The sequence below is a fragment of the Eriocheir sinensis genome, chromosome 13 (genome assembly GCF_024679095.1).
Source record: "Eriocheir sinensis breed Jianghai 21 chromosome 13, ASM2467909v1, whole genome shotgun sequence".
Lineage (NCBI taxonomy): Eukaryota > Metazoa > Arthropoda > Malacostraca > Decapoda > Varunidae > Eriocheir > Eriocheir sinensis.
The window spans coordinates 15,891,763-15,994,262 of record NC_066521.1 but is presented as its reverse complement, the minus strand read 5'-3'; the positions used below and the strand labels follow the sequence as shown (position 1 = coordinate 15,994,262).

The following is a 102,500-nucleotide window of genomic DNA, read 5'->3' as shown; positions in this document are numbered from 1 at the left end:
GAAACAATGAAAAGTAAAATAATATAATAAATACGTTACCCAAGACAAATGATTTTCCCGAACGAGTGTGGATAATTGGGTCAAGATAAGATTAAGCAACGTTCTAAGTCATTTCAGCCTCTCAGTAAGGGGTGCATAGGGGCGAGAGTCACATGCAGGGGTGTAAGGGACAGGAAACAGACCAGAGATTGAGTGTGGCGAGGGAGGAGGAGGAGGAGGAAGAGGGAAGAAAGAGAGGGAAGAGGAGAGGGAGGAGACATGGGTAAGAGGGAGAGAAAGGATCATTCGTCAAATTTTTCCTCTTGACTACCGCTTGTGTGTGTGTGTGTGTGTGTGTGTGTGTGTGTGTGTGTCAATAAGTTAGTGGCTGCGACATAAAACCCATCTCTCTCTCTCTCTCTCTCTCTCTCTCTCTCTCTCTCTCTCTCTCTCTCTCTCTTCTTATCTCACTTCGTCTCTGGTCCTGCGTTCATTTATTTACTCTTTCTTCGTCTTCATATTTACTTAATCTTATATTTCGTGGACTAAAAGTTTCTAAATACTTCAACCCGATTCACTCCCACCACCGAAATTCCTGTATCTTAACCCTTATCTCTCCCCTTCTTACTCTCTACACACTAACCAACACACCTTTTCCACTCTTCGCTCTCTCTTCTGTCCCTCTGTTTCTCACGTACGGGGAAGATGACATGAATACAGAGATAGTTTGTAGTGTTTTCCTATGGGCGTCTCGTGAGCTCAGCAGGGACGCAAAATGTTCTGACGAGGTTGAAGTGTTTGGACAAGGGGCGCTTTGTCTGTGTGTGTGTGTGTGTGTGTGTGTGTGTGTGTGTGTGTTGCCTAGGGCGTGGGCGTGGCAGAGAGGAGAGAGAGAGAGAGAGAGAGAGAGAGAGAGAGAGAGAGAGAGAGAGAGAGAGAGAGAGAGAGAGAGAGATGTGTTGATAAAAAAGAAAAGTTATGTGCCGTGTGTGTGTGTGTGTGTGTGTGTGTGTGTGTTATAGGGCAAAGATCATGTGTGTTTAAAGTGTCTATGTGGGTGTGGGTAGCGTATTCAGGAGCCTGTGTGTGTGTGTGAGTGTGTGTGTGTGTGTGTGTGTGTGTGTGTGTGTGTGTGTGTGTGTGTGTGTGTGTGTAATGGGGTGTGGTGGGGTGTGAAATGAGAGAGTGGCGTTGTAGACACGATGGTATGAGATAAAATTAGGTGGACTATTATGTGGGTGATTTAAGAGGTAGAAGAGAAGAAGAGGAGCATTTAATAAGAGAAGGTGGAGGAGAAGCGTGTAGCATCAGTAGCAAGAGACGGAATAGGACTAACACCTGACTTTTTTAAGCGTCGTATTAGTCTTCATCAACACTAACGAGGCTTATTTATCTATCTTAACCCGAATTTCAAGGCGTTGTTGGTTGGTCTTGTTGATTTTGTTGATATCGCTTTGTACGACTGAGTTTGTGATACGTCGACTAATTCTCCTTTAAAAATAAAAGTAACAAGCCAGACTACTAATAAAATCAAGCACTTCTATTTAATTATCCTCCAAAAATGTAAGTATAAAGCCAGACTTCTGTAAAAATCCAGCACTTCTATTTAATTCTCCTCCAAAAATGAAAGTAAAAAGCCAGACTACTATAAAAATCCAACACTCCTAACTCCATCCCCAATACTAAATAAAGAAGCCAGACTACCCACATAACTTGATGAATAAGAATACTACGTGTGAAACATATAGCGTTGGCGATGTGGAATGTAGTGAGGTGTAAAGTGCTCGATGTGACAGTCCTGGGCATGATACGGAACAGGACTTAATGATGTGGAATGCAGTGGAGTGTGAGAAGGGTGAGAAGGAGTGCGCGAGAGGTGGGATATTGTAGCCATGTGGAATGCAGTGAGGTGTGAGTTAGATAAAGAAATGTGCAGTGTGACAGTCTTCAGCATGATGTGGGAGAGTGTAGCGATGTGGAATGCATTAGTGAGTGTGTGGGTGCGTTGCAAGTATGTGGAGATGGTAGAGGAGGGTGTGGAGGCATGTGGGGTGGAGTTTCGGGGGTGTGGAGGCGACTCGAGGCATGTGGGGTGGAGTGTGTGCTTCTATAAATATATCTGAACTCCACTTTCCTCGCTCCTAACACCACCAACACCACCAAGGGGCAGACAGACAGACTCCAGACCTACACCAATGCATCTCCAACTCTGCTAAACGTATGAATTTTGTGTCTTGGTAGAAAAGGAAGGAAGGGAACGAGAAAAGATAAAGGTAGATAGACAGGCTCTAGACCTACACCAATGCATCTCAGACTCTGCTAAACGTATTCATTTTGTGTCTTGGTAGAAAAGGAAGGAAGGGAACGAGAATAGATAAAGGTAGATAGACAGGCTCTAGACCTACACCAATGCATCTCAGACTCTGCTAAACGCATTCATTTTGTGTCTTGGTAGAAAAGGAAGGAAGAGAACGAGAAAAGATAAAATAGAAAATGAACGTTATGCATCTTCACCCAGTCGGTCTTGAATGTCCCTATTATTTATCGTAATAGGAAAAGAAAGTAAGAGAAGAAGAAGTTGATTTAGGAGGAAAAGGTAAAACAAGAGATAAAAGCTACACGCCTGAATCTGAGTATTTGCCAAGTGTGTCGTGATAGAAAAGGAAAGGAAGAGAGTAGAATTAAGTGAATGGGGGAAAGGAAAAGCAAAAAATCAACGCAGCGCATCTTCCTCAATGCATGTGCGTCGTGATAGAAGAGGAAAGGAAGAGAAGAAGACTTAAGTAAATGAGGAAAAGGTGAAGCAAGAATTTAACGCTTCAAATGTTTACCTAGACGTACTGAAGGTTTGTCGTGATGGAAAAGGAAAGTAAAAGGACGAGACCAGGTGATTGAGGAAATGAGAAACAAGAAATCAACGCTACACATATTTACCCATGCACGATAGACAACCCTGAACAAACTAGAAGTGGATGTTTAAAGTAACGGAAAATTAAAAGAATAATGGTGTATTAAAGAGAGAGAGAGAGAGAGAGAGAGAGAGAGAGAGAGAGAGAGAGAGAGAGAGAATATAGTTAATCTTCAGAGTACCGTGAATATGAATACGGTTATCGAAAGTAATTGAAGAGGAACATAAGAAAGCAATTTGAATCAGTAAAGAAAACGAAATAAAGAAATAAGAAAGGAAAATAATATCAACCAGCACCTGTCTTAACATTCCCATTAATACTCTAAAGCGAAAACAATTACCTTCGAGATGACAGGTAGGAAAAAAATCACATTAAAGGAATAGAAAAAAAAGGAGAAAAAGAAGTTATTGAAGGGAATATGTTTACCTGTACAACGAGAAGAGTCACATGAACATCGAATCAGCAACCAAAGGGAAGACCCAAAACAAACCGCAAGAAAAAAAAAAAAAAAAACTACCCCTCACCCGAGAAAAAAAAAAAACGATAGAAAAGACTTAAGATGATAATGAGAAAACAAAACAAAACAGCGCGGATGACAGGTAAAAGAATGATCACCTTAATCGCTCAGAATCACCTGTTTAGAATCTTCTCTTGACACCTCGCCGGGCAAACAGACGGATGGATAAAGATTAGACCCCAAACAGACGAGTGCGGAGATAAATAGACAGGTGGGACGGGAGGCTGAAAGAGCGGGAGGAAAAAATAAGACAGATTGGAGAGACGAGGTATTGAAGGGAGGAGGGAGAGAGGAGGTTCGAGGAGGAGGGGTTGATGGGAGATAGAAGAGAAGGAGGTAGCACGAGAGATGAGGTATTGAAGGAGGGAAGAAGGTAGGGGAAGGAGCCGATGAAGGAAGAGAAGGAGGAACTGACGGACTGGTGAAAGGAGATAGGGAAGGAGGGAAAGAAGGTTTGAGAGGGGGGGAGGGAGAAGAAGGAAGAAAGTAGAAGTAGGAACGATTGATGAAGGAAGGGAGTGAAGGAGGGACTGATGAAAGTATGATAGAGAAGGAGAGGTTAAGAACAGGCAGGAAAGGAGGGAGGAAGTGAAGGAGAGAGTGAGGAAGATTCTGAAGGAGAAAAGACTTGTGGAGAGAGGAGAGACCATGATGGAGGGAGGAAAGAGAGAACGAAGAAGAGAAGGGACAGAAGATGAGGAGGAGGAGGAAAGGGTGAAGAAGGAAGGGAGACGGAGAAGAGGAGAGACAGATGGAAGGAAAGAGAAAAGATGGAGAGAAAAGGGGAAGGAGAAACGGAGAGATGAATGGAATGAATGAAGAAGGGAGAAGGAAGGAGAAAAGTGAGGAGGCATGGAGGGTGTGATACTGGAAGGGAGGGAGAGGCAGAGGGCAGGGAGGAGTGATAGGAGGAGGGAAGGAAGGGAGAGAGGGGGAAGAGGGTAGGAAAGGAGGGGGGAGGGGGAGGTGGAGGTATGCGGGGTACCAAAGGGCGCCTTCTTGGGGGACGTTTAGTGTTTGATGGTCAATATTAGCCTGGCGGGGGGGGAGGGGGGAGAGAAGAGAGAAGAGGAGAGAAGATAGTGGGAGAGGAAGAGGAAGAGCAGAGGGAGGGGGAGAATACTATGTCTGGTAGGGAGATAGAGAGGGAGGAGGAGGAGGAAGAGAAGATAAGAGAAGAAGAGTGAAGAGAGAAGGGAAGAAAGTGGTTGAGGAAGAGGGAGAGAACGAGAGGAGAGAGAGGGAAAGGAATAAGAGAAGGAGAGATGGAAGAGAGAGGAAAAGAGAGGAAAATATAAGGTAAAATAGAGAGAGGGAGAAGAAGGAGGTAGATGAAGAAGAAGTAGAGAAAGGAAGAGAAGGGAAAGAACGAGAGGAGAGAGAAAGAAAGGAATAAGTGAAGGAGAGATGAAAGAATAAGTAAAAGAGAAAGGAAAATGAAAGGAAAAATAGAAAGAGGGGGAAGAAAGAAGTAAATGAGATAGAAGTAGAGAAAGGAGGAGGATGAATAAGAAGAGATGACAGGGGAGAGGGAGAAAAATGGATAAGCAAGGGAAGAGAAGAGAAGAGAAAGAAAGAGGGAGAAATAAAGAAGAAAAATAGAGATAGGGAGAGACGAATATGAATGAGAGGAAGAGTTGTGACAGGAAAGAAAAATAAAAGGAGGAAAAAGTCATAGAAAAAAATGGAAAAATGAGAGAAGTAAGATGTTAAGAAAGTGTTGGACGAAGAGGAGGAAGAGGAGGAGGAGGAGGAGGAGGAAAAAACAGGAGATAAGAGATAAGTGAATAATGCAATGGGAGAATGTTAAAATCTTCTTCAGACATAAACAAGAATAGAGATAAGAGGGAAGAAGGAAGGCGAGAGATAAAGCTAAAACGAAAAAATAATATATGATAAATAAGAAGAGAAAAAAAGAGAAGGAGAAGAAAGGAGAGACAAGATAAGAGTGAAGGAGAAGAATTAAGAGAAGGAGACTAGGAGATATGAAGAAGAGGATAAAGGAGATAAAGTTAAAGAGAAATGCATCGACTAAGAATGAGACAAAGAGAAAAGGCAGAGAAGCGAACACCGAAGAAGAGAAGGACGAAAAGAAGGAAAAAGAAGTAGAGAAAACAAGAGAAAAAATGACAAGGAGTACGAGAGAAAAGGAGAGATGAAGAAAATTACAATAAATATGGAAAGAAAAGGAACAGGAGAGATAGATAAAGGGGAAGAGAAAGAAAAGGAGAAAAGGAGAGAGAGAGAGAGAGAGAGAGAGAGAGAGAGAGAGAGAGAGAGAGAGAGAGAGAGAGAGAGAGAGAGAGAGAGAGAGAGAGAGAGAGAGAGAGAGAGAGAGAGAGAGAGAGAGAGAGAGAGAGACGAAGGAGGGATAAAGGAAGGAATGAGCGTTAAATGAGGTGAAGAGGTGAAGGTGGAGGAATGTCAGAGGAATGTGAGGGAGGCTGGAACGAAGAGAGGAAGAGAGAGAGAAACAGAATAACGCAAAGGAGAGGGAGAAAGGGGGAAAAAAAGTGAAATATGAGTAAAATGAAGAGAAGAATGAAGAAAAATCCAGGAAAAGAGAGGAAAACACTAGAGAGAAAGGGAAAAGTAAAATGAAAAATGAAAAAAAAACAAGAAATAATTAGTATGAAAAGAATGAAAAAATGAAAAGAGATAGCCAAGGAAAAGGAAGAAAAAGGAAGACTGATAGAGAGTAAAAGCACAGATAAATACCAAAATAAGGAAAGTAGATAGACTGGAATAAAGGAGAGAAGAAGAAAAATAAAAGAATAAAGAGTGGAATGAACCAGGGAAACGAAAGGAGAGAGAGAGAGAGAGAGAGAGAGAGAGAGAGAGAGAGAGAGAGAGAGAGAGAGAGAGAGAGAGAGAGAGAGAGAGAGAGAGAGAGAGAGAGAGAGAGAGAGAGAGAGACGAGGGGAAATAAATCAAAGAGGGACAGAAGGAGGAAAGAGAGAGAGAGAGAGAGAGAGAGAGAGAGAGAGAGAGAGAGAGAGAGAGAGAGAGAGAGAGAGAGAGAGAGAGAGAGAGAGAGAGAGAGAGAGAGAGAGAGAGAGAGAGAGAGAGAGAGAGAGAGAGAGGATGAAAACAGGAAAAGACATGAAAAGAACAAAAAATTGAAGGAGAGATGAATTGGAAAGAGGAAGAAACGGAAAATGAAATAAATAAAAGAAAAATAAAGAAACTGAGCGAAAGAAACCAAAGAAGAAACAAAAATAAAAAGGCAAATAACAAAAAAAAGAAAGTCAAGTAAAGCGAGATAACGATTCGTAAAAAAAAAACAAGGAAAAAAAACGTTGCACACAAAAAAAAAAAAAAAAAAAAAAAAGAGAATCCAATCACACAAGGGGAAGATTAGCAAGGAATTGAGAGCGAAAATAAATCCATTAGACATGCACGGAGCAAAATAAATTAGTGTACGATGATGAGAAGAGAGAGTGGTGGAAGAGGTGAGAGGATAAGGAGGTGGAGTGGAAGGTCAGGGTGTGGAGGAGGAGGAGGAGGTGGAAGAAGAAGAAGAAGAAGAAGAAGAAGAAGAAGAAGAAGAAGGAGGAGAAGGAGAAGGAGAAGGAAGAGGAGGAGTTGGAAAAAGAAGAAGAAGAAGAAGAAGAAGAAGAAGAAGAAGAAGAAGTTGGAGGTAGGTAGAATTGGACAAAGAGAAGGGAATAAAGAGTGGAGCAGGAAGTGGAAAAGGTGGAGGAGAAAAAGAGGGAGATAGGTGAAATAGAGAACAGGAGACGAAATGGGGATAGGTGGATTAGGGAATAGGTAAGTTAAGGGTGTAGTGGAGAGGAGAAGGAGACGGGTAAGAAAAGGGAGAAATAGAGGGAATGGGGAAAGGAAGAGTAAAAGTGGAGCAAGGAAGAGAAGGAAGAGAAGAGTAGGAGGAGGGGAAGAAGGGGAGATAGGTTTGCTGGAAGAGAAGGAAGAGAAGGATATGGAGATACAGGTTGATTAGCGGACGACTGAGGTGGAGGAGTGGAAGGGGAGAAGTAAAGGTGGATTGCGGAAGAAGGAGGTGGAAGAGGGGTAGTATAGGGGATGTGGGTGGATGGGGTGAGGGAGGAGTAAAGGGTGGAGTTGACAGCCTTGCCCGTCACCCATTCCCTCTCCGCGAAGGTCACCCAACACCCAGACGCCCACTCAGGAACAAGGGAAATGTTGTACGCGATTTGCATTCTTGAATAATTAAAGAAGCGATGGATGGGCGGTACGATGGGCCAGAAATATATACAAAAGACTTCAAATGTAAATAAAACAATGCAGATTTGAGTTAGTAAAGCAATATGTAAATGGCACACGTAACACTTTGAATTGTGACGCTCGAATGATCAAAGAAGCGGTTGATGGGCGGACTAAATTAAGGTCTTGGAAATTATGTAAACGACTGCATTTGTTAAGGAATCAAAACAAATATGAGGAAATAAAATGATATGTAAATCTAATATGTATGAAGCACGAAAAATCAATGAAATAATGAATGTACGGTTTTAAAAGGGCAGAAATTTAAGCAAATCACTATATTCGTAAATTAAACAGAATAAATATGACGAATTTAAGCAATGAATAAATGTAATGCGTAACGTTGTAAATTATGAAGCGCGAAAAATAAAATAAAAATAATGACAAGGAACATAGGAGTTAAAAGGAGAGATGAAGAGAGAAAGATAGAGAAGGAAAGATGACACATGAGAGAGAGAGAGAGAGAGAGAGAGAGAGAGAGAGAGAGAGAGAGAGAGAGAGAGAGAGAGAGAGAGAGAGAGAGAGAGAGAGAGAGAGAGAGAGAGAGAGAGAGAGAGAGAGAGAGAGAGAGAGAGAGAGAGAGAGAGAGAGAGAGAGAGAGAGAGAGAAGGGACTGGGGATAGAGGAAGAGAATTTCATCATTTGTAAATTTAATAATAAAAATACCAGGAAGCAAAGCAATGAATAAATGTAAGGAATATCGTCTTGAATAATGAAAGAGGAAGAGAAGCGATGGATGTGAAGTGTTATGGGCCAGAAAATGTATGCAAACGACTTCATTAGTAAAGGAAAATAAACAAATATCTGGAAGTGAAGTACCGAACCAAGACTACGAAGCAATTTGTATAAAGGGAGAGGTAAATAAGAGGCGGATATGCAGTTTAATGGTCCGAAAAATTATGCAAACCACTCCATTTGTGAGATAAAGAATGCAAGTATTTGAAAGTGACAGAATGGATAATACGAATATGATGTTTTTTTTTTGAAGTGAAGAGAGTATAATACATTTTTATTTCTTTAAAGTTAAGGAAGAAGAATTGTGTTTGTAACTATTGTTTGTGATGTGTGTCCCCAGCAGCTGTTAAATGAAGGAGGGGGTGATTTATTACTCTCTCTCTCTCTCTCTCTCTCTCTCTCTCTCTCTCATTCACATTCCTCTGCGAACTTCCATTAAAAGACTTGCGTGCAACAACTCATTGGCGCACACACACACACACACACACACACACACACACACACACACACACACACACACACACACCGAAAGAAAAAAAACTCCAATTGTCGCTATAAAACAAATAAAAAAAGTCAATCTAAATGGGATTATAAAGTACTTATAATAAAAAAAGAGAAATCTACCTAACTTTCAATCCTCTTCTTTAACTCTGTGAAAGGAGGAGGAGGAGGAGGAGGGTGAAGAGGAGGAGGCGGAGGGGGAGGAGGAGGAAGAGGAGGAGGAAAATTAAGTGGACTCCTTCATGTTAAATCTAGGAGCAAAGAGCCGAAAAGAGGGTGCGAATGTAAGGAGGAGGAGGAGGAGGAGGAGGAGGAGGAGAACAGTCACTCCATAGACCGTTCAGGAAGTAAAAGGAAGCTGCGGAGATAAGATTTTGACCCTTGATCAGTTACACGTCTTCTTATCTCCCTTCCTCTTCCTCCTCTTCCTCCTCTTCCTCTTCCTTATCTCCCGTGACGTGGTTAAGGATTGCTAACTATTGGATGGTGTAGAAGGAGGTAATTTTTCATCTTAGTTTTTAGTCCTTAACAGAAAACGAATGCAAAAAAAAGGAAGAGAAAAGAAACAGTAATAGAGAAAAGATTGACAGCAATGAAAGGAGGAAAAGAGAGTATGAAAGAAAAGGAAAAAGAGAAAACTTGTGTTGAATATTTTTTGAGTGATGAAGGAGGAAAAAGAGAGAATGAAAGAAAAGCTAAAGATGAAAAAAACGTCTGTAGAATATTTTTGATAGTTTTTTTTACAACAAAGGAGACAGCTGAAGGGCACAAAAAAAGGAAACAATAATAAAGAAAGTCCGCTACTCGCTGCTCCTCAAAAAAAAAATCAAAAATCAAAAGAGGTGGCCGAAAGAGAAGTCAATTTCGGGGGGAATGTTTAATGAAAAGAGGAAAAGAGAGAATGAAAGAAAAGGAAGAGAGGGGAAACGTGTGGAGAACAATTTTTGATAGTGACGAAAAGAGGATAAAGAGAGAACAGGAAGAAAAGGAAAAGAGAGAAAATGTGTGTAGAAATTTTTTTGAGAGTGATGAAAAGAGGAGAAAAAGAGAATGAAAAAAAGGAAAAGAGAGGAAACGTGTGGAGAATAATTTTTGAGAGTGACGAAAAGAGGAAAAAGAGAGAACAGGAAGAAAAGTTAAAGAGAAAACTTGTGCGTAGAATAATTTTTAAGAGTGATGAAAAGAGGAGAAAAAGAGAATGAAAGAAAGGAAAAGAGAGAAAACTTGCTTAGAATAATTTTTGATAGTGACGAGAAGAGAAAAAAGAGAGAAAGCAGGGAAATAAGTGAAAAGTGAAAAAAAATATGTTAATAGTGTTTTTATTTTGTATGCAAGAATTATCATCATTGTTGTAGTAGCAGTAGTAGTAGTAGTAGTAGTAGTAGTAGTAGTTGTAATAGCAGTAGTAGTATTTGTTGTTGTTCCTGTTGTTGTTGTTGTTGTAATTACCAAAGGCAATCAACCCAACTATATTTTTAAAAGAAGAATCAAATTAATAAGACTTGACTGACGCGGTAATCATGGTCGTGCGTACACACACACACACACACACACACACACACACACACACACACACACACACACACACACACACACACACACACACACCTAACGGGGATGCCACTCAACACTTCGGAGGCGCCGGTGGGGCTTAAATTCGTGCCTCCTCCTCCTCCTCCTCCTCCTCCTCCAATACCTCGGTCGACCCTCCACTTTCTCTTCCTCCCTTTCCTCTTCCTCCATTCCATCTTATCCTCTAAATTCCTTCACTTTTATCCTCCTCCTCCTCCTCCCTGTTTTGAGTTACTGTTTCGGCTCCTTGGTAGAAGTAACATGAGAGGAGGAGAAGGAGGAAGAGCAGAAGGAGGAGATGGGAGGATTTGGAGGAGGAAGGGACAAAGGGGCTGATGGGGAAGGGCCAGTGAAAGAATTGCTTGATGGGGATTTTTATTGGTGTGGGAAAGGGACGTAATCTTGTTAGTGAAGGGGGGAAGGAAGGGAGGACGAAAGCAAGGAAGAGAGGGATGAATGAATGAAGGAGGGAAGGAGGGAACGAAGGAAGGAGGGAAGATAGGAAGTAGTGAATGTGTGTAAGTAAGAAAGGATTGTAGGAAGAAAATGTGAAGGAAGTGGAGGGGAAAGCAAATATGTAAGGAAGGAATGGTTGAATGAGTGAATGAAGGAAGATAGGAAGTTATGAATGTATGAAAGTGAGAAAGGATTGGAGGGAGAAAATATGAAGAAAGTGGAGAGGAAAGGAAATATGAAAGCAAGGAATGGTTGAATGAAGGGAGGACGAGAGGGATGGATGTGTAGAGTATGGAAGGAAGGAACGAAGGGAGATAATCGTGAAGGAAGCGGAAGAGGAAGGAACGAATTGATTAAGGAGGCAAGGAAGGAAAGGTTAAATGCATGAGTGAAAAAGGGAAGAAAGGAAGAAAATGAGTGAAAGAACGAAGGGAAAAGGAGAAAATGAAATGAAAGGAAGAGGAAGTAAGAAAATATAGAGAAAGGAGAGAATATAGCAAATACGAGAGGAGGAATGGAAGCAAAGAAATTTAGGTAGATATTTAAAAGTAGAATTAACTAAACGAAAATCGGATGGAAGAGAGAAACAAAAAAAAGGAAGAAAGAAAGATAACGAGGAGAGAAGGGAAGGAGTTGAAGAGAGAGAGAGAGAGAGAGAGAGAGAGAGAGAGAGAGAGAGAGAGAGAGAGAGAGAGAGAGAGAGAGAGAGAGAGAGAGAGAGAGAGAGAGAGAGAGAGAGAGAGAGAGAGAGAGAAAGGGAGGAGCTGGTTCGAGGTGTTGAAGTGAAAAGGATTACTAAAGGAGGAGGAGAAGGAAGAAGAGGAGGAGGAGGAGGAGGAGGCGGAGGAGGAGGCGAAGGAGGAGGAGGCTTCTTGTTGGTCTGGTTCCTTAAATTCGCGACATCATCTGCTGAGTCACTACAGAGAGAGAGAGAGAGAGAGAGAGAGAGAGAGAGAGAGAGAGAGAGAGAGAGAGAGAGAGAGAGCAAGTAGCACGTTCTCCCAGTTTGTTTGTTCAGGGTCATTCCATTTTCTACTCCGTCACCGCCAACATGTCATCGCGGGCCGTGTAAGTGGTGCCATCCAGCGGTCAGACTAATTTTTACATGGGTGTCAGGTGGTTTATGCCTTTCCTCCTCTTCCACCTCCTCCTCCTCCTTCTTTCTTGCCTTCGTCTTCTCTTTCTCCTTCTTTCTTTCTTGCATCGTTTATCTCGTCCGTAACCTTCTCTTTCTGTTCCTTACTCTTCTCCTCCTCCTCCTCCACCTCCTTCTTTCTTGCCTTCGTCTTCTTTTCCTCCTTCTTTCTTTCTTGCATCCTATATCTCGTCCGTAACCTTCTCTTTCTCTTCCTTACTCTCCTCCTCCTCCTCCTTCCCTCTCCCTTTCTTGCCTTCTTCTTCTCTCTCTCTGTCTTGCCTCCGTTCTCTCCTCCGTAACTTTCTCTCTTTCTTTTCCTTACTCTTCTCCATCTCTTCCTTTTGTCCTGTCTCTCCTCTTCCCTTTATTTCTTTGTCTTTTCCTTTTCCTCCCTCTCTGTTTCTTGTCTCTTTTCTCCCTTTTTTCCTTTTCTTATTCTCATCCTTTCTCTCCTCCTCCTCTTTTCTTCCTTTATTTCGTCTTTATCTTCTTCACGTTCTTTTCCTTTATATTCCTTTTCCTCTTCTCCCTGTCCTCTTTTTTGCCCTCCTCTCCTCCTTATCCTTTTCCTCCTCCTACATTCTCTCTCTCATTTTCATATTATACTTTTCTATCATTAATCCTCTTCGTTTTCTTCTTTTCCATCTTATTCTCTTATTTTTATGTGTTAGTTAATCTCTTTTATGCTCGGTGTCTTTATTGCCCTCGTCTCCATTAGGACAGACAGACAATAAAGTTTTCCGTGGTTTTAGAGGAGGATCGGATTGCCTCTCCCGTCGCTAATGGTGTTAGTTTAATGGAGGAAGACAGAGGGGAGAACACATTAAACAGCCACAAAATGCACAGTACTGATTAGACTTGACCTTATTTGCGCCCAGGTAAGAGGTAGTAAACACACACACTCACACACAAACACACACACACGCACACACACACACACCTGTAGAAATGGTAAGTGCGGGGGAGGAAGGGAAGGAAAGCATGGAAGGGAGGAATGAATGGAGGAAGAGATGAAGGAAGGGATGGAGGAAGGAATGAAGGAAGGAGGAAAATGTAAAGAAAGGAGGAGGATGGAGAGAGGGAGAAGGGGAGGAAAGGGAGGGAAAGAGATGGAGAGGAAGAATGTAAGATAACTAGCCTACTGGAACACACACACACACACACACACACACACACACACACACACACACACACACACACCTGGCCATAAAAATTCCAGGTATCTCAGCAACACATGGACACGACGCCTTACCCACCTTACCTGTCACACCTGTCTCTTGCTCTCGGCTCCTGTCCTCCCCTTACCTGTGATTACCTGCTATTACCGACGCCCCTCTCACCTGCACCCTCACCTGTGTTGATTAAAGGGGAGGGGGGAGGGGGAGAGAGTGGCACAGGTCAAAGGGAACGGATGAATAAAAATGATTATACGTATTTTTGTTCGTGCACCTTTTTTTTTTTTTTTTTACTTTCCTTTTTTTTTTTTTTTTTTCATGTTCATTGGTCTGCATGTTAGAGTGGCGGGGCGGGTTTTTTAACATGCGTCTCATCCTTATTAGTCGTCGAGGCGGTGAGCTGCTTCAGGGAATTTTTCGGAGGGTAAATTGACCGTGAACCTTTTTTTTTTGTGGGGGGGGGGAGAGGTACGTCTGAGAGGGAGAGAGACGTGGATGCTGTTTAGGGTCAAGAAATCAAGCATAAGAACAAGATAAAGAAGGAGAGAATGAGTAGGATAAAGATAAAGAAGATAGAGGAAATAAAGACGAGAATGAATAGGGGATGATAAAGGAAGAGAAAACCGAAAAGGAAAAGAAGGTAAGAGTGAAGAGAGTATTTCAAGAGGAAGAAAAAGTAAGTATAAAAATAGGAAAAAAAAAGAAATGCGAAAAAAGGCGAAAGATAATTGTTTTGTTGTGATGTGGCTTGATGTGTTGTGGTGTTGTGGTAGGGATGTGGTGTGTATAGGTATGATGTGGTTTGGTATGGTTACTGTTCTGTGTATTACGTTTGGTATGTGTGTGTGGAGGAGGGGAGGAGGTGGAATGGTAGGGGAAGGAGGGGGAGATGTGGAGGGGTGTGGCTGTGTGTGTGTGTGTGTGTGTGTGTGTGTGTGTGTGTGTGTGTGTGTGTGTGTCGTCGAATGGCGTAGATCAAGGCACATCCTGTTTCATGTTCGTGTCTTATTTCATAGAATTTCCTATTGCTCAACCTGGCCATCTTGTGTGTGTGTGTGTGTGTGTGTGTGTGTGTGTGTGTGTGTGTGTGTGTGTGTGTGTGTGTGTGTGTGTGTGTGTGTGTGTGTGTGTGTGTTAGTTTACATTGTGGGCTGCGCAATGGAGATAATGAGAAGGAGGGGAATGAGGAGAGCAGGAGGAGGAGGAGGAGGAGGAGGAGGAGGAAGAAGAAGAGAAGGAGAAGGAAAGAATGTAACAACCCTGGCTATTTTTACTCTTATCCTTTACTACTACTACTACTACTACAGCCACCACCACCACCACCACCACGACTACTACTACATTAAAAAAAAGGAACTAAAAGACGATGATAACAACAAAGAATAACAAGAACAAAACAGGCCGAAAAAACAGAGTAAAAAACAAAATACCAGAAACGAAGGACACACACACACACACACACACACACACACACACACACACACACACACACACACACACAGGTAACAACACTAGACATTCAGGACACACAGGTAGGACACGTAGCCATGCAGGACACGCTTGGACGGTCACTGCAAAGGACGCCACCGCTCCGTGCACACCTGCCCTACCTGTAATATTAGCAACCGCGGCGACCTTGAGGCAGCGACCGAGACATGACTGACATTAAGAGTTCGAGAATCCAGTCAGGTACAGTTAGTTATCCCGCGAAGGAGGAAGACGAGGAGGAGAAGGTGGTGAAGGAGGAGGAATAGGAGAAGGAGGTGGTGGTTTTGGTGAAGAGGCAGATAAAATAAGGGAGAAAAGAGGAAGAAGAAAGAGTTGCAGGAGTAAAAAAAGAGGAAGACGAGGAGGAGGAGGAATAGGAAGAGGAGAAGAAGGAGGAGGAGGTGAAGAGGCACATAAAAAAAGAAGAAAAGAGGAAGAAGAGAGTTGAAGGAGTAAAAAAACCCAGTAAGAAATATGAAAAAAAACAAGAAATAATCAAGAAAATCAAGCATCAGAAGAAGGTAAAGAAGAGGAAAATGAGAAGATAAAGGAAATGAAAACCAAAAGAGGAAAGAAGAAAAGAAAGGAGGGAGTACAAGAGCAAGAAAAGAGAACTGACCAAAAAAAGAGAAAACACACAAATATTAAAAAGAAAACGAAAAATAATTAAACTGTAAAAGGAGAAGACGGAGAGGAAAGAAGCAATTAAAAGAAAAATGCAGAAGAAGGGGATGGTTAGGGAAGGGTAAACCGATATAATAGGGAACAGAAGAGGAGGGAAGAAAGGGGAGAAGGCAAGGAGGGAAGGGAGGAAAGGGGAAGGCAGGAGGGAAGGGTTCGTGGGGAGGGAGAGGGAAAGGAATAACATCTAACACGGAGGCAAACTGGTTGGCTCTCAAGTGTTTCTTTGTCCGCCTTTAATTGACTCGTCCTTTCTAGCCTGTCTCCTGAGTCTCACGTAGGCTGGGGGTAGGGGGGAAGAGGGGGCCGGGGGGAGTCCTTCTGCATCCCTTTCTGTACCCCATTCCCCCTTCCTCCTCCTCCCCTTCACCCAGTACTCACCCTTCTCTCTCCTACCTCTTCTTCCTCTTCTTCTCTCTTCCCCCAAGGGTGTATATGCCTCAGGGGGTTACGATAGTGTCCTTCAAGTGTGTGTGTGTGTGTGTGTGTGTGTGTGTGTGTGTGTCGTGGGAACCTTTGACCGTCTTCTATATAGCGCGTCTAATGTTTGTTTTTCTTCTCTGTGTTGCAGGTACGTTACAGTAGGGCAATGCACGGCCGAGGATGCTGGGTGGATGGATGGAGTGTTGCGTGAGTATTGCGTTCGGTGTAACACTAGATAAATTACCGTTATTGTTGATGTTATTGTTATTGTTATTCTTATTCTCATTCGTATTTTTCTTATAATTATTAGTTGTTGTAGTTGTAGTAGTGTTGTTGCTGTTGTTGTTATAGATAGATAGATAGATGGATTGATAGATAGATAGATATGAAGATAGATGGAGAGATTGATGTCTGAGAGAGAGAGAGAGAGAGAGAGAGAGAGAGAGAGAGAGAGAGAGAGAGAGAGAGAGAGAGAGAGAGAGAGAGAGAGTCAACTAGCCAGCCAGCCAGACTGACAGACAGACAGACCAGCACATTCTCTCCATGACAGACAATTGCCTCGCACGCGCCCCATGTCATTCTCCAAAGGGCCGTAAAGTTAGCAATGAAGACAAGTGGAAGAGAAAGAGAAAATAAAATAAAAGTAAAGAAAAGTAAACAAGCAGAAGAATGTGAGATAAAAAAAAGGACTCAAGGAAAATATTACACGAAAACCTGAAGAGAGAGAGAGAGAGAGAGAGAGAGAGAGAGAGAGAGAGAGAGAGAGAGAGAGATAGGAGGAGGGGAGGAGGAGGAGGAGGAGGAGGAGGAGAAGGAAGAGGAGGAGGAGGAGGTAAAAATGAGTAGGAGTAACAGATCTCTCTCTCTCTCTCTCTCTCTCTCTCTCTCTCTCTCTCTCTCTCTCTCTCTCTCTCGTGGGTGACAGCATAATAAAAGAGGGAGAGTGTTGACGGATGGGGAGAATCTTGTTATCTGATACTCTACTCACTCTCCCTCCATCCTCCCCCCCACACCTACACCCTCCCTTACACCCACACTATCTATACTCACACCCACACTTCCCTATCCACACCCTGACCTACACTAACATCTTTTTTTATCCTTGTTTTGTATCCTCATCCTACCCTGTTTCTTTCCTACCTCGACCCTTATTTTATCCTTCTTTCACTCTCTACCATTTGCTTACTCTTTCGTTTTCCTCCTCCTCTTTCTCTCTAGTTTCTCTTTCCTTCTCTTTATCCTTCGTCTTTTTCTTTATCTCTTCCTTCCTTACCGTATTTCGCTCATTCCTCCACCCTTCTCTTATCTTTCCTTGCCTTCCCTTCCCTACCCTCTGTACATCCTTCTTCCTTTCCCCTCTTTTTCTCTGGTTTCTCTTCTCTTCTCTTTATCCTTTCATCTCATTTTCATCTCTTCCTACCTTATATTTTTCTCCTTCCTCCACCTTTCTCTTATCTTTCCTACCTTTCCCTACCCTCTCCTCATCTTTCTTCCCCTCCCTTCCCTCCAGCATCCCTCCTCTTCTCTTACTCTTTTATCTCAGTCTTCATCTCTTCCTACCTTAGCATATTTCCCTCCTTCCTCCATCCTTCTCTTATCTCTTCTTCCTTTTCCCTAACCTCTCCTCATCTTTCTTCCCCTCCCTCCCCTCCAGCATCCGTCCTCTTCTCTTACCCTTTCATCTCATTCTTCATCTCCTCCTACCTTGCCACGCCCATCTCTCCCCTCATCCCATCTTTTCTCTCCTTCCCTACCCTTTGCTTACCCTTCTCCTCCCCTCTCCCTCCTTCTCTCTAGTCTCCCTCCCTTCCCCTTCTCTCTACCCTTCTACCTCGTTCTTTATTTTCTACCTTGCCACGCCCATCTTTCCTCTCGTCCCATCTTCCTCCCAGCGGTCCATCACTTCCCTTTCCTCTCCTTCCCCTTACTCCGACAAGGTGTGGCAATAGGCAGGTATAGTTAATTAAGTCCAGGTGAGGTGGAGGTATGCTGTGTAAGGGGTGAGGAAGTATATTTTTTTCTCTTCCCTACCCCTCTTTTTTTTTTTCGTTTCTGCCTTAGTATTTTTTGGGGGGGTAGTTTCTGTTTGTATAAGGTTGGTTTTATTGATGATGATGTTAGTTTTGCTGTTTATATTTTTAGGCCTAATGTAGATATAGAAGAAAAATGAAAAATAGAAAAAAAATATTGGAGAGAAAAAAAACGAATCCCAGCGTACTATTCAAACCGAGAGAAGATTAAGAGAAAGAAGAGAAGAAGGAGGAGGAGGAGGAGGAGGAGGAGGAGGAGGAGGAGAGAGATGTTCAAGTGCTCATATTACATTTACAAGGCATCCTCCGTCCCTCCATCTCTCCTTTCCTCCATCTCTCCTTCCCTCCCTTCCTCCTTCCCTCCCTCCTTCCTTCCTTCCCTCCCTCCTTTCCTTCTCTCTTCTCTCCTTGTCTCTCCCTCTTAGTAACATCCATCCTCTTACTCATATTTCTCTCTCTTTAAAACCTCTTCGTCTTCTCCTCTTCTCTCTTATTTACTCTTTCTCATTTCTTTTCTCGTATTTTTTGTGGTTTTTGTTTCTTCTTTACTCCGTCCATTCGTTTGTCTCGTTGGCCCATTTTCTTTCTGGTCTGCTGACCCGTTTTCTTTATATGTCTTTCTCTGTCTCGTTTTCTGTTTACTCATTGTCCTTTTTTTTTCCTATTTGTCTGTCAGTCTGTCTATCATTCCGTCACACTATCTTTTTTATTGTTTGTTTTCCTTTCCCTCTCCGTTCATCAGTTTTTTTTCTTTTTTGGATAAATAAAAAAAAAAAGGATTGTGGTCGGAATAGATTATGCAGTATTTCTTTCTTTCTTTCTTTTTTGTTTGTTATGGATTTGTTGTATTTATCATCGTTTTATTTATTCTTACTCATTCATTTATGATTTATTGTTATACTTATTTTAGTTTTGATGTCTTAATTTTATTTTTATCTATTTTTTTCTGGGCAGCATTTTCTTTTTTTGGGGAGGTAGTTTAGGCAAGGGAAGGAAGTGTGGAGGGGGGGTGGAAGGGAGGGGAAGGAGGGGGGAGGGTAGGGGGCTGCGGGAGACTAATAGTTTTCTTCCCTAAGTAAGAAGGAGGGGAAAAAATGTTAAGGAAAAAATGTTAAGGAAAAAATGTTAAGGGAAAAATGTTTGGAGGGATTTCTCACGTGCATGATTTTCCTTTTTCTTTTTTTCCTTTATATTTTTCCTCGTACGTAGTGGCTACTCTTTTTTCCTCTTCTTTCCTACTCTTTTAATTTTCCTCGTTTCCTTCTTCCTCCACGCGCTAGTACCTCTTTTTTTCCCCTTATCCTTCTTCATTAGGTTTATTTTTCCTTCAGACTCTCTTTTTTTTAATCTCCTTTACGTCTTCTCTTTGCTTACCTTCATATTTTATTTCTACTTCATTTTTTTGTGTTTTTTGCGATCTTTTTTTTTGCCTGTGTTTTCTTAAGCCTCTTTACCTCACACACACGCTTTTACACTCTCTTTTTAACACACACACACACACACACACACACACACACACACACACACACACACACACACACACACACACACACACACACACACACACCCATTCGCCATTTTATCATATTTACTTTCATAATTTCTTCGCCAGTCAAGTGTATCAAGTGTCAGCCAATTATGTGCTTCTCCCCGTGACCTGACCTGACCTCCCGACCTCCCTCTTGACCCCGCAGACTGGCACGCAGAGGGGGGCTGGGGGAGGAGGGGGAGGCAGGGAAGGGTCAGAAGCAATGGAGTCACTCAGTTCGGAGGTCACTGAGGTCATGTGCTCGCTAAATTTATGGTCTCACGGGTCGAGGCTTACACACTCCTGGCCGGTCATAAGTGGGTGGAGTGATGTGGAGTGACGTGGAGTAGTGGTGGAGTGAAGGAGTGGAAGGATGGGTAGACAGGAAGGTTTGGAATTTTGCGGACAAGTGGAGGAGACAGAGGTTAGTGGGTGGAGTGATGTGGAGAAGTGGTGGAGTAGTGATGATCAGAGTAGGAGTAAAGTAGTGGAAGATGGGGCAAATAGGATGAGTTAAAGTGTATTGGACTGAAGTTCGAGGGGAGTTAAGTGGAGTGAAATAGGAGTCGTAGTGGAGTAGAGGAGGAGTAGGGTACTGAAAGGATGGGTAGATTGGACTGGTAGGTAGTGGAGTGGAGTTTAGGGTGAGTGGAGTAGGAGTGGTGGATAGTAAATGGCTGCAGTGAAAAGAAACGAGGTGGAGAAATGAAGGATTGAAGTATTGCTGTGTCAGGGAGAGATAGACAAAAAAGGAATAGAAGAGGAAGAAGAAAGATGAAGAACGATAGATGAATAAGGGGGGAGTGGATGGTCGCAGTAAATGAGGCGAGGAAGAAAAAAATGGATAACGAGTGAAGTAAAAGAAGAAAAGAGAAGAAAAAAGAAAATGGAAGAGAGGAAAAGATGAAGAAGTAGAAAATGGGATGTAGATAAGGATAAAGAAAAAGAGAAGGAAGAAAGACCTGTTGAGAGAGAGAGAGAGAACTGTAGATGCTGTAGATCGTTGTCGTAAGAAGTAGAGGAGGAGGAGAAGGAGAAGTACGAGGAGGAGGAGGAGGAGGAGATTGGCGAGCTAAGATTAATGGTTCACGGGACAGAGGAACAGGAATTGGCAGCAGAAGGACTTAGCCGAGGGTGGAAGAGGAGACTTATGAGGCGTGATGAGGGTGTGAGAAGAGGGAGAAAGGGAGGGAGAGAGAGATGGGGAGAAGGAAGGAAGTGATTGAGGTGGAGAAGAAGCGTGATGGAGAGGGAGGGAAACCATGGAGGGGAACCAGGTAATGGGAGGAAGGAATGAAAGGAAAGAAGGTATGGATGCGAGTGAGAGAATTAGAGAGGGCAAAATAAAAGTGAGAGATTGAAACAGAGTGAGTAAGGAGGGACGTAAATATGAAAGAGTGAAGGGGGATAAAAATAAGGGAAGAAAGATGAAAGAAGAAGGGAAAGTAAAAGAAAGAGGAAGTAGAGATCAAGGAAAAGTAGAAGAAAATAAAAATGGATAAAAGAGAGAAGGATAAAAGGAAGGTTGGAGAGACACAGAAGACGAGAACGATGAAGTAGAGATAAAGGAGAAGTGGAAGAAAATAAGTAGAAATGGATGAAAGAGGGAAGGATGAAAGGAAGGGTAGAGAGACACAGAAGACGAGGAGAAAGAGAGTCTGGTGAAGGAAGGAATAAAGAAAAACAATAGGAGGAAACAAGAAGAAAAATAAAATAAAATAGAATATGAGGTTGAGAAAGAAAGATACAGAAGAAAATCCAGTTAAAGAAAATGAAAACAAACGAACGAATGAAGAAAACGAAACGAAGAAGAAAAATACAAGAAAATGGGATCTGAAGTTAAGAAAAAAAGGTGCGAAGGAAATCTAATTAAAGAAAAAAGAAAACAAAGGAACGAATGAAGAAAACGAAAGGAAGAAGAAAAAAGACAAAAAAATGGGATATGAGATTTAAATAGAAATGTACAGAAGAAAATATTGTTAAAGAAAGGATTAAAAAGGGAGTAAATAGGCGTTTGAGAAGATAGAACGAGAGAAACGAAGAATAAAAAAAAAAAGAATACAAGAAACAAAATAAACTGAATCATTAGCTTAAGAAGGGAAGAGGGAGAAAAGGAGAGACAGAATAGTTAAAGAGTTAATGAAAGAAGAGACAGACAGGTAGGGGAGCGAGAGGGTGGATGGCTTGAGACAGAAAGAGGCAGATAAAGAGGAGAAGGAGGAGGAGGAGGAGGAGGAGGAGACATAATGAATAGGACAGAGGGAGGGCGTGGGGCGATAAGAGGTATAAGTCAGCCCCGCGCGAATTTGTCTTCCTGTCAGCGGCGACGTAATCTGTGCATGGCGGGCGTGGAAGGGCGGGGGAGGAGGTGAAGAGATTGTAGGGGGCTTTGGATGGCATGGTTAGGGGGGAAGGGGCATGTGTGTTGGGGGGGGTGAGGCGTGTTGGGGAATAAAGGTCGTGTGTATGTGAGGGGGGGCTTGAGTGGGGGGTTGTAAGGGGTGTGGTGTGGTGTGACTTGGCGTGGTTGTAGTGTGGTGTGGTGAGGTTGTAGTGTGACGTAGGGGGGCGTTGGAGGGGTGGGGGGTGGATGGGTGTGACCTTATGTATGGGAAGACTAAGAGAGGTCGAGGGTTTGAATGAAGCCTTCGGAAAGTAACATGTCTTCGCCTCTTCATGTCTGTCTTCAACAACTCAATTTTCTTAACTTTGTATCTCCTCTTACTCCTCCTCCTCTTCCTCCTACTCCTCTTCCTCCTACTCCTCCTCTTCCTTTCCTCCTCCTCTTTAATCTCCTTCAGTCATTTTTTGTTTATTCTGCTCACGCTATATTTTTTTTTTCTTGTTTGCTTATTTTTCTTTTAACTTATCCTTCAATTTATCTTCTTATCTTCTTCCTTATTCTCTTTCTCCTCATTATTCATTTTTTTTTCCTTTTCCTGTTCTCTCTCTTTTCGTTATCGTCTTGTTTCTTATCCTTCCTCTTTTTTATCGTGTTTATTCTTCATTTTCTATTTCGTGTTTCTTATTCTGTTTCGTGTCGTCCAATCAGCGCTTAGTTTTTTTTCTTTTTTTCTTTCCTTTTAAGTCTCAATGCGTCTTCCTCTCTCGTCGCCTTTTCGTGAGTCGGCCTCGTCTGTCATATCCTCACCTTCACCCCTTCACACCCTCACCTTCACCTCCTCCTTTTAGTCTTTGGCCTCCTTCACCCTCCTCCCGCCCCTCACATCCCTCATCCTTCACTTCCCTCTCCTTCATTCTCAGCATCCCTTATACTTCTCTCCCTCCCTCTTTCTCTCCCTCTTCCTCCCCCTCCACCTCCCTCTCCCTCCTTCCTCCTTCAATCTCAGCCTCCCTTATACTACTTCTCTCCTTCCTCCTCCTCCTCCTCCTCTTCCCTCTCATCTTAAAACGTTGGACACGACTCGTTAGTGTGTCCAGTTATGGTGAGTGTGTGTGTGTGTGTGTGTGTGTGTGTGTGTGTGTGTGTGTGTGTGTGTGTGTGTGTGTTTCGGGTGGTCTGTGACTTACCACTTTGTTAAGCCGGCCATCACCACCGTTGCCAAGTTATAAAGTCGTTTTCGCCCTTATCGCGCTTTATATAAGAGCAAAATTACCTTACGCATGCTACTCTTCGTCTTAATGGGCCAAGGGAGTGCTGGAGGTGTTTTGGCCCTTAGAGGAGAGGACGGTAAGGGTCAGAGTCCATCGCAGGGGTCAGGAGGTGGTCTTGAGGGGAGCAAAGGCTTAGATTCTTCGTTTCTTGACTCCCAGATCCAATTCTCGCGCGGTAATGGAAAGTTTTATGAAGTACGAGTCGGCTATGGTTGCTGGAGACACTAACTCGCCTACTACTACTACTACCACTACTACCATTACTACTACTACTACTACTATAAATCCTCGACACTAACTTGCCTACTACTCCCACTACTACTACTACTACTACTATTACTACTACTACTACTACTAAATCCTCTTCTTCCTTCTCCTCCTCCTACTACTTCTTTTACTACCATCATAACTACGACTTCTTCTACTGCTACCAATTACGTTCTCCCTCACACGTTCCCATTACTTAGTTTTAATGTTCTGCCTCTGCCCGTTCCTCATTCTCCACTTTTTTTCGTTCATTATCCACTACAGTTACTCAGTCAGTGTCCTCTAAAACTCATATCTTCTTCACTCACTTATTCTTCCTCTTTCCTCATCTCATGGTCTCCCGTTATATAAAACCGTCATTTGCTTACTTTTTTATTCCTCTTCCTTTCTTTCATCACCTTTTTTTGTCCTCTTGATTCCGCTCTCATGCTCTCTGGTTATATGGTTCTTTTTATTCCTTTTTCTCTTTCTCTCTTCCCTTCTTCCCTCCCTTAGTTTTCCCTCTTCCCCTTCTTGCATAATCCTCTTTTGCTTTTCTCTTTCTCTCGTATTTTCTTTCTTTCTCGCACAGTGTAATATCTAGTTGTTTCCTTTTTTTTATTTCTTCCTCTCCTCTCTTTCCTCTCTTAGTTCCTTCCCTCTTCCCCTTCTTGCATATTCTTCATTTGCTTTACTCTTTCTTTCTCTTACTGTTTTTTTCTTGTTTTTCTCTCTCACACTAATAGTTCCTAGTTGTTTGATTCTTTTTTTTTCCTTTCCTTCTTTCGTATATTTCTTTTGCTTCCTTTCCCATGCTCTCATTCGTTACGTAATTCTTATTTGCTCCGTCACTTTATTCTCTTACTGTTTTTTTTTTTCCCTTACACCCTCACAGTGTCATTTAATTATTCACTGTTCTTCCCTTTCTTCCCCTTCCTATTCTGCCTTACCTTTTTTATGTTTTTTTCGTTATGTATTTCTTATTTGATCAGTTACTCAGTCAGCCAGTCAGTCAGTCAGTTAGTCAGTCAGTCAGTCAGTCAGTCAGTCAGTCAGTCGGTTAGTCAGTCAGCCAGTCAGTCAGTCAGTCAGTCAGTCAGTCAGTTAGTCAGTCAGTCAGTCAGTCAGTCAGTCAGTCAGTCACTCACTCACTCACTCACTCACACACTCACTCACTCGGTTTCTTTCTTTCCGTTCCCCACACGCTTTGCGCAGACGATTCCAGGACCGATAAAAAGAACATAAGTCACTCACTCCCACTCCTCATGACCCAGACCGAGACCAAGAGCGCGTCGAGCCGTTGTGTCGCTGCGCCGTGATGGGAGATAAATCCTCACGTCCTTTGATGGGTTTCTTTTGTCTAGTGATTAGTGTCGTGTTCCTGATGGCCGCGCAGACGCTTGGCTCCGCGGCTCGTCCTCGGCTCTTGTCTCAGTGGTCTGATTGGCGTCTGGTTCGTGGGCGCTTCTCAAAGGGTCTCGTGGGGGGCTGGGCGTGTTGAGGGCTGGGAACATGACGAGCCATGAGTCCCTGGAACCGTAGAACACAAGAGGATATCGACCCGGGAGAATAAAGACCAAGAACGAGAGAAACAAGAACCGTGATGTCCGAACTTGCCAAACCCCAAGAAAACATATTACCCAAAGAGAGAGAAATTCAGAAATAATATGTCACAGAAAACCTTAATCTCAAACATGTATAACTCTTTAAGAACCCAAGAGAATATTGAACCTGGAGAAAAAAAATGCCAGCGACGAGAACAGCAATATGAACCTTTGCCTCTGAACTTGTATAACCTTCAAGATGACAAGAACCACAAAAAACACAGACCCAAGACCAAAAGAACTCACGAAACAAGATAAACAGTTAGAACTATGTACTTTAAACATCTATAGCTTTGAACAATCTATTGAAAGGAAAATCCAAAAAGTACAGAGATCAAGCCGCAAGTTTCTAAAGCCATTATGATTCCAAAAACTCACGGTTAACCAACAACAACAAAAAACAAAAACAAGAACCACAAGAGAGAAATCACAGAACTCAAGAACCCAAACCCACACCAACCTAACTGAAGCAGAACCCAAAGAAAACACACACCCAGACACCAAACCACACCCAGACTAACCAAACCCAAACCCAATAAACCTACCCCTCAAATGCCGCAAGTTCCGGGGGTCGTTTCAAAGGCAATCCCAGCACGCCATCAAGCCAGGTCACGGGAGTAAGGGGAGAGGGATGAGGAGGAAATCAGGTTATGCGGACCACTGTGGCTGATGGCTGCAGGGCGTCTGTCCAACCGCTGGCCTGGAGGTTTGGTGGTTAGTGGGGAAGGAAGGAGGTCAAGGATGTCAAGGAGGGCGAGATGGATGATGGGTGGATGATGATGCTTCTGTTGTTATCTACTTCATCTTCAAGTCAGTATATCTCTGTCCACTCATTCACGTCCTCTTCTTCCTCTTCTTCATCTTCCTGTCTTCCTCCCGTAAAGCAACATCTTAGCTCACTCCTCTGTCCTCAGCATCCTCTCCTCCCGACCTTTACGTTTATCTCTCCGTTTCCTCTCTTCCTGTTTCCTTTATCACCTCTGTCCTCTACCTCTTCCCTCCCCCCTTCCTACTGACCTCCACCACCACCGTCAACAACAACAACAACAACACTACCACCACCACCACCACCAAGGCTTTCACTTAACAATAAACAAACATAATATATAGACCGAAGTTAATGCATTTGTTTTCTTTTTCTGGAATTGCGTTTTGAACTTTGCCTTTCGAAAAATTTAATTGAATTCATAAAACAGATCGTGGCGAAGAGGTGTTTTTTTTGGGTGGGGGAGGGGGGGAGGGGCAGCGAAGTCGAAGGTTTTGGAATTGAATGTTAGATTTACACGCACGCATAAAAGTTCCCAGTCTTAAATGAAGGTATAAAATTAAATAATAAATGGTGGTTATGAAATTGAAAGTGACAAGGGTTGATGAGGGTTAGAAAGTGAGGGAAGTTTTTAGGTGAGGATGTCAGAGGAAGTGAAGAAGAGTAGGAATAACAGTGATCAAGTTGTACCGTTATTTATTATTATTATTATTATTATTATTATTATTATTATTATTATTTTTTAGATTTCTCGCTTTGAATCGTATCCATTTAATCAAGAGAGCGAACAGCTGGTATCCATCTGGCCATTCAAACACCTGTTATACCTGTTACTATATCATACAATACGGAACACGAACTCTAACATACCCCCCCCCCCACCCCACACACACACACACACACAATCCCCCCCGCCACACAACCTCCCCCACATACATACACCCATCAAAAAAATACCACAAAACTCCCCTCACACTATACCATACACCTTCATACACCGTTATACACCCTATCATACCACTGACACCCCGCCAAAATACACTCTCCCAACACTCCATACACACTGCACACCTATATAACTCCCCCCCCCTTTTCTCTTCCCCCCTACACACACGCCCGATACCACAAACACCCCTTTCATACCACAACCTCCCCCAGAGTCAACACTACCCCAGCACAACCACCACATACCACTACACACACATACTCCCCTTCCCTCGCCCCCCTCACCCCTCGACAGCACACAGCCCCGACAGCACAATAACCCCCCGCGTCTTCGCTGACTAAAATATTACCTTCAGCACCGGGCGGCATCCATCAAAGGCCGCATCTGTCTCTCCTTGGGCTGAATTTAGTACGCTTCTTCTTGCGCCTTCTTCCCTCCGTGACGAATGATTTACGCACTGCTTGAGTTGCCTTCTACGCTTGCTTGCTGCTCCCTTCGCCTCCCTTCCCTCCCAAGCATTGTATATACTGCTCACTCACTCACTCACACTCCCTCCCTCTACCTCCCTTTCTTTCTTACTCCGTCCCAACCATTGTTACTTCGTCCTACCCCTTCCATCTTTTCTTTTCCTTCCCTTCCCAAGCAATGTTTATACTCCTTTCCACCTCTTCCAGTTTCCTCTCTCACTCGTTCCCAAGCGTTGTTACTCTCCTTTTCCCTTCCATCTCTCTCATCTCACTCACTCCTTCCCGTCTTTCTGCGATATCTGATTCCTTCCCACTCTCTTATACTTCCTTCCGAGTCCCTCCTACTTCTTCCTACGCTTCCTTAGACCCTGATACTTTTTCCTAACGCTTCCCATGCGCTCCCTCCTACTCCTTTCCAAGTCTTCCTTATCTCTCGCACTCCCTTCCATTCCCTTACTAGCCCTTCCTACACCCCTGACTCCGATTTTCTTTTAATAATTTATACTCCCGCATATTCCTTCCCAAGTCTTTCTACTCCCTTACACTGCCCTCCACTCCACATCTCCCTCCCGTTGTTCTATTCCCTCCCTATCAGTTATATGCACCCCTACACCTTTACGAATCTCTCCTACTTCCTCTCTTATCCCTCTCACTCCCTCCTCGCTCCCTCGCACTCCCCCCATTGTCCTCCCCACGCCCTCCCTGTCCTCCTAATGTCCCTTATTGTCCTCGGGGTCAGGCGGCGGCGTGTCATTGAATCCTGGGCCGTGTCGCAAATTTCTGCTGATCGCTATCTCGACGTTTTGTGTTTTTTTGTCTTCCTTTCTTCCTCGTCCTCCCCTCCTTCCCCCTCCTCCCCCCCCTCTCTCTCTCTCTCTCTCTCTCTCTCTCTCTCTCTCTCTCTCTCTCTCTCTCTGGGTTGCGGTGAGAGCGTAGTGAGAGACGAGAACTGTTACTATGTACTCTATAAATACCTCCCTCCCTCTCTCTTCTTCTCTCCCTCTTCCTCCGCTCTCCCTCTCTCCCTCCCTTCAGTCTCTCCATCTCTCCTTCCCTCCCTCCCTCCCTCGCAGTGCCGCCCCTCAAGTGCCTGACAGTGCCTTCAGTGCCTCCTTATGTCACCGCGAGAGGACGCCGACCCCGGGGTGAACGCCTCCTCGGAACATCATTTTGACGCACTCTTGCATGGGATGGTCAAGGGTGCGTGTCACATGCTTAACTTCCTCCTCCTCCTCCTCCTTCTTCCTCTTCTTCTGCATCTTCTTCCTCTTCCGTGTTGTTCGCTCATCTTCCGCATGTTTTTTTTCTGACTGATCTTTTTTGTTTTCTTTTCTTGTTTGTTTTCTGCTTTCGTTTCTCTTTTTTTCTCTTCTTTTTCTTCTTCTTCTTCTTCTCTTATGCTGTTTCTTTCTCGTATTCTTTGCTCTCGTTTTTGTTTTCTTTTTCTCTGTGGTTTTTTTTTTTCGCTCCTCCTCCTCCTTCTCCTCCTCCTCTTCCTCGTTTTCCTCTTCTTCTTATGTATTTCTCCTCCTTTTCTTCTTCCTCTTTCGTGTTCTCCTCTCCCATCCCGCGTTTTCCTTTTCCTCATTTTCTTCTTTATTCTTCTATTTTCTTTCTGCTTTCATTCGCTCCTCTTCCTTCTCCTCCTCCTCTTCCTCTTTTTCTTTTGGCCTCTTTTCCTCCTCTTCCTCTTTCGTGTTCTCCTCTCCCATCCCGCGTTTTCCTTTTCCTCATTTTCTTCTTTATTCTTCTATTTTCTTTCTGGTTTCATTCACTCCTCTTCCTTCTCCTCCTCTTCCGTGTTCTTTACCGCATGAAATTTCCTTATACTTCCTCTTCCTCTTCCTCTTCCTCTTTCTTTTGCTTCTTTCACTCCTCCTCTTCCTCCTCCTCCTCCGAGTAGTGTGTCAAGCTCGCGATGGTGAACCCCTTTTTTAGCACACTTTTTTAATGGGTTACTTTTGTCATGGGTTAAGTACTCGTCACACTTAGCCCCGTCACCTCAATATTTTACTTTCTTTTAACTTTATTGCTTTCTAATCTTCGAACCTTTTATTGTCTTTTCGTTGGTCTTAGTGTTCGCTCGTTCTGTAAGTTTTAGTCGAATTTTACGTTTATTTTTTATCTTTTTTGTGTGTAGAAAGTATTGGGTAAGTTTTTGTTTGACTGTGTGTGTGTGTGTGTGTGTGTGTGTGTGTGTGTGTATGTGTGTGTGTGTTGCAAGTACTCTTAAGTGTATACGAATGGCAAATAGGACCCAGCACACACACACACACACACACACACACACACACACACACACACACACACACACATTTTAAGACTTTATGGGTACTTTATCACAACTGTCAATCTCTCTCTCTCTCTCTCTCTCTCTCTCTCTCTCTCTCTCTCTCTCTCTCTCTCTCTCTCTCTCTCTCTCTCTCTCTCTCTCTCTCTCTCTCTCTCACCAATCTCTTTCTATTAATTTCTTCTTTCTTCTTCATTTTCTTTACTTTCTTCGTCTTTTACCGTCTCTTTTTACGCCTCACAATGATCATTCTCTCTCTCTCTCTCTCTCTCTCTCTCTCTCTCTCTCTCTCTCTCGCCCTGGGATCCTTACGCAAGAGGTCCTTCTGAGTAACTAATGGTCGCCAGAACCAGACGCGACGCCCTGCCATAACGGACGAAACACACACACACACACACACACACACACACACACACACACACACACACACACACACACAGGTCGCCCTCTTTCACCCTCCTTCACCCTCCCTCCCATTCTCCCATTCCTCCCTCCCTCCCTCCTTCCTTCCACGGTGTATATACCCCGGGGAGGAAGGGAAGGGAAGGGGAGGGGACGGGGTGAAGGGGAAGGACTTAAGAGCCATTAAATGAAGGGAATAAATTGAAGGATGGGACAACTTGGGACCAAAGGATGCTCTGTTGTCCCTTGTCCTTCCTTTCCCTCCCTTCCCTTCCCTTCCCTTCCCTCTTCTTTCCTTTCCTTTCCTTCCCTTCCCTTCACTTCCCTTACCTTCCCCTCCCTTCCCCTTTCTGTATTTTCCTTCTCCTCCATTCCCTTCCTTTCCCTTCCCTCTCCTTTCCTTCCCTTCCCTTCCCTTCCCTTCCCTTCTCTTTCCTCTCCTTTGCTTCCCTCCCCTTCCCTTCCCTTCACTTCCCTTCTCCTTTCTGTATTTTCCTTCTCTTCCCTTCCCTTCCTTTCCCTTCCTTCCCTTCCCTGCCTTCTCAAATTTACCCTACTCACTCACGAACCTAACGTACCTTACCTTAACCTAACCTAACCTAACCTACCTTACCCTTACCTAACCTAACCTAACCTAACCTAACCTAGCCTACCTTACCCAACCCTAACCTACCCATCCCCACCCTTCCCTAACCTAACCTAATCTAACCTACCGTACCCAACTATTTTCATGTGGTTTTCTTAATAATATCACATTATAAAACTTTTCCACTTCCATTCTTTCCTCCTTTTCCTTCACTTACAAACGCTCAAGGGTCAATGGAACGGAGATGAACACTGAGGCCACGCGCAGCTGTAGCATATGTCCCAGACTTTACCTTTACCTTCTTCTTTTACCTCCGTGCTCTCAGGTGTGTGTGTAACCTTACCTGCCTTAATTAGCGTCCACGGGCCATGCACTTTGCTTATTTACACAGGAGGGGAAGGAGAGGAAGGGAGATGGAGGAGGGGGAGAGATTCATGGAGGAAGAGAGAGGGAAAGGGATGGAGAGGAGAGAAAAAGAGGATTGAAAGGAAGAGAGGGATGGACGGAAAAGGGAAGGTAAGGAATAGGAAGGAGAGAGATGGATGGTTGGAAGAGGGAGTGGAATGGGTAGGGAGGAGAGGGGGGGAAGGAAAGGGAAGGAAATGAGAGAACATAAGAACATAAGAACGTAAGGAGTCTGTAAGGAGGTTGGTTGGCTCATAAGGCAGCTCCCAACACTCAACCCCAATTCTTACCTCACCATCCATGGTCTTGACTAACCTCTTCTGAATGTATCTATGTATTGGCACCCACAACATGGCTCCCAAGCCTGTTCCATTCGCCCACCACCTATTAGTGAACCACCTGCCTATGTCTTTGTTGAATCTGAATTTGTTCAATTTAAAACCATTGCCATGTCCTACCTGGCTCTTCAATTTCAAAAATTTTATTGACATCCCCTTTATTAAATCCCTTCATCCATTTATAAACCCTGATCAAGTCTCCTCGCACCCTCTGCCTTTCTAGAGAGGTAGATTTAACTGCCTTAGCCTGTCTTGCCATGTCTTCACCCCTGAATCATCTTCGTCATCCTCCTGGTATTCCAACATCTTGATATCCACCCCATAATAGGGGACCAGAACCGAACTGCATAATCGAGGATGAGGTCGAATCAGTGCTATAAAGTTTGAGGATGACTCTAGCGCTCCCATTGCTCACGCTCCTGATGAAACCTAGCACCTGTTTCCTGCCCGATTTTTTAGCCCACTGCATTGAGGCCTCAGGATTTGGCAAGGTCAGCGCTCACTAGACTCCCAAGTCTCTCTCCGCCCAGACCTGGCTTAGAGGCGTCATTTATGAGTAATTGTAAGGGTTATTCACCTACACCTTAAAAATGCTACACTTCCCGACATTGAATTCCATCTGCTACTTCTCGCCCAATCATATAGTCTGGTCAAGCTCATCCTGAGAACGGTAGCGTCGCTGTCTGATTGATTATCTACCGATCTTGGTATCATCTGCGTAACTTACTGACATCGCTACTTGATTCTGTGTCCAAGCTGGTTGATAAACAATAAAAAGCAGAGGACCTAGCACCGACTTCTGTGGGGACTTACCTGTAACACTGCCCCATCTAGATTTCCTTCTACTATTGATTTGCACTCTCTGCTTCCTACCACTAAGCTAATGCCCTGATCCAGCTCAACTTTCCCATCTACGCCGTGAGCCTGTAATTTTAGTAATAGCTGGTGATGAGGGACTTTGTCGAATCTTCTTTAGCTGAAATCTAGATATTATGTTTCAGTTTTCATCTCTGTCAACTGCCCTGATTACTTTAGTGTAGAAGGACACAGGTTAGTGAGGCAAGAGACTCACCTTTAGAACCCATGTTGTGAGTCAGAATTAAATTATGCTTTTCAGATGGTCCTGAATGTCTTGGCTATAATCGACTTAACATCTTTCCCAATAACTGATGTTAAGCCAATTGGCGATAGTTTGAGGTATTGGGATTTGTCTCCCTTTTGAAAAATCGGCGTCACATTAGCTACTTCACTTGATTGGGGCACATACCCAGAATTTACTGACATTTTAAAGATATCGGCAAGAGGTACCAAGGACTCTTGCACTCTTTCAGAACCCTTGGGAATACTTCTGTCTGGGCTCCGGCGATTTGTTTTTCTCAACCTACCAACTTCATCCTGACTACTTGCCGGTGATGATCATCCCTCAACTTGTCGTTCTCGTCACCTCTATATATCTGAACCTCTCCGGAATGGTTGTTGATTTTCCTGCGGAAAACTGAGAGGAAATAGTCATTCATCATTTGGCTCATATCTTTCCATCTTCAATGAGCTCGCCTGTGTTTGTTTTCAACGGTCCAATTCTGTCCCTTTGTTTTCGGTCCTGTATAATTTGGTTAGAAGCCTTGGGATCGCTCTTGGCCCGTTGGCTAGGAATCTCATAGATTTCCTGGCCCTGTGTTACTGCCGACCTGGCTAGCTCAATGCAGTGACTACCTGACCCCTGAGATTGGAATCTCTAGTTCTTAATTTTCTATAAATTCCTCTCTTCAGCGAGCCTATTCATGCCCCCATTATACGGATAGTCATAGATTTAAGAGGTCATTATTTTCCTTCCTGCGATGCTTGGCCAAGGATCACATGCTGTCTCTAACAAAGAGGAACCCTGCTGCAATTTCTCTAACGCTAAATTATTGAAATTGATCATTTCTCATGGTTCTATCTTCCGGTTCCAGCCTGAGATCTGGCCTCAGAACTTCCAGCCCTAGGTTTCCCAATTACCTCCTCAAGAGCACTATGTTTCCAGGCCCTCATAATACGTAGCTCTTCTATAGAGTCATTGGTACAACACAGGTTGAGTTCATGGGTCACCATGATCTAAGTGTGATGAGTAACCTAATTTCATATGAATCACTGCCACTAATTCTCTACAACGAGGAATAGTGCTCGCTGATCATACTCAGTGTTAGTTAAGAAAACCAGAGTCAGAGATATTGCCCTGAGTGTCTCTGTTACTGTCTGCTTGAGAGAGAGATTATCTTGTATTACTGAGAGAGATCCTCAGAGAGAGAGATGCACCCACCACGCCTTCCAATCTATATTCTATAATTCCGTTCCCCACTTGTAGAACATTTGACTCACTCGCCCTGCCTACCTCCTTATCAGTAACATCAGTGTCACACTGCACACTGAGGGTTGGGTGGCCCTGTAAGGGTGCCCCTAACACATACACATTGTCCTTCCTACTGGGCCACACACACCAAACTTGGATATCACAATTCGCCATTGCCGTTTTGAATAAGTGTGTGTAGCGGAACATTTAAAGTGTGTGCTTTAACATAAGTACCACCCCCTTCTTCCCTTGTTCTATCTTTGTGAAACGATCCTACGGTAACCATCTATTTTTCCTCAGACAGTCGAAGTTCCGGAGGCCATCTACATGTTTTCGTGATAGCTGATAATCATCGAATTTCTGACACAAAACTTTCCCCTCAGTAGATCTATCTTGTTCTGAGACATCCTACTCAGTTGGTGTAATCAAGCCGTATGAAGCCTTTCTTATATCTTTCGATTTCGTCCATAACCCCTAGGGGAATCTGGCTGCGATGCACCCCAACAGGCCTGGCCGGCCCTCCTTCTCTAAAAAATCCTGGGGTGCTAAGTGATCGCTCGAAGTCTGCGAACCTGGAGAATGGTAACAGGCCACCATCATTAGCCTGAAAGGTGCCTTGTGTGAAGGTCCCAACTGTCTGATCTTGAGAGGAAAAAGCCAACCATTGCAACACAGTGGGCCACGCCCGGCTTCTGTTTACTGCTAAGGCTCTGGAAAGCCATCCCTCAACCCCTCACCAAAACCCCACAAACAGCAACCCAGAGTCCCTCACTTTGGCAGGATTCCTGACAGCGCAAATATCTCTTCCTTGATGTCATTACCGTAACTGGCAGAGACGATTGGTTGTTGTCCTCCTGCTAAAATTCCTCCGAAAAATTCTGTCACAGATATGCTGGATGCCCAGGAACCAGTCACACTCAACGGTCCCTAACATATCCTATGAATAAAGTGCCTGTCACGGACCTGACGAGGGTAATGAAATCCCCAACCACCAGTACTTGTCCTCTTATAAAGCTGTCAGTAGACGGAGGAAACCAGTGCCAATTCTGGGAGGAGGACGATAGGGGCGGCAGCAACTGTGAGGTGGGAGGAGGCAAGGAGGAGGAGGAGGTAAGAGGAGGAGGAGGAGGAGGAGGAGGAGGAGGAGTGACTCCAGGAAAACAGAGCGACGAACCTGAGTGGAACGAAGGAGAGAGAAGGGATGACGTCGAAGGAGGGGGAAAGGAAAACTGAGGTGGTGGCGGAGGAAACTGGTGGGAGGCATCTCAGGAGAGGGAGGAGTGCAGGGGAGGGAGGAGGAGGCGTTGGAGGCCTCAGAAGGTGGAACAGTGGAGGGGGAGGTGATTCTGCCTGGGGAGGACCAAGACGAAGAATGCAGAGGAAGGCAGGAAGGACTGGAAGGAGGAAGGAGTGGAGAGGGGAGACATTTGATGGATGAGAATCAGCAGCCGGCAGGGAGGGTATGGATGGGTCTTGGGTGGGGAGAACGGTGAGGAGAGGAGGAGAGGAGATTCTGCCAGGCAGAGAGAGAAGGAATCAAGGAGGCAATTGAGAGAAAGGTTATATAACAAGGCCTTTTAGTGGAAACCATCAGGAGTTCATGTGAAAGGCAAGAATGATTACGGATAAGGAAAGCGACGACGTCAGAAAGTAGGAGGCAGAGAATGAATGAAGCAGGGCAGGAAGGAAGGAAACCCAGATAACAGGGAGGGAGGTTAGAAATAACACTGAGCAGGAGGGAAGGAGACTAAGGAAGGGGAGACAGAAGAGGCAGGGATAGACCACAGACAGGAAGCACAGAGGCACAGAAGAACAAAGGATGAAGTAAAAGGCAATGAAGAGGAACAAATTACAGTAACAGAGAAAGAAGTGGGAAAGACTACCTTCACAGAAAGGGTGGAATGGTGGACATCTGAGGAGGCAGGAGGAGGAGATGACATTTGGCTATAGGGAGAATGGCGAAGGACCCCATGACGTGAGGGAACTGGCATAGAGGCAGGAGGATTCTGGGCAGCAATAGCGAGGAGAGTGTAGAAATATAAGATGGGGGGAAAGGCATACAGCAAGGAGGGAAGCATTTCGAAAGCATCTGAGGAGGAGTAAGGGGATTGCCTTCAGAAATATGGGCAGGCAGGGGGAGGGCATGTAGGAAGGAGAAAACAAAGGGAAGAAGGGCAAGTAAAACGAATGAGAGTGCATGCAGGGGAGCAGAGAAAGGGAGACGGTGTGACTAGAGAAAGCATTTGAGAGGTGAACATCTGGGGGGTGGAGACCAAGAAAGGTGTGGTGGCTGGGGAAATGGGGGGATGGACCATGAGTAGGGGTTCAGAACGTGGTGTGGCTAGGAGAGAAGGAGATTTCTGCCCAGGTAAAGGGGTGGGAGAGGGATGTAGCTGGAGTGAGAGGAGGGACCATGAAGTAAAGAGGGGGTTCACAGGGGGCGTGGTCGATGACATCCCTAGGAAGGACTAAGAAGTGGAGGTAAATGGGGAGTGGGACCCTCCTGATGGAGTGGGACCATGAAGTAGAAAAAACAAAAGGGGTTCACAGGTGGGCGGGGTCAGTAGCCATTGGACAATGTTGTGAGGGCAGAGAAAGTTAATGAGGGTTTACCTGGCAGGTAGCCACTTGGAAGCAGCTGGTCGGCCCGTCTTGTCTATGGGCCAGGACCCTGATAGTTGGACCTCAGCCGCATCTAACGCCAGCCTGAGGCGGACTGAGCTGTTCACCGAGCCACCTGGGAGTAGGAGCCGCCTTCACGAGATTACACCATCAATGAATTACAAAACTGCTGAGATCGAACACCCTGGATTGAACATCGCCAAGGACCTCTGGTAGAACGAGTACTGGAATATACACCTGTGAGCCATTACAGGCCTGTTAAGGAACTACATATCAGTAACTAGAGAATTACACACTTATCTTGGAATTACACCAAGAAACATGCTGTGGATCGAATGATGGATTGAACGTGCTAGGACCTTCTGAAGAACACTGGAATACAGAGAGCCATTGCGAGATTCCTGTTGGCAATTACGAATGAAATCTGTGGTAGGAGTACACATATCTTGGAAAAATTACACACTTCTGAAACATGAACACCCATGGATTGACACATCTGCTAATATAGGAAATGTTACTGGAATGATGACCTGATAGCCATGCAAGGCAACATGAGAAAACATATCTGGTAGAATTACACATATCTTGGGAATTACACACACAGAGAACAGAAGAAAACTACCCTGGATTGAAACCATTGCTAGGGGAAAACATCCGGGAAGAGATACTGGAATGTATACAGAAAAATGGCTGTTGCAATTCTCTGTGTAGTGGAACCGAACAGCTGGGAAGTACACAGGGAGAATTACCCTGCAATCGAACACCCCTGGATTAGTAACAGAAAGAAGGAAGAATATGAAAATTGGAAGTAGAGACTGAAGATAAAAATAGTACAATACGAATGTAGAAAAAAAAGTAGGAGGCGTGAAAGGAAAAAAAAAGTTAAAAAAAGGAAATAAAAGTGTAGACAAATTTGTAGATAAAGAAAAAAGTATACGAGACGCGATAGTAAAAGAAAGAACATGAAAAAGAAAAGCAAACAGTCAAGAAAAATGTGGAACTCGTGGAAGGAAAAAAAAAGTAAAAGTGAAGTCAAACAAAACTTCAAAGTCCAGTTTTCCTCCACTCAAGACCCTCGTCACGATTTGTCTCCTTCCCGACACACCAATTCAACGCCCGACACTTACAGTTTATATTCCCCAGGTAAGGCACTCCCCGTCCTCACCTGTTCAATCAAGGGGCCGCCAAGTGTTCGCTAATTGCCCACTTTATCGCCCTGGCCAGTCCGTGCTAAGGAGCGTGTCTTGTGGAAGTGGATTAATGAAGCGTTAAGTGGGTAATTCGCCTCCTCCTCGCGCGGATACTAATTGCCTCACACTGCCAGGTAATGAGGTAATTTAAGGGGGGAGCACCGTCACCTGTCCCTTCGCTTGAGTCTCTTGCGGTGTTGTTATCAGCAATTATGTGTCTTCTCAGGTGTTGTTTTAAGGGTATCGGGAAGGTGTGTGTTATGTTTTGTTTTAATGGGTCACTTGTGTGTTTGGTTTTATTTTTATACGCCATTACCTTCAGTTTTTTTATCTTTTATCTTCATCTTTCTTCCCCATTGGCTTTTCTCCTTTCAAGTGTTTCCTTTTTCTCGTTAAACCCCATTACCTTCATCTTTAATCTTTAGTACCTTCCTCTATCCCCTTTTCTCCTCTTCCTCTTTCTTTACCTTCCTATCCACCCTTGTCAAGTGCATGTGTTTCCTTTTCCTTTTTCTCTCCATCTCCTTCAGTTTAAATATTTAGTTCCCCCTTCTCTCTTTTCTCTCCTCTTCCTCCATCTTCACCTGTATCTTTATTCCTTCCATTATTCCTTTCTTCTTCTGAATCACTCCTTTCTCCACCATCGCCTCCACGTCAACCTCCACATTTATTCCCATTTTCTTTTCTGCCTTCATTTTTTTCTTCCTCTACTCCACCTCCTCCACTCTTATCCTTCCAATCCTTCCACTTCCTTTACCACCCTCACTCCACATACAATTATCACTTCTCATCGTTATCACCTCTTTCTCATCCTCTGCTTCTTCCTTCCTCTTCCTATCGTCAAAACATCAAAACCATCCCAATCTTGGTACGAAAAATAAAGATGCATCACCTCTTTATCAGACCCCATCGGCTAATTAGACCGGATCAGGTAAACACAAACATCATCGCTATTGGCTGAAGGGAGGATGGCGTCGCGGGCAAACTGATCTCCCATTGGTCAACACGAGTCCACCTGCCTCTTGTTAGCCAATCACGGGAGAGCTTCAAGTCCTTTATGAGAGGATTATTAAGACTACTTCTGTTATCTTTGTTGACCTTCCATAAAAGTACTTCGGTAAACTTCGTGATAAAGAGAGTGCAAGCTAATGGAGAGATAAGAGAGGGTGAGGAGAGTGGGAGAGGAGAGAAGGAAAGAAGGAGAGAAGGAGAGAAGAAAAGAAGGAGAGAAGGAAAGAAGGTGCGAAGGAAAGAAGGAGAGAAAAAGAAGAGAGAGAAGAGAGAGAGAGAGAGAGAGAGAGAGAGAGAGAGAGAGAGAGAGAGGTTAATTTCTTTGTCAATTATAATATCTTCCTTTTTTTATCAACTTTTGTATATATGTTTGGTTTTAATTTCCTCTTCTTCTTTGTTCTCCTTCCCTTTCTTTACTTTTTTCCTTTCCTACGTGTCCTTGTTTCTTTTCTCTCTTTGTTTCCTTGCTTTAATTTTTTTGTTTTCCCGTGTTTCAATTTTCATTCATCATATTCTTTCTTTTTCTGTCATCAGTTATTATTGTTTTTTTTTTCTTATTTCTTTATTTTCTTTCTATTTTTTTCTTATTTTTTTCTTATTTTCCTAATTTCTTTCTTATTTTCTTATTTTCTTTTCTTTATTTTCTTTCTTATTTTATTTTTTATTTTTTCTTATTTTTTTCTCATTTTCTTTCTTATTTTTTTCTTATTTTCTTTCTTATTTTCTTTATTTGTTTCTTATTTTCCTTCTGATTTTCCTTCTTTTTTTCTTCTTCCTTTTCTTCTTCTTCTTCTTCTTCTTCTTCTTCTTCTTCTTCTTCATATTATTATTATTATTATTATTATTATTATTATTATTATTATTATTATTATTGTCGCCCTATCCAAAGGTGCGTCATGAATATTAATAGAGGTAATATCAGGTAAGAGAAGGAAGGTAACCTCGCGCAATATTACAATGGCTTCAAATATTCCCACAAAAGGTAACAAAAGCCTTCCCCTCCCTCCCCTCCTCTCCTTTGTCTCCTCCTCCTCCTCCTCCTCCTCCTCCTCCTCCTCCTCCTCCTCCTTCTTGCCCTTCACCTCTTCTTCCTCTGTTGACCTTAATTCCAGTTCATTCCTTCTCTCTCTCTCTCTCTCTCTCTCTCTCTCTCTCTCTCTCTCTCTCTCTCTCTCTCTCTCTCTCTCTCTCTCTCTCTCTCTCTCTCTCTCTCTCTATCTCAAAAGAAAAAAAAGGATATTGAACAGTTATTCAACTTTAAAGAAAATAAAGACAAAATTCGTATAATTGAAATGACGAAAATTTTAATGAATGTGTAAAAAAAAACGATAAATATTTTTTTTTTACTTACTTATAAAAGGAAAAAAATGAACATACCTTGAAGTTTAATTTTCTATAAGTCACACAAAATCAGTTCTTACATAATTCGCAAAAGATAACTGTAACACATCTTTATTTTTTTTTTATCTCTTGAAGTCCCATTGTCTCTTCCCTCACTCTCTCAAACAATAATTACAAAAAAAAAAAAATTGAAGTATCGATAACTTTGAAGCGTGAAAGACAATGGTTCACTTTTTTTTTGTGGCCACGGTATTTATAGTCACGAGGACTCACCTGGCGGGGCGGACAGGTGAACCTCTTAGCATTAACAGTTGAATTACCTGCTGGGGAACGGCCGCTTCTTTCTCTCTCCCGAAGGCGCGTGAGGTATCGGAGAGAGTAATCACCTCTCACGCACTCTCCCGCACTCTCCCGCACTCCTCGCCCTCTCCTCCCCTCCCTCTCCACCTCCTCCTCCTCTTCTTCCTTCTCCTCCTGTTCCGTCCTCCCACCCTCCCTTTCTCAGCTCCGACTTCTCCTTCTCCTCCTCTCCCGTTCTCCCTGCCTCTCCCGCCTCCTCTTCTTCTTCCTCCTCCTCCTCCTCTTCCTCGTCCTCCTTGTCTCTTCTCTCTCTCACACTCGAACGGAGAGCAAAAGGTATCAAGAAGTACCTCCTTGTATCTCCTCACCTCCTCCTCCTCCTTCTCCTCCTCCTCTTCCTCCTCCAGATCTTTGTGCAAAGGAAGAATGGGTAGAAGAGGAGGAGGAGGAGGAGGAGGAGGTTTGAACATTTTACACATTTTCGAGGAAGTCAAGAGAGATTAATGGTGTTCTCGCGACGTAAGAGACACCTAAAAAAAAAAAGTCTTATCCAGTCTTTCAGAGATTACCTCCACCTCCTTCATCTCCTCCTCCACCTTCTCCTCCATCTCCTCCAGAAATTACTACCGTCCTCTCTCTCCTCCTCCTCCTCCTCCTCCTCCTCCTCCACCTGCCGTTCCATCTTTTCCACTTTCAGCTTATTTATTACTTTCCATCTTCTTCTTTTTTTTTCTTCTTCTTCTTCTTCTTCTTCTTTTTCTTCTTCTTCTTCTTCTTCTTCTTCTTCTTCTTCTTCATTTTGTTTTTCCTTTTTCTTTTTCTTCTTTTCATTTTTTCTTCTTTTTCATTTCTTCTTCTTTTCTTCTTTTTTCATTTTTCTTTCTTCTTGTTCTTGGTCTTCTTTTTCCTCTTCTTCTTTTCCACTTCTACCACCACCATCATCACCATTATCATATTCTTCCACTTCCTCCGGCCCCTTCTGCTCCACTTATTCCATCTCCACCTCCTCCTCTTCCTCCTCCTCCTCCTCTTCCTTCGGGTACAAAATTTTAATCTCCTGTCATTCCTTCGCTTCCTCTTGCGGTGGAATGGCTCGTGTGTTCTCGCGGTCGTGTCTGGGTGGTCGTTCGAGCCCCGGATATCGATGGCCTGGCTTTAAGGGCCCTCCTGAACGACCCTCGACCCTGTTCACCCCCCCCCCCCAGTCGTCCCTCAGCCCCCCTCCCCCCCCTTTAGTGGTTCCCTCCTTCTATCTCTTTCTCTTCAGGGGACTCAAAAATAACCTGAATATAACTCATATTTTACAAGAGAGCTTCAGGTCAAGATGGTGGTGGTGGTGGTGGTGAGGGTTTTGATTCTGGTGGTGATATGTGGTGCGTTGGTGGTGACTGGTGCGTGATTTAGGTTGGTTATGGTTGAGTTGTTGTTGTTTTTTAATTAAGGGCAGGTGGTGGTGGTGGTAGTGGTATAGGTGTGATGTGGATATGATGGTGGATGAAAGAATAGCAGTGGAGTGAAGTGGAGTTAACAGAGGGAAGTCCTAGGCAATAATGGAGTTTCGATAGAGGTGGTGGTAGTATTGAAGTGGAGAAAAGTGGAGGGAATGTAGATGAAAAAGTAGGTGGATAAAAGAAAGTAGAAGTGGAGTGAAGTGGAGTTAACAGAGGGGAAGTCCTAGGCAATAATGGAGTTTCGATAGAGGTGGTGAGAGAACTGGAGTGGAGAAAAGTGGAGGGAATGTAGATAATAAAAAGTATGTGGATAAAAGAAAGTAGAAGTGGAGTGAAGTGGAGTAGGTAGAGGGAAGATATAGACATTGATGGAGCTTCGATATGATTTGTGGAGAGTAGTGGAAGGAATGTTAGAAGTGGAAGGAAGGTAGTGAGTGGAAGGTTAGTGGAAGAAAGGTAAGGATGATGTAAAGAAGTGGAAGAGCAATAAAGTAGTTAGTGAAAGGTTTATTGGGAGGGTAGTGGTGGTGGTGGTGGTGGTGGTGGTGGTTGTGGTTATGGTGGTGGTAGTGGTGGTTGTGATGGTCATGGTGGTGGTGGTGGGTGTGGTTTTAAGAGGGGTTAGAAAAGGCTGTTGTGGATGGATTTACAACTCCTTCACCTTGAACTCTTCCTCCTCCTCCTCCTCCTCTTCCTCTTTTTTCTGTTATTTATGTCCATTTTTTTACCCCCACCTTTGTTCCTCGCACCTGTTCTCTTTCCTCCAGGTATGATCACTCCTGTCACACACCTACCCCCTCCACTCCCTCCTCCACACTTCTCCACTTCATATCTTCACCTCTCTCTTCACTCCACATCTCCATCCTTCCTCCATTCATCTTATCTCCGTTCCCCATCTTTCTTCAATCTCTTTTTCCTTTTACAATTCCACTCTACATCTCCACTTTTTTCTCCACTCCACATCCCATTCTTCCTCCATTCATCTTATCTCCGTTCCACACCTTTCTTCATTCTTCATTCACTTTTATAATTCCACTCTACATATGCATCTTTTTCTCCACTTCATTTTCCTATTCTTCCATTCTTCTTATCTCTGTTCCACATCTTTCTTCATTCTCCATTTCTTTACACAACATCCACTCGGCATCTCCACCTTTTTCTCCACCTCACATTCCCCATTCTTCCATTCTCTTTATCTTCTCTCTCTATCTTTTTTCCACTCTCCATTTCCTTATAAAACATCCACTCTGCATCTCCACCTTTTCTCCACTTCACATTCTCCATTCTTCCACTCTCTTTATCTTCCACTCTCAATCTTTTTTCACCCTACATTTCCTTACAAAACATCCACCTTTCCAACTTTTTCTAGTCCACATCTCTATTCTTCCATTCCTCTTATCTCCCCTTCCTATCTTTATTTCCTTTTAAAATTCCACTCCACATCAGCTTCTTCCACTCCACACCTTTATTTTTTCATCCTTCTTATTTTCTCTCCCTATCTTTCTTCATTCTCCACTTCCTTATCAAAATTCGTTATATACCTTCTAGCGCCCTCCACACGCTTCTCACCTTACCGTTTCTTTCTCCACCTCTCCCTCTTCACTTCTAAATCAAAACAGAGAAAATATAAAAGCCGGTAAATTTATGCTCCAACAACTTGCTACTCTATTTAAGATTAAAATGGATTAGTGTTCAGCGGGCTTTTTTTTTTTTTTTTTTTGTTTGTTTCGTTTTTGCCCTCTAGCTTCTGCCTCTACTGATAAAAAGGAAAACCATCTTAAGACCCAAAGACCCCATTCTAAGACCACCAATCCCACACACGTAAGACTATTCAGACCACCTCGCCTTCAAGACCGTCGTTGAGGCCCCAAGACGTAAAAAGGCGATCGTGGTGTCTCCTTTCTCGTCCTCAATGTTATTTTAGCAAACTCGTGTTGACTTTTGCCTCTCCCTTCATGCCTTGCTGCCTCTCCCTCCCAGTCTCCCTCCTACTCGTCCTTCCTCTTTTCCTTTCTTCCTTCCTCCCTCTCTTTAGTCTAACTCTCCCCTACTTCCTTACCTTTATTTCTTTCTACTTCCCTCTTACTATTCCTTCCGTTCTTACTCTCTTCCAATCTCACGTCTCCCTTATAATTTCTACTTTCTTTCATTCCTTTCTTCTACCCTCCCTCCATCCACCTGTCCCTACCTTCCTTCCTTTCTCTCCACCATCCTCTCCCTCTGGTCTCTAATCTTACCTTTTCCTTCATTATTTGCTTCACTTATCCTCCTCCTTCCTCTCTCCTACTTTTCCTTACCCTACTCTCCCTTCCTTATATACTTTCTCTCTTCCTTTCTTCCTTTCTATTTTCTTCATCTTACGTCCCCCTGCTCATCTCTGTCTTTCTCTCTTCCTTTCTTCCTTTCTATTTTCTTCATATTCCTTCTCACTGCCACTCCCCTCCTTTCACCTCTCCCCCCAGCTTCCCTCCCATCCCCTCACCCCCTCAGCCTGCGAGATGGATGGGTTCTCCCGCTCTTTGACACATCCGCCGCCGGTGCCCCATAGCGTCACAGTGTACACAGACGTTCTTTGTGTTGTGATTGGCTGTCGCGCGTGTCAACCTGCCTTTGTCCTCCGATCACACGCCTCGTCGCCTACTCCCTCGTCCTCGTCCGGGTCTCGTCTCTTTCCTGTCCTCTTTGTGTTGTCCTTTGGCGGTTTTTTTGTATGTTTAGTTTTTTTTTCGTTTTTTTTTTTGGTTCATTTTTATTTTCTTTTGATCTTTGGCCTTTTATTTACAGGTATAGTTTTGTTTATTGTGTTTCTTTGTGTGTTTAGGTTTCTTTTTTTTCTATTTTCGTTTTTTTCATGTCTACTTTCTTTTAATCCTCTTTTGACTTTATTTTCCCAGGCGTAGTTTTACCTAATCTGTTTTTTTTTCCGCGTCTCGATTTTTGTAATGTACTTTTCGTCGTTTCGTTTTTATTTTTTTTTTTACTTCTCGTTTACTCAATGCTGCTTTCTTCTTCCGTTTTTTTATGTTCTTGTCATTGATTGTTCTTATTTTTTTCGATTTTGAGGTGAAAGTTTTTTTTTAAACCAGTGACTCATTTGCCTTTTTTTTTTTTTTTTTTTATCTTGCATGCTACTTCCCTTGCTTCCTTCACACCATCATATCTTTTTCTTCTCTTCCTGGTTCATCTTCTCCTGGGGGTTTCGTGGTGCAGTGGTTAGCACACTCGGCTCACAACCGAGAGAGCTCGGGTTCGATTCCCGGGCGGAGTGGAAAAATTTGGGCGGCTTTTCCGATACCCTACGCCCCTGACCACCCAGCAGTGAATGGGTACCAGGTATTAATCGGGGGTTGTGTCCCGTCTCCTGGGATCTGTTCCCTTCTATAATTCCCTCCCCTTCTGTCTCTCTCCGGCATATGACCACAGATGTTGCGCCGACTAAACGAAACTTTCCAACTTTCATCTCCTCCTCCTCCTCCTCCTCTTCCTCCTGGTCTGGCAACAAGGAAGGAAGCCCACCATCATTAGAGCAGCGTCCAGCAAATCTTGGAGAGTATAAATAAGATGTTACGGAACGAGCATCAATTTATCCTTCCCTCATTATCTCCCTCATTGCATCTTCCCTCCTCCCAATTAGCTCCTTGTCTCCTTCTTCCCTTCCACTAGCTCTTAATCTTTCTCTCAGTCTGTTCTGCTTCTCTTGTTTTTGTTCCTGTTGGTCTTATCCCTCTCTCCCTTCCTCCCTTTACTTCCTCCCCTTCTTCCCTTTCTCATTTTTCACTGCATCTTTTCTTTCCTCCCTCTTCCTGTTCTCCCATCATTAAGTCGCCTCTTCTTCTCCCTCCGTCCCTTCCTCCTTTTCCTCCTCTTCTGCTCTCCCAATTTTTTTTCTGTTTTCCTCCCTTACCTTCCTCTCCTTTCCTCCTTTCCCTTCCTCTCCTATTCCCTCCTCTATTCTTCTTTCCTCTCCTTCTTTCAATTCTCTTCCTCTCCTTTTTCTTCTTAGTTATTCTGTTTTCTCCCTTCCTTGGCTCTCCCTCCCTCCCATCCCTTCCTCTCCTTTTTCTTTCCTCTTCTTTCCTCCCTTTTTTTCTTCTCATCTCTCCTTTTCTTCTTTCATTATTGTTTTCCTCTACCTCTCTTCCTCCCGTTCCTTCCCCACTTTCTTCCTTCACTCCCTCCCTTTCCTTCTCCTCCTTCGTTACTTTCTTTCCTTCAATACTTTCCTTCCACATTTCCTTTCCTTCCCCCTCTTCTTCCTTCCCTTTCCTTCCTCTCCTCCCTCCCTCCCTCTTAATGGCCAGTTTGGGTGATTAATCTATTAACGACCAATTAAACTTAAATGCCTCTTGAGGAAAAAAAACACTGAAGAGGCCGCTGTGACTACGTGCGTGCGTGCGTGTGTGTGTGTGTGTGTGTGTGTGTGTGTGTGTGTGTGTGTGAGAAAGAAGAGGAGGAGGAGAAGAGGAAGAGGAAAGATGAAGTAACAACCAAAAACATAAAAAAAGGGACAGAGGAAGCGGAGGAGGAAGAAGAGGAAGAGAGGAGGAGGAAGAAAGATTAAGTAACAACCAAATCCAAACAGGTATCGGATGTCAGGTATAATTCCATTCAACCAGGTAACTCAATTAAAGCAGGTAAACAAAAAAGAAAAAAAAGAAAACGAAAGATAAAATAAAAATAAAAACAAACATGACATTCCTCCCTTCCACAACCTTCAATGGACAGGTATTATTTATATTTCCATTAACATTTTGACTCACCTGTCCTGCGTCTTGATGGCCAGGTGACTTGAAACATCGCGTGCCTGAGATTCCTTTCAACATACCCGGCGTTCGTTGTAGCGAGACCGAGGGAAGGAACGTCACAAAAAAATAAACATCATAAGAAGGTATATACTGGTTGGTGGTTCCTGTCTTATGTGGTTCGATTTTGGGGGTTGGTCCGGCTTTCCTCTGGTTCTTAGACTGGTACCCTCATTGTGGTTCTTATGTGGTTCTTACGAGGTTATTGAATGCTGATGTGGTTCTTGTTATGGCTCTCTCGTTGGTTCTTTTTTTTATCTTAAGTATGATTTCATCCACAATGTAGTTCTTAATCTATGGTTGTCTACTGTTAAGTTAGTAGAGTCTGTGGTTATGTTAGTATGGTCAGTGGTTAATATGATCTCCGGTAAGTATGGTTCATGGTTATGTTAGTTTGGTCCGTGATTCGTATTGGTTTATTGCTAGTATGATTGCGGTTCTTAATGCTGTCGTTCTTCTTACTAGGTCATAAAGGGTGGTTCTTCTTACGGGGTCATAAAGGGCCGCCGGTAAACCCGTCGCTCGGCCCTCAAGATAAGAAGCAATAAAAGCTGATGGAAAAATAAACCCACTGGGCCACGATGAGGACGCCGGTAATTATTTTCTCGCTAATGAAGACGTCGTGGTTTATAAGGTTAAAGGTTGGGATGGGGTCAGCTTTCGGGGGTATGTTTGGGGTAGGAAACATGGAAACATGGACTAGCAGGCAGCAGCAAGCCTGTTGGCTCATTACTAGGCTGCCTGCGTTCAGTGATTCAATCAATCCGTTTGCCATAGGAGTGGCTTGCAGGGAAGGATTAAAGCACTTGTGTATCTACTCTTGGGAGCGTTCAGTTCACTCCCGATGCAGCAAAGTGGCGATCAATGCGTTTCTTGAAGGAGTTGAGAAGAAATAACTCCTGCCGATGTCGGTATTGCATCGCCTTGCTTGAATTGTTTTTCCGTTGTTTCTTGTTCTCAGGTTGGTTTGTAGCGTGAAGAGTTTGGAGTGATCAACGTTGCTGAGCTTGTTCAGGTACTTAAAGACATGTATCATGTCTCCCCGCAGGCGTCTCTTTTCCAACGTGAAGAGGTTGAGTCGCTCGAGTCGCTCTTCATAGGGCTTCGTCCTCAGTGATGGTATCATCTTCGTGGCGCGGCGCTGTACTCTCTCAAGTAATTCAATGTCTTTCCTGTAATTAGGAGACCAGAATTGCACGGCGTATTCCAGGTGGGGCCTTACCAGCGAATTGTACAAGGATAACATAACTCCCGGCGTCTGGAGGAGGAGGAGGAGGAGGAGGAGGAGAAAAGGACTTGTGGTCATTATGATTAATCGAAGTTTTCCTTTCTCGACTTTCCTTAATCGAAATTTATATCAGTTTTGCTTTTAGTTACTGAATAGAATATGTTTGGAAGAGGAGGAGGAGAAAGGGTAGGAGGAGGAGGAAGAGGAGGAGGATAAAAAGAATGAAGAGGAGGAAGCAAAGTCACAGAAAGAAGAGCATGTTTAAAGGAGGAGGATAAAGAGGAAAAGGAAGACGAGTACCCGAAATCACGGAAAAGAATATGCTTGAAGGAGGAGAAGAAGAAGAGGGAAGAGGAGGAGGTAGTCACAAAAAAAAAAAATGTTTGAGAAGGAAGAGGAAGAAAAGAAGAAATAAAAGAACGATATGGAACTTGATTTTTGTAGAAACTGTCAAACCATCATTTTAGAGTTTCTGTTATCGAAAACTGAATCAGTGTCACAGCAAAGTCACAGGTAATTGAAACATGTTGAGTGCACCTAAACTTTCACCTTACCTGTGTGCTTGAATCCGTATCCTTGGCTTTTGATCTCGTGATAGGTTAAAACTTATTGCTCTTGTAAACTTTGCTGTGGATTACCTGAGTTTTCGCGGTACACCTGTCAGGCTCCTCCAGGTAGTGCGTACAAACACACCTGGTTTTAATCATGGAAACACGTAAAATAGTTTTCTGATGTTTCTAAAGTTTTATGGTTATTTTCTTCCTTTTCTCCTTAATTAGAGAAAGTGGATTGATTAATGGGTGGGTTTGATGGATATATATTTGTACAGAAAAGGAGGCAGTTCAAAGCCCTCCCCTAAATACGGCTTTTCCGATAACCTACGCCCCTGTCCACCCAGCAGTGAATGGGTACCAGGTATTAATCGGGGGTTGTGTCCCGTCTCCTGGGATCTGTTCCTTTCTCCTATAATTGCTTCCCCTTCTGTTTCTCTCCGGCATATGACCACAGATGTTGCGCCGACTAAACGAAACTTTTTTTTCTTCCCCTAAATAAAGAGGAAACAAAAAGCCTGTTGGCGCTGCTCCTGCATATAGATGGTGGTAAAAGCATTCCAAATCAAAGAGGGCAGAATCATTTGGAAATATGTCTTGAATTTTTTTTTACAACAAAGGAGACAGCTCAAGGGCACAAAAAAAGGAAACAATAATAATAAAAAAAGCCCGCTACTCGCTGCTCCTAAAAAAAAAAAGAATCAAAAGAGGTGGCCGAAAGAGAGGTCAATTTCGGGAGGAGAGGTGTCCTGATACTCTATACATGATCATAGAAAAGAGTAAGCACACCTGAGGAAGAAAATAAAACAGGTACACTTATGCATTGATCTCAGGTGGACGCTTTTTACCAGTCTGTTTAGTATTGGACAAAGGAAAACAAGACGAAGAAAAAAAAGCCTCGGATTTCTTTAGGATAGTTAACAATGGAGGAAAGTAAGAATCCTTTAACCTGTGAATTAAGAAGGGAAAGGTTACGTGTGTGTATATTGATCTCCCTCGAGGAATACCATTATCTTGTGTCCTTAAGTAGCCATTGGGAGAGTGATGGGACAAGGTGCTCTCTCTCTCTCTCTCTCTCTCTCTCTCTCTCTCTCTCTCTCTCTCTCTCTCTCTCTCTCTCTTCTTTCTTTTTTCTTCTTGGTGTCTAATTTTCGTTTTTTCTTCCTTTTTCTTTCTTTTTCTTCTTTTTTCCTCTCTTTCTTTTTCTCTTTCTTTCTTTCTCTTTCTTTTTTTCTTCTCTCTCTCTCTCTCTCTCTCTCTCTCTCTCTCTCTCTCTCTCTCTCTCTCTCTCTCTCTCTCTCTCTCTCTCTCTCTCTCTCTCTCTCTCTCTCTCTCTCTCTCTCTCTCTCTCTCTATCTCTCTCTCTCTCTCTCTCTCTCTCTCTCTCTCTCTCTCTCTCTCTCTCTCTCTCTCTCTCTCTCTCTCTCTCTCTCTCTCTCTCTCTCTCTCTCTCTCTCTCTCTCTCTCTCTCTCTCTCTCTCTCTCTCTCTCTCTCTCTCTCTCTCTCTCTCTCTCTCTCTCTCTCTCTCTCTCTATCTCTCTCTCTCTCTCTCTCTCTCTCTCTCTCTCTCTCTCTCTCTCTCTCTCTCTCTCTCTCTCTCTCTCTCTCTCTCTCTCTCTCTCTCTCTCTCTCTCTCTCTCTCTCTCTCTCTCTCTCTCTAACTCTAATTCGTTGCCTTTTATTTGGTGGTGATAGAATTAATGGTACCGGCGCGCACTAAAGAAAAAAAAGAAAAGAAAAAAAACCAGTGCAGTAACCTTTAGCGAGACAAGACGAACGAGCAAACAAGCAAAACGAGATTATTAGAATACCTGGAGAGCCAAACAGGACACGTTTGGGGATGCTTTTTTTTTGGGGGGGGGGGAGGGTAAGGGTATGGCGGGGGAGGGTGGTGTTTGGAAGTACAGACGGATTCTTCCTTCATGTTCTCCTTTTAAAAGCTGTAATATTTCTCTCTTTTATTTGTTTTACCAGTTGAAGGCTACACTATTTTCTGTAACGTTTTAATTTCATACACACATTCTTCTTTCATGTTCTCCTTTTAAAAGCTGTAATGTTTCTCTTTTTATATTTTGCCAGTTAAAAGCTACACTATTTTCTGTAACGTTTTAATTTCGTACACACATTCTTCTTTCATGTTCTCCTTTTAAAAGCTGTAATGTTTCTCTTTTTATATTTTGCCAGTTAAAAGCTACACTATTTTCTGTAACGTTTTAATTTCGTACACACATTCTTCTTTAATGTTCTCCTTTTAAAAGCTGTAATGTTTCTCTTTTTATATTTTGCCAGTTGAAATCTATACCATTTTTTGTAACGTTTAAATTACATACACGCATTCTTTTTTTCATGATCTCCTTTTAATAGCTGTAATGTTTCTCTTTTTATATTTTGCCAGTTGAAATTCACACTCTTTTCTGTAACGTTTAAATTACATACTTATATCTCTCTTACATGTTTTTCTTTAAAAACTATAATATATTTCTTTTAAACGTTTGGAACTACATAGACTTATTTTTTTCTCTGTCTCTCCTTAAAAGCCATAATATTTTTCTTTTTAAACATTTGAAATTACATACACACATTTTTCTTTTATGTTTTCCTTGTAAAAGCTATATTTTATTTCTTTTAAACATTTGCGCCTACATACATATTTCTTTCTTTCTTTGTCTCCTTAAAAGCCATATTTTTCTCTTAAACATTAAAAACTTCATAGATGCATTTTTATTTCTTATTCGCCGCCTAAACACTATAATGTTTCTTATTTTAATGTTTGTAATTACCTAGTCGTATATTTTTCTTTTCTTTTTTTTACCAGTTGATATATATCCTATTTATCTTTAACATTTGACACTTCCTACACACTTAATTCTCTTTCTTATTTTGTCAATTGAAAGCTATCTTATTTTTCTTTCTTATTTTGTCAATTGAAAGCTATCTTATTTTTCTTTCTTATTTTGTCAATTGAAATCTATCTTATTTTTCTTTAACCTTTGCAACCACATAAACATAATTTTCCTTTTTATTCGCATCGTTTCCTGCATTCATTAATTTTACTTTCTTTAATTTCCTTAGACACTGAAAATTAAATAGAAACATATGCTCTTTACTCTTATTTATTCTGCATCCTTCATCCACTTCGTTTACTTCATATCTAAAAAGGAACAAAAAGCCATACACAGCAAACATTTTTTTTTGCTACCTGGGAAAACACAAAATACCTGGCTGACTCACCTGAAGGCCTAACGAATACTTGCCTGCACCACCTTCACCTGTGGCACCTTATAGGCCTCACCTGGGCTTCCCTCACACACACACACACACACACACACACACACACACACACACACACACACACACCTGAACAGATTTGCGCTGGTGGAAGAGTGTTGTTGTTGTTGTTGTTGGTGGTGGTGGTGGTGGTGGTAGTGGTAGTAGTGGGGGCGGGGGTGAAAGAGGTAAAGGTGTATGTGTGTATGTTTGTTTACTTGTTTGTTTGCGTGTGTGTGTGTGTGCGTATGTGTGTGTTAAGGGCTTCCCCATTAACAGCCTTACCCCCTTGATTGCTAACGGTGTAGGTGGAGGAGGAGAAGGAGGAGGAAGAGGGGGGAATGAGGAAGACATGGAGGGAGGGAGAGATAAGAGGAGGAGGAGGAGGAGGAGGAGGCGGAGGATTGTGTCTTGGAGGGAGGCAGTGCAAGTTCATCAGAGAGAGAGACTTCCTAGTACCCCTCCCTCCCTTCCCCCTCCTCCTCCCTTCCCTTCTCCCTCGCCCCCTCACCTTGATCCCTCCCTGACCCCTTACCTGGCGACTAGTTATTTGCTATCGACTAATTTGTTAAGACTAATGGCAACTTAAAGAGGTAACATTTGTGGATTAGCATAATGGCCACAGGGATGAAAACTTCCCGTAAGACTAATAGGAATGGTGGAGAGGGAGGAGGAGGAGGAGGAGGAGGAGGAGGAGGAGGAGGAGGAGGAGGAGGAGGAGGTAAGGGGGGAGGTGATTGGTAGGGATGAAAGTGAGGGAAGAGAAGGAGGAGTTGGTATCAGGGTAAAAGAAGAGAATGAATAACGAAAAGGAGATAAGAAATGAAACAAAGACGGGAAGAGGAAAAGGGAGAGGAAGGAAGAGGAGGTAAGGGATGATGGTGGAGGAGAGGAATAGGAAGAAACAGATATAATGGTAGAAAAAGGGAGTAACGTAACAGAGATAAGGAAAATAATGGAAGGGAATGGAAAGAAGAAGGAGGTAAGAGATAATAAGGAGAGATATGGGTAACAAAAAAAGGAGATAATGAAAAAGACAAAAAACGAAAAGGAAGGGAAGAAAAAAAAAGAGAAAAAGGAAGAGATGATGGTGAAGAATGACAGGAAGAAGCGAGTAAAAAAAAAAAAAGATCACGAAATAGACAAAGAAGGGAAGGGAAGAGAAGAGAAAGGAAAGGAATGGAGAGAAGGAGGAAAGGCAGAGAGTCAACAGCCAGCCTCGACGTACTCTTTTTCGCAGATGCCTGTTTGTGAAGCAAGTTTCCTTATACGTTCCCTGCCTCTGCTTGCTGGGGGGGGGGGCGGGGGGAGGAGGGGCGAGAGGAGGGAGGGGGGTTGAAAGGGAGGGGGAGAAGGAAGAGGAGCCTAGGTCAGAGCTTGTACTACAGGGGTGTATGTGTGTCCGTCTGTGTGTGTGTGTGGGGGGGGGGTGAAGGTGAGGGGTCAGGGAGGGCGTGGTGAGAGCGTGCGGGAGGTAAGGGAGGGAAGAAGTGTATGGTGGAGAGAAACGTGGAGGAAAGGTGGAGAGAAAAGGGTGGAATGGGGGAGGGAGAGAGGTGAGGAGGGAGGGATGCATTCACACACACACACACACACACACACACACACACACACACACACACACACACACACACACACAGACAGATATCAAAGGCGGCGTCTCATCTCCTCTGTTGTGTGTCCGCGCCTCGACAAACCAGCATCTTCCTTATTAATGTACGATGATTTAGCCTCGCCAGGTGCGCCAGGTAAGGGAGCGCAAACACCTGCCCCCATCACTTACGAGCCGAGAGTCCAGTCTAGTTTACACACACCTGACTCCTCCTTAATTTACTTTCGGCCAGGTATGTAGGTACGGTGAAGTTATTCCGGTCCTGCCGCAGTGCATTACCCCTGTCGTCTTGTTCTTGTTCTTGTTCTTGTTCTTGTTCTTCTTTTTCTTTTTCTTTTTCTTTTTTTTCTTTTTCTTCTTTTTCTTTTTCTTCTTTTTCTTTTTTTTCTTTTTCTTCTTCTTCTTCTTCTTCTTCATCTTCATCTTCATCTTCTTCTTCTTCTTCTTCTTCTTCTTCACTGCATTCTCTCTTCCTCTTCTTCCTCTTTTTTTATTGCATTCCTCCTTCCTCTTCGTTCTCTTCTTCATTGCATCCATCCTTCCTCTTCTTGTTCTTTAGTGCATTCTCTTTCCTCTTTTTCTTCTTCTTCTTCTTCTTCTTCTTCTTCTTCTTCTTCACTGCATTCTCTCTTCCTCTTCTTCCTCTTTTTTTTACATTCCTCTCTTCCTCTTTCTTCTCTTTTTTTGCATCCATCCCTTCCTCTTCTTGTTTCTCTGTAGCATTCTCTCCTCCTTTTTTTTCTGGGTTATTCCCCCTTTCCTCTTCGTGTTCTTTTCTTCCTCTTCTTTGGTGTATTCCTCTTTCTCCTCTTCCTCTTCATCGGTGTTTTTCTCCTTTTTGCCTTAGCGAGCGAGTCCAGTCCTGTGCCTCCTGTTCAATGCATTCCTCCTTCCCTGCGCCTAGTTCATTCCCCTTTCCCCTCTCCTTAATGCATTCCACTTCTCTTCGTCCATTGTTCTCATTTTCCCATTTAAGTCACAGTCAGTTTGTTCCTTTTTCCTTTTGTTTACCCGCGAATTCTTGTCATTCTTTACGTGTCCGAAGTCAAGAGAATTTGCGACATTTTTTTTTTACTGGTGGTGATGAAGTCTGATTTTATGCCAAACACTCAAGTCCTTGTCGACGAATGTTCTTTTCCACTTGTCTAATCACTTCTCTTTCCTCTTCCTTCACCCATTATCTCTCTCCTCCTTCCTCTCGTCTTCCCACCTGTTGCTTCTCCCTCATCTTTCTTCATCTTTCACTCATCGCTTTTCTCTCCTCCTTCCTTCCTTCCTCTTTCGTCTCGTGTCCTGCTGCTTCCTCCTCCTTATTTATCCTCTTTTCTCATCCTTCACTCATTCCTCTATTCTCTTCCTCTTTCGTGTTCTTCCTTTCGTATCAGTCTTTGTTTTTACTTTTTCAAGCTGTGTCTCTCCTCTTTAACCCCTTTTCTTTCTCCCCTTCCTCTCTCGTCTCTTTTCTTTCTTCTTTTCCTCATTCCTTCCTCTTTCTCCACCTGCTTCTCTATCTTCCTTAACCTTCAATCCTTATTCCTTCCTTTTTCGTCCCCTTCCTTTCGTCTTCATTTTTACTTCCTTTTCCTCCCTCCTGCTTCTTTCTCTTGTCTTCCTCAATCATCCCTGCCCTTATTTATCCTCTTTTCTCATCCTTCACTCATTCCTCTTCTATCTTCCTCTTTCGTGTTCTTCCTTTCGTCTCATTCTTTTTTAACGTTTTCCTGCAAGCTGTGTCTCTCTTCTTTAACCCCTTTTCCTCCTCCCTTTCCTCTTTCGTTTCCTTTCTTTCTTCTTTCGCTCATTCCTTCCTCTTTCTCCACCTGCTTCTCTATCTTCCTTAACCCTCAATCCCTTTTCATCCTTTTTTTCGTCTCCATTTTGCTTCCTTTCCTCCTTCTGTCTCTTCCCTCTTGCGCCTCTCTCTGAGATCAAGGGCAGTCAACAACACCCCCCTTCTAACCTTACCTTTCGCCTCCTCTGCAGTGCAGCATTGCAAACCACACTCGCCTTCCTCCTCTCTTGCATCTCTGGTCTGGTAATTTACGCCACGCCCCTCCCCCCTCGCATTCCTGCCCAGCCCCCAGAACCCTCGAGATAAGGTTGATGGCGTGTCCTTGAAACCCACGTGTCCTGATGCGGTTTTGTTTCCGGTTGAAGAATACGGTTTTTGCTTCTATAGGGGAGGGGGGGAGGGTTAGAGAGAGAGAGAGAGAGAGAGAGAGAGAGAGAGAGAGAGAGAGAGAGAGACGGCATGAACTTTGACCTCTTTCAGAAGGCAAGTTAACTGTGAAGGTCAGGATAACAGATGAAGACATGAAGACATCCAGGCCAGTGGTGGTGAGGAGGAGGAGGAGGAGGAGGAGGAGGAGGAGGAGTTAGGGTAGAGATGATTACAAGAAGGATTGAACGATAAGAAAAAAAGAAAAGAAAAAGATGATATGGAAGATGTAGAAGGATATACATAGTTAGAATCGAATAGTACAAGGAAAAGTGAAATTATGTGAGTAAAGACAAATTAGATAATGTTGGAAAAGATAAATTCAATAATGTGCTTAAAATTAAATGAAAGAAAAATTAAGCTTAACGAGATAGCGAAATAGACCAGAACCTTCATCTTGATATTTTTTATTTATTTTTGCTTTGGGATGAAGACTTAATATTTCGTGAAACATTAACTTTGAAGACGAAACGGAAACTTATATATGAAAAGAATATCCCTTGAGACTGACTTAGTAATATTAAGGCTTTATTTGCGCAGGAAACTGAGACGATGGAAATAAAAAGAGCAATAATAATAATAATAATAATAATAATAATAATAATAATAATAATAATAATAATAATAATAATAATAATAATAATAAGTAGTAGTAGTAGTAGTAGTAGTAATAAGGATACTCCAAATAAGCAAACTCCCTCTCACTCCTCTCCTCACTCCCCCTCCCTCTACTTTATCACTTTCTTCCCTCCTCCTCTCCCTCTTCCCTCCTTTCCATCTAAGGCTCTCAACCCCCTCATTCTCCCTCCTCCTCCTTCTCTTCCTCTTCGTTTTCCTTTTTCTCCTTCTCTTCATCTCCCGCCTCATTACTCTCTCTCTCTCTCTCTCTCTCTCTCTCTCTCTCTCTCTCTCTCTCTCTCTCTCTCTCTCTCTCTCTCTCTCTCTCTCTCTCTCTCTCTCTCTCTCACCTGTACGCGGGAAAACACCTGAGTTATGAGTCTTAATCCACGTTGAGAATGCGGATACCTGTGGATTACCTGCGCAAAACGTAAGGTAAAAACTGGCCTCCCACCACCTCACTTACCTTTGATTACCTTAATTAGGCTCTCCAGGTGAACGCTATACCTGGCGTTAATTAGTCGTGCGAGTGCCCCGTGGAAATTTACCTGGAGGAAGAGATGGTGTGTGTGGGGGGGGAGGGGGAAGGGGGAGGGGGGTTAGTATGTGTGTGTGTGTGTGTGTGTGTGTGTGTGTGTGTGTGTGCTTTAGTGGAGGCAAGTTTTTCGTTTACAATTCCTTATTTAGCTTCTCATCCTCTTTCTCTCTCTCTCCCTCTCTTTCATCTGTCTTCTTTGTCTTCCTCCTCCTCCTCCTCCTCCTCCTCCTCCTCCTCCTCCATCTTCCCTTCCACATCGTCGACCGCATTACGAATATGATTGTTGCTTCTTGCGTCGCCTTCCTTCGTATTTTTAGACTTAATAATATTTGTCTTGCTCTGCGTAAATAGTGGCTTGCTTGCGCGTGATGACTTATCTGGCCACGTGTGTCTGTCTGTCTGTCCGTCCGCCTCTCTGTTTACGTGTGTATCTGTCTTGCTGTCTGTTGTTGTTTGTCCGTGTGTTACGTGAGCTGGCGGGGTTGAGTAAGGAGGAAAATATGTGTGTCGTAATATTAGTAGTAGTAGTAGTAGTAGTAGTAGTAGTAGTGGTGGTAGTAGTAGTAGTAGTAGTAGTAGTAGTAGTAGTAGTAGTAGTAGTAATAGTAGTAGTAGTAGTTGTTGTTGTTTTTGTAGTATTGGTAATTGTTGTTGTTGTGATTGTTGTTTTCGCTGTCATTACTGATGTTGTTGTTGTAGATGTTAATATTATTTTGAACTAACAAATAATTCACTTCAAAATTTGCTTTTAATAAGAACTAAACAACAACAAAATAAACACTAAGAAAATTCTCGCCATAAAGTAAGAGAAAAAGACAAAACGCAAGAGGCGAAAACAAACACATTCCGCATTCTACAAACAAACAAACAAAATAGAAATCAAACAAACAAACACACAAAAAAAGCACAAAGCAAAGCAATCGAAGTCAACAAACAAATGGCCCGTGAAATAAGGTTAATAATGTCACGATCCTTTCTTAATCAAGGTCAGGATCTTCAAGCTGACCTCTGACCCGTCCTAGGTGACCAGCGCCGGCCTGTCTGTATCATTAAGCTCAATCTGTGTAACCGTGATAATTTTTTTTTTTTTTTTTTTTTTACATATACACACTATTCGTATGTATACCTTTGCTCTTCCCTGTCTCATCCGGTTACCTTTTTTTTTGTTTTGTTTTCGTCTATGATCTTTAGTTGACCTTCCCATTCTCTCTTTTTATCCACTGTGTTCTTGATTACCTTTGTTCTGATTTCTCTCTTTCTTTTATCACCTAATTTTTTTTATTTTTTTTATGTATTATTTCATTGCTCCTTTGCTCTTCCCTCTCATTCCGTTACCTTTTTTCGTTTTGTTTTCGTCTATGAGCTTTAGTTGACCTTCCTCTTCTCTCTTTTTATCCACTGTGTTCTTGTTTACCTTTGTTCTGAACTTCTGATTTCTCTCTTACTTCTACCATCATTTTTTTTTATATATTATTTCATCGCCCTTTTCCTCCTCATCTATTTTTCTCTCCGGTTGCTACTTGATACTCCTCCTCTTCTTCGTCTTCAAGTCTTCGTTTCATGGTTTCCTCATTTTTTTTACATTCTTTCTCGTGTTAATATCCTGATTACTGTTACTTGCAAATAATTGGTCCAACATAATTCTGTTTATTTCTAATTTTTCACTGTCTTCTTTTCCTGCTTTTATTTATTTGCTTATCTGTATATTCTCAATTTAATTTGCCTTTTGTAATTTCCTTGTTTTCTCCGTGTCACATTTTGTTCCACTTGCTTTTTCGCGGAAGTGTGGGTGATCCTTCCTGCTCCGTGATGTTGTTTTCCTCTTCTTCTCGCTATTTTCTTCTTTTCCCTCTTTTCTTTTCACCTTCTTTTCGCTGTTTTTTCTTCTTCTTCATCTTCATCATCATCATCATCATCATCATCTTCTTCTTCTTCTTCTTCTTCTTTGTTAAATTCGTCTGTTATCTTCCTTTTTTCGTTTTCTTCTTTTTCGCTGTTTTCCTCTTCTTTTCACTGGTCTTTTCAATGGTTTCTACTTTTTGCTGTATTCCTCTTTTCGCTTTTTTTCCTATTCTCTCCATAGTTTCCTTTATCTTTTTGCTGTTTTCTTTTTCTTTTCCTTGTTTTCGTCGCCTCAAACTCTCTTTTTGGAAACGCTGTAAAATATTTTGACCGCACGAAGCAAAACGCCACTCGAGCGACGCCGTATTTGGGGCTCTAAGAATAACACACTATACTTTCTCTCCTCCTCCTCCTCCTCCTCCTCCTCCTCCTCCTCCTCCTCCTCCTCCTTTTCTCCCTGATCTCTCCTCCATCTTCAGACCTCCTCCCCAAATGTCACAACTTACAGCAGCGAGGAAAGAAATTTTAACGGGCTATTTTTACATTTCCTGATTTTTAGTTTTTTTTTTGACTCCTTTTTTTCCGCCTTCGTCTTTATATTATTGCTCCTTATTTTATTTTTTTTTCCTTATTTTAACTTTTCTTCATCTGTCATTTTTTTCCTTTCCTGCTTATTTGCCTTTTTTTTTCTCTCGTTTCACATTTCTACATCATTATTTTTTCCTTTTCTTTTTATTTTCCTTTCTTCCCTCGTTCACCTTTCTACATATATATTTTTTTCCCTTTTCTTAGTTTCCTTTCTTCTCTCGTTCACTTTTCTGCACCTAATATTTTTTTCCCTTCTTATTTTCATTTCTTCTCTCGTTAACTTTTCTACCTCCGTCATATTTTCCTTTTCTTCTTATCTTTCTTTCTTCTCTCGTTCACTTTTCTACATCTATATTTTTTCACCTTTTCCTCTTATCTTCCTTTCTTCTCTCGTTCACTTTTCTACATCTATCATTTTTTCCCATTTTCTTCTGTCTTTTTTTACTTTTATCCAATTTTCCTCTTCATCTATATTTTATTTACTCCTTGTTTTTTCTCTTCTTATGTTTGTTTACTTTCTATATTTCCCGGAAAGTTGGATTTTAAGTCGACTTTAAGTTAACGAGGAGTGTCAGTTAAAGGTTCTGGCATGTGTTACGTGTCAGAGAGAGAGAGAGAGAGAGAGAGAGAGAGAGAGAGAGAGAGAGAGAGAGAGAGAGAGAGAGAGAGAGAGAGAGATCACCTTATACGCTCACAAAAAAAGACGTATTGTGTATCTGGAACATTTATTTGATATGATTAAGAGCTCCAATATATATCATCATTCTTCTTTTTATCAGTAACAAAAAAGTTCTTCCCTTCGTCTTTTCCCCTCTCGTCCTAATGGAGTGCTCTTGTAATCTTTTTCCTCCTCCTCCTCCTCCTCCTCCTCCTCCTCCTCCTCTTAATGGTGTGCTTGATCTTGTCCTTGTATGTATATGTTTAAGTTAATTTATCGAGTAATTAATTTAACATACGAGATAGTCCTTAATATAGCCCCTCGTTGTGCCTCTGTTGCTAATTCATTAATCTTTTCTTCTTCTTGTTTTCTTCTTTGTCTTCTTTGTATGCTTCTCTTTTTCTCTTTTCTCTTTCACTCTATTTGTCTTTTTTTTTTTCTTCCGCCTTCTTTATCTTTTTTTTATATATTTTTTCTCTTTTTCTTTTCATTCTTAGCCTTCATTGTATTTGTATCTTTTTTTTCTTCTTCCATCTCTTCTCCTTTATCTCTTTTTCTTCTTTTTCTTCTTCATTTCATTTGTCTCTTTTTTTCATCTTCTTCTCTGTCTTCTTTGTATACTTCTCTTCCTCTTCGTTACTTCTTCTTCTTCTTCATTATAATTGTTGCATATCTCTTTTCTTTCCATCTTTACACTCTATCTATCTATCTCTATCTATCTCGGTCAATCTTTTGGTGTTTAATTTACATGTTTTTTTACTATCTTTCTCTCTTTCCTCCCTTCTCCTCATCTCCTTGCATTCATTTCTCTCCTAATCTTTTGCTATTTAATTCTTCCACCTCCTTCTTCTACATCTGCTCCCCATCTTCTTCCTCTAATCCTTATCAACACAGCATCTGACCTTCATCTTTCTCCGTTATCCATTACTTGCTCATCCTTTCCATCTCCTCTTTCGCATCTCCTTTTTCCTCTCATCTTCCACTTCCTTCTTCTCTTCCGGTTCTCCACCCTCTGACCTTCATTTCTTTTCTACTTCTATTACTGTTCCTTCACTTTCTCCACCTCTCCTTTTTCCTCCTCTTCCTCCTCCTTCTCCTCCGTCACTCGTTGTTCTCCTCTCCTCAATCAGATCTTTATTTTCACATCTCTTCCACCTTCTCCTCCACCTCCTCTTCCTCTTCTTCTTCCTCCTCCTCCTCCATCATCCTTTGTTTTCTTTCTTTCCTCAATCATCGGATCATTTATTTTTTTTCTCACTTCAATTATTTTCTCATTTCGTCCACCCCTCCTCCACCTCCTCCTCCACCTCCTCCATCTTTTCTTCCTCTTCCTCTTCCGTCTCCCTTTGTTCTCTTCCTTCCCTCAATAATTGGACTTTTCTTTCTTTCTGTTTCATTTCAATTGTTTTCTCATCTCGTCCACCTCCTCCTCCACCTTTGCCTCTTCCTCCTCCTCCTCCACCTTCTCCCTTTGTTCTCTTTCCTCAATTATCTGACTGACTTCCATTTCTCTCTTTCTCATTACAATCATTATCTCATCTCCTCCACCTCCTCCTCCTCCACCTCCTCCACCTTTGCATCTTCCTCCTTCTCTTTTTGTTCTTTTTCCTCAATTATCTGACCGACTTCCATTTCTTTCTTTCTCATTACAATCATTTTCTCATCTCCTCCACCTCCTCCTCCACCTCCTCCACCACGTCCTCGGCCCAGCGAAGGATCCTCTTTGTTTACACGTGTGACTGCCGGGGCGGCCACAAGAGGGCTCCACTTGAGGCTGTCAGCGAGTGGGTGGACGAGATCTCTTGACGGGGTGGAATGTTAGGCGTTTGGGAGGGCGAGGGAGGGCGAGGGAAGGGTGAAGTAAGGGGAGGGTGGGTGATGGTGGGTGAAGGAGTGTGAGGGTGGGTGAGTGTAGGTGAGGAAGGGTGTAGGTGAGGAAGGGGGTGGGAGAGGAAGGGGGAGAGGGAGGAAGGGGGAGATAGAGGAAGGGTAGAAGGGGAGGATGAGGGTGGTCTGAAAGTGTGTTTTTGTTTGTCTTAATTGTTTGGCGATGTTTTTTTTGTTTTTTTTAGGGGGGCGAGGGGGGAGGGGGAGGGATGGGGGGCGAGGGGAAGGGAATCTAAACCTAAAGTGATGGGAAGTCAATTACGGGGGTTTATTTTTTTTTATCTTTCTCTCTTTATTTGTGTTATTTTTTATTATTTTACTTTGATTTATTGATTCGATTCGTATGTCTTTTTTTTTCTATCTCTGTTAATGTTATTCTTCTTATTTTACTTTATTTTATTTTGGTTTTATTCGTATATTTTATTTTTTATATTTTTTATTAGTGTTTTTTTATTATTTTGCTTTATTTTGTTGTTTTCTATTCGTTTATTTTCTCTTTCTCTTTCTCTTTAATTACTATTCTTCTTATTTTACTTTATTTTGTTGATTGTCTTAGATTTTCTTATCTCTCTTTTAGTGTTTTCCTTTATTCTATTTCTTCCTTTTTTCTCCTCATATATCTTTCAGACATTTTCCTTTTTTCCTTCTACTATCTTTCTAACTTTCATTAACCACTCATTGTCTATTCTCTTTTCTTTTCTATCTTGATTTTCGTTATATATTTTCTTCTCCCATCTTCTTTTTCTCAAGTGTTTGGGGAAGAAAAAAAAGAAAGAAAAACCGTCAAGGATGGTGATGATCATTTCCCAGTGTCATTTTTACTAGTCTTTTTCTTTTCTTTTTCTTCTTTTTGTTTTGGTAATGAGGTTTTGATTTCCTCGTCGCGCGTGAGGTGTTAATATTTGCTCTCCAAAGTTTGTGAGTCTTCCTTTTTCTTCACGTTAATTAGTCATGAAATACTGAAGAGACAGGTGTGGCGCTGAAAGGTGATGGAGGAGGAGGGAAAGGAGGAGGAGGAGGAGGAGGAGGAGGAGGTGATAAGTGTGTGTGGCAAGCTTTGGTAGGAGAGGAAAGATAGTGAAGATCGTGATAACAGAGAGGAGAAGAGGAAGAGGATAGCGAAGGACGGGATGAGGAAGAGGAGTGGAAAGAGAAACGAGAGCCCCATTGAGAGAAGGATGAGAAATATGGAGAAAAGGAAAGGAAGGAAGAGGAGAAGAGAGGTACCTGTATATGAGAAAGGACAATAAGATGGAGTATTAGAAAGGAGGAACGAAAGAAGGAAAGAAGGGAGAAAGCAATGATTCAGGATATGAGGATTAAGGAAAGGAAGGAAGGAAAAAAAGGAAGAATGGTAGAGAGGAAGGAAATATAGATATCTAGGGTAGGAGAAAGAAGGGAAGGAAAAAGGAAGGAAGGAAAATGAATATAAGTACGTAAGCAGAGGAGGACGAGGAGGATAAAAAGGAGACAAGGAAGGAAAGAAGAGAGGAAGGGAGGAAAGTAAGAAAGATAGAAAGAAAAAAAGAAAATAAAGAAAAACATAGGAAAAAATAAAGGGGAAGAAGCAAAGCAATATAGAAACATGCAGAGTAGGAGACTTAGGAGAGGGAGTAGGAAGGGAGGAAAAAAGGAAGAAGGGAAGGGAAAAAAAGAGGAGAGGAAAGGTGGAGGGGCGTGTAAGTGGAGGGGCGCTAAGTGAGAAGCTAATGAAGTGGCGTTTGCTGCATAAACACCTGTAGCTTTTACCTTAATGAGGCCAAACGGGCGTGTGTGGCCAAGGTGTGTTTGAGGTGTGGCGAGGGTGTGGTGATGATGATGGTAGTGGTGGTGGTGATGGTGGAGGTGCTGTGGTCGTAGGGGTGGTGGTGTGGATAATGGTGGTAGGGGTGATGGTAGTGGTGGTGGTGGTGGTAGGGGTGATGGTGGTGGTGGTAGTGGTTGTGGTAGTGATGTTGGTAGGTTATGGTAGGTGATGTTAGTAGGAATGGTGTTGGTGTTTACTTTTTAGGGCAAACTATATCATTTCTGGGGTAACTAAGGAAATGTTAAATCTCTTCGTCTTGTTTCCTTTTCCCCCTCTCACTAACTAAGGAAGCATAACCAAATAGCCCCTTCAAATAGCGACATAACTCCATTTAAATAGCATCCTAGCCCCTTTTAACTAGTCCGATTACCCTTTACGTCCTTTAAATTTATACAATCAACAATCTTTCCCCCTTTATAGTCTTGTAGTCTCGTAAATTCAGCATAAGTAGAATGAAAACGGAGATAATTTGGTTAACGTTGTAGAAATACCTTAGTGATCCCTTAAAGACTTCTGGTTTTCTATGAGGTTGTTGAGATGGGATACCTGCCTGTTTCGAGAGAGAGAGAGAGAGAGAGAGAGAGAGATTTATATATAGATTTTATAGAAAATCAGACCAATGGTCCAGACTTGGTGGTCTGTCCTTAAACCTAAGTGATTTTACATTAATCAGAAGACTCCAAAACGTTGCATTTCTACTCTAGTTGATATTGTTGAAGAGTGACGAGCTTATTTTTGAAGGAGTCAATCGTGTTACACTGGACCACTGACGGTGGAAGCTTATTCCATTCTCGCACTACAACGTTGGTGAAGAAAAATTTGGTGCAGTCTGAATTTACTTGTCTACATCTGAGTTTTACGCCATTGTTCCTCGTGCGCAAAGTGTCATCGATCATAAACAATGTTGATCTGTCTACATTCGTGAAACCATTAAGTATTTTAAAACATTCGATCAGTTTTCCTCGAGGCGACGTTTCTCAAGAGAACATGTTAAGGGTAGAAAGCCTTTCTTCGTAGGATTTGTTGCGCAAGGAAGGGATCATTTCGTTGCCCGACGCTGAACACCTTCTAATTTAGCAATATCCTTTGCATGGTGGGAGACCAAACTGTACCGCATATTCCAAGTGGGGTCTGACTAAACTGTTGTAGAGCAGTATTACATCTTTATTCTTGAATACAAAGTTTCTTTTAATGAAGCCCAACATTCTGTTCGCTTCATTTGCTGCATCGATGCATTGCTGTGAGAATTTGAGGTTTGACGCGATTTTGACCCCCAAGTCTTTGACGCATTGAACGCTTTTGAGTTTAACGCCGCGCGTTTATTCCTCGTTCCAACTTGAAGGACCTGGCACTTGTCTACGTTAAAGGGCATCTCCCATCTATCCGACCAAGCTGAAATTTTGTGCAAATCCTCTTGGAGGCTTTGCCTGTCTTCGTCAGTGAGAACCGAGTTGCCAATCTTTGTGTCGTCTGCAAATTTACTAATGCGGTTATTGAGTCCAACATCCACGTCGTTGATGTAAATAATGAAGAGCACTGGGCCAGGACCGAGCCCTGAGGGACGCCACTAGTGACAGGCGCCCACTCTGAGTTAAATCCGTCGATCACTACTCTTTGTTGTCTGTTGCTCAACCAATTCGCGATCCATTGGTTTACTTGACCGTCAATACCTATTTGCTTTAATTTGTAAAGTAATTTATGATGCGGGACTTTATCAAACGCTTTCTGGAAATCAAGATAGACTACGTCCAGTGATTTGGTTACGTCATAAACAGTGAAGAGGTCGTTATAAAGGTTAATAGGTTTGATAGGCAGGATCTTTTGTTTCGGAAGCCATGTTGTGAGTCCCCAATCAATGAGTGGCTTTCAAGGTAATTCACAATTTTGTCTCTAATTATGCCCTCAAGTAGCTTACCTACAACCGAAGTTAGACTAATGGGCCTGTAATTACCTGGTACTTTTTTGTCTCCTTTCTTGAAAATCGGTGTCACGTTAGCCTTTTTCCAATCTGAAGGGACGATGCCTTGTCGCAAGGACATATTGAATACGGTTGTGAGGGAGGAGAGTATTTCGCTCTTTGTTTCTTTCAGCAGAGTTGGATATACTTTGTCAGGTCCAGGACTTTTATTTGTTTTAAGTGAATGGAGAGCTTTAAGGACTTCATCGGTTGTTATTTCAAAATTAGGCAATGCATGCTCGAGATTTACAATAGTACTGGTGTTGGTGGTAGCGAGAGGAAGACTGTTAGTATTAAACACCGAGGAAAAGTAATTGTTTAAGAGGTTTGCAATGTGTTGGCTGTCAGTCACTAGTGCACCGTCGCTGTTTGTTAAAGGTCCAATACCACTTTTGATCGCCTTTCTGTTGTTTATGTAACTGAAGAAAGATTTCGGATTATTTTAACAGTTGGCTGCAATATTTTCTTCGTATCTACGCTTTGCCTGACCTACTAGTCTTTTTACTCGTCGCCTGGCATCATTATAAAGTCTAATGTTTTCGGGCGTGCTTTGTTCTTTCTTTAACCTGTAAAACACTTTTCTCTCATTGACTGATTGTTTAATTTCGCTATTAAACCACGGTGGGCTTTTATTAGTGTTAATTCGCTTCTCGCACAAGGGGACGAATGTGTTCTGCTGAGTGAGTAAGTGATTTTTAAGGCTTAGCCAGGCTTCCTCTACGTTGCCGTCATCTGATATTTGTATTTCTGTTAGTTTTTGTCGGATTTCTACGAAGTTAGCTCTTTTGAAATTGGGCACCTTAACTTTATTTTCAGTCACTGATGATTGAGCTTTAATGTCGACGCGCACTAATTTATGATCGCAAGAACCGAGGTGTTCTCCTACCGTGACACTACTGACTAGGTTATCTTGGGTTGTTATAACAAGGTCGAGTATATTATTTTGTCGAGTTGGCTCAGAAACCATTTGGTTTAGATAATTTTCTTCTAGAAATTCGATCATTCTATGTGACTCGCCTTCTGTACCTGACAGTGTCGCCCAGTCGATATGGGGGAGGTTAAAGTCTCCTAATATCAGTGAGTCGCTGTTATTAAGTGACTGCCTTAAGACGCTGTACATTTCAAGGTCGTCATCAGTGATTGCGGAGGTCTGTAGGTGACAGATATATTTAAGTTGACTTTGTAATGTTTACTCGCACGCACAAATGTTCAACGTTACTGTTTCCCGGTGTTTTGTCAGCGGGTTGCAAATAGCTTTTGACATAAAGGGCGACGCCACCGCCTCTACGGTTTACACGATCTTTGTTGAAGAGTCTGTAGCCATCTAACTTAAATCAATATTTGTGGTGTCGATAAATGTTTTATGTCAAAATTTTCTGTTAAAGCAAGACATCTCAGTTCATCAAATTTGTTTCTTAGGCTACGCGCATTGAAACTAATTTTAAGTTATCTAGAGGCCTGGTAAGGTACTTGCGGGATCACGGTTACGGGTTTGTTGTGATGCACGGCGTCTATTTTGACTCGTTTTTGTTCGGATGACACACTGCTTCGTTGAGGAGCCTTCCGAGTCTGGCTGCGATGGGAGAAAGGTGCAATCCGTCCCTGTGAAAGAGTTCATTTTGTCCATAGAAATTGTCCCATGCGTTTAGGAACTCCACGTCAAGCTCCTACAAAGAGTCTGTAAGCGGTTGTTTAGGCTGAAGGCCTTACTGAAAAAGTCGCTCTGCCCAAAGTCCGTGTAGAATTCCTGAAATCAAAATGTTGTCTTATACTGCTGGATGAGCCTACGGTACTTCTCCAGGAGTTCCTCAGAAGAGAGAGAGAGAGAGAGAGTCGAACTGGTTTTAGCTTTGTTATTACCTGTACAAAATGGGACAAATTACTCTCTCTCTCTCTCTCTCTCTCTCGCTCCCTCTCTCTCTCTCTCTCTCTCAGTGGATATTATGGAAATTTATCTGCCTGGAATTCTTTTTTTATCTTTTTTTTAACCCCTGAGAAGCTTTTTCATGAGAGAGAGAGATCGTAAGGTGTATAAGTGTTGTGACGATCAAATATTCATCAGCATTACGTGACCACTCTCGGCGCGGCCAGGTGAGATGCCTTATGTGGTCACCTGTAATGAATATGCTAATTGGTTTTGCGGGCGTCCGAACCTTACCTTGCTTCCCTCCTTCCTTCCTTCATCACTTCTTCACTTCACTCTTTATTTTTTATTTTTTGCCTGCCATCCTTTGCCTGTCTTTTTTTCTATCCTTCCTTGTCTACGTTTTTGTTGTCTTGTTCTGCCATTTTTTTCTTCTGTATCTTGCGTATTCATTGTGTTTATATTATCTTTTTTTCATTTTTTTTTTTCTCTCATTTATCTTACATCCATTTTTCACCTTGCTTCCCTCCTTCCTTCTTTCTTCACTTCTTCACTTCTTCACTCACCTTTTCTTCTTTTTGTCTTCCATTCTTTACTTGTCTTTGTTTATCCTTCCTTGTCTTCGTTGTGTCTTGTTCTGCCATTCTTTTCTTCTGTATCCTACGTATTCAGTGTTTATATTTTCTTTTTTTTTCATTTATTCATTCTTTTCTCTTCGTTTATCTTACATCCATTTTCCTCCTTTTTTTCTAGTTTCCTTCTACATTTTTTTATTCACTCTTTGCCTATTATCTGATTTTCATTTTCATTCTCCTCTTTTTTTCTTTCTTATTTCCAATCCATAATTTCTCATTCCGGTAGTTTCTTTATTTGTCATCCTCCTCCTCCTCCTACTACTACTACTACTCCCCTCTCCCCCCCTCCTCCCAGTCGCTCCTCGTCCCGTTATGCCGAACTGTCAGGTGTATCAAGTTTGTTTACCTGTGTTTGTAGCTCACGGCGAGTCCTCAGGTGGGTCAGGTGCGATGGGACGTGTTTTTCATGGGTAGGTTAGGCGAGCTGGGAGGCGTAACCTTTTTTTTCTGCTTCCGTTCTCCATATAAAGAAAATATTGCTTCTGGGCTTCAGGAAAATTATGTTGGAACTGGAGGAAATGGAATGCAACTTGGAGATCACCGGTATTTTGGATTTTGTTCAGTGTTTTTTTTATGAGTTTTTTTTCTCTAAATAAGGAAGATTTTGCTTATGGGGCTCAAGAAGATTATCAAGGAAGTGTTTGGTGCGTTATTTGTGATGGAAGGGAAAGACATATTTTGCGTGGAGAAGGTAGATATTCTAGAAATGTGTATGTATTTCATTCTCCATGTTCTTTTCTGTAAATAATGAAGGTTTTGCTCATGATGTTAAGAAAAAATATCAAGGGTGTAATTTGTAGTCGAAGGGAAGGGAAGGTAATACAGAGAAATCCAGTAATGGGAAGATATATTTTTTTACCTGGTCTAATGTTTTTTTTCTCTGAATAAGGAAGATTTTGCTCATGGAGCACAAAAAAAATATCAAGGAAATGTGTTGGGCGTTATTTGTATTCGAAGGGAAAGAGAGGTAGCATGGGAAACTCAGGTATTGTGAAGATATCTAGTTTTTTTTTTCCACCTGGTCCATTTATAACACACCTGAGCTTGCATTCCTTACCTGGGCTCCAAAGTCGTTGCACCTGAGGGCGCTGTTTGTAATTACTGGGAAAGGAAGGTAACACGGAGGACTGAAGTAATGTGAAGATATCTAGTTTCTTTTTTCCTGGTCCATTTGTAACACACCTGAGCTTGCATTCCTTACCTGGGCTCCGAAGTCATTGCACCTGAGGGCGTTGTTTGTTATAAATGGGAAAGGAAGGTAACATACAGGACTCAGATATGTGGGAGATAACTTTTTTGTTTCACCTGGTCCATTTGTAACACACCTGAGCTTGCGTTCCTTACCTGGGCTCCAAAGTCATTGCACCTGAGGGCGTTGTTTGTTATAAATGGGAAAGGAAGGTAACATGCAGGACTCAGATATTACGGAGATAACTCTTGTCTCACCTGGTCCATTTGTAACACACCTGAGCTTGCGTTCCTTACCTGGGCTCCCGAGTCGTTGCACCTGAGGCCTTTAAGTCAATGAGTATACCACCTGTGCTTTTAAGTCGACTGGATGCTCATTACCTGTGCTCTGTAGTCGGGACACGCGGCGAGGCAGTACCACCTGGATTACCAATTACACGCTGCCCTTTGGTCGTAAGTTCGGTACTCCTAGACGCTTCCACCTCCCAGATCAATTATTTCCAAAGGTCGATAAGGGGATCATTCAGGTTCTCATCAGCGTTTTTTTAGGTTCATGGTACAGAAAAATAAACTACCAGAAGGGTCATAAAACTACCCCTGGAAATGCGCAATACTCCTACGAAAGCCTTGTCATACACGTGTACTTGGGCTTCTTTAAATCCCTATACACGTTTAATCATCTCAGCTTCTCTTACCTGTATTTCTTAAGTCGGTTTTATAATACACCTTCGCTTCTCGCATCAACTATTTCTAAAGGTCAAAGAGGGGATCAATCGGGTTATAATGAGTGTTTCTTCAGGTTCATGGTAAAGAAGAAGGGTCAAACTACCACCAGGGTCATAAAACTACCCCTCGAAATGCTCCAAACTTTTAAGAAAGCCTCTGTATTTCTGAAGTCATGAGGCGATTAGTTCAACACCTGTTTCCGTTAGTCATTTGTTTTGGCGTGCTTTACCTACCGTTACCTGCTTCTATACGTCACGTCACCTCAGCTTCTCTTACCTGTGTTTCTAAGTTACGTGCAGAGTTAAGCCAGGTAAGTTAATGAGTCTCCCACCTGCCCGGAACTCACCTGGGATACCGTGCCTTACCTCTCCACACCTGAGCGCGGCCTTACCTTTTCCTTCTCACCTGTCGACACGGGGAACATCTGTCTGAGGGGCCGAAAGTTTTATTTATCGATCGGTATTTTTGTTCTTCGTCCGCCTCTCCTTAAGGGCGCGAGGCAGGGTGGTTACCTTCCCATGAAACATTAAAGAAAATAGGACTCCACCTACCCCTGGGGCGTGTCTCCCTCGGGTTAGAAGGATCACTCACCTTTCTTATTCTCTCTCTCTCTCTCTCTCTCTCTCTCTCTCTCTCTCTCTCTCTCTCTCTCTCTCTCTCTCTCTCTCTCTCTCTCTCTCTCTCTCTCTCTCTCTCTCTCTCTCTCTCTCTCTCTCTCTCTCTCTCTCTCTCTCTCTCTCTCTCTCTCTCTCTCTCTCATTTTATTCCATTTTCTTCTTTCTTCCTTTCCTAAATCATCTTCTTCCCGTTTTCTTTCATCTCCGTTCGTCCATATTATATAACCTGGATTTACTGTCTTTTTTTATCAGTTATCAATATTTCTTTTCCATTCACATTTTACGTTTACCTGTAATTTTCCTTTTTCATTCATCAGCTTTTTCTTTCTCATTCATTCCTGAGTCACCAACCTTTTTATGTTTCTTCAATTATTACCCTTTTTTTCTGTTTATTCCTTAGTCATCAATCTTTTCATTTTTCTCTCATTCATTGACAACTTTTGCTCACCTTTTTTGTCTCCTTTTCTTTTACTTTTACTTTTTTTTCATTCATTTATCTTTAGTCACCAAACTTTTCCTTTTTCTCTCATTCCTCCTCTCCGTTTTCCTTTTTTCCTCTCATTCATACCTCTTCTATCACCAACCTTTCCTTTTCCTTCATTCATTCCTCTTCTTTTGTCCACTTTTCTTTTCCTTTTCCTCTTTCCCATTCATTTCTCTTTACTCACAAACCTTTTCCTATTTTTTCTCATTCCTCCTCTCCCATTTCCTTTTTTCTTCCATTCATCCCTGTCAGTCATCAACCTCTCCCTTTCTATCCACATTCATTCCTCTGCCAACTTATTTTCATACTTTCTCCCTTTCTTTTCCTTTTCTTATTCTCGTTAGTCACCAACCTCCTCCTATTTTTCTCATTCCGTCTCTCCTTTTCCTTTTTTCCTCTCATTCATTCCTCTTCAATCACCAACCTTTCCCTTTCTTTCCACATTCATTCCTCTGCCAACTTTTTTTTCATACTTTCTCCCTTTTTTTCTCTCTTTCCCTATTTGTCATTAGTTGTCCGCCACTCACCACTCAGTCCTCAGTCATCCCTTTGTCACTTCCCGGTCATCAGTCATCCAATTCTAGGCGGTTAACGAGACCATTATGACGTAAGTGAGGCTTGTCAGTAATCCATCATTTTCCTTATTATCCTTCTTTTCCTTCCCTTCCCCTCGTTTCCTATGCCTTCTCTGCCTTCCTTTCCTTTCCTTCCATCACATCCGGCTCCTTATTCTTCCCTCACTCACATATGGACCCTTTTTTTTGTATTTCTTTGATTTGTTTTTGTTTTATTTTCTGCGTTTTTCGTTCGTTTTTATTTTTATATTTTTAGTGCATCGTTCTTCATTATTCTTTCCATTCCTTCACTTCATATTCCTTTCTTTTTCCTGACCTTGTATTCCATCGTCTTCTTTTCCCTTACCTTCTTTTTCTTTTTATTTAATTTAATTTGTTCCTTTTCCCTTGCCTTCTCTTCTAATCTTTTTTTTTTCTCTCTTGCGCTGTCTTTTCCTTTCTTCTCCCTTTCTTTCCTTTCCTCTCTTTTCCTTTTCTTTCTTTCTTTTCCATTTTTTCCTTTGCATGTCTTTTTTTTCCTTTCTTCTCTTTTACTTTCTTTTGCATTTCTTCCTTTTCCCTTCCTTTCCTTCCCTTCTTTGTTCCTCCATTTCATTTATTTTCTAACTCTCCACTTTCTCCATTTCACATCTCTTCTCCCTCTCTGTCCCTCCCTCCCCTTTCTCTCCCATCTCACATACATAATCTGCCCATCTCTTACTCCATCTTTCCCTTCCCTTCTTTTCCTTTTATCTTCTTTTAGCTCTGTTTCATCTCTCTCTCTCTGCCTTCTCCGTTTCATACTCTCTCTCCTCCCTCTCTGTCCCTCTCTCCCCTTTCTCTTCTATCCCACTTACATAATCTGCCCATCACTTACTTCGTCTTTCCCTTCCCATCCTCATCTCCATCTCATTCCTTCCCTCGTCACGTATTACAAAGCAGAGGGAAAAGAGGATAATGCATAGGAGATGGGATCGTAAAAGCCTCTATTATTAAAGAAAAAAATACGTGTATTAAGTATAAGGCAGAGTATCAGGGCTTGTTTTACCTTTACTCAACTTACCTTACCTTACCTTATCTTACCTTAACTTACCTTATCTTACCTTACTTTACCTTACCTAACCTCACCTCACCTTGCCTTACCCTACCTTACCTAACCTAACCTAACCTAACCTAACTTAACCTAACCTTACTTTACCTTACTTTACATTACCATCCTTACCTTACCTTACCTAACCTTACCTTACCTTACCTTACCTTACCTTACCATACCTTTCCTAACCTTGCCTAACCTTGCCTTACCTAACCTAACCTAACCTAACCTAACCTAACCTTATTTTACCTTACTTTACATTACCATCCTTACCTTACCTTACCTTACCTTACCTTACCTTACCATACCTTTCCTAACCTTGCCTTACCTAACCTAACCTAACTTAACCTAACCTTACTTTACCTTACTTTACATTACCATCCTTACCTTACCTTACCTAACCTTACCTTACCTTACCTTACCTTACCATACCTTTCCTAACCTTGCCTAACCTTACCTTACCTAACCTAACCTAACCTAACCTAACCTTATTTTACCTTACTTTACGTTACCATACCTTACCTTGCCCTACCTTACCTTACATTACCTTACCATACCTTTCCTAACCTTGCCTAAACCTTCCTTTTCCCCCTTTTTTTCCTATTCCTTTCCTTCCGCTGCCTTCCCTTCCCTTCCCTTCTCACCCTTCCCTTTAATACCCTTCTCTTCCCTTACCCTACACTCCCTTCCCTTCCCCTTCCTTCCCTTACCTGTCCTTGTCCCTCCATACCTTATCTTACCTTACCTAACCTTCCCTTACCTTACCATATCTTGACTAACCCAACCTTACCTTACCTTATCTTGTCTAACCCAACCTTACCTATCCCTACCTTATCCAATTTACCTGTCAGTCCTTCATACCTCACCTGGGGAAGATTAATCCTCATTCCACCTCAAAGTACTTATAAAAAAAAATATTGCTGGCCCTCGATTCTCTTATCCTCGTTTTCCTTTTTTTTTCTTTTTCGGTAATGAAGGAAAATAATACGTCTTCCTCTTAGGTTCTTGAAGGCCAGTAATTTTAAAACGTTCTCAGCAACCTTTACGAGTGTGTGTGTGTGTGGGGAGGGGGGGGGAGTACTCTCTCTCTCTCTCTCTCTCTCTCTCTCTCTCTCTCTCTCTCTCTCTCTCTCTCTCTCTCTCTCTCTCTCTCTCTCTCTCTCGCTCTCTCTTCGCAGGATCGCCTTATCAGACTTTAAGACTCAGCCACACGCGAAACATCTGTCTTTCTCCTCCTTCCTCCTTCCCTCCTTCCTTCTCTCCACTCTTTCCTCCCATCTCTCTTCCCTCCATCCATTCCCTTTTCCCTTCCTTTCGGTTTCCGTTCCCTCCAACCTTTCTTTATTTCATTCCCGCCCTCCTTCCTTCCCTCCCATCTCCCTTCCCTCCCTTCTTCCTTCCCCTACTCCCTCACTTCCGTTTCCCCTTATCTCCTCCCAGCCCTCTCATCACCCTTTCCCTTCCTTCTTCCTTCCTGTTTCCCTTCTCCCTATTCTTCTTTCTTCTCCGTTCCGTTCAGTCTTCCTTCGCTAATTCCTTTCTCTTCCTCCTTCCTTCTCTTTTCTCCCTTCTCTCCTTTCATCTCCTTTCTCTTATTCCGTCCATCTCCCGTCGAGCTGATTTGCATCCTCTGTTCTGACACGTTCCCTTCTCCTCCTGCTTTCTCCTTTCCCTTCTCTTCTCCCTTCTCGTCTGTCTTTCTTTCTCATCTTCATTTTCGCCCTCCTTTTCTTATGTATTTTCTCCCTTTCACGTCTTTTTGTTTTCCCTTTGGCTCTCCGTTTTCTTCTGTGTTCTCTGTTTTCCTCTATCTTTTCTTTCCCTTTTCTTTCCTTTGTTTATTTTTCTGTTCTTCGTTTTTTTAATGGATGAATAATGTGGGGTCGCGACACTCAAACATCTGTTCTGCCATCTTCGTTAACTTACTCCTCCTCTTCATCTTCCTCCTCCTCCTGCTTCTCTTCCTCTTCCTCGTCCGCTGTCATATTTCACTTCCATCTTTGCAACTTGTACCTCCTCCTCCTCCTCCTCCTCCTCCTCCTCCTCCTCCTCCTCCTCCTCTTCCTCCTCCTTGTCTTCTTCCCTCCATCACTTGTGCCTTATCTGTACCTCCTATCTCCCCCTCCATCTCTTCCTCCGCCCATTTAAATAACTCTACATTTTACTTTCCTCCTCCTCGACCTCCTCCACCTCGACCTCCTCCTCCTCCTCCTCCTCCACTGTGATTGTACCTGAACTATTTTCTCGTAACATATCCTCCTCCTCCTCCTCCTCCTCCTCCTCCTCCTCCTCCTCCTCCTCCACTGTGATTGTACCTAAATTATTTTCTCGTAACATATCCTCCTCCTCCTTATCCACTTATACCTCCATTAATGCCAACACCAATATGATTCCTCCTCCTCCTCCTCCATCTGTATATCCTCCTCCTCCTCCTCCTCCTCCTCCTCCTCCAAATGCCAATGTCTTGTAACCATCAATTGGCGTTCATAAATTTTCTCTCACATCTTGTTTCTCTCTCTCTCTCTCTCTCTCTCTCTCTCTCTCTCTCTCTCTCTCTCTCTCTCTCTCTCTCTCTCTCTCTCTCTCTCTCTCTCTCTCTCTCTCTCTCTCTCTCGTACACACACACACACACACACACACACACACACACTGGATTAGTCACCCGTACAACTTACATTTTCTCTGAAGCGACGTCTTGGATTAGAACATACGTCCCTCCCTCTGATAATATTATATCATATGTTACGCGCGCCTTAGATAATAATGTGGTAGAGAGAATAACGATGCTTTTACTCGTTCTCTGTAGTTTCTCTTTTTTTTTTATTATACAACGCAGGTGTCTTAAAACGTACACTATATTTTTTTTTTTACTTGTCGAAAGATTTTTTTTAAGAAGTATTAGGTGATTGCTATTACATAAACTATCTCTGCTTTTTTTCCGTGTGTAAACAAGGTATGTAAGCAAAGAAAATGACTGAACTTCATAAATATGCATGATCCTTCTTTTGGTTTTAAATGTATGTTGGTGGAAAAGTGTGACTGATCTGTGTGTGTGTGTGTGTGTGTGTGTGTGTGTGTGTGTGTGTGTGTAAAGGAAATTATTATACCTAACTAAACTACATAATCCTTCTTTTGTCCTTAGTTGTATATTAGTGGAATTATATCGCTGATTTTTTTTGTGTGTGTGTTTGTGTATGTTTATCTCATTCCTTACTGACCCCCCCTCCCCCCTTTCTCCCCCTTCCAGCCGAGCACGGTGGAGACGCAGCGCCATGTGTTCAAGGTCAAGAAGGTCAAGAAGGCGCGGCCGTGTCAGGTGTGTCACACGCCGGTGGTCAAGGTGGGCTCCTGCTGCCGAGGTGAGTCACTTTACCTGTGTACACCTGCACGCTAACTCACTTTCCGCTCGCTTCTTTCCTCCCGTCCCTGCTTTTACCTCACTTATTTTGCTCCTCCGTGTTTTCGTTTTTTCCTTTCTTTTTTTATCCACCATTTTTAACTTAATTTTTTTCTCTTCATCCCTTCTTTTTTTTTTTACATTTTTTTTTTACATTTTATTTTGTGTTCTTTTTTCGCTGTCTAATTTTTGTCCTTCGCTTTTAAGTTCATTTGTTCCTCTCTCTTCCTTTCCTTGCTTTTCTCCTATATTTTCTTCTTTCTCTTTCTCTTTATAATTTCCTGACTAAACTTAACATTATATTTACCCTTCGTTCCTCTTCACCATTTTTCATTTTAACTGTCCTTCCTACCTTGCTTCCCTCCTTCCTTCCTTCTTTCCTTCCATCACTTCTGCCATCCTTTCTTCTTTCTTTATTTCCTTTCTTGCGCCATTCCTCTTTTTTCCTTATTACTTTTCTTCCTCCCTTCCTTTCTTTCTTTTTATACTTATTTTTAGTACATCATCAGACAATACACATAGTACTCATAATATCAGAGAGAGAGATTCATTCAGTCTATTTCACGGCTATTACATTATATCAGTGCCGGGCTGCACACACACACACACACACACACACACACACACACACACACACACACACACACACACACACACACCAATAGTTCTTTCTTTCTAGTCTAAATCCTCTTATTCTTCTCCAAACATCATATTTTCTTTATTATATTCACTGCGTCATATATTAAAAACAGTTATAAGCTAGTTGTGTTTAATGTTTTGGAATTTTAATGTCCAATGCCCTTTAAGTTTTCCTGGATAACTGTATGATATTAATTTAGTAAAGAAAATGAATTCCCAGAGTATTTAGTGGTATTTTAGAGAGAAATTTACTAATATATAAACAGTGTGTGTCGTAATTTAGGTGGAGTGTGTGTCAGGCCATAAAAAGTTTACGTTAGTTTGATTAACGCGGACACAAAAGTTAGTGTACTGCTTAATTAACCATTTTAACGTATTCTCTGGTTTTCCTGTTTCAGTTTGCAAATACCTGGTGCACAAGGCCTGCGAACCCAAGGTAAGCACTCTCACCCTCGTTCTCAGGTGTTGCTGTTACCTGAGTGTTGGTTTAGTGCGGCAGTGTTGAGTTTCTTGTTTTATATTTTTATGTTTGTTTTTTTGGTAGTTATTTCAGGGTGTTCCATTTTTGGGGGGTGCGGGGGAAGGGGAGGAGAGAGGGAAGGGATTTATTTGATATTGATGTGATTTTGTTACTCAGTTATTTCATTTGGGCAATTATTATATTTGTTTGGCGTAACTGATATTCACATTTTTATTTCTTAACATTTCTGCTTAACATTTTTGTGGCTTGGTTTTGCTTCTATTCGATGTTTTTTTTATTTTTTTTACTGTTTGTATGTTGTATGGTTTTAATGGCTGCGTATAGATTCTTGTTTTTCGGTTTTGTTAATGTGATGTTAACGTCGGATTTGTTCACTTTTCTCTGCGTATTTTTTTCAAGACAAGAAACAAACAAAAGATAAAAGTTCATATAAGCGTTTGTCATAGTTGCTTTCCCCATTTACCGGACATTATTATTATTATGTCTTCATTATATCATCTTTCACTCGTCTTCATCATTATCATTCATTCTCATATTCCTTTTATATTGCTCTTTCTACCATATATTCATCCTCCTTATCCTCCTCTATCTCCCTCTCATCTTCTTTCATTATTTCATCTTTCACACGTCTTCCTCATCAGTCATTCTCATATTCCTTTTATATTGCTCTTTTTATCCATTTACTTATCCTCCTCTATCTCCCTCCCATCTTCTTTCATTATTTCATCTTTCACACTCCTTTCTCATCAGTCATTCTCATATTCCTTTTATATTTCTCTTTTTATCCATTTACTTATCCTCCTCTATCTCCCTCCCATCTTCTTTCATTATTTCATCTTTCACACGTCTTCCTCATCAGTCATTCTCATATTCCTTTTATATTTCTCTTTTTATCCATCTACTCATCCTCCTTATCCTCCTCTATCTCCCTCCCATCTTCTAATCACGTGACTTTTTCTTCATTACATCACTTCACTTTCCTCCTCAAACAGCTTCACTTTCTCTCACTGTCTTTACCTGTCGCGCTGCCTTGACCTCACCTGACCCCCGAGTACCTGTTTTTTTTTGTAGGTTCTGATTCTGCTTTTCCTTTCGTCTTTTTTTTTTTTTTTTACCTGCAAGAGTATTACTGTCTAGTTCCGGTGTGTGTGTGTGTGTGTGTGTGTGTGTGTGTGTGTGTGTGTGTGTGTGTGTGTGTGTGTGTGTGTGTGTGTGTGTGTTATGGAAGAGGAAAAACAAGAAAAAGAAAAGAAAATGAAGAGTAAAGTGAATAATCTTACTCCTATTGTTTTTTTTCTTCCTTCCTTTTCTCACTCTACCTTTTCCCTTTCTCTCCCATTTTCTTCATTTTATTTTATCTCCCATTCCCTACTTCTCATTTTCCTTTACATATTCCCTTCTTCCCTCTCCGTAATTTTCCCTCACCTCGTTATTCCTTTTGCCACCTTCATTTCCCTCCTCCACTTTCCTCAATCCTTCTCCCCTTATCCCTTCTCTTTCCTTCCATCTCTTTCCTCAATCCATCTCCCCTTGTTCCCCCTTTTTCCTCCCATCTCCTTCCCTCTCCATCTCCCCCTCAACGCATTACCTTTCAAACCAAACAAAAACAAGTATTTATGGTTATTGCCGCGTACAAGACAGGGTCACATTTCATTGCTTTTTCCTTTATTTTTCGTGAGTTACTTTAATGGGCTCGTACCTTCTTTCCTGCTCCTCCTTTTCCTCCTCCTCTTCCTCTCCCTCCTTGTGTGTTCAGTGGCCTTCTTCTCCCTACCTGTTACTGTCTCCGTGTGTCGTTGATTACAGGTGTCAGCGCAGGTAAATAAGATGTAAAGTACAGCCTCAGGTATCTCTCCCCTCTGTTCCCCCTTCTCCTCCCTCTCGTCTTCAGTTTCTTCTCTGTTTTTCCTTACAGTAGCAAATGCAGTCAGGGTACATGGCCATAGAACTCTTCTCTAACAAACAACATATTAAAAAGTAGTTATCTAACCTTTCCATACCTTCCCCCTCTATTCCCCTTCTCCTCCCTCTCAGCCTCTTTAATTTCTACCCCATTCTTCCTCACAGTAGCCAGAGCGGTCAGCATATAGGGAGATAAGCCTCATTCTTCTACTAAACATCATTCTGAAAAGCAATTATATAAAACTTACATATTTTTCCCTCTATTCCCCTTCTCGTCCCTCTCCGCCCCTTCAATTTCTTCCCTTTTTTCTTCACAGTAGTGAATGTGGACAGGAAATTATGGGGCTAAACCTCATTCTTCACTAGTAAGCATCATATTGAATTATCTAAGCTTTCCATACCTTCCCCTCTATTCCCCATCTTCCCGCTCTCAGTCCTTTCAATTTCTTCCCCATTTTTCCTCACAGTAGCTAATGGGATCAAGACACATGGGGATAAATCTCATTCTTCACTAATACATCAGATTGAAGGGCAATTATCTAACCCTTCCATATATACCTGCCCCATCTCCTCCCCTTCATTTCCGTCCCTTCTCCACCACCCTCCCTCATAACAACCGTCCTCATCAACAAACATAAACTTAACCCTCATCAATCAACCCGTATCACTGTGTTTATAAAGCGTGTGACGTAGTATTAACAAGATCCGATTCCGTATACGATCATCCAATCATAAGTATCACAAGATCATAAAGTCAGTGTTCTCGGACGCTTCCGCCTCTCTCATAATTTCCAAAGGCTAAAAAGGAGATCAATGGAGCGCTAGTGAGTGTTTCTTCAGGTTCATGGTACAGAAGAGGGGTCAGTCTACCACCAGGGTCATGAAACTACCCGTGGAAATGCCCAGAATATATGAACTTGGGCGTTTGTTTAAGAATGTTACAAAAAGGAGATCAGTGGGGCGCTAGTGAGTGTTTCTTCAGGTTCATGGTACAGAAGAGGGGTCAGACTACCACCGGGGTCATGAAACTACCCGTGGAAATGCCCGGAATATATGAACTTGGGCGTTTTTTTTAAGAATGTGACCCTAAGATCCGTGTATTTAAACGTATTGTGCTCACATTACGACGGAGATTAACCTGGCTTTCATGGGTGACTTTTCAAGATGCAGATGTCGAGTAAAACTGTCACTACCATCATAAAACCGTCCACTGAAATCCTAGCTACTACAAGTCTAGGAGAGAGTAAAGGTAAGGAGCGTAAGACAACATTTCCACTGGGCCGGCAGCGAGGTGGGGAGACGATCCTAGCTGAGGCAGTTTGGCAGGAGGCGAGGTGGAGGCGAGGTAACTTTGGTGGCAATCGGCGGTGTGGGAAGAGAGAGAAAGAGAGACGAGACCGCGTGTTGTGTTCTTACCTGTGTGTTGAGACGAAGCAGAACGTGTTGACAGTCCTCTAGTGGTGTTGGTAAGGGTCGTGTGTTGTGGTTGTGGTGAGGGTGAGTTATGGGTTTGTTGTTGTGTTGAGTGGATTTGCGTGTGTACTGGTTGGTGTCAAGGGATTAGGTGTTGCGTGTGGGGTCATGTTTTGTTGATGTGTTCCGGGTTTGGGTGTTGTTGTGTTGCGTGGGAATGTATTGTGTGTTGGTGTCAAGGGTTGGAGTTGAAATATGTTGTTACGTGTTGATGAGTGTTGCGTGTTGAGGTGTTGCGTGCGGTATGCGTTTGCCGGTGCCTAGAGGTAGTGCGTGTGTTGCGTGCAGGGGTTTGTTATTTATGTGTTGTGAGATTATGGTGGTGGAAACATTCTGGCGTAGTCACAAACAATAGGAACAGAGCGACATTGAGAAGAAACACACACACACACACACACACACACACACACACACACACACACACACACACACACACACACACACACACACACACACACACACACACACACACACACACACACACAAACCAGATGTCATACTGGCTAATTAAAACACACACAAAAAATACTCCAACAGTCCTCTCAAGAAAACAAACACCAGATGAAACACAGAAGAGCGAGAACAAAAAACAACTATTAAAACACGTCAAAACCTTAAAAAAAAAAAAAAAAAAATCACCCCGTCAGTCTGGCAGTCACTCGCTTTTCGTTGACATTAATCCGTAAAATGAAATGTCAGGAGCGAGAGGAAGAAAAAACGAAAGGAACACACACACACACACACACACACACACACACACACACACACACACACACCACACCACACCACACCACACCTAACCTATCCTAGCATAACCTAACCTAATCTAACCCAAACCATCCTAACCCAGCTCAACCCAACCCAAACATAACCTAACTCAAACCATCCTAACCCAACCCAGCCCGGCCCAACCCAGCCCAGCCTAACCTAACCTAACCCAAACCATCCTAACCCAGTTCAACCCAACCCAACCCAACCTAACCTAACCTAACCTAATCTAACCTAACCCCCACACCACCCAACCACACACAGAGCAAACAAAGCCACACACATCTGCTCACCTTATCTCAGCTTTCCTCACCTTCATTAAGCGGCCGCAACACAGTATCATGGTCGGTGAGTTACGGGGCGCAGGTAACATTTAACGCTACCTGACGTTGATGGAGACGGTCCCTCCGGCTCATTCCGACTCGAACCGAACCATCTCGAGGCGCGGATGCCAGTCAGAGTCGGCGTACCTGCCCATCCAGGTGTTCCGGGTAGATAATGAGGTTTGTTGTTGTCCGTCAGGTGTATGCTGCTTACCTTATGCCACCTGGAGAGCTGCTGACAGGTGTTGAAGAAGGAGGAGGAGGAGAAAGAGGAGGAGGGAGGACATGATTAGGGAAAGGAATATATTGAGGATGTTGTGAGTAAAGGAAGGAAGAGGATGGAAGAAGAGCGCTGATAGGTGTTGAAGAAGGAAGAGAAGGAGGAGGAGGAAGAAGAGGAGGGAGGACATGATTAGGGAAAGAAATATGTTTAGGATATTGTGAGGAAAGGAAGGAAGAGGAAGAAAGAAGAGCCGCTGATAGGTGCTGAAGAAAGGAAAAAAGGAGGAGCATGAGATGGAGGAGGAAGGAGGATATGATTAGGGAAAAGAATATGTTGTTGAGGATATTGTGAGGAAAGGAAGGAAAAGGATGGAAGGAAGGAGGAAGAGCCGTTGACAGGTGCTGGAGAAGGAAGAAAAGGAGAAGGAGAAGATGATTATGAAAAGGAAAATGTCTGAGGATATGAGAGGAAAGGAGAGAAGAGGAAGAGGAGGGAGGATATGGTCAAGAAAATAAAAATGATGAGGAAAAGTGAGGAAAGGAAGAAAGAGGAAGACAAGGGAGGACATGATTAGGAAAAAGGTAAATGTTGAGGATATAAGGAAGAAGGAGAGAAGGGTATGGGAGGACGTGGGTAAAAGAAAGGAAAAGGTTAAAGGCATTGTAAGGATGTGAGGTATGAGGGAGGTGAAGGGAGAGGTCATACGGAGGAGAGGAGGTACAAGGAAATGTTAGGAAAATTATAGAGGGCATGAGGAAGAGGAGGAGGAGGAAGAGGAAGGGGAGGTCACGTGGAGGAAGAAAAGGAGGACTGTAAAGAAGGGAGGGTGGAGTACATGAGGAGGAGGAGGAGGAAGTCATGGAGAAGAAAAGTGAGGAAAAAAATATAAGGAGGGGAAGGGTGACAAGTTAAGGAGATGGAGGAGTAGAGGAAAGAGGATACTGGAGGAAAAAATAAAAAAAGAGGTAATCTTAGTATCTATAAATAAACTAAATTGATAAAAAAGGATGAGAATAAAGATGATAAATAGTGAAGTAAGAAGAACACAAAAAATATAAGAAAAGCAAAGGATTAAGGAAACGAAGGGGAGAAAGGGAGACAAAAAATGGAGAGAAAAACGAAAGTGAGGGAGAGACGGAGGGAGGAAGGAAAGGTACAGGTGATGGGTGCTGAGTGAAAAGGTGAGGAGGGAAAAATTAATGTGCTCAGGTATATTAAAAAGAGGAGAAAAAAAAGCAAAAGGAGGGGGAAGAGAGGTGAAGGAAGGGATGGAGGGGGAAGGGAGAGGGATAAGGGAGGGAAGAGGAGGAGGGAGAAGAGAGGAGGGTGAGGAAAGGGAAGGAAGAGGGGAAATTGAATACGTATAAGACAGGTGCAAGGTGTGAATAGGAGATTAGGTGAAATAGGTGAAAAAAAGAAGGAAAAAAAAGGAAGAAAAGGTGTGTGTGTGTGTTTTTATTCACACACACACACACACACACACACACACACACACACACACACAACATAAATACACTCTCTCCCTATTCTATCTTCTCCACTTTAAATCTCCTCTTCCTCCCCTCATATCTCCTTACCAATATTCTCTCTCTCTCTCTCTCTCTCTCTCTCTCTCTCTCTCTCTCTCTCTCTCTCTCTCTCTCTCTCTCTCTCGTATTCCCTCCCCTTCTCCCCTTTTCCCCTTTTCACATCCTCTCATTTCGCGGTAAATTTGTTTCCTTTCAAGGTTATTCAGATTTAGGGGTCGAAAGGGGTGCGCTGGGCCATGACGAAGGGGGGAGGGGGAGGGGGAGGAAAGGGAGGGGAAGGGGAGGAGAATAAAGGGAGAAAGATATGGTCTCTTTTTGCTGCAGTGTGGGTTTTCGTGAATAGCTGTCCCGTTTTCTCTGTTTCGCTTTTCACGTTTTCTTTGTTTTCTCCTTTGTTGCGTGCTTTTGAGGGTAACTTTTATATTTTGTTTCGTTTTGTATGTTGTTTGTTTTGTTGGGTCTTTTTTCTATGTTTGTTTGATTGTCTAGGGCTGTGTATTTTTTTTTTAATTCTATTTGTTTTTTCTTTGTTTTGCACTTTCCATTCTGTAATTGTATACCATTCTCTCTCTCTCTCTCTCTCTCTCTCTCTCTCTCTCTCTCTCTCTCTCTCTCTCTCTCTCTCTCTCTCTCTCTCTCTCTCTCTCTCTCTCTCTCTCTCTCTCTCTCTCTCTCTCTCTCTCTCTCTCTCTCTCTCTCTCTCTCTCTCATGCAAGACCAGGTGGCATTACTCCGTAGGGCATCCTAAATCGCAGGTTCCAGAGAGCTTACCTTCCTTCTTAGCCCCCCCCCCTACCCCTCCCCCTCCCTTCCCTCCATTTCCCCTTTCTCTGCCCTCTCTCCCTTTACCCTCTCCTTCCCCTCCTTTCCCCTTCCCCCTGCCGTACCCCTCTGTCTTCCACTTTCTTTCTCCCTCCTTCATGCCCTCTCCCTCTGTTCCCCCTTTCTCCCTTTCCTTCCTGGACTCTCCCTCTCTTCATCTGTCTTCTTTACATTCCCCTTTTTTTCATCCCTCTCTCCCTCCCCTTCCCCTACCTGACCCCTTCCTTATCTTCAATTTCCTTCCCTCCTTTCCTCCTGTTTCTTCCTCCTTCTCCCTTCATTATTGTTCTTCATATTCCTTACCTTATCTCCTTCCCCTCTATTCATTCTCTCCATTTCCTCCCTCTTGTCCCCTTTTCCTCTCCTTGTCCCCATTTCTTCTTCCCACTCTCCTCATTCCCCTCACTTTTCTCTCCATTTCTTTTCTCTTTTCCCTTCTTTCTCTCCCTCCCCTTCCTCTACTCACCCTTACCTCTCCTTCCCCCTTCCACCCCCTCTTCTCCCTCGTTTCCTCCATAACCTTGCTACTTTATGGCCTTCCTTGGTTCTTACTGCAGCGTCTTCACACCTGTCTCCTCCAGGTGTGCCCCGAGCCAGGTGTAATGGGCTGCCTGTGGAGGGGTGACCTTTTTTTCTTCGGTGTGTCTTTTTTTCTGGGTGATCTTTTACAATGTTCTTGGCTTCGTTATATTGGGGAGTTTCTATGCAATTTGTGTGATCAACAGAATTCTCTCTCTCTCTCTCTCTCTCTCTCTCTCTCTCTCTCTCTCTCTCTCTCTCTCTCTCTCTCTCTCTCTCTCTCTCTCTCTCTCTCTCTCTCTCTCTCTCTCTCTCTCTTCTATGGTCATTTGTCTCTTTCGAGCTTGCACGCGTCGAGGAGAAAAGCGCCTTGTCTCTTTCTCCATTCCTCTCTTCTCCCTTTCCCTCCCTTCCTCCTCCTCCCCTCCTCCCAACCCAGCGTCTTCTGCGCCTCGAGATCTAGTTGAAGCCTCCTGATTGGCCTGATCGCCGCCCGCCGCCAGGCTCCGGGTGTCTGTGATTGCATGTGATTGTGAGCCTCTTCGGGCACATGACTGGCGGGGCCTCCGCCTGGCCTGCAGCCTCGCCGGGGCCGGTGTGGCGCGGCGCTGGCCGCCCCTCCTGACGACAGCCTCGCGGAAATGATAATGCAGCTAATGAGCGGAATTTACGAGCGTAATTATTTCGGGAAGGCGAACTAATGGGCGGTGGGTCATGTTTTCTCGGCTTGATTGTGATGGCCACGATATCCGGGCCAGACCTGTGTGTTGGGGCCCGTGGCCGCTGGGCTACGAACACGGTACTCCTGTTGGGGGATATGAGGGTGACCTTGGGCCACCCTTGACCTCCCCAGGTGCGTGGCCAACGGCCGGTCAGGCACCTCACCTGTCCTACCTCACCCCCTCCTCCTCGTCCCTCCGCACCTGTGGCCCCCGCGTGACGAGAATGGCCCTTCAAGCCTTGCCGCAACACCCCAGTGTGGTGTTCACCCCCGAGGCACCGAGACTGGCTCAGGACTAAACATTCTCGGACGGCGGCCTCCGCGCCTCCGCACCAGCACAGCGGCCTCGCGCAGGTGGGCGGCATACTGGCTGGAGGGTCAAGTTGTAGCTGTAAGGAAGGAGATGGGGTTAACTTGCTGCCTGGCAGCGCCCGGGGCATGACTGCCGTGCGGTGCCCCGCCTCGCACACTCGCTGCCCCGTGTCCCGGCGGGTGGTGCCCCGTGTGGGCGCCGGGCTGGCCGCCGCGAGCCGTTGTTCGTTAATTAAACTGAGCCACGAGAGTCTGTGCTGCCCCGCCCGCGCTGCCCCGCCTCCGCCCTGCCCGAGAGGCGGCGGTAATTCACGTCTCAATCTGCTTGTTGTAACACACGGCCTCTGCCGTCCTGCCCCCTTCACTTCCCCCCCTCTCCCCCATCTCGCCCCTGGCACGCAGAGGGAGGCCGCAGCTGCTTGTACCCGCGCTGCCCGGCGGGGCGGGGCCAGGGAACCCCTACCCCCTCGCACCAGCGCAGGTTCCAGACATTCCTACCAAGGTTGTGACTCGATGCCTGCCCTCCCCCCTCCCCCTTCCGTCCCCGGCCACCCGCGGCGTCACCGTCCCGCCTGGCCGCCACACCGTCGTATTGCTGGGACACGCGCCACCACCGCCGCCGCCGCACCGTCTGGGGGAGCGTCGAACCCTGCTGGTGATGTCGGTGAGATGAAGATGGTGGCGGTGGGGAGCAGCGGTGTGGCGGAGGCTGGTCGTCTGCCAGGTGGTGGTGGTGGTGGTGGAGGTGGTGGTGTGGACGACCCTCACGCCACGGTCATGGCCGCGGCGTTGCCAGGAGGGCCACGAGATGCTCAGGTCGCTCTGCAGGGCCAGGCAGCCGCTGCGGGCGTGCCTCCCCTCGTTATCACCCTCCAGTGGTCACTCACCCCGCGCCGCCCTCCCCCGCCCCCCGCGTCCACCCGCCCCTCCCCCTCGCCCGCCGTCTCATAATAACCAGCGGGGAGGAGTCATGCACGAACCACGCTGCCTCGTCGCCCCGTCAGGGTCATATCCGGGAAGGGAGCGGGGCGGAGGGAGGGGGGCGTCGCCAGGTGGTCAGGGGGAACACAGGTGTGCAAGGTGTTACTGTCCTGCATAGCAATGGGTGGTGAGCAGGTGCACGGGTTGCTGCTGCTGTACACACACACACACACACACACACACACACACACACACACACTGCAATGCGGATGTCGAGGGTATTTTTGCACGCGACTCTCACACGTAATTTCTAAATCATGCATTGAGCGTCTTGAATTAAGCCTCGAACCCCTCGGAGCCTCGGTAGGGGGCGTGCCAGGGGGAGGGGAGGACCTCTGTGACGGGAAGGAAGAGGCGAGAAAATCTGGCTTGAGGTAGGCTGGGAGGCGTGAAGAAGTCAAGGGAGGAGGAAGAGAGGGGAAGGGGGGTGGGGGTTGAGGCAGGCAAAGAGGAAGGGAAGGAAAGGAGGAACAGCACATTGATCGAGAGACGGAGATATTTCAGGCACGAAACGGCGGTGAATCACGTTGAAAATGAGAGAAAATGAGAGAAAAATTGGAAAAGGTTTGAAAGTTTGGAGTTTGTAGATTTAGTTTTGAGTCAGTTTCCGCACTTTCCCACATACATACATACATACACATACATACATACATACATACATACATACATACATACATACATACAGGTTCAGCTTACAGACACGCACGCACACACCTCCCCTCCTCCCCCTCCCTCACACACACACACACACACACACACACACACACACACACACACACACACACACACACACACACACACACACACACACACACACACACACACAGGAACGCTACCCTCACCGTACCCTCCTGTTTGTATCTCCTCAACAAAGGCCAAGAATAGATCAGCCTCCCCTTTTTCCCCTCGTCCGTACACACTCACCAGCCTCCGTTTACCTGTGCCCTCATCTCCTCCTCTTCCTCCTCTCACCTGCCCCCATCAACACGCCTGCCTCACCTGAGCATGCGTTGGCCCCTAATTAACCTGCTCTCAAAATATTTTATCGTGGAATTTGTAAACTGTTTTGACCTCCTTTTCCGTTTATGTTTTTTTTTCTTTTACTTAACCTCTTTATTTACCTCTATTTCCTATCCATTGTTTTCGTTGTTCTTTTCCACTTTCTTTTCTGGTCATCTTACAGTCACCCTTTTGTTTATTCTTTCCCGCTTTCTCTTCTTTTAATCTTCTATCTCTTCCTTTTCTCATTACTTCCTCTTTCGGAACGCTGGTTTTCTCTTCTTTCCTTATTAACATTTCACTCGTTCTTTCTTATTGCTTTCCTCCATTCGTCTTGTATTCTCTTTCCTCTCATGTGTCAATCCTCTCTCTTCCTTGCTCCTCCTCGCATATCCTTCTTCATTTATATCGTATTTCCTCCTCCACTTCCGTCTTTCTTCTTTCCTCTTCCCCCTTCCCTTCCCCGCCCCCTTTCCCTTCCCTTACCCCCTCCCTTTCCCTTCCCTTCCCCTTCCCCCTTCTCTTCCTCTTCCCTAACATAGACACTCCTGACGTCTCTATTGACCCCTGCCTCGGCCCTGCCTCCTAGGGGGTGACAGGAGAGAGAGAGAGAGAGAGAGAGAGAGAGAGAGAGAGAGAGAGAGAGAGATATTAAGCTGTCTCTCTCCCCGTCACTCTCCCTGTCTTTCTTCCGTCTTTATATACACACACACACACACACACACACACACACACACACACACACACACACACACACACACACACACACACACACACACACACACACACACACACACACACAGACACACACACCACACACACCTGTCGGGGCGGTAAACAGGTGTGCCAATGTAAACTGATACCTGAGGCGCCGGTAAACTCCCTCCCTCATTAGATCAGGTAACAAATGAAGAGGAGAAAGATGAGAGCGAGAGTGAGGAGGAGGAGAAAGAGGAGGAAGAGAAACATGCCTCCAAAAATGTTAAGGAAAGTCGGGAATTCAGTTTTATCAAGAATTTCACGTCGTCTATTTTCCAGAGTAATTTCTTAATGGAGTCTCAGATTACGGAGGGACGTGTCGCCTTGTCTCCTCGTATCAGGGCAGAGGGTGAAGGTCGCCGCGTCCATATACGTCTGTTTCGGCCCGCGTGTGCCTCGCCCCCACGTCCTAGGCCTGGCGTCGTGATGTTTGCGAGCGGTTTAGTGTCGTGGGCTCCGCGCCTACGGGAGAGAAGGGAATTTGAGGGTAGGTAAGGGAAGGAATGGGATTAGCAGGGAAGGGAAGGGTAGGGCAGGAATGGAAAGAGTAGGATAGGGATGGGAAAGGAAGGGAAGGGAAGGGAAATTATGGGATGGTATGGTAATGGAAGTGAAGGGAAAGGAAGGGAAATTATGGGATGGTATGGTAATGGAAGTAAAGGGAGGGAAAGGATGGGGCTATGAAGAGAAGGAAAGGAAAGGTAGAAGAAAGAAAAGGGCAGGAGTGAGGGAGGTAGAGTGTAGAAGGAAATAAGAATAAAGAAGAAATAAAAAGACATAAAGGAAAGGGAAGGAGCGATTAAGATGAATCAGAATGAAATAAGAAATAAGAAAGAACAAAAAAGGATATAGGTAAGGGAAGAATTGAAGGAGGTAGAAGAGAATTAACTAATAAGAAAGAAGGAAAAAAAAGCATTAAGAAAAGAAAAGAAAGGAATGAGGGAGGAAGAACAAAACAGAATAATAAAGAAAAAGAAAAAAAGAACCACAAAAGAAAAAATGAGAAAGAAAATGAAAATGGAAGAAAATAAAGGAGGAATAAAGGAAGGGAAGAAAAAAGAGAGCGTAGGAGTGCATGTAAGGAGGAGGGGAGGAAGACAGGAGAGAAGTGAAGGAGGCAAAAGGGAAAGGGAGGAGAAGAGGGAGAGCATACATATAGGAAGGGAAGGAATGAGAGAAGACCACTAGAGGAGGAAGGGAGAGAGGGAGAGAAGAAAGACAAAGTGAGAGAGGGAGAGAGAGGAAAGGAAGGTGAAATGGGAGAGGAAGGGAAGGAGAAGTAAGAGAGGAAAAGAAGGAAGATGAAGAGAGGGAGGGAAGAAGGGTGGAGAGAGAGAGAGAGAGAGAGAGAGAGAGAGAGAGAGAGAGAAGGAAAGGTGTAGGAAGGGAGGGTAGAGAGGTGAAGGAGAGATGCCTAACATTATCTCATGGGGCGTGGAATGGGATAGACAAGGAAGTATTTACGTATGTGCGCGCGGGGAGAGAAGTCGAGGGAGTGAGCGAACGAGTAAGTAAGAGAAGGAAGATGAGTAGGAGGTGAAGGAGTGCTTGCGGATGTGGCAGTAGTGGTTGAGGTTAGGTACTTAACCCGTCCGCTGCGATTGGCACGGATTTGGCTTTCACTGCATGTAACCTGGTAACTATACTCCATGTCTTTTTCTGCCGCTGTGGTGGATAGTGGAGTGTTTCCCATGTGGTATTGGTGTACTGGATATCCCCTCCCAAGGTGCAGGACTTTACATATCTCTTCATTGAATTGTAGCAGACACTTTTTGTTCCATTTCTGTAGCTTGGTGATGTCTGACTCTAGGAAATCCGTAGTCAAGGGGTTAAGAGTCGCATAGGTGTGAAGCGCAAGGCAAGAAAGGGAACAGGTAACAGGAACAGGTAAAAGTGGAGGTGATGGAAAGGAAAAGTGAGGATAATGGGAGGGGTGTGTTAAGGTAAGGGAATAAGGAGGAGGAGGAGGAGGAGGAGTTAATGGGTAAATTGTGGTGGTTATGAGTTAGTGGGTGTAATGGAAGTGATAGGAGGGGAGGGTCAGTGTGGGTTTTATTGGTGGTGGTGGTGGTGATAGTGGTGGTGAGGGGGGATGAGGTAAGGGGAGGTGTAGGAGTACGCAGCGAAGGTTAAGGTCTTCAGTCGTTCCTTTTTGTGTCACCGAGCGAGAGAACGTGAGAGGAGGAACGTGGAAGGGAATCCCAAGCTCTTCAGGAGTCGAATTTTGTCCCTTGTTGTGGATTTTCATGGTTTTCGATTCTCCGTTTTTCTTCTTTCGTTTTTTATCCGTTTTTCGCGTCAAACGTGTTCAGTGCATTACGAAAAGAATAGGAGGAGGAGGAGGAGGAAGAAAGAGGAGGTGGAGGAGGAAGAGGAATAGGATGGAATGGAGAGGAGGAGGAAGGGAAGGTGCATAAGGAGGGGGAGGAGGAATAGAAAGAGGATGAAATGGGGATAAGAAAGAGGAGGTGAATAAGAAAAAGAGTAGAAGGAGGAAGAGAGGGAAGATGAGATAGGGAGAAAGAAGAGGAGGTAGAGCATGAGGAGGAGGAAGAGGAAGAAGAGGATGAAATGGGGATAAAGAAGAGGAGATGAATAAGAAGAAGAAGGAGGAGGAAGAGAAGGACGATGAAATGGAGGAGGAGGAAGAGGAGGTAGAGCATAAGGAGGAGGAGGAGGAAGAAGAGGATGAAATGGGGATAAGGAAGAGGAGATGAATAAAAAAGAAGAGGTAAAGAAGGAGAAAGAGGAGGAAGAGAAGAAAGCTGAGATAGGGGAGGAGGAAGAGAAGGTAGAGAATAAGGAGGAGGAGGAATACAAAGAGGATGAAATGGGAGATAAAAGGAATTGCTGGATTTAAGATATTCAATAAAAATTTTCCCAGTCAGCTTTTTAGTCCTCTGTCTTCTCCTTCTCTTCCTTCTCCTCTTCCTCCAAATCCTCTTCCTCCAAATTCACTACCTCCTTCTTCCAACCCTACCTCCTCCTCTTCCTTCTCTCCTTATTCCTCTTTTCCACTCCTCTTTCTCCTTCTCTTCCTCCTTCTCTCCTCATTTTTCTTGTACACTTCTTCCTCTTCCACTCCTCCTCTTTCTCCTCCTCCTCCTCCTCTATTTCCTCCTCGTCCTTTACTTTAATTAACTTTTACCGTCCACTTCCCAGTTTTTCGTATTCAGTCCTCTTTGGGAGCCTTCGTCCGTCACGCAGCGAACCTCTATTTTTTTTATTATTTACAGTGACGTGAAAGGAAAGGAAAAGGGAAAAGAGAGCGAGAAAGAGATATATAAAAAGAGGTGGAGGATGGTTATCTATTAATGTCCTGAACGTGAGAGAGAGAGTGAGAGAGAGAGAGAGGAAAAAAAAAAGGGAAAAAAAGTCTGAAGGAAAAAAAAGAACAAAGTGACTGGCAGTGAAATTTTGAGAACATTTTTATAGTGAAGGATTTCTGAAGGACTTTTTTTTGGTCAAGCCGACGAGAGATAAGGAACAGAACCATCACTCCACCCACTCCACCTCCACCCACCTTCACCTCCACTTAATCCCCACCCACTCACTCACTCACTCACCCATTAAATCACCCCCTCCATCACCCAACCCCCCACCCAGGACACCCGTTAGAGAAGATAGAGCCAGCTGGTGGAGGGGGGAGGGCGGGTGTTGGCGGTGGTGGTTGCGGTGGTGATGGTGGTGGCGAGGGGTGGTGGTGGTGGTGGCGGTGGTGATGGTGGTGGTCCTGCCCTCCTGTGGGGACTACGCCTCCGTGTGGGATTCTGCTTCTCTGTCCTCCGGGTCGTCCTACGCGGAGATCTTCGACGCTCAGGTAAGTGTCTCAGGTGTGTGTGTGTGTGTGTGTGTGTGTGTGTGTGTGTGTGTGTGTGTGTGTGTGTGTGTGTGTGTGTGTGTGTTATCTAATTAAGAATAAAAACATAACCTCTCACTTTTTTTCCTTTTCTTCTATTCCTCTTTTTTTTGCGATCTAGCCATTTAATCTTTTCCTATTTACACCTTGCACCTGTCCTCCCTTTTCTCACCTTTCTTTCATGTACTTGTAATAATGATGTAACTCTTTATTTATCGTATTAAGTAAAGAAACAGGTGATACGGCGTTTATTTTCATTATATTAAAAGAGAAATAATGACGAAGAAGGGAAAGACAGATAAAACGTCCCATTCTGTAACTTCAAAGCGAGTCTCTCATCAGAAAAATCGGATCTCACGTATTTCAGACTTTTGGAAATCTCTTGCGATGCTGCTTCCCTTTAAAGACCTCCAGGTGACTCTCCTCTCCTTCCCCTCCTTCTTCTTCTCCTCCTTTCCTCCGCCTTTCCTTCCTCTCCTTCTTCTCCTCCTCCTTCCACTCCTTCTTCTCCTCCGCCTTCTCCTCCTTCACTACAACCTCCACCTTCTCCTCCTTCTCCTCCTCTTTTTCTCCACTTTTCCTCTTCCACACCCTCCACCTTCTCCTCCTCCTTTCCTCTATCTCTCCTCCACCATCTCCACCTCCTTCTTTCCTTTATTTGACCACAGTATTTGCAGACGCCATGACTATATATTCAAATCAGTTAATCAATTAGTCGGTCAATCAATCAGTTAGTCAGTCAATCAGTCAGTCAGTCAACCAGTCAGTCAGTCAGTTAGTCCTTTCCTCCTTCCATCCTTTACCCTCCTTCTCCCCATCCTTCTCTTTTTCCTATCCTGCTCTCTTCTCCTCTTCTCTCCATCTCTCCTTCCCATCCTTCTCTCCTCCCGTCCCTTCCTCCTTCCCATCCTCCTCTCCATCTTCCTTTAATCACGAGCATCCAATATTACAATCTTCTTTTGTGACATCAACAAGTTTTAACTCAGACATTTAAGCACCTGAGCAACTTTTTTTTTTGCATCATGTTCTAAACCTTTTATTAGCTCGTCTTACCTGTCTTTACCTTGATCCTCAGGTGATTCGCGCGCACCTGTTCCTCGTGGTCAGCATTCCTCGAGTTACTGTTTTTTTCTTTGGGTTTTTGCTTGAACGTTTTTATTTATTTATTTATTTTTTTTTGTCTTACGTGCGAGTCACTTTTTTTCTTTGTTTTTTCTCTGAACGTTTTTTTTTTTTTTTGCCTTACGTTACGGTCTTGTCTAATTGTTTTTTTTTTCTTTTTGTTTTTTATTTCTTCTTTTGATATTGCATTTTGGATTTTGGATTTATTTTTTGGTATGGGAGATAAAAGGAAGGGTACGTGTGTGTGTGTGTGTGTGTGTGTGTGTGTGTGTGTGTGTGTAAGTGAGTGAGTGAGTGTGTGTGTGTGTGTGTGTGTGTGTGTGTGGGACAGTAAGAGTGCGAATGTGAAAGTCTGTGGCTGAATAAAGTGTGAGTGTGTGAGTGTGAGGAGATAGTGTGTGAGATTGCGAATGTCTGTGTTTGTCTGTATGCGTGCGTGTCTGGAGGAAGAGGGGGAGTAAGAAGAAGAGGAGGAGGAGGAGTTGGTGAAGGAAAAGGAGAAGGGGGAGGACGACAAGGAGGAGGAGAAATTTTGGTTTATATGCGTGAACCATGATAGTGTAGATTTTATTCGCCCAAAATATTTCTGTAAACCTTCTCCTGTTCCTCCCCCCCCCCCTTCTCCCATGCTACCCTTCACTTCTTATTTTTACCTCATTTCTCATTTTTTTTCCACAAATATAAACCCTCTTCACCCCCCCTCCCCCCCTCCCCAATTTTCCCACGCTACCCCCCTACTTCTCATTTTTACCTCATTTCTCATTTTTTTCCCCAAATATTTATGTAAACCTTCTTAACCCCCCCCCCTCCCCCCCTTCCCACTTTTCCCACGCTACCCCCCCACTTCTCATTTTTACCTCATTTCTCATTTTTTCCCCAAATATTTATGTAAACCTTCGTAACCCCCCTGTTCTCCCCTCACAACCTCTCATTTCTCTGTCTTTCCGTATTGCCTTTAAGAGAACAAAGAGCAGACTTCATTTTTACTTCGTGACCTGAACAGATTAAATAATATAGTCTTTTATAGTGATGTGTTAAAAAAGTATTGTATTTTTTTTGACTGGTTGGTTGTTGCATTTAAAATATATTACTACGTTACAAGATTAAGATAAAAACGTATGAAAAGAATATAAAACAAGGCGTGAAGGTCATAATATGTAACCCCAATAGATTTTCAAAAGTAATTCAGGAAAAGTCAATACATACTAAACAACACAGATTCAAGCTCTCAATGAAACCAGTAACGCGATGAAGCTCAATAAATCCTCTAAAGTAATATGATGAAGCGTGTTTCTGAAGCGTCACGTGTGGGTGTGCGCGTGTTTCACTAAGCGCCGCAAAAAGAGACGCATCAAGGCGGTCCAAATCACCCACTTCCTCCCCAATCATGGAAATTATGCCGCCGCTGGGGTGCGTGGCGCGGGGAGGAAAGGGAGGAGATAAGACGAGGGGAGGTAATGGGAGGAAGGGAGGAGTTGGTAAGAGAAGGGGAGGTAAGGAGGGAGGGAGGAGTTAGTAGGAGAAGGGGAGGTAAGGAGGAAGGGAGGAGAAGGTAAGGGAAGAAGGGGTGTTTGAGTTCCGCTTCTTTTGTCTTACTATTTAGCTTCTTCCTTTCTCTCTCTAGTGAGGTTGGGGAGAAGAAAGGGAGAAGGAGAGGAAGGTATGAAAATGTAAGAGAGGGGAAGGTAAGGGGAGGAAGGGATGAGAAGGGGAGAGAGGGGAATGGATGAGAAGGCAAGATAGGGGAAGGTAAGGGGAGGAAGGGATGAGATGGTTAGAGAGGGGAAGGGTAAGGGGAGGAAGGGATCAGAATGTAATTGATGGGAAGGTAAGGGAAGGAAGGGATGAAAAGGTGAGAGATGGGAAGGTAAGGGAAGGAAGGGATGAAAAGGTAAAAGAGGGGAAGGTAAGGGGAGGAAGGGAGGCGAAGGTAAGAGAGGGGAAGGTAAGGGGTTGGAGGGAGGCGAAGGTAAGGGAGGAGAGAGGGTTGGGTGTGCTACGCTTCTTCTGTTCCACTATTTAACTTCTTCCTCTTTCTCTCTTTCTCTCCCTCTCTGTCTCCTTCTCCCTCTCATTGTCTCTCTTGCTCTTTATTTGTTCTTTCTTTCCTTCTATTTTTCGTCCTCGTCTTCCTGTTTTTTTTTCCCCCTCTTTCCGTATCTACTTGTTATTCATCCTTTAATGTTTTCTTTTCCTCTTCTTTTGCATATTTCTTTAATCAGGTTTTTCATAGATATTCAGAGTTTGTAGTATTTTTAGTTTACCTGTACGAGTCTCACCTCTACTTTTTATTTATTACATTATTTCTTTCATTTTGCATCACCTTTACGCTCTCAAGGTTATTCCTCTCCTCTTCCTCCCACCCTCCTCCTCCTCCTCCTTCTCCTCCTCCTCTTCCTCCACAGCGGACGTTCCTCATCACAACTTCCGGTTTCAAAAGAGTTCAAAAGTTTCCGCCACACAAAAAATAATACATATATCTTGCGAGCAGAGTTTTCTTTCGGGAGAGCGAGAAAAAAAAGCCTTAAGGTGAGGTTATTGCCTTCTTCGGTGCGAGAGAAGAGAGTACTGGTACCGTTGTGAGACAAAGGCCGATGTTCACACCAGGGGGGGCCGGGGGAGGAAAGAGGGGGGTTGGGGGGTTAGGGGCAGGCAGGGGTAAATATATAAGCAAGGAAAGGAAGGCTGAGAAAGGTAGTGAGCTGTACGCTTTCTGTTTCTATATTGTTTTAAGTATGGTATCGATGAGCCTGTATTATGTGAGGAGCAGTGAGTAGCGGGCTTTTTTTTCACTTTTGTTTCCTTTTTTTATTATGCCCTTGAACCTCTGCTGTAAAGAAAATAAAAAAAATCCCTTGAAGCCCAACGTAATTTTCTTTATAATATCACAAAATCTCAATATCTATGAAACACTTGATTGAGTAAAGAAAGATAAGAAAAAAACAACAACACCAAAGCATTAGTAAGATATCAGTACGGAGGGAAAGATAAAAAGGAGGAGGGAGACGAGGATGAAAAATAGAAGGAGAGGAGAAATCAGGAAGGCTAGGCAGGAGCAAATACATGACAAGAAAGAATTAGGAAGCAGTGGCCGGTATGTTTTGTGTTTCTAAGTTGTTTTAAGTGTGAAATCAATGAGTTTATATATGGTGACTCTCCGTAGAAGCACAACGAAATTTTCTTTATAGTAAGTGGCTTTGAAAAATATAAAATTCATTCGATTTGTAATGGTTTTAAAGTTATTTCCTGCGTTACATGTATTACAGCTTTAGTGAGCCCTCAGCATTTTTTTCTTTATTTTTTTCATTTTTTATATATATTTACTTATTCATTCATTATTTATTTACTTTATTTTTTATGTATTTATTTTATTTAGCCTATTTATGTTGTTTTATGTGTGTTTTTATTTATTTATTTATATTATTTCATGTTATTTTTTTTATTTATTTATATTATTTTATGTGTATTGTTATTTACTTATATATATTATTTTTTGTTATTTTCCGTCCGCCTCTCTCACGTCCCTTATTCACGGCCGTTCCCAAAGCCAAGTTTCCCAAGATCTCACCTGTAGTTAAGCTGTTCAGGTGGACGTGCTCGTTGTTACCTTGATGGCAGGTGATTGTGGCGGGTAATTGGCTGCACCTGAGGAAGTGGCGCGTAGTTGTGGACAGACGTGTGAAAAGTCCGTGTCCCTCGCAATGCTCTGTACTTAACTTATTTAAAAAGAGAGAAACTATGTGCTAAAGAATGAAGTTAGAATATTTTCCGTCTCTCCTTCCGAAGTCAACCCACTTTTCTCGACACTGAGCTCAATTTTCTTTCGCGTAGTGACCCTCGCAATACTCTGCACTAAACTTATATATAAAAAGAGAGAAAATATGTGCTAAAGAATGAAGTTAGAATATTTTCCCTCTCTCCTTCCGAAGTCAACCCACTTTTCTCGACACTGAGCTCAATTTTCTTACGCTTAGCCGGCTTTTCTTTTTTGTTTTTTTGTTTTTTTTGCTTTTACCGTTGAGCTGCTTTCTTTGCTGTTAAAAAAAACCCACACACACTCCTTGAAAGAACATAAGGAAAGAAAAAGAAAAGAGCAATTAGTCAAGTTTCTCTTTGTTTGGTTTTGAAATTGTAAAAGAGATGTATGATAGTTCAATCAATAATATCATGTGCAGAAGTATCTATCTAATTTATTTTTATTCTTGTTTTTACTTTGAGCTGACCACACACATAAGCTCATTGAAAGAACATCAGGATAAAAATGCAAAAAGTGTAATTAGATGAAGTTTTTCTGTCCTTGGGATTAAAACTCCAAAAGAAAACTTCAACGGCTCAGTCAATAACAACGTGTACTGAAGTCTTTGTCTATTTTAATACTTTCTTTTCTTAACTCTGAGCTGTTTTAACATGTACCTGAAATTCAGTGCACGACAGCGTTTCTTTAAATGTTTCCGCTGAGAGCACAACCCTGGACGCCTGACTTCCGCCCCCCAGGAACTCACACCCTCACACCCGTCTGCTGCCTTCCTCTGCACCTGGGATAGTCTTGTCACGTCGACCCGTTATATTTTAGATAGACATTAGATAGATAGTAACAAATCTTCCTCATACTTTAGACAGATATAAGACAGATAGTAAATATTCTTCATCTTATTAAAATTTTGAAGAGAAAGCAAGAGAGAAATTTTACTCAATAGGGACAGAGGGGATGGAGAGAGGGTGGTGGATTAGGAAAAGGACCAAGAGGAAGACGACGAAGAAGAAGAGAAAGATAGTACAAAAGTTCTTCCTCCTCCTCCTACATTGTGTTTTCTTAATAATTCTCCTTTTTTATGCCAGTCTTTTCTTAAGGTAACTGTAATAATTTGGGGCTGATATTTAAATAACCTTCCTTTTTTTTCACTGCCCCTCAAAATGTCTTTCTACACATGTAATTTTCAGCACGAGTCACGGGACGGCCACAGAGCTTCAGGTTAGGGTACCCAGAAAGGTCCTCCGTGAAGCGTGCTCAGAGAAAACGGAGAGTTAATAAGGAGGACTAAAGAAAACGCAGATTTACATAAGAAATTACCCGAAATTGACCTCTCTTTTGGCTACTTTTTACTTTTATCTTTTATGGGAGCGGCGAGTAGCGGGCATTTCATTTGTACCCTTTTTTGTTGCCCTTGAGTCGTGTCTGATATATAAAAAAAGGAGCAAAAGGTAAAATCAACACATATAATTAAAAGTGAGGCTTAACTAGAACCCTTTGAATTAAACGACATTACAACGTAGACTTAAACGCTTAAATATATGTGTGACGATTCATTAAATACAACAATTATATGACACTCCTAATGAGATATAAAATAATTTCTTGAGTGAATAAATGAAATGGAACGCCTGATACCCAAAAATAAATTACTAACGCATCTCCATAACAAATTTGGATTCTTTTTAGGAGCAGCGAGTAGCGGGCTTTTTTTTTTTTTTTTTTTAATTTTTTTTGCCCTTGAGCTTTCTCCTTTGCTTTAAAAAAAAAAAAAAAAAAAAATTTTAAAGCGAAAGTAAAAAAAAAAAATCTAACCTCATACATTCCTAATCTTCCCCCCACCTCTCTCTCTCTCTCTCTCTCTCTCTCTCTCTCTCTCTGCATAAGACGGTGAATGTATAAGTGGAGAAGTAGGTGAATGTAGTGCATCAAAAAGGATCTGACACTTAAATACATTCTTCGCTCACTATCTTTTTTTGGTGTGTGTGTGTGTATGTGTGTATGTGTGTGTGTGTGTGTGTGTACCCCGTTTTTTTTCTCACGCTGTCCTTTTTGGTCTTATCTTTCGCCAGACCCCACAGGAAGAAGAGGAGGAGGAGGAGGAGGAGGAGGAGGAAAAAGAGGAGGAGGAGGAGGAGGAGAAAAGAACCCCAGAGATAGATAAAGAAAATTGGACAGCAATATCAAGAGGGAAGGAATATATGAGAGAGAGAGAGAGAGAGGCGCCAAGATGGAGAGCCAAGCAAAGGTTTAAAGTTTCACAATGTTCAGCGTACACACTCTCTCTCTCTCTCTCTCTCTCTCTTCATAACTCTTCCCTCTCTCTCTTTCTTCATAACTCTTCCCTCTCTCTCTTAACATCAAAATTTACTACTTCTCTTTTTTTTTTTTGTAGTTTATTTCTGTCATCTCCATCAAATTTATCTCTTCCTTTTTTGTCTTTTTCCACTTTTTTATTTATTATTTTCCTCTCTTTTTCTCCTTTATCTCTCCTTTTCTTATTCCTTCTTTCCTTCTGTACATGTAAGGGTTAAAAGGGAGGGAAGGAGGGCAATGACTGGAGAGAGAGAGAGAGAGAGAGAGAGAGAGGAAAAAGGCGAGACATCTTTTTTCTACTTCCTCCCACTCACTTTTTTTTTCTTCCATTCACCTAAATTTAGCGACCCATGTTTAGCTTTACCGAGGGGAGAGAGAGAGAGAGAGAGAGAGAGAGAGAGAGAGAGTGTAATGTATTTGGACTCACTCACACCCAAACATTCGGCAACGTTCAGGTATATATTGGCAATCACTCTTCCTTTTCCTCCTCCTCCTCCTCCTCCTCCTCCTCCTCCTCTTGTCATACGTCTAGGAGGGAGGGTGGAAGGGAAGGAATGAAAGAGAATATATAGACAAAGATGAATGGAAATGAAAGAGAACGAAGATAAATGCATTGTTATTTGATATCGGCCACGTCCCCCTCTGAGAAAAGCTTCCTCTTCCTCTTTCCTCTTCCTCTTCTTCGTCCTCTTCCTCTTGTTGCTCTTTTTCTTAATCCACTTCCCTCTCTCGCACCCCTCTGTCACACATGAGTAAAATTTCTCTCTTGCTTCCTCTTCCTCCTCTTCTCTTTCCTCCTCCTCTTGCTCCTCTTCTTCCTAATCCACTCTTTCTACCTCCCCTCTGTCCCTTCTCTCTCTCTCTCTCGCTTCCTCTTCTTCTTCCTCCTCCTCTTCTCTTTCCTCCTCCTCTTGTTCCGCTTCTTCCTAATCCACCCTCTCTTCCTCCCCCTTTGTTCCTCTTCTTTCAATCATGTTTCTATCTTTTTTTTTTTATATATTCAATTTTGCTTCTATTTGCTATTTGAAGTTATCCGTTTTTCTGTTCCTCTTCCTATCTCACTTCCTCCTCCTCCTCCTCCTCCTCCTCCTCCTCCTCCTCGTTAGGGCACAGGACAGGCATCAGGTGACAGGTGGAAGTCTCAGGTGTGCGTGTAATTAAATACCTGTTTGGTTATTGATCATTTGTTTGGCTTCCTTCACTCTCTGATTTAGGAGCTGTACTTTCTCTCTGTCTGTCTGTGTCTGTCTGTGTCTGTCTGTCTCTCTCTCTCTCTCTCTCTCTCTCTCTCTCTCTCTCTCTCTCTCTCTCTCTCTCTCATTATCGTTATTCTCATAGTTTCATTATCCTCCTCAATTTTCATTTCTTCTTTTACTCATTTTCTCCTTTTTTTTTACTTTTTTTCGCTACTTCACATATAGTTTTCTTTCAGATTTCCTTCTTTTCCCTTTTCTTTTTTTTCACGTACTTTCCCTTTCCTTTCTGTAGCCTTCCTTTCTTACTTCCTTTCTTTTTTCTTCCTTCAGTACTCACTAAATCAAACTCTCAACCTCTCTCAACGTCTCCTCTCTTATCCTCCCTTTTTGGACCCCTCCCTCCTACCTCCCTTCTTTCTTCTCGTCCTAACCTCCCTTTTCGCTAACCTTCTTACTCCCTTCTTTCTCCTCCTCCTCCCCTTCACCCCTAAATCACCCTCATTATACATATCAAGTACTCACCTCCTGCCTTCGCTTTTTTTTCACCCTCTGATAACTTGTCACGTGGGTTATTAAAATCTTGAGGGTCGAGCACATACCACCCTCTCTAAGTACCTTCTCCTTATGCCCCTTTCCTTTTCCTCTCGAGACCCTTTTGCGTTAGTCTGAGAGAGTGCGTGTTAGTTAGTTAGTTAGATAGTTAGTTAGTCTGTTAGTTAGGTAGCTGCGTTTTGGGTTGAAGGTCGTTTGTGGGTTGGTTGCTCTGTTACGTGATTTCGCTCCAAACTTCCGGGTGTGTTTGGCGTTATGTGAAAATTGCTGTTATATAGTTGTATGGGTGTGTGTGTGTGTGTGCGTGTGTGTGTGTGCGTTTTTATCGTTTGTTTTGTGTGTGTGTGTTCAAGGTTGTGTGCGTTCGTGCGTTCAGTGTGTGTGTGTAATAGGGTGGAGGAGGAGGAGGTAAAAGTTAAGGGATGGAGGTTATTAGGTTATGTATAAAGGAGAAGAAAGGGGATGGGAAAGTGAAACAGGAGAAGGAAAAGGAAGAGGAGGAGGAGGAGGAGGAGGAAGGGAAAAAAAAGATTGGTTATGTGATATAGTTCCATTGTATTATCTTTTACACACACACACACACACACACACACACACACACACACACACACACACTGGGCCACGCGTCAGCTGTCTGGCTTTTGCTCCTCCAGTGTTCGTCTGCCCGTGTGTGGAGACAGCCGTTTCTCCTCCTCCTTCACCTCCACCTCCACCTCCACCACCTCCCGCCCCTCCACCCCCTCCTCACCACGCCCATACCTGCCGACCTACCTTAACTTACCTGTGCGAGAGTGGTGTGGATTTTGCCACTGAATCCTACTTGCTACTTCTACAAGGGAATCCAACACCCTATTGTCCCATTTAAAGAGGATTAACTTACATGTGAAGAAAGAAAACAAGAAAGAACGTAAAAAAGAGGTGATTTGTGATACCGTAAATGTTTGTGAGTCTTTTGTGGAACGTTTAAGAGGACGTTTACGTGAAGAATCGAATCCTCTTTTTTTGGATATTCATTTTTTTTTAACTCACTGGTTCTCGTGTGTGCGTTGGGGGGGCGGGGGCTGCCACGTGATCCTCCCCCATGGCTCAGGTACACCCCGGGGCTCACCTGGGACCCTGGCACCAACACTATGCCAACAACAACACTGAGATTACCTGGGTGAGTACGGGCAGGTGAGGTGATGCTTCCTGCGCACCTCCCTCACCTGATACCTTCTTTACCTCACCTTTGCAGACTTCTTTACTTTACATTCTTCCTTTTCTCAATGTGCAATATATTTTTTTATTATACTTTTTTTTAGGGGAACACCATAACTACACTTCTTTACTTTACCTTCATTTACTTTTCCTGTTTTCTTTTATCTCCGACTTTTTCATCATACTTTTTTCCTTGACTTTTTTTTTTTGGAATCAACACAATCACACTTTTTTTTACTTTACATATATTTACTTTTCCTGTTTTCCTTCATCTCTTCCCCTTTTTTATCATACTTTTTTCCTTCACTTTTTTTGTGGAATCAACACAACCACACTTTCTTTTACTGTTTCCTTACCTGCGTTTCTTCTTTACTTTCTCCTTTTTCTCCTTCAATTCCTTCCTTCCTCCTTCAATCTTCTTTATCTTTACCTCCTTATCATCTTTGCTTTCTTCTTTTCTTCTCCAATTTATTATATCTCTTCCTTCCTTTTTTTTCTGTATACACAACAACAACAACAACAACAACAACAATAATCATTTTACCTGGGCGCGGGCAGCCAGGTGAGATGCTGCTTCTTGTACATCCTTCACACCTGATATTTCCTGTACCTAGAATTTCTTATGCCTTTTTTCCTCC

At 43.1% G+C, this 102,500-nt stretch overlaps 1 protein-coding gene across 1 annotated transcript; it reads left to right on the top strand.

Moving 5' to 3' along the window:
- The first annotated feature begins 15,897 nt into the window (after positions 1 to 15,897).
- Positions 15,898 to 76,599, top strand: LOC126998075 (tensin-2-like). Its single transcript, XM_050859452.1, has 3 exons — positions 15,898 to 16,026; positions 75,269 to 75,380; positions 76,456 to 76,599. Exons 1-3 carry the CDS (start codon positions 16,000 to 16,002, stop codon positions 76,560 to 76,562), a joined length of 246 nt encoding a protein of 81 aa, XP_050715409.1. The 5' UTR covers positions 15,898 to 15,999; the 3' UTR covers positions 76,563 to 76,599.
- The last annotated feature ends 25,901 nt before the right edge of the window (positions 76,600 to 102,500 follow it).

What these genes read in the sequence shown, in the direction of transcription:
- LOC126998075 (XM_050859452.1), top strand. Translation starts at nt 16,000, where the DNA reads ATGCTGGGTGGATGGATGGAGTGTTGC. An exon ending in GTGGATGGATGGAGTGTTGC is followed by an intron (nt 16,027 to 75,268) that starts GTGAGTATTGCG and finishes TCCCCCTTCCAG; the next exon opens with CCGAGCACGGTGGAGACGCA. An exon ending in GGTGGGCTCCTGCTGCCGAG is followed by an intron (nt 75,381 to 76,455) that starts GTGAGTCACTTT and finishes TTCCTGTTTCAG; the next exon opens with TTTGCAAATACCTGGTGCAC.